This window comes from Ochlerotatus camptorhynchus, unplaced genomic scaffold (genome assembly GCF_037179485.1).
Source record: "Ochlerotatus camptorhynchus isolate MF236.1 unplaced genomic scaffold, CSIRO-AGI_Acam_v1.1 ptg000220l, whole genome shotgun sequence".
Classification (NCBI taxonomy): Eukaryota; Metazoa; Arthropoda; class Insecta; order Diptera; family Culicidae; genus Ochlerotatus; species Ochlerotatus camptorhynchus.
In genome coordinates, this window is record NW_027040710.1 from 3236369 (window position 1) to 3380547 (window position 144179).

The 144179-nt window shown below is 39.8% G+C and overlaps 5 protein-coding genes and 1 long non-coding RNA gene across 7 annotated transcripts in view; 4 read left to right on the top strand and 2 right to left on the bottom strand.

The window, feature by feature from the left end:
• Window positions 1–206: 206 nt before the first annotated feature.
• LOC135703753 (uncharacterized) lies at window positions 207–10614 on the top strand. Its single transcript, XR_010517753.1, has 2 exons — window positions 207–384; window positions 8887–10614. It is a non-coding gene; the product is annotated as an uncharacterized LOC135703753 (long non-coding RNA).
• A 10120-nt stretch (window positions 10615–20734) lies between these two features.
• LOC135703652 (PITH domain-containing protein GA19395) lies at window positions 20735–21552 on the bottom strand. The gene is made up of 3 exons (XM_065224932.1): window positions 21192–21552; window positions 21029–21133; window positions 20735–20971 (listed from the first exon to the last, which is right to left on the bottom strand). Exons 1-3 carry the CDS (start codon window positions 21512–21514, stop codon window positions 20761–20763), a joined length of 639 nt encoding a protein of 212 aa, XP_065081004.1. The 5' UTR covers window positions 21515–21552; the 3' UTR covers window positions 20735–20760.
• Window positions 21553–29928: 8376 nt separating this feature from the next.
• LOC135703726 (uncharacterized) lies at window positions 29929–93197 on the top strand. 2 transcript variants are annotated; one of them, XM_065225027.1, is made up of 6 exons: window positions 29929–30092; window positions 58911–59363; window positions 70613–70967; window positions 90849–91243; window positions 91307–91428; window positions 91490–93197. In XM_065225027.1, exons 2-6 carry the CDS (start codon window positions 59087–59089, stop codon window positions 92234–92236), a joined length of 1896 nt encoding a protein of 631 aa, XP_065081099.1. In that variant the 5' UTR covers window positions 29929–30092; window positions 58911–59086; the 3' UTR covers window positions 92237–93197. The 2 variants fall into 2 exon arrangements, with proteins under 2 accessions (XP_065081099.1, XP_065081098.1); XM_065225026.1 differs by lacking the exon at window positions 29929–30092 and adding an exon at window positions 42977–43082.
• Window positions 93198–93728: 531 nt separating this feature from the next.
• On the bottom strand, window positions 93729–94470 carry LOC135703654 (uncharacterized). The gene is made up of 2 exons (XM_065224933.1): window positions 94312–94470; window positions 93729–94255 (listed from the first exon to the last, which is right to left on the bottom strand). The coding sequence occupies exons 1-2, from the start codon at window positions 94388–94390 to the stop codon at window positions 93786–93788; spliced, it is 549 nt and encodes a 182-aa protein (XP_065081005.1). The 5' UTR covers window positions 94391–94470; the 3' UTR covers window positions 93729–93785.
• A 15316-nt stretch (window positions 94471–109786) lies between these two features.
• LOC135703735 (dnaJ protein homolog 1-like) overlaps window positions 109787–144179 on the top strand; it is a 208001-nt gene continuing 173608 nt past the window's right edge. Inside the window, exon 1 of the mRNA XM_065225050.1 lies at window positions 109787–110679. The gene's annotated coding sequence lies outside the window, so the exon portion shown is untranslated. The remainder of the gene's footprint in view (window positions 110680–144179) is intronic.
• Window positions 120466–144179, top strand: part of LOC135703687 (uncharacterized) — an 82222-nt gene continuing 58508 nt past the window's right edge. Inside the window, exon 1 of the mRNA XM_065224966.1 lies at window positions 120466–120619. Within this exon, the coding sequence (XP_065081038.1) occupies window positions 120466–120619 (154 nt within the window). The remainder of the gene's footprint in view (window positions 120620–144179) is intronic.

Consider the following 144179-nt stretch of genomic DNA (forward strand, 5'->3'; position numbering starts at 1 on the left):
TTTTCAACCGTATCGGTAGTATCGCTATTCAATGGAAGTATTTAAAGGCACAATTTTCGACAACTCTAAGTGAAACCAAAATTACCACATTGGAGGGTATATTCTACAGAGCGTTGCACAAAATTATTCAATCTGCGATTGTTGCTTCCTGCCATGTATGAGTGAAATCTCTCTTTTTAGGTCTTTCACCAATTTTACTATCTTCGTGAAGCGCTTGTGTTTATTTACATTGCTCGATTGGAACCGCGTTTGACGGTTCGATTGGAACTTTTGGCTTCAGTCTTCGCGCGTCTCTTATTTAACATCGTCACTGATCAATAATAGGAATTATTTTGTATAGAACGCTAAGCGCGCCTCTTCGCTCCCACTATGACAGCGACCTAAGTGAAAGCACGCAATTGGCGTTGACGGCGACTCTGTAGCTCTTTACTCCTATGGTAAAATCCATAAGCAAACGTCAGACTGTGCGTGAAACATGGCGGACTTCGTACTATCCTTTCACTCCACCGAAAAATCCCATAAGAAACTGTCAATCTTTTCTAGAAGAGACGATTTTTCGACGGTGCCGTCAACGCCAATAAGCTAATATGAGGGAGTTAGAAGGAAAGGGGATCGATTCTCTTCATCGACTTTCTCTTTTCACAGCTTTATAAACAGATTTTGCGCTATATCTGCCACATAGTTTGATAAAGGAGGTTCTCATCTAGCATCCAGAATGGCACAAGAATCAAGGAATGTGTTTGCAGCTGAATTATTAACGAAAGAGAAAGTCGATGAATAGAATCGATCAAAGTCACGTACACCCCTTTCCTTATAGCCCAGTCATATGAGATAACCAATAAGCTTGAAATGCGAACAATAATAAGAAGAAGAACTGGCTTTATACTTGAAGAAATTTTCAATAATCTAGAACAAAGATACATATTCATGATGCCGGACATTGAACATTTTCCAAAATCACATATTTAAACGTAACGGTAAATTGGCAATGTTTGAAAAAATGATTACTCAGCAATTTATCGATAGATTTGAAATCTTTTAATGCTGCATAAATCTTTAAAGTCTGTGGTTTCAAGTGGCGCCAATAGATTTGAAATTTGTCAATAAATGACTGAGCTATGATGTTTCAAACATTGCAAGTTTGCCGTTATACATTTTATGAGAGGCATCGTGTTTGGAGCAGAGGTGGCAACAGTACATTTTTTGAAAAACCATCGTCCAGAGCGAAACAAAACAGCCAGCACACGGGCGGCCGTTTATAACTACATTCCAAGCGAACAACGGAGATAGAGAATAAATAAAATCTCGCAGCCTGATTTTTCCAAACAGTTTATTGTAATGAAATTTTAGCTGCAGGCTTGCATGTGACAGTAAATTACCAACTCCCTTATTTACGCATAATTTTAACATCAATGCTTATGAGTGGTCAGTCTTCATTCTTATCTTTTAATTCCATGCAATAAACATCAAATAAATGCAGTAATTAGCCAGAAATCAGCAAAATTCTACACGACATAAATTTATGTCGCGCGCGCCGCCGGTCTTGTATGCTTCTTTGTGCAAAAATGTTCTGTCGCTGGCAGAAAGCAGTTTAGAAATGTCATGACATTTTTGCAGCTTGCCAGTTTGTTTTTGTGTGTCGTCAAAATGGTTATCGCAAAAAGTATCAAATGTTAAGGAAAAAATGTTAAACTCCAGGACTCGTGCCACCACTGGTTTGGAGTGTTAACTTACCTTACCAATCAGGCTAAGGCCTTGTTGTCCTCTGCTGTCCGAAGAAGTCGTCTCCACTCTACTCGATCCATGGCCATACGTCGCCAGCCTCGTAGTCTACGAAGGTCGCCTACTACTTTGTCGATCCACCTTGCTCGCTGCGCGCCCTGTTGTTCCTATTGGGTCGCTTTCGAGAACCATTTTAACTGGGTCGCCGTCCGTCATTCTTACAACGTGCCCAGCCCACCGTAGTCGCCCATTTTTTGCAATGTGGACGATGGATGGTTCTCCCAGCAGCTGGTGCAGTTCGTGGTTCATTCGCCTCCTCCACGTTTCGTCATCCAGCTGCACTCCACCGTAGATGGAACGCAACAGCTTCCGTTCGAAAACACCAAGGGCGCGTTGGTCCTCCACGAGCATAGTCCAGGTCTCGTGGCCGTAAAGGACCACCGATCTAATCAGCGTCTATCTATCTACAAATTTCGTGCGACGGCGAATTTTATTCGACCGGAGCGTCCTCCGGAGTCCAAAGTAGGCTCGATTCCCTGCCATAATGCGTTTTTGAATTTTTCTGCTGGTATCATTTTCGGCGGTCACCAGTGAGCTCAAAAACACGAACTCGTCGACCACCTCGATTTCGTCACCGTCAATCTGAACTCGGGTTGGGAGGCTAACATTGTCTTTCCTAGCACCTCTTCCTCTCCTGTATTTTGTCTTCGATGTGTTGATGGCAAGTCCAATCCGCCTAGCTTCAGCCTTCAGTCTGATGTACGTTTCCGGCATCGTCTCAAAGTTCCGTGCCACGATTTTAATGTCATCAGCGAAGCCAAGAACCTGGATGGACTTTCTGAAGATCGTGCCACGTGGTAGCGCGGGCACCCATGAATCCCACCTGGTATTCCCCACGAACTCACTTGCAAATAGTGACAGGCGGCGGCATAGAATTTGGGAGAGTACCTTGTAGGCGCCGCTCAGCAGTGTGATCGCGCGGTAGTTGCAACAATCCAACTTGTCGCCCATTTTGTAGATTAGGCATACGATACCTGTCATCCACTCTTCCGGTAATATCTCCTCCTCCCAAATATTGGCAATAACCCAGTGGAGCTCTCTAGCCAGTGCTTCACCACCATATTCACTTGGTAGTTGATCTACACCAGTTGCATTGTTGTTCTTCAACCGACCGAGCTCCTCGGTGTGTTAAGGACCTTGCATAATTTTCAATGCTCATGGAATGCCGGCGCCAGTGCCATTCGCCATTGATCAATTGGCAGCGATTCTCGTAGCTTGGAAGACGAAGTGGGTATCTCCAAGGCAGCTTACGGAGCGCGAAGCGAAGAAAACGTCGTTGAACAGATTCAATTCGCTCGGCCCCATTATTGTAGTTCGGGCTCCAGACAGCAGAGCAGTATGCCAACGTAGATCGTACGAGAGAGCAATAGAGCGATTTCCAGCAGTGAATGTCCGTGAAGTTCTTAGTAATCTTGAAGACAAAGCCAAGCGTTCTGGACGCTTTGTCGACGACATACGATATATGGTGTGAGTATGTCAGCTTTGAGTCTAGAAAAACGCCTAAGTCTTTCACGCAGTGCACCCGTTCGATAGTCGTGCCTAGTAGTTTGTAGTTGAAAATAATCGGTTGGTTCTTGCGTGAGAAAGTAATAACTGTACACTTAGCTGGGTTGACCACCAGTCGGTTTAGACTACACCAGTCAGCAAAGATGTCAATCTGATTTTGGAGAGAACGGCAGTCGGCGAGTGAGCGGATGCGCAGAAAAACTTTCAGATCGTCTGCAAACGATAATCGTGGCTCTGTGATAACATGATGAACTTCGTCGAAGTAGAGGAGAAATACCAATGGTCCCAGATGGCTACCCTGAGGTATACCGGACTTTGCGCAGAAGCTTGCTGAGCGACAAGTACCCAAAGTTACTGTCAATTGGCGCTCCGTGAGGTATGAACGAAACCATCTCAAAATATTTCCACCGATCCCTAGCCTATCAAGCTTAGCGATCGCAATTTCGTGGTTCAGCTTATCGAAGGCTGCCGTAAGATCTGTGTAGATAACGTCCATTTGGGTCCGACCAATCAAACTGTCTGTGATGTAAGACGTTAGGCACAGCAGGTTCGTAGTTGTGGAACGCCCAGTTATGAATCCGTGTTGATCTGTACTTAGATATTGCTTGCAATGCGCATTTAGGGACTCTATGACAACCAATTCAAAAAGTTTTGATACAGCACTCAGCGACGTGATTCCCCAGTAGTTGTTTACGTCGCGTTTGCTTCCCTTTTTATGAACAGGAAACATATCCGCAGTCTTCCAGCAAGACGGAAAATGCTGCTGGAAAGAGAGAGCTGAAATATGCGGCGCAGTGGATCTAAAAGACAAGTGATGTTGTTTTTAAGAATAGATGCTGCTCTAGAAATCGTATCTGTAGTGGCTTCGACCATGCTGAGCGGTTGATCAAAGGAACATTACTGGCCGCGGAAGTAATGATATTAGCGGAGAGTTGCTCGTCTTCAAACACACTAGCAAATTTGGCTGAGAACAGGTTGCAAATGTCTTGTTGATTTCCAGCAGTTTCACCATTAAAAATCATGGAAGAGGGTAAGCCGACTTCCCTGCGTTGCTCATTTACGAAGTTCCAGAAGGATTTCGGGTGTGATTTTAGCCTCCTTTGATAGCGTTGAAAACAGAGACGACTTAACCGCTTATACTCGTGGTTGAGTCTGACATAGTAGCATTTCAGCGGAGTTTAGTGAATCTTCTGAGAGCAGCCTTCTTAGTTCTTTTCAACGAAGATCTTTCGTCATCGACGGGACGCGAGAGTCGATATGGATGGTCTTTTTGGAAACGTGTCTGTCAATGACATATGCCAAGACGTGAGAAAAGGTTTGTGCAGCAATGTTGACGTCTACAGGATCTAGAATATGCTCCCAATCTATGTTAGACAGCACATGGACGATACTGTGATGGTCAGCTCTACGGAAGTCATATAACACAGCGTTTGGAGTGCTGGTGAAATCATGGACAATATTATTTTCGATCACGATAACTAAAGCAGGGTGATGATGCACTTCCTTGACTAAAGGTTCGGGTGCCGTGGAGAGGAAAGGAGCTGTATCACGAGCAGAGATCCAGGGTGCGGTTGTTTTCATTCAACAGGCCATTGATTTGTGACAGAATTGCGGTACTATAACTGTCCAGGAGCTGGATGGTTCTTACGTGGAAAGATGAACGCTCGTGATCAGGACAAAAGAAACCACTCTAGGTTGGAGTTCATGCAATGTCCGGTAGGTTAAAATCGCCAAGAACAATAACTTCGTCGGAAGGGCCTGCTTTGTCTGAAGCGGCCAAGACGGATCGACAATGTGCGTCAATAAGCTCCAAGTCACGGGTTCTATCTGGAGGAATGTACACTGCACAAAGAAGCAATTCACGATCACCAAGTTGAATAGCCACCCACATTTGTTCAACCCTGTTCCAGGAATCGTCCTCGATAAATTCTGCTTTCAGCTTGGAATTAACTGCGATAAGGACGCCTCCCCCAGTAATTTTCCTACTATTATTCGTGTTTCGATCGCAACGAAATATTTCGTAGCCAGCACCAAAGACATAGTTTGAAATGGTTCGATAATTGAGCCATGTTTCGGTCAAAACAAAAATGTCGTAGCAGTGATCCACGGAGCCGTTCATACCGCCAACGTTCTGATAGTAAATCGTTATGTCCGACCTCCGCTGTTCGGGAACAATGGAAGGTTCAGCGTGTAGTTGCGTTTGGGAGCTGGTAGATGTCACTTGACGGAGGAAGGATGTTCGAGTAGGGCCGCTGGAAACCAAGATACTTTCAGGCGATAATATATTCGTCGGTTGATCATACTTGCCAATAACAGGAATGTGGAAGACCCCTTCTCCCATCTCAAACGCAGGGCCGGGACGACTGCTGGTTGCTGGCAGGAGGGGCTCGACTGCGATGAGCGGAATAGGGGCTTCCTCAGGGCGGACGGCAAGAATGCGTCCCGGAGTGCAGTTGACTGTGGTGGCTCCATGTTGCCGACCATCACCACCATCATCATATGATCATCATCAGGCTTAGATTAGCTTGGGACCGAGTACCAGAGCTGAGCCAAAAAGTTGAGGACGTTATTTCGGGACCTTCTAGTCTTAGAGTTACCTCTATGGTAGTAGCGAGGAACTTCAGATTGCGTGTAAAATATGAGAAGAATACAAGGTAGTTCTGATCAAAATTCCAAGTAACCCCTGCATTGGATTCAAAGGAAATTTGAATGAAAATTCGAAAGAATTTCTGATGTTAATTCCTAAGGATTTCTGATGATTATTCCATGATAATTCTGAGGTGAACTCTGAGGAAATTCAAAGCAGAAATCTAAGGGCATTGTAAGGGTAACTTCATCAAGTTTTTGGGATAAAAGGAATCCCGTGCATAATTCCAAGGGACATTTCGTAGAATACTTCAGGGTGTGCAAAATGGAAAATCAAAATTAAATCTGAGAATAATTCCAGGAAAACTTTAAATAAATTCGGAAAAGAATTCCAGAAGAGCTCTGACTTGAATTCCAAACTAATTTTGAGGAGAAATCTCGGGAATAATCTAAGAAATTTGTGAGGAGAACTGCAAGAGAATTCTTCGGAAACTGCCAAAGCGATTAGTAGAATTCCAAGGGAAGGAGTAAAATTTAAACAAAATTATGAGAATACTTCCAAAGAATTTGAATGTAATTCCGGGAAAAATTCCGCGAATAGTTCCAATGTAATTTTAAGGAAAATTTCAACGGAAATCCGAGAAGTTCTAATGGGTTTGTCAGGAGCATTCCAATGAATTTATAGAAGTCCTGAGCAGAAGTAAATAGGAATTCCTATAATATTTAATGTTCCAAAATTAGTATAAGTATTAGTAATGCTGAACTTCGATGTTCCAAAGATTGTGAACTTGAAATAAATCATTTAATTGTGTTTACCCTGGCAGGAACATTTTCAATATCTTGAACGCAGACTTCAAAACTGTAAGACATTGATTTGTTTTTTCGTTTCAAACAGGCTTATAACTGTAAATTTCCCGTGATAGTCCTGGAAAAACCTGAAAAACTCAGGGAACTTTATTTACCTAGATGAGTAGACACCCTGGTAGACAGCTTAAGAGGGAGGAGTAGCGGGTGTCTACAGGCCATACAAATTGTGGAAAACTGTCTAAGGAGAGTAGCGAAAGTGAAGAAATTGACCCTAGGGTAGCGGTGGGGTCCATCAAATCCTCCATCAAGACCCGTCTACGTAGTTGAACAGTACATAGACAGCTCCTTGGGGCCGATTTTCTCACCTGCAGTTAAGCCTTAAAGCATGTTTAACTTTATGGATAAACCAGGCTTGAGCAGCAGAAGCGTAGCCCGCTAGGTCAAATATTCTAGGATGGTCCTAGATTTTTTACTATTCTGAACCCCGGATCTGTTGTAACTCTTACTTATCCTAGTTTATTAAAATATAATCCAAATATAAGATCTATGTGTTCATAACAAATTATCAAAATCTCATGCTCATTTGGCTCCTTATTTTAAAAAACTAAAGCAGTTTGAAAAATGGCTCTCAAAATTTTTTTTTTTATTTAAGAGGTTTTAAGCCTAAAGGCTGGTTCGCCTCTGGGAGATGCGAATAAGTTGGTTTGAGCCATCCAATATTTAAAATTTACGATTCATTAAATTTTAAAGAAAAGTTTGGCTTCTTTTAAGAATATTCTAAGTTTAGTTTCGTTGACTGGATCATTTTGCAGGATACTCCGGATGGTTGTGTCTAGGTCCAGGTTCGTTCGTACTGTTTCAAACTGCGGACAATTTATTAGAAGATGTTCCACCTTAAGGGGAACCCCCGCAGAACTGGCATGTTGGTTGAGAGAGGATGATATGTAGTGCTGATGGGTGATCCTTGTATGTCCAACTCTAAGACGGGATAATACTTGTTGTTCCCTTCGACTTTTCCTGTCCGGCCATCTTCCTATATCTCCTTTTATTTTCCTTAGAAAAAGGACTTCGTTTGATGCCCACTGCTGCTCCCATGTACGATTAACAGATTGCGTGATTGTTCTGCGAATATCAGAACATGGTATGTTGAGGTCCCATTTTTCGGAGCTTCGGCCAAGGCAAGCGAGACGGTCTGCTTTCTCGTTGCCTTTAATGCCGCAGTGGCCGGGTATCCAGCACAATGTGGTGTTAGCTCGGGCGGCAATCTCGATGGATTCTGTCTTGGGTTCTCCAAAGCTGCCAGAACACTAGCCGAGTCTGAAAGTATGATTGTAGGAGTGAAGTCGTCAGCGCTACTGTTTATGGCGTGTAGAATGGCTGCTGCCTCAGCAGAAAATACAGAAACCTGATCTGGAAGCCTGTGTGCAAGACATAGTGATGAACTATGTACTCCGATTCCAACCGTTCCATTCGATCGGGACCCGTCAGTGAAAATTTTGATATGTGTAGCATATTTAGTTCTCAGTAGATGATTGACTACAGCGGCGGTTCTTCCTAAGGAGTCACCAGCACGAACTGCTCACTTGATCGACCAATCGATTTTGGGACCGATGTGATTCCATTTCCGATCTCCAACCCGGTGGACTTCTGCTACCGGAGGGAAGTCGATGCGTACTCTTGAACAAGGTTTTTCGCTTTTTCAAGGATGAAAATGTTTCTGGTTTCTCCGTATGTCTTTTGAATATAGCTGATGGCTCTGCTGGATGCTGCAGTCGTCAGTAAGAACTGAAACAGAATGACACCAGCTTCTACACATGTAGCCAAGGTAGGTGAGCTTGGAAGAAGTCCGGAAGTTAGTCGTATCATCCTATTGTACACGGGGCTTAGAGAGTGGATCATTGCTGCCGATGACCGAACAGCAATTTCCAAACCGTAAAGTAATTTGCTGGTAACTATAACGCGCTATACCGGGGCCTCCCTTAGCTCAGTCAGTAAAAGGCGCAGCTACAAAGCAAGACCATGCTGGAGGTGGCTGGGTTCGATTCCCGGTCCGGTCTAGGAATTTTTCGGGTTGGAAAATTTCTTGACTTCCCTGGGCATAGAGTATGATTGTACTTGCCACAGAATAATTATACTAATGCAAAAATGGTACAGGCATCGAAAGCTCTCAATTAATAACTGTGGAAGTGCATCTAGAACACTAAGTTGAGAGCACGCAATAAGCTAATATGCGATATGCAATAAGCTTGAAATGCGAAGAAGAAGAAGAAGTATACCGCGTCCGATGTTCTGAAGAGATATTCTGTTGTTTGTTTTGTGTCTATACCGCTAATCGCTTTAATCAGATGGATTCTACATTCAGTTTCTTTCTTAACCAAATTGAAGTGGGCATCGAAGTTGCACTTCCGGTCGAAGGTAACCCCGAGTACTCGCAACTGTTGTTTGAATGGGATTTCTTTCTCACCGACAATTACAGGATTGGTCCACGGGTGGTGTTTTGAATTACAGAAATGTGTAATCGAGCATTTCTCGGCAAGGACTGAGCCTTGTGGAACTCCGGTCTCTTCTTTGAAAGAGTTGGATTTAGTGTCACCGATAAGGACTTGGAATGTTCGCTTCTTCAGATAACCCTGGACAAATTTGCCCATGTTGCCTACAATATCCCAGTCTATAAGCTGTTGTAGTACAGCAGGACGCCAAACTCGGTTGTATGCTATCGAGAGATTCAGAGTTGCGATGGCAACGTGCTGCCCATTCGACAGGGCATCGTCGATCACTTGACCAAGAGATGCTAGATATGGTCCGGTACCTCTGCCTTTAAGAAAAGCAAATTGTCGAGAGTCTAAACAATTGTGCTCTTGTAGTTCGGTGATAAGTCGTCACCCATAACCTTTGAAGTACAGTTAGTTAGTGCAATTGGTCGGTAATCATGTGGATCGGTAGATCCCATATTCTTTTTAGGAATCGGGATGACAAAACTGTGGCGCCAGTCAGTGGGGGCACTCAAAATAGATAAGGTTTACTGAAATTGCTGAAAACTTCCTACATACTCAATCAATGAGCCCGGTACAGTATACATATACAGTAAAGTCTCGAATATTTGCTAGAACAGCAGTAAATATTTCAGAAAAGTTTATGCATATCCAGAAGGATTACAACTCTTTGATTTTGTGTTGGGAATAAACAAAATCTAGACCTATTATTTCATACATTTTTTTTTGATTATTTTTTTCAAATATAAAATTGAATTTGTTCATTGCACCAAGTGGGCTTTAGCTTTTATCGTAGTACGAGTTGATTCTTTTTTGAGAGTTAGATAGCCATCGCACTGGTAAATCATTTCAGATCACCTCTGAAAGCCTGTTCAAACCTTTTCCAATAGCCTCTTCGGAGAGCATAAATTGAGCTACCCAATGAAAGTATGTCATCACTAGTCGATCACTCTATTTTGCTTAAGTCTGAGCTTGAATCCCCTATTTTTCGGTGTTCCAATGTTTGTATTTAACATCAGTGTAATTCGTTGCTAACCATTTAACTATCAACATTTATTTCAACAAACAACCTATAAATCCTTTCATTGTTGTGCTGTTCCAAGTAAAATCGAATAAATTACTACATTTTACCAAACTTGTATGAGTAAGCTACGCTGAGCGAATGTAAAAGTTAAATAGAAACATGATAAGATCATAGAAATAAATAAAATACGTTACTGGGATCCAATCAGGATCAGGAGATATGCGGCGAGTGTGCGACTGACAGCAATATTTCCCCAACCCATCAAACTGGAATAAGGGGGGAACACAACAACGCTTTGAACTTACAAGAGGACAAGATTGATGCTTACATTTAATGGACGCTACAAAGTACACATAACCAAAATACATTTAAAACATTTCATTAAATTTAACTTCAGCGATACAAAGAGTTCTTAAATGCTTTCTGCTGTTAAATGCCTTCACTTTCCCTCACCATGGAATCCAACGTATGCACTTCAATCTATACGTGTGTGAGCGTGTTGTACTGCATAAACAACAAATGGAAAACCTTAGCCATAATGCTACATAACCAACATGTGTGAAACAGGACATAGATCGGTATTTGAGGTTTTAAATGGTTGTTCGTAGGGCTCTATCCCGTTTGGCATAAAGGCTTTTTGGCATAAACATGAGAAAAGAACAGCTCATGTTCAAAAGAAGGGTAAACACCAAATCATATTCATCATACCAAGCGACCATTATGCCAAACGGGATCGAACCGTTCTTAGAGCGTTCCGACTGCATACACAGTCATTCAATAAGCTATACATATACACATATTATACAATTAAACTAAAAGTGTAACCAATAGATGTCGTGTCTTGTGTGCGTGTGTATGTATGAAACGAACTCCGTTAGCAGGTTAACCGTGTTCGAAATGTTGAAAATCGTGGACAAAAAAATATATAGTTACATTTACACATACAGTAGGAATAACAGAAGCTGCTTCGTTAAAATGACCAAAACAAATAAAAAGGAATTAAGGCGTAGGGCGGCTGTAATGGGAAGGACATTGATTGTTGAGGTATTCGTACATTGTAATGAGGAGAAATGCTTTAACTAATTTACACACTCTGTTATGCAACGACGCGAGTAGTCGAACAACAAATAATAGTAACGATAAGAAGGATTAATCACATGGAGTCGTTACGGATCGTAAATTTGGTAGACTATCAATTCCGGCTTGAATTGTTGGGATTTGCTGTAACATATTTTTTTTTTGGTGATGTCGCTGTAAAGAATGTTTTTTTTTTCGATTAAATATGTTAAGCATATTTACATGATTCGGTTATTAGCTAGAAGGTATGTTATATTTGCTGTAGCTATTATTAATTATTATTGTTCTATTACTGTATAGGCGCGTAACCTATGTTATTGTGATTTTTATTATTACGGAATATTTTTTTTTGTTATAAATGAACTGTTTATATAGTGTTTGTACGACTACGATTTATTTATATTTAGTTTACTTTGGATATGCAAGACGTACGAAAGCAAAAATGAAGAGAATGACGAAAGCAGTTGGAAATAAATATGAAAATAATAATGAATAATAAGTTTAACTATTTATCCGAACAGTCCCGTACATTTGACACGCTATTGAAAAACGAAGAAATACCTAGCTACTGGTTGATTACAGTATTTTCTTGAGTACACACTGTGAAACTGGGAGAAGCTTAAAGAGAGAGAGCGAGAGAGAGAGAAGGATTAGTAATTTTCATTTAATTCCACTACCTGATTTGCTTAACCTTGACAGATACGTTTATTTCGTCTACAATGTGCAGACTTGGGAGAAGTTGATCATTGAGGTAAAGTTGATCACTACCTACACCGTTCTATTTTCGTTACTCAACAGTTCTTTTTTATGATATAATTTCTTCAGTGTTTTGTCATGTAGTTTTAAATAGTACAGTCAGGAATCCTTATTGCCGGGGTAACGGGGGCATGAATAAGGAACCGCGAATAAGGATACCCACAGCTTATGGGATTTTCACTAATGGGGGCTGTAGTGGATTATCTCATTTGTTTCAATACATAAAGCTATACTGTCTTCGACAAAGTTGCTGTACTGGGTTAGACCAACAAGCCTGTGCCATTGGATTCGGGAAATTGAGAACTACGCCGCTAGAGGCGCTTCACTTTTATGTTACTTATGACGGGCGCTATAATATATGGATCATATTTCCAACATAGAATATTTCGTGATCCTGGCCATATAGAAAGTTACTGTCTTCAGCAAAGTTGTTCAGGTGACCAAGTCCTTTCGGATGGTGGCCATATTAGTTCAGAACTCTCTCACTACGCAGCGCTAGTGTGCATGTGCAATTCCTATATAAACTGTATCTCGAGAGCCTGGCCATATAGAAAGTTGCTGTTTTCAGCAAAGTTGGGCATGTGATCAAGTCCTTTTGGATGGTGGCCATATTAATTCAGAACTCTCTCACTACGCAGCGCTAGTGTGCATGTGAAATTCCTATATAAACTGTACCTCGAGAGCCTGGCCATATAGAAAGTTGCTGTTTTCAGCAAAGTTGGGCAGGTGATCAAGTCCTTTTGGATGGTGGCCATATAAGTTCAGAACTCTCTCACTACGCAGCGCTAGTGTGCATGTGCAATTCCTGTATAAACTGTATCTCGAGAGCCTGGCCATATAGAAAGTTGCTGTTTTCAGCAATCAGGTCCTTTTGGATGATGGTCATATTATTTCAGAATCCTCACACTACGCGACGCTAGTGTGCACATGAACTTCCTTAATATGTTATGACTCCAAAGCTTGTCCATATAAGATTTTGCTGTGCAATGTGAGAACAGGAACCGGAAAAAGGATGACGTGTAGAGGCCGGAAATCGATGTCAGATGCCATTTTGGAATCCAAGATGGCGGCCATCGGTTCAAGAAAAACTCCAATGCCGTACAATATGGATATTTTTGGAAAGGGGATGACGTGTAGAGGCCGGAAATCGTTGCCAGACGTCATTTTGGAATCCAAGATGGCAGCCATCGGGTCAAGAAAAACTGTCAAATACCCTATAATACGGGTATTTCCGGAAAGGGAACGACGTGTAGAGGCCAGAAATTGATGCCAGAAGCCATTTTGGAATCCAAGAAGGTGACCATCGGGTCAAGACAAACTGTCAAATACCCTACAATATGGGTATTTCCGGATAGGGAATGACGTGTAGAGGCCGGAAATCGATGTCAGACGCCATTTTGGAATCCAAGATGGTTGCCATCGGTTCAAGAAAAACTGTCAAATACCTTACAACATGGGTATTTTTGGATAGGAGATGACATGTAGAGACAGGAAATCGATTTCAGATGCCATTTTGTAATCCAAGATGGCGGCCATCGGGTCAAGAAAAATTGTCAAATAATCTACAATATGAGTATTTCCGGAAAGAAAACGACGTGTAGAGGCCGAAAATCGATGCCAGATGCCATTTTGAAATTCAAGATGACGGCCATAGGTTCAATAAAAACTGTCAAATACCCTACAATATGGGTATTTCCGGACGTGTAGAGGCCGTAAACCGATGCCAGACGCCATTTTAAAAACCAAGATGGCGGTCATCGGTTTTAAGAAAAACTGTCAAATATCCTACAATGGAGGAATTTCCGAAAAGGGACGACGTGTAAAGGTCAGATATACATTCCAGCCGCTATTTTGGAATCCAATATGGCGGCAACATGTTTTCCATAAATAAGGCTTACCAAGAATATTGCGTATAATTTATTGTGTATAGCGTATCATTGAGCAAGATTGCAACGTAACGTGGAAAATTCCTCAAAACAATAAAATGCTTTGATTTGTTTTGTTTTTTCTATCGTAAGCTACAGATTTATTCCACATTTTATTTTCTCTTTCGATAACAAAGAACCAACCAGCGCTGTCATGTTTTATGCATTCTAGTCACTCTCGTTCTTCCACACCGTGAGATGGGTCTCGACTTCCCTTAGCAAATCTTGCATTTTTGCACTCCGTTCAACATTGCTGTCCAATGGCCGTAGTTCCACTGGCACAGGCTTGTTGGTCTAACCCAGTACAGCAACTTTGTCGAAGACAGTATAGCTTTATGTATTGAAACAAATGAGATAATCCACTACAGCCCCCATTAGTGAAAATCCCATAAGCTGTGGGTATCCGCGGATAGCCCGGCAATAAGGATCCGGCAATAAGGATTCCTGACTGTACTTCTGAAACGTGTTTCCTAACAAACAATACATTCTACCGCTCTAAATTTAAAATTTTGTAGAAGTGATAAAATATGCATCTTTTACCTGCTCCTCAAATTCCGATCATAATCAGTATTTGTTTTGGTGCTGTGTTTGACGAAATAATTTAATTTTACTTTAATATTAGGTCGCTGAACCCGAATCTGGAATCACATTTTGTTCAAATGAACGATTCAGTAGGGGAAATGGATGTAATGTCGGCCGAAATGCCCCTAATTTGGGCACATACATAAATTCATCAATTGACTAAATTTTCAATAGCGACAAAAAATATTCATTAGTGCCGTCCCAATGACGCGTTCATCTAGACAAAATTGAAAAATAGCGATGGACCCAATCTTAGATCCATAGGCCAACATTAGAGCCATTTCCCCTATTATACATATGATTTTATATGAAAACCAGATATGAATTGCCTACATTTAGGCGTATTTTCAACTATTTTGCAGCAGCAGCATGCAATTAAGCATGATTATTGCATTGCATAAAAACCTGCATGATCAACTTCACCCCAGAATTGAAAATAAACATTTTAAAACTATTTTCAATGCTAAAAAATAATCTTATCATGCCATTTAACAACTAAATGCACACATTAAAAAAGTTGGAAGGGTTGTATACTAGATACGACCGCAGGGTTGGCGTTGGATAACGTCTGTTATGTGTTGTACTTAATTGTGTATATTATATTTTAGGAATATTCCTTAATAACTCTTTTGCGAAAGTTTGGTGGCCCTGAAAAGGGCCGTTTTGTTGGTCTGATGTTGTTGGGTTTGCTCTACTCTGTCGCCCTGGAGGAGCTTTGAAATGATGTTGGTAGTTCGAAGACAGACAGCATCTCCCCTTTCAGCGTTCCCACACCCCAGTATAGTCCCCAAATTTAAGTGTAACCGTGATATTCTGGAAAGAAATTGTCTTCAAAACTAACTCTTTGTCGAATTATTGGTGGCCCTGAAAAGGGCCGTTTAGGTTGTGGTTTTGGAATGATGGTTATGCCGAGCATGGGTACCGGATGGCGATGGCGATTTTGATGAGCGGTTTGCATGCCGGGCGCTTTGCTTCAACCACGAGTGCGGTGAACTCCGGGTAAATATTATTACCAATCAGTAGAACAGCGCTAGGTAGTATGATGAACCGGGAAATCCACTCGAGATGTCGAGAGGGTAGATGGTTGTTTTGGAGGTTGTGATGAGGACGATTTTGGAACGGAACGGGTTGTGCACGATGATGCATCGTTCTTCTTCACACAGTCTGTGAAGACGAGTTCGATTCTGAAATAAGTTTTGTAGAAATGCAATAAAAATGGAATCTATGGCTCTGCGAAGATTCAACTTTCGATATTCAAGTGTCGGAAAGGCATAAGAAAATGAATCGTTAAACTCTTTCTTGATAATGTTGTGGCCCTGAAAAGGGCCATTTTTCCAATGCGCTCGGCGTAGTTGCCCTTGCGGAGCAGACGGTGAATACGACCGACTGAGAACTGCAGCAGCTGGGCATTCCATGACGGCGGCACAGTATACCGGAGCACTGGCACCAACGCACTCGGCGTAGTTGCCCTTTCGCCCCCAGGCTCTGCTGCCGTTGCTCTGCTTCCGCTGCTCTGGTACTGCTGCTCTGCTGCTGGGTGGACGATCGGATAGACAATGATGGAACGGACGACCTTGTTGGACGCTTATATAGTAGAACAGAAAATATCAGAGGTGTCAGATACTCGCATCTGATGTCTCGGTTGGAGAAAGTATAAGAATATAAAAAAAAATCAATCGATTTTCACCATCTTTAGACAATGGTTTACTTTTAACCATTTTTCAATAGTTTACAGAATGAAATCAATAGTTTTGAAACATTCAGCAAATTGCTAGAAATATTTCCAATCGATTGATGCCATTATCTCGTAAATCTATCGAAAGACGGTTGAGTTATTATCGTTCAAAATCTTTTAATTTTTCGTAACGCCCTACGCTTTGGTCAGAGAGCGTATAGGGCGTCGTTGTGCCAATTTGGTCGTGGCACATTTCGAGTATGACAGAGTGATTGCAGTTTGCTCAAAAGTGCCTGAGTAAAATGCAAGTATTGTCGATGATTACCCGTAGTTGTTACAGTGAAGATATACACCCATATTCTCGTTTATGTCTGGACGTGTTTGCCATACAGAAATTTTTTTTATTTGATTTTGTGTGGTGGATGGGTTTCGGGCGTGGACAGGCATATGGGTGATAATATTAAGTTTACGTTAGGATAACGTTGAAACATTGAGAAATGTATCGCTTCAGTTTAAGAAGCACTTCACTTCGCAACCGATGAACCATTCTGACGGCCCACATTGCCGTGCAGGCGCCGTGTGTTGGCAGGGTCCAATATTGGACAGTTTGAAGCTTATAAAGTACCATCAGTTAAAACTGTATTTTTGAACTTTATCTCTATACATTCTTAGATGTTTCTTAGTAGATTATCATGTTGGTGTAAGCTGATTCAAAGAGTAAATGGTATTAACATTGAGCTGTCCATAGTTGGGCGTTGTTGAACTTCTGGTACTTGCACAACATTTCATGTGAATACCAAAGTAACCATATAATCACAAAATAGCTTTAGGTGTGGGTTCAGAGTGGTACAATGTCACTGAGATATGGTTAGTTGGGTATTCAGATGAAACTATTATTTTAAAAAAACTAATCCTGGTTGTATCTCTTTTTCGTTTTTTCGTTTGCATGTAACACTGTTTGATATTACTAACTGCACCGAGCCTTCATTCCGGGTGGTAAGCGAACCTGAAGAAGAAGAAGAAGACCATAAACCCTTCTCGGAACGAGTGTTTTGTTAGTGGACCTGGTCTGCGATTCAAGGTTGGACTCTGTGATGATAAGTATCACATAACAGGTAAAGTAGGCAGCACCATCTTTATCGAAATGTAAGTATTATTGACAATAATCATAACTAGATTATATGCAAATTTATATGATAGGTACCTGGATCAACGTTGTTTAAACATGCGCATTCAATCGTGACGGCATCTATTTCTGCATTTTAAACCTACCCAACCCTTTTCCTTTCTACAATCCCTGAGCCGCTGGTTCACCATAAGTGTACCTCGCAGAACTTTTTTAACCCCCATGGGTAAAGATGCTGTGTTGCTCACTCCTCTCCCCTTCCCTGGTGTATTATGGATGGTGTGAATATTCACATCAGTGACATGGCCCCTGACCCCCTTGTACATCATAAAATGAAAATGAAAATGAAAATGAAATCTTTTAATTTTTCGTAACGCATCCAAAATGACTGTTTTCAATTTTGTACCCCCGTATGTTGCCGAAAGACGTTATCCAACGTCAAAAGCATTCACTAGTACAGGTTTGAGAGGTGTTTGTTCGTGAGCCAAATATATGGTTGGACAAATATTTAGGTTTATCAGTAAAAAGTGATCAACTTCAACCCGTTTTACGGTACATATTCTGAGACACACACTATACACAATAAGGTGTAGCGTTACTTCATCAAATGGAACTCATTACAGTCGCATACCAAAAACATAATGAAGACAGGAAAAATTACGTCTTCATCCTTAAGGACAAGTAGACTTTATCCCAAGAAAAATTACTGAGAATTCGGCCTAAATATGCTTTGAGTTGCCTATAACGCCTATAGCCGAAGACAACATATCAAGAAGGCTGGCAACTTTGCCTGAATCCAAGCGACAGACACAGTAGCGCTGCGCTCTAGCAAAGGTGGAAGCAATGCATAGAATAATGAGAAAATATACAGACCTTTGCTATCCAATTCGTTCGAAGCATTTACCTTTGAGCGGCAGATGACGCGATTCTGCCTGTCTCATACCGGACGTATGAGAAAATGGAAGAGTTGCCAGTCTTCTTGATATGTTCTCTTCGCTATAACCGTACATCTGTTCGCAAATGAAAAATTGTAATGATCTAGCAAAAGGTCCTCACATCTATAAAGTTAATTCACCATGTAAAATTATTGAATGATGTGAATGATGTTCACTAAAAATATTCGAGAAAGCGGAAAGCGTTTAACTCAGTTTTTTCACAACCATTATTGTCCAAAAGTTGGACAACTTCAAATTGGTGTATTTCTATTAAAAATGCATAAAAAAACCTGAAATGCTGCATTTGGAAGTTGAGTGTATATACAATGGTTGCTATGATGAGTTTACACCGTTTGCTCTCCAGTTTTCAAAATGAAGTCCAAGCAAGAGGAGTCGCGTGTCAAAATTTTGCTCGCGCCAAGTTGGCAAAATTGCTGGATGTGGCCAAATCGACCGTGACAAACGTTTGGGGAGCGTCTTTTGACCACCAGGAAGCCCAGAAGCGGCGACAATCGTAATCCGGACGTGGCAGCGACGACGAAAAAGGTGACGGTGAAATATAAGCGGAATTCTAACCTCTCCATCCGGGACGTCTCTGGCAAGCTCAATGTCTCCCATACTACTGTGCACTAGGCCACGAAACGAGCCGGATTGTCGACGTTTAAGAAGGTGAAGGTGGCGAACCAAGATTACAAACAAAACACACCATACTGTTGGTAATACCATAGAGGTAACTCTAAGACTAGTAGCAACAATCAATACGAAACTAACGATTTTAAATTGGCTCACTACTTGACTAGCCTATTGGTCCCAAGCAAACGATTAACGTACCCCATTCTAGTTGAAATTCTAGTACTACGCAATGTTTGTTTTGATTTGCTATGAAAGTTTGACAGATAAAATGAGGGGTTAGTGGAATTTCCTATGTTTCGAGGGGTGATTAGCTTGGGACCGAAGACCCGGTGGTCTTAGAGTTACCTCTATGGTATTAGTACATGAGACAAATATTTGTCTTAATTTGACAGATACATTAAATGTATCTGTCAAATTAAGACAAATATTTGTCTCATGTACTAATACCATAGAGGTAACTCTAAGACCACTGGGTCCCGAAGAAAATCAAAACAAACATAGTGTAGTAATAGAATTTCAACTAGAATAGGGTACGTTAATCGTTTGCTTGGGACCAATAGGCTACTAAAGTGGTGAGCCAATTTAAAATCGTTAGTTTCGTATTGATTGTTGCTAATACCTTTAGGAAAATCCACGAACCCCCTCATTTTGTCTGTCAAACTTTCATAGCGAATCAAAACAAACACAGTGTAGTACTAGAATTTCGACCAGAATGGGGTACGTTAATCGATTTACTTGGGACCAATAGGCTAGTCAAGTAGTGAGCCAATTTAAAATCGTAAGTTTCCACCGGTTGGTAATACCAACAATCAATACGAAACTAACGATTTTAAATTGACTCCGAGATTGACTCACTACTTGACTAGCCTATTGGTCCCAAGCAAATCGATTAACGTACCCCATTCTAGTCAAAATTCTAGTACTACACAATGTTTGTTTTGATTCGCTATGAAATTTTGACAGATAAAATGAGGGGTTCGTGGATTTTCCTAAAGGTATTAGCAACAATCAATACGAAACTAACGATTTTAAATTGGCTCACCACTTTAGTAGCCTATTGGTCCCAAGCAAACGATTAAAGTACCCTATTCTAGTTGAAATTCTATTACTACACTATGTTTGTTTTGATTCGCTGTGAAAGTTTGACAGATAACATCAGGGGTGTGTGGATTCATGCAGAACATGCAGGGGTGAGTGAAATAGCTTGGGACTGCTTGGGACCGTTGTTCTGGTACTGAGTGAGCCAAAAATAATAATGATTTTCTTCGGGACCCAGTGGTCTTAGAGTTACCTCTATGGTAATACCGTGCCTTTACTGACTAGGCTATGAGGCCCCCTGGAAATGTTTGTTGGGGTACCTTAAAAATGGTTTATTAGTTCTAAATCTTTTGTTTAATTTATTTTCAAGTAACTTTTAGAACTTGTTAAAGTGCACATTTTTGTCGAATAAAGTAAATCGACATCTTTTAAATGTCAACTACGTAGTTATCATTTTACGGACCATGTACGCTTTCCGTGCAATATTATTTACTAGAATACATTTTTAAACCGCTAAAATGTGCACGGTAGAATGTAACACCATGGCATGTAAAAGGTTGTATAACAATCCTTTTCCAACAAGAACGTTATCAATGCCTAACTCACTCCTGAGATGTTAGATTATAAGAATTTTGAAAGAATTATGTATCTCATTAAATCGAAACAATTTTTTGTTCATCAAAACAAAACACAGTTCTTATATTATATTGAACCTAGGTATTAGTATGCAAAAGCTTACAATTACTTCTGTATCTATAAATTTATTTTTCCAAACAAAAAAGTATTTCACAGCGTTTGAAGACGACAACAGCATCCTTATTGAATCTGGTGATTAACCGGATCGAACAAGTCAGTCTTGTGATCCGCCACGTTCGGTCTAGATTCGTAGGTGCAGATTGTTACTCCGTGATGATGTGCCTCGCTAAATTCCCCCTTCAGCCCGATGTAATAAACGGTGGTATTAGGATCGCCATAGTTCGTTGGAAAGTGAATTGATAGATGATAAACGGAGGAAAATGTGACGACTCTAAAAAGAAGATGGTAAACGTATCTACGACAGTCGTTCGATCTGTATAGCACTCACTTGGTTGAATATTCAATGACGCCATTGGAGTCCATCTCGAGTTCATATTCCTGATCTGCCTGAGCTCCCACATCATCAAAGGTCATCTTTGGCCGATTTTTAAACCTAAAAAATAGATTCCGTTGTAATAGACAATAATATGATAGCAATCAAAATCACTTACAGTCTCATCTTCTTCGGATGGCTATCGTCATTCGCACCGACCACGATGATCCCCTTCAGCTTGACGTTCCCGGTGAAAGGAATATTAAACAGCAGCTCTTCGTCGGCATCGCTGGTGACAAACTTATCGAAATCCAACCGCTGATTGTACGGTTTGAATACCGTCTTACCGGATCCTTCCGTTTCCTCGTTCAGGCACTCCACATTTATCATGTCGATTTTCTCGTACAAACTGTATTGGATGCCCATTTCAAGCTCATCGTCGATTCCGAGCGCTTCGTGGGCACAGGCCCCGCCGTGGCCATGTGGGTGATTGTGGGACATTCCGATGGAAGCGAATAATTCCGTAATCAACAAAGGACGCTATTTTTTCGAGATTACGATTTTCGTTCTAAAAAAGATCATAACAAAAACAATCAGCCGCTTTCGGTTTCGGTTTCGCGATGACATTTAATTTTTTAAGCGTTCGTGTAAGCGACGGTTCGTTTGTTCGAAGCAAAGTAGGTAAAGCGTTTGCAGTGCTTCGAAGTATTTGGTACGAAACGATAGTACACTAAAGTCGCTTTTTACACGGCCAACTCCAATAACTCAGCGACTGAATTCAATCAACAATCAATACGAAACTATCGATTTTAAATTGGCTCACTCTTAGGGGTAAGACAACTGCACTCAGAGTTAATATATATGCAGTGAGTAAATTTGAGTTACTCATATTTACTCAAAAACAAACAAAGAAGTCTAATATTTTTCATCAAATAATATTAAAACAATCCCCGTCTGAGAGAAGGTTTTGATTTCAAGATTGTTTAGGTCTCTTTTGCTTTCTAGGATGGATGGCTAAAGTGTAATGTCTGAAGTTTTTGGTGATGTGGTGGTGCTAGTGTTTCCATATCCCAGCCATTTATAACTACCCGGGCATCTTAAAATAGCTGAAGACTCTTCCCGGAAATCGGGAAATATTTAAGGTAGTTATTTATTAAAATTTGAACTTCTTCAGGATTTCTCCCGGAAGATTTTCCGACAATTTCTGGAAGTTTCTTCCAACTTCCCCTTGAAGATTTTGACCAGCTTCTTCAGAAGGATTCTTATGATTTCTCTGGGAGGTCTCGTCTGACTTTGCACGAAAGTTTCTTCCAACATCTCCTGGAAGTTTTTTTTTTAAACTTGCCCTGGATCATCTTTTCATTCCAACAGTATCAGATTACAATCAGAAGTCCTACCGCTGGAAGTCGAAACTATTTCCCATTTCATCCGGACTTCCAACGGAAAACTTTTCTGAATTATTCTGAATGTTTCATCCGGCTGCCTAAATTTGCATGGAAGTCTCTTCTAACTTCGTCCGGGAGTTTCCCACAGATTGTGTCAGAAGCGTCTACCGGTTTCGTTTGAAAGATTCTTCACCAGGAAGCTTTCCTGCCTTCGCACTAAAGATTCGTCAAACTTTCTCCGGAAATTTCTATCAATTTTCCCCAAAAGTTGTGTGGTCATTTTTAATATAACATATGTTTATCATGGTTTTCGTATAAATAAACTGCTTCTCGGGAAGTTAAACTAGTTTTCTGGGAATCGGGAAATGATAATTCTGGTAAATTGCCCGGGAAGGAAATACTAGATGGTGTGATTTCAAGCCTAAGGAAGTAAGAATTTGGCTAAATGTTTTCAGGAGATTAATTTAGCTCATGAAAATTAATACTCAATCTCACAAAATCGGTCAAAGAGGTTTCATATTTTGTTGCACTACATGCCTGAAATGAGGAAACTCTTTCGTGATTAGCAACATTTTATTTGCCAGCATTCATTAAGGAAGAGGGGTTTAAATCTCTGAGAATATTTAGCTGGAAAATGTCAGAGTTAGAGTCAACTATCTCCAGAAGCGTTCGTTGTTTTCCCTGATACTAATGCAAAAAGACATTAATAGACACGAGTTGAAAAAGGTTGAACAGGAACAGGTTGAATTTTCCTCGTCTGGTGTTGTTGTGTTTATCGATATTTAACCCAAAAGGAGCATTGTTGAATGCAGTCTTTTATTTCATTGTTCATCCCAGGTCCAAATAGGTTAGTTCTGGCCAACTTCATAGTTGATTCTATTTTGAAACTTAAATGAAGTTTGTCGATGAGCGATCGTCGAAAGAGTGTATGAAGGATCAAATACCATTTTTTAATACTGGGATTGTCCACAATCTACCTTTGAATTGATTGGATTATATGGAATCCCCCCTGGACAGTCATGAATCCCCCTCAATAGTGAGTGCAATTCTTCCTGTGATTGTCCGGAGTCCTTCCTGGGATAGTTCATATTCCTTCTTTGGATTTTCCGAAGTTACCTTAGATATTGTTGGGAAACCGAACTGGGATTGTCTGAAATTCCCCCTAGGCTTGTTCGGGATCTCTACTGAGACTGTCATAAATCCTCTTTGCGATTGACTGGAACCCTCCTAGAGATTGTACAAAATCCCCCTGTAATAGAACGTCATCGGCATGGCAGTAAAGCAAGACAGCTCTGACTGTTGCGTAAGGTCACCATAGAAATCTTCCATCGATTTTAAAGGAACAGCTTGTAGTTCCTTTCATACACGTGCAATTGCCCTTTGATTGCTGAAAGATTTTCCCAGTAAAGCTTTGCAAGCGCACCGTTTAAAATGTTGTTGCTTTGCTTTGCTTGACAGTATCGGTTGCTATGTGTATTTTATGTTGAGCAATGCGAGTTACTCAGAGTTACTCAAAATTAACTCCCATTTTACTCATGATCAAAAGCTGTCTTGCCCCAAGGGCTCACTACTTGACTAGCCTATTGGTCCCAAGCAAATCGATTAACGTACCCCATTCTAGTCGAATGTTTGTTTTGATTCACTATGAAAGTTTGACAGATAAAACTAGGGGTTAGTGGATTTTCCTATGTTTCGAGGGGTGAATCGATTAGCTTGGGACCGAAAATAGTACCAGAGCTGAGCCAAAAAGTTGAGCACGTTTTTTTCGTGACCTTCTAGTCTTAAGCTGGGTTTAGACTAGGCAAGTCAAATGATCAACTCAGTTGAATCATAGAGGTAACTCTAAGACTAGAAGGTCCCGAAATAACGTGCTCAACTTTTTTGCTCAGCTCTGGTACTATCTTCGGTCCCAAGCTAATCGATTCACCCCTCGAAACATAGGAAAAACCAATAACCCCTCATTTTATCTGTCAAACTTTCATAGAGATCTCCAAGCGCAATCTCACGAACACTAAAATCCAACATCCATATATAAAAATGAAGAAGAAGAAGAACCTAAAAGGTATCGCGATATCACTACTACTTAAAAAGGTAGCGCGCGGTCTCACGCACACTTTTGTGCATCTGGAGAACTCTATAGCGAATCAAAACAAACATTGCGTAGTACTAGAATTTCGACTAGAATGGGGTACGTTAATATTTTGCTTGGGACCAATAGGCTAGTCAAGTAGTGAGCCAATTTAAAATCGTTAGTTTTGTATTGATTGTTGGTTGAATTCAATAGGCTTAAAAAGTTGAGCCTGGTTCAACTTTTTTTCAATTCAAGTGAATTGATCAAGTCAGTTGAATGGCATGGCTTACACGTTCAATTCGCGTTCAAGTCAGTTGAATTCAAGTGACTTTATCAATTGACTTGCCCTGTCTAAACCCAGCTTTAGAGTTACGTCTATGATTCAATTGACTCAGAGCATTTTCTTTCCATTTTAAATTTACTCATATTTGGAAAAAAAAACTGCAGTTACTCATTAGCCACAGACATAACTCTTAGAAGAAAATTCTTCAAAAAATATCGTCAAGCATATTTTGCATGCGCACTAGCACCAACAATCAATACGAAACTAACGATTTTAAATTGGCTCACCACTTTAGTAGCCTATTGGTCCCAAGCAAACGATTAACGTACCCTATTCTAGTTGAAATTCTATTACTACACTATGTTTGTTTTGATTCGCTATGAAAGTTTGACAGATAACATCAGGGGTGTGTGGATTCATGCAGAACATGCAGGGGTGAGTGAAATAGCTTGGGACTGCTTGGGACCGTTGTTCTGGTACTGAGTGAGCCAAAAATAATAATGATTTTCTTCGGGACCCAGTGGTCTTAGAGTTACCTCTATGCTAGCACCATCTATCATCCACATTCCCAAGCATTGATGTGCAACTAGACCATCCCATGCCATTTTTTCACCAGTTGCTTTTCCCTCGTTCTGTCAACGCGTCCGCTGTGTTGAATAAAAACAAAACAGATGGAAGTCAGTGATGTCGGTTCTACTAAATTTTCCGTAGATCTGTAGAATTGATTGAATTCTGCAGAAATACGGATCCGTAGGAAAAATTCACAGAAGCTAAGACTTTTTTTTAGGGATTTGTTTTGTTTGTTTATTGTGCTTTTTCTTTTGCTCGAAACAAGTTTTTAAACGAGGTTATGTATCACTAATTAGTGCCCTTTCTACCACCTCTCATCACCTTAATGTGTGTACAGCAAACAATTATCAATCAATTAAATTCATGGTGAAGTATTGAACATCAATAACTGGTAAAAGGGGTAAAAGTTGATAGAATATTGCAGTCATCAACATGATTTGTTCTCGCATTCTGTGTTAATCTTACAGCGTAATATTTTAATTAATTAATAGGAACGGAATGACTAATGTGCAGCACTTTCGATGTAACATTCAACAACTTTTTTTTCTGTATTCGTCAGATGTGGTATGTGTCTCCAGTTGGGATGCCTTGACCACCTATCATTTTCAAGTGCTGACATCTACTATCTAGACATGAAAAAGAACTGGCATCACTGATAAGTTCGAAATTTGGTGGTTTGCTCAATGCTTCAGTGGCGCCATCATGACAAATGCAAGCACATTCCCAACTAAAACATTATTTGCGATGAATGTGATTGTGAGTGTTATGTCTGTTTGTCTGTGGTTTAGAGATATCTAACCATGTGTCGCTAATGTAACATGTAGCTTCTCATGGTCTAACTCGACAGCTCAAATAGATAGGTGGCTGTTTTCTTTTGGCTAAGTTGTTAGGATGGACAACCCAAGTAATCAAAAGTTCTGATAAAAGGCTATTTATGGCTTAAGCACCTTGGTTGAAGGTGGTCTATAGAATTCTAAGCAGCCTCATTTTTAAGTCGTTATAAGAACTTGAAAGTTCCGGTACCATAATTGAAGAGCATTCTAAGCAGCCTCTGGCTGAACTTGAACGAAACTTTTAGAAAATAAATTAAAAAAAGTTTTTGTCCTCTACACCAATTCTATATTTAGTTCACACTTTTATGAAAGTTATTTCTAAAGGCAGGTATTAATGTGTATTGATTTATCAGCATTGGTTGTAGTAGAAATGGAGCTGATGGAAGAATTAAACCCAGTCCTTCTGCGTGAGAGTCTCAGCACGAACCACTACGTCATCTGAAATATATAAAAGTGAGCTGTTGTCCCGCCTATTGTTGGAGTTTTCTGAGCCAGCTGACTGACTTGAATACGAAACACAACACCTTGATGAATTTAAATTGGTATTTGCCCACATGGTATTCCATCACAATTATGGCGCAGTGGTTAGCAATCGTAGATCACATGCCGAATACATGGGTTCGAATCCAGGAAATTACTTTTCAATTTTTTTTTATTTTTGGATAGAGTGTTGCATAAATATAAGAATTATGATTAAATACTTATTATTTCATATATTAAATTACATTAATTTTGTTACAAAAAAAGATTTGTGCGGATTGCTTCATGTGGCTTGAAAGTTCTGTCGGAACTTTATTTGAATTTTATGGAACTTGGAAGTGTTGAATGCGGAACTTTTGGTTACTTGGGAAGACCTATAGTGGACAGTTATGTTGAGAATTCCTCCATCACATGGCGTTTGTGAACCAACCCATCAAAAAATTGCACTGATTTGAGGCTTAATAGCAACTTAAAATTTTATTTATTTATTTATTTATTTCGTCAACCAACGTAGACTAGTACAACTAATACAGTTTTGTTTTCTTAAATATATATTTATATAAAAAAAGTAGTGTCAGCTTTCTTGTCTTTTCTTTTATGAGTTGTTATTTCTTATGGAATAAAAATATTGCTTTAGTTTATGCCGAGACATTGTAAACAGTAGTGCAGCAGAACAGTACGAGTACAAAATAATGAAACTGGCTGAGATCTTCCCTTTATTTTCATTTGTATTTTCTTATATTTTGACGTAGGACTACGTCTGTGATTTATATATGGGGGTACACTTTGTGAAAACCGAAAATGGAACATGTAACAAAATTATGAAAGATTTTGAACGCTAATAACTCAACTGCCCTTGGACCAATTTCAATAATTTTATCACCAATCGATCAGAAATATTTCTACGCATCTGTCAAATTTAAGACGTTATCATTTTTCAAAATGTCATCATTGAAAATTTCACGAATGTGCAACTGTTGCTTTGAGTACCGATTGCCTGTGAAAAGCTATTTCCCTAACACAGATTTCAAAGTTTAATTCCATCCGGTCTCACCAAACGGTGTTTAATTCAATCACAGCGTGGTGAGTGCTGGTGTTCTCCAGCATATAACGAAGGGCTATTTGGAAGCAACGAGCTGCAGCCCACATGAGCATCCAAAGAAATAAGAAGAAGCCGCACCGCTATTGATCGGAATCAGTAGTTCTTCGTGAGTTGCTGGGGGGCAACTATGCCAAGCGCGTCATACTGAAGAGTAAACCCCGCTCAAATGCCTATTCCTACACAAAACACAAACTCCTGCTGCAGTTAACAAATAAGTTTTATTATATAAGACCACGTAGTTCTACGTCACCATTGGTACAACCAACAATCAATACGAAACTAACGATTTTAAATTGGCTCACTACTTGACTAGCCTATTGGTCCCAAGCAAATCGATTACGTACCCCATTCTAGTCAAAATTCTAGTACTACACTATGTTTGTTTTGATTCGCTATGAAAGTTTGACAGATAATATGAGGGGTTAGTGGATTTTCCTATGTTTCGAGGGGTGAATCGATTAGCTTGGGACCGAAGATAGTACCAGAGCTGAGCCAAAAAGTTGAGCAAGTTTCTTCGGGACCTACCAGTCTTAGAGTTACCTCTATGGTACAACCACATACCACAACCACTAGAGGAAAATTGAATATCACTTTCAACGAGCAATCATTTATAAATAACAATGCAGCGGAACGTGCGGTACGAGATGCCACGTTTCATCCATTTATTGGATTCTGAAGCATCGTGTTTTAATCTTTGATTTTAACAGGCCCGATGTATCTGAATCATCTTGCCCCTTAAATGCTGCACAGTAGGCCTGACCGGTTTGATGTATTTTGCGCATCTCTGATGTTCAAAATATACCAAATAGACAAGAAAAAGGATGGAAATATATCTATAATTTTCCAGGATGCTTTCATGAACTGGCTGTGTTGGTGTTAGATTAGATTATATTAGATTAAATTTGTTTAGAAGTAGAACCACAAACGAAGTGACAGACGGAGCGGCTCGAAAACTTTGGTGACTAACCTGCTATTGCAATTTTTCAGTGTACCACATGGCAACACCACTACTACTGGATTGTACCACATGGCAACACTACTATTGGATTGAACTAGCATTTTCACCAAATGTACTAGAATATTTTGGTTCTATCTCTTTCACTCTACTCAAAACTGAAATGCATAAAAAAATGACAAAATGATACGCACTCTTTGCACACTGTCAAAGAATCATTGTACACAAAATCAGCTTTGTTCAAATCAAAACAAAAAAACTAACCCATCTGGTGGATGATGGCACAAGCTTCCAAGAAAATTCTATTACAGTGAACCACATTATTTAAATGGATTTCTTCGCCAGTAAGTCGTCTGTCACTTCGTTTGTGCTATAAGTCTATAAGTATTGTCTATCAATGTTTGCTTTAATATCAACCCTAGTATTACACTTCTTTTACGATGCAAAGCTTTCAATGTTATACCAATGCATTGCTTGAAACATGCGCAGATGAACCAAAACGTTGTACTTGGCATAAAAGCGATTGTAATCTGTGAATCGAACCTAAATAGGTAATGGAGTAACGAAAATTCCAGGGAGGAATCCTTACAACGGTCGACCATACATGCCTTTGGAACGATTGACTCAACTGTTGTGCACATCTTCGAGATCGTATTCTATGGACGAGCCATTTCCCTTCAACAAGTACAGAAAACTTCTTGTAGGAAAAAACGTCCTACAGTGTGCAACTCCATGCAAGACCGTATCAAAAGCTGACTCAGGATGATGAACAGTAACACAAGTGTGAACGAGTAAATCACCTGATGGTATGAATGAATCATTTTACTGCACGTGGGAGCTTGATTACTCAATCAAGGAATGCATTTCGTATTGTTCGAAATGAAGCAAATTTCCAAGGGAATACAATATCCTTCCCGGTTGTCCTTAGCAACTGCACTTGCAAACACTGGTGTAATCTTTGCTAGGCACACAATAACAATGACTTTCAAATCCAAATGTGTGAGTAAGTGGAGTACTACCCACCCACCCCCTTGCAGGAGGATGTGATGGAGCTTGAGCAGAGAGTTCAACACTAATGGCGCGCTACTATGTAGGTATAGAATTCCTGCTACAACAACGACGAGCAATGTCCCGGTACGTCGCGAACCAGCAGCGACGACCCGCACCACAATGGTCCTCAGTCGGAATTCTCTCACTCATTCGGTTCGTCACCGTCGAACGTATCGGACACGCGAAGAAAAACCGGTTGCACCTTGCAAGGACGCGCCAAAAAAAAATCCTCTCCCCAGAGGTGCTAAACTTTTCCAACATTCAGTGAAGAAGGAAATCGGTGTTCAGATAAGATCTGCCTTTTTGTCGAAAGTAGTGTTTCGGTGTGAAACGACGTCGACCCCATTTTGGTAGGCAAATGTAAAGTGCAAAGTGAAGCCAGTGAAAATTTATCCCGGTCGAAGCAACGATGGCTACGGGAAAATCCATACCAACTTTCTCTGGAAAGCTTCTGTTTTGCTCGTTTTGTTGTGCCTATTCTGTAAAGCAGCGCTGCCATTGCGTCACATACCTATAGAGAACAGAGAGGGAGAAAACGGATGCAGTTTTTCTCCCGCTGACGGGCTGCCTGCCACCCTCAGCATGTTACTGTTGTTGTTGTTGTTGTTCTTGCTTGCTACTGGAACTGCCACTGACTGATGCTGCTGCTGGGGGCAATATTTGTAACTCACTCTCGATGATGGATCGGGACGCTGGGCTGGGATAGAGGAGATGCATTTCACGAGACGGTGACGCTTTGATTGCAATTATTTTTGCATCCTCTCTCTTGTTCCGGTTTTTTCTACTCACTACGCTATAGTACTACGGTTGATGTAATTGATGATGGTAGCTTTTTTTTTCCACACCGCCCGGTCTCAAGTGGTTCCCTATACCTGCATATCTACTACACAATATTCTATTAGGTCATCATCATCCTCGTGATCATCACTGTGGGGTGTAAGGCACCGTGTGGGGTTCGTTTCCAATATGAACCTACTCGCACGAACGATGAAATGTGCTGATCGAAATGTAATAAATCTATTCTTGGTATACTTTAATTGGACCGGCCAGGAGGGTGGATTCCGTTGATGATTCTGCTGGCTGTAATGATATAATTGTAATAACGACGGAGATGTACGGTCGGTTAAGAATGGCTGGAGAAGGACTGACTAACTAAATAAATATAATCAACGTTAATCATGATGAAGTGTCGTGGAGCTTGATAATCTAGGCGAAAGTGGCGAAAGGAACTGAATTATGCAGTGACAAATTGCTCCGATTTCACATGCTTTATCTATGACAAGGCTGGGTTGGAAATGTGACTGACTAGAAAGGATTCTTTCGATGGTGCGCGAATGGCAGTAATGAAAATTGGTATTATTTTTTTAGAGTGGCTCTGTCTTATTAACGGTTTATAGAGCGTTTCTCAGAAACCAATATTTTGTCACAGGCTTGTTGAGACCCGTTTGGTCAGTTATTTTTTGACGTAGGACTACGTCTGTGCTTTCTATATGGGAGTACACTTTGTGAAAAACGAAAATGGAACATGTAACAAAATTACGAAAGATTTTAAACGTTAATAACTCAGCTGTCCCTGGACCAATTTCAATAATTTTATCACCAATAGATCAGAAATATTTCTACGCATCTGTTGAATATAAGACCTTATCATTTTAAAAAATGTCATTATTGAAAATTGCACAAATATGCAATTGTTGCTGTTGCTGTTAATAGTTAAAATTATCACCGATTGCCTGCGAAAAGCGATTTCCCTAACGCAGATTTCAAAGTTGAATTCCATCCGGTCTCACCAAACGGTGCTAATTCAATCACCGCGTGGTGAGTGGTGGTGTTCTCCAGTACATAACGAAAGGCTCTCCGCGAGCTGCAGCTCACATGAGCATCCATAGAAGGAGGAAGAAGCCGCACCGCTATTGATCGGAATCAGTAGCGTCATACTAAAGACTATAAACAGAGAGTACCCCGCTCAAATTCCTATTCTTACACAAACACAAGCTTTTGCAGCAGTTAACAAATAAGATTTTTTATATAAGACTACTTTGTCCTACGTCACCATTGCGTACAACCCCATAGGGCTGTCCCTTGTAGTTTTTTAAATCCATTTTTCATCTGACGTCCCACAATCCACAATGGGTAAACATTGGCCAAATTTTTTTAAATTATATTTTGTACTTGTAAGTTACAAGAAGAGGTTGTAAAGTATGTGTTTGACACATGTCAATTTCGCTTTCAGAGAATCGCAAGAATCGATCATATAATCGCTAATTGTGACTCTCTGAAAGCGAAATTGACAGGTTTTATGTGCCAAACACATTCTTCAAAACGGAAGCTGTGCACAGTTCGAAATAACTACTTTTACATGAAACGTAATCCATATTGAACGTAAATCATGAAACGTAAACAAACATGTCATGTAAAATTAAGCGAAGAGAACGTTTTATTGAAATAATTTTCTCGTTTCTTTCAACTGATTCTTATGTCAAAAGGGTCGCTCACATGGGTCGGTCTCAGGGAACCTAAATTTACATGCCTTTTTCGTAGTGTGTGGAAACGTAATATTAAAACGATGAAATGCTACTTAAACCCTGGAAAAATGCTCTTTTATTACGTAGCTACTCAGATTTACTATTCTGCCCGAAAGCCAACAGTCTCTTCGTCGCATCGATTTGGTCGATTGAAGCTGATATTGTGACGCCCTGGTCCTGGGTTCAATCCCAGTCGGCACTGCCGGGATGTTCTGAGGCATAACATCTCTGATCACGCCTTCCTTCGGGAAGTAAAGCCGTTGGTCCTCGGTTCATGAGTTGATGAGTCGATAGTTAGGGTCCAGAAGTGGGAGCTGCCTCCCTGGCGTCGATAGCATTGGTGCTCAGCACGGAAAACCAGATCAACGGAAAACAAATCATGGGAAAAACATTTTTCCTCGATCGATTCTGATCAATCCAATTTTTCCAGATTACTTAGGTTTTAAGTCTTTTGTGTGAATGACACTGATAAAGACTGCACATAGTAGTCGAAATACGTATCTGTCATGGATACCGAAATTAATTAAATGGAATTAAATAGAAGATAACCGTTTTTGCTATTTATGTAAATTATCAATTTTGGGGTATTTGATCATGCATTTTATGCAATGCAATATTCAGAAGTTATCATTTTTTTTACTTGATTTGCGTTCGCTGAACAAGAATCTTGTATTTAAATTTCAACAAAAAATGTAGTTAACGAAAAAACTGCGTATGCTATTGCAAAATAGTTAAGAATACGCCTAAATGTAGGCATTTTATATCATTTTTGTGACATGAAATCGTTCATTTTAACCAAATCTGATTTCAGATTCCGATTCAGTGACCCAACATTAAGTAAAATAAATAATTTCACCGAACACAGCACCAGAATATATCTCTTTTAGTTCGTGTTCTATCTACGCTTTCGACTATACCAGCAAGCAATTTATTTATATCATTGGAGAACGACGCACACACTTGCCACGATTCTCTCCAATTCCAGTTCAGCAGCAAAGCATATGAAATCGAGTGATCGTACTGTGAGCGCTTCTTATTCGCTTATGCTTCTTTCGAAGCATGAAGAGAGCAGTGGAGAAAGCATAAGTCTGAAAATTGCAACGTTCGTGTTTCGAGTCCTGTCGGCAACGTTTTTCTATTTTTTCGACATGATTCATTTTACTCACTAATACCACAAACGAAGTGACAGACGACTAACTGGCGAAGAAATCAATTAAAATAATGTGGTTCGCTGTGATAGAATTTTCTTAGAAGCTTGTGCGATCAGCCACCAGATGGGCTAGTATTTTTGTTTTGATTTGAACATAGTTGATTTTGTGTGCAATATGATCTTTGACAGTGTACTAGAATGTTTTGGTTCTATCTCTTTCACTCTACTCAAAACTGAAATGCATAAAAAAATGAAAAAATGATACACTCTTTGCACACTGTCAAAGAATCATTGTACACAAAATCAACTTTGAGCAAAAACAAAACAAAAATACTATCCCATCTGGTGGATGATGGCACAAGCTTCTAAGAAAATTCTATTAAAGCGAACCACATTATTTTAATTGATTTCTTCGCCAGTTAGTCGTCTGTCACTTCGTTTGTGTTAATGCACTCCACATTTCTAGCATTGGATCGCAACTCGGTATATCTCTTCATCCGTTCATGCGGTCTCTACCAACATCTTGCGATGATGAATTTCATATTATTGTAAGCAAATCTTACGGGTTGGGTGTACTTTTTTATGGTCACTTTAAAGCTTGGTTTAGACTAGGCAAATCAAATGATCAACTCAGTTGAATTCAATTGGCTTGAAAAGTTGAGTCTGGTTCAACTTTTTTCAATTCAAGTGAGTTGATCAAGTCAGTTGAATGGCATGGTTTACACGTTCAATTAGCGTTCAAGTCAGTTGAATTCAACTGACTTGATCAATTGACTTGCCCTGTCTAAACCCAGCTTAAAGCTGGGTTTAGACTAGGCAAGTCAAATGATCAACTCAGTTGAATTCAATTGGCTTGAAAAGTTGAGGGTCTTTAAGCTGGGCTTAGAAAAGGCAAGTCAATTGATCAAGTCAGTTGAATTCAACTGACTTGAACGCGAATTGAACATGTAAACCAAGCCATTCAACTGACTTGATCAATTTGAATTGGAAAAAGTTGAACCAGGCTCAACTTTTCAAGCCAATTGAATTCAACTGAGTTGATTATTTGACATGCCTAGTATAATCCCAGCTTAACTGTCATTCGTGACTTGTCCGGACATGAGACAGATACCTACAAGTAAATTTGTCGAAAGGCACTAGACCGAACGCTGGTGCTGGTGTGTCATTGGAGCGAATATTATCAGGTGGTAGGTTGATAGGGTGATAGGGTTAGTACCCAAGTAATATTTAACGTTTTATGAAGTACTACAAGGCTTCAATAAAACAACATTAATAAAACCATGGTCAAGATAGCTTTGCCTTTATTACATCCACCAAAACCTCATTAAGGCTAGAATCTGGCCTACCCTGAAGAAGGTTCTAAAGAGTGCATTATCGAGACATTTCAATGATGACTTGCTGCAAAAAGGTTATATGACGAATGCTTTGAGAACCATTTGAAATCCTTATTAAAAGTACTATAAAAGCCATTTAGTACCAATACTTGTGCCCAGTGTTGGGAAAATATCAAAAAATCAAATTTCACCAACGCCCAAGATCACGCTTGATTTTCGTAGACAAAAATCAACAAGCAAACAACTGCGGTTGATTTTGCAAGCTGTGGTATCGCAGCTCGGAATATCAAGCTAACAAAACTCACCAACTGCAAATCTCACCAGACTGTGGTGAGATTGAGTTTAATGATGTTTGCTTTACACCCGAATGCAACCGAAACTTCCATAACGGCTTGCAGCAGTCCCTTCGCGTCTGCCATCGGTGAAGATTAAAAAGAGATAGCAAACTATGCTTTCTCTTTCTAAGAAAACGATGTGCAATGGAATCATTTTTGTGTCGAGTCAACTCTCAGCTTGATTTTTGCACGTTGTGAATAGTCTCGCAATATCAAAGGAGCTTGTAAAATCAATATCAAGCATGATATTTTGTTCCAATATCACGCGTGATATCACGAGCGCATGAGAGCGGAAAAATATCAATTGATTTCTGATTTTGCCAACACTGCTTGTGCCATTTGCTTTTGACGCTTGCTAAGTGCACTATTAATAAAGCATCAATCAAAAGGGATACACAAATATCGTCCGATCTTGCCAAATGCATTGTTCAAAAATGAATCTGTCAAAAATCCTCATAAATGTCCTTATCATTAAAGTGAAAGAATTACTAAAATTATCGAAACTCATACTGTGGTGACAGATTGAATCTAATGTGAAATGATAACGTTGATTTGACTAATTATTTTTAATTTAGGAAACAAAATATAGTTATATGTTATGTTAATCATTGCTCCCAGCCAAGACAATTTGATGATTTTCGTAATTTCTATTACTGCTCATTGATGAATTGATTAGAATAAAGTTATTTTAAAGGAAAAACATATTGAAAAACGAAGATTTTTAAAAAGCAATAATAACAATACGACGATATCATATACATTAATTTTCCATAAGCCATTTGTGAAAAAGCTGTTTTGGTTTCATGAAATCTCTAACAAATGCAAAACATTTTAATGCGGCTTTTATGAAAATAATTTGCAGACTGAATTGTTTTTATCTGAAGCTATTTTTGCTTGATCCTATTCTGTTTAGTTTTATGATGGCATTAATAGTGGCAAAGTGGCTTGGAAAAAGTTAAACGTCAAAATTTGTTTATCCTTCGATAGTTTTGTTGTACGATCATTGCAACGATGTTCTACTCCAGCGTGACATCCTTGATAAGGGCAATTCACCTATTGGAAGCAGTTACTCAGGAAGTGAGTCAACAGTTTTCCGCAGTCCCAGTTTGGCACTGATGCTATTCGGATCATCATTTTTTTTCCTTGATTTGTTTTCCGTCGATCTTGTTTTCCGTGCTGAGCACCAATGCTACCGACGCCAGGAAGGCAGCTCCCACACCTGGATCCTACCTATCGACCCATCAACTCATGAACCGGGGACCAACGGCTTTACTTCCTTTCCGAAGGAACGCGTGATCAGAGATGTTATGCCTCAGAACATCCCGGCGGCGCCGACTGGGATTGAACCCAGGCCTGCTGGGGTGAGAGGCAATCACGCTTACCACTACACCACCGGCGCCGCTATTCGGATCATCATCGCAACGTTATTTCTGGAGAAGGCTGCCATTAACAATATGCTGTGTATTCCCATCAATGTTAAGCGTCTAATTTGACGGCTTCCAGTTAACCATCGTCGATGTGATCAGAAGCCGATATCTTCTGAAATTTGAGAACGTGGAAATGGGTCGAAGACGAATCTGTAAGCGGGCTCTGGACTGAAGCCCGGCAAGACATCGCAGCAGAGGCAGACGATGGAAATTTGATCTGGGCTCAGGTTAGAGTCAAAGGAAGCAGCCGCTCAGGATGGAAGTTTCTCACGTTGACTCTTTGCACCACTGAAGGTGCTCAGGATACTTAAAAAAATGAAGCAGACAACGAGATTACAAAGGGAAACCGTTGATGAGTTCAACGGTTCAAGTGATGATAATGTCGGTTTTTAATTTAATTTCCGCAAACCATGTTAACCCTTCGTTTGTGCCAAAAAAACTTACGTTGTCTGTACATTGGGGTCGATTTTAACCCAATTTCAAATCGTCATAACTAAGCGAAGGTTCAAAGTATTTTTGAAATTTTAAATGCAAAGTAAATGTAATGTGCTTTCAATGTAAATTACCAAAACATATTTTAGGATAACTATAGTAAAACTATACCCGTGAAGTGGCATATTTTGTTGATAGAGATGTTTATATCACGAGATCCCAACCATAAAACATGATGCTTCCTTCTGCAAAAATATTCAAAATTACAAGGTCTTCAGTACTATGAATAGTGTATGACAGAATTTGCTCACTAATTTGCGCTTAAATGAGAATGATCAAGTTGTGCCATCTTATGTACACACACTAACGCTATCTACAGATACTGCTCATATGGATGGTTTTCGTCTTGAGCAAATTTGTTCAGATGGACAAAACCTATTAAGGAAAAGAGTTTAGTTCAGAGTTTGCTAGCCAGGCGGCTTTAGTGTGACATTCATTTTGAATTGTTTGTCCTTATGCACGAGTACGGATTTCCGGATAAACTGACGCGGTTGGTCAAGGTGACGATGGATCGAGTGATGTGCATTGTTCGAGTATCGGGGACACTCTCAAACACACTTTGAATCTCGAAGGGGGTTACGGCAAGGTGATGGACTTTCGTGTCTACTAATTAACATCGCGTTAGAAGATGTGATCAGAAGAGCTGACACGAGTGGCAAGATCTTCAGGAAGTCCATCCAGCTTCTTGGCTTCGCCGATGACATTGACATCATGGCACGGAACTTTGAGACGATGGCGGAAACGTACATCAGACTTAAGGCTGAAGCTAGGCGGATTGGACTTGCCATCAACGCATCAAAGACACAATACATGAAAGGAAGAGGTTCTAGGGAAGACAATGTTAGCCTCCCACCCCGAGTTCAGATTGACGGTGACGAAATCGAGGTGGTCGATGAGTTCGTGTATTTGGGCTCACTGATGACCGCCGAAAATGATACCAGCAGAGAAATTCAAAGACGCATTATGGCAGGGAATCGTGCCTACTTTGGACTCCGGAGGACACTCCGTTCAAATAAAATTCGCCGCCGCACTAAGTGGACTATCTACAAGACGCTGATTAGACCGGTGGTCCTCTACGGCCGTGAGACCTGGATTATGTTCGTGGAGGACCAAACGCCCTTGGTGTTTTCGAACGGAAGGTGTTGCGTACTATGTACGATGGAGGGCAGATGGATAACGGAACGTGGAGGAGCCGAATGAACCATGAATTGCACAGGCTGCCGGTAGATCCATCCATCGTCCACATTGAAAAAAATGGGCGACTATGGTGGGCTGGGAACGTCGTAAGAATGCCGCACCACAACCCAGTGAAAATGGTTCTCGAAAGCGATCCAACAACAACAAGAAGAATATACGCGCAGCGGGCAAGGTGGAAGTCAGGGGTTACTCAAAATAACTAGGATAGGCAATTTTTTGGACAACTTTGGAGTGTTGTAACTTCGTCAAATATGATCCGATTTTAAATCTTCCAAGAGCATTTGACTGAAAAACTAATATTGTTCTACGGTGTGGCCACTAAAATAATCCTGGACACCGGAGATATTCTGAGTTTCCGGAGGGCTTGTCTAACTTGCTAAATTTTTGGTGAAATTTTATATATGATGCTGGTTAAATATATATATTTTTAGTAAATACAACGAAAAGAAAACCATTTTTAAAGCAAATCATATACCAAGAACTAAAATCAGCCTATAATCAACCGAGATATGGCCATTTCCCTGGAATCGGTTCTGGTGGAGGGTTCTGAATGCGGGCTGATCATTTAATCACTCAAAACATGCCGTGCGTGCCGTGGTTTTTCAAGAATAGGCTTTCCATAAACTTCAAATGAATCATTGACCACATTGGCCGCTCTTGGAATCACGTGATACCCCCGGGGGAACCTGTAGTAGGGATCAATTGTGTTTTTACTCAAAAACATGCCGTGCGACAGCTCTTTCTTCATGGATTTTCATGAATATTCTTTCTATAGACTTAAAGTGAATCATTTACCACATTGGCCGCTCTTGGGACCTCCGGTATGCCCCCGGGGGAACCTGGAGCATAGGATAATTGCATTTTTACACCAAAACATGCCATGCGACAGCTCATTCTTCATGGATTTTCATGAATAGGCATTCATTAAACTTCAAATGGATCAGTGAACAAATTGGCCGCTCTCGGCACCACTGGGATGCCCCGAGAGAACCTGCAGCAGCGGACAATTTCGTTTTAACTCAAAAATGTGCCGTGCGACAGCTCTTTCTTCATGGATTTTCATGAATATGCTTTCTATAGAATTGAAGTGGATCATTGACCACATTCACCTTTTCTGGGATGACCGCATTGACTGGAATGCCCTGGGGGAACCTGTAGTGCGGAACACGACGAGGACTTTACACACCTGCCATGGCCAGCATAGTCGCCGGATTTAAATATAATTGAGCCACTTTGGTCGACGTTGTAAGCTCGTATTCGAAGCGTTTTTCCTCCTCCATCGTCGTTGAAAACGCTTGAACATCTTCTGATTCAAGAATGGTACAACATTCCACTAGAAGCCATCCAAAAATTTTATGAATCAATTCCCAGACGAAACCAAGCTGTTATTGAAGCAAATGGTGGTCCAATATCATATTAGACGGTTCCATTATAACATTTTCCTACAATTTTAAATGGCATTCTTAATTTATAAATAACAATTCATTAACAATACATAGCTTTGCAAATAGCAAATAGCTTTGGAACCCAGATTAAAAGCGGAACTTTTCAAATAAGAATGGTTTATTCGCACTGTCACTATTGTTTATTTTAAATGCAGGAAATGGCACTAACTGATGGTCACTAGCGAGCACAAAAGTGCTGGCGAACATCTCCAGAGCTGACGTCGACAGTCATTTTGTTCATTAAAGAGTTGATGTTGTGCTCTTGCTACACCTTACATTAATACAAGAGAGAGACTTTTATTGGTCTACAACCATAGTTTAAAGACCTAATCTCCCTATCCACTGCTAGTAGTCAATGGTCCATTTCAAGACTTCAGATAGTTCAAGCTGTAGAACGGCATTGTGAAGTGAAAATACAATTTTCCTCTCAGCATGAGCTCCCCAATGGCATTGTTTTGTGTAAAAATGTGATTGCATCCTACTACAGGTTTCCCCCCCCCCCCCCCCCGGGCATTCCAGTGACTCCGGAAAGGTGGTCAATGATCCTCTTCAATTCTATAGAAAGCATATTCATGAAAATCCATGAAGAAAGAGCTGTCACACGGCATGTTTTTGAGTAAAACCGCAATTGTCCCCGGCTACAGGTTCCCCCGGGGGTATCCAGTGGTTTCGAGAGCGGCCAATGTGGTCAATGATTCACTTTAAGTCTATAGAAAGCATATTCATGAAAATCCATGCAGAAAAAGCTATCGCACGGCATGTTTTTAAGTAAAAACGCAATTGCCCCCTACTACAGGTTCCCCCCGGGGGTATCCCGTGATTCCGAGAGCGGCCAATGTGGTCACTGATCCATTTGAAGTTTAATTAATGCCTATTCATGAAAAACCATGAAGAATGAGCTGTTGCACGGCATGTTTTGGTGTACAAATGCAATTGTCCTCTGCTCCAGGTTCCCCCGGGGGCATACCGGAGGTTCCGAGAGCGGCCAATTCACTTTAAGTCTATAGAAAGAATATTCATGAAAATCCATGAAGAAAGAGCTGTCGCACGGCAGGTTTTTGAGTTAAAACGAAATTGTCCCCTGCTACAGGTTCTCTCGGGGTATCCCAGTGGTTCCGAGAGCGGTCAATGTGGTAAATGATTCACTTTAAGTCTATAGAAAGCATATTCATGAAAATCTATGAAGAAAGAGCTGTCGCACGGCATGTTTTTGAGTAAAAACAGAATTGCCCCCTACTACAGGTTCCCCCGGGGATATCCCATGATTCCGAGAGCTGCCAATGTGGTCACTGATCCATTTGAAGTTTAATGAATGCCTATTCATGAAAAATCATGAAGAATGAGCTGTCGCACGGCATGTTTTGGTGTACAAATGCAATTGTCCTCTGCTCCAGGTTCCCCCGGGGGCATACTGGATGTTTCGAGAGTGGCCAATGTGGTCAATGATGCATTTAAAGTTTATCGAAAGTCTATTGACGAGAAACCATGAAGAAAAAGCTGTCGCACGGCATGTTTTGAGTGATTAAATGATCTGCCCGCATTCAGAACCCTCCACCAGAACCGATTCTAGGGAAATGGCCATATCTCGGCTGATTATAGGCCGATTTTAGTTTTTGGCATATGATTCGCTTTAGAAATGGTTTTTTTTTTTATTTGAAATTTCTCATGAAAGTCATCTTCTGGAGACTTTTAAAACTCTTTAATCTCTGTTTTATAGCGAAATTTGTTGCCTGTATCTCTTCTAATAAAAAAGATATACCCAAATATAGTAAAAAATATGAATAAATTCAAATTGATTTTATACGAGTTTAGAAAATAACATACATCCAATTTTTTTATATTATTGAGAATAACATACGCCCTTTCAAATGCCATAGAAAAACCTTTTTTTTTGTTTGCCCAACCAGAGATATTAACATTTGAAAAGTGCATATTTTTAGTATAAAAACGTCAATAACTCTTGATCGGCGAAAGATTTTTAATAAGAATGAGAATGGCTATCGAACTGTTTCGCAGCTCAATATGGAAAAAGACTAGAAGGCAATCAACAAAAAGTTGAGATTTCCCATAGTAATTTACATGTAAACTTCAAATGGCTTGTGCGAAGTCTGCTTCTAACCAATTAAGTTGTAACTTTGGGAGGCTAATCAGGAACCGCTTTGAAACCATTCAAGCACTGTGGAGCGAAAAAGTCAAATTTTGCAACAGCCATCAAAGCAACTCTGAAAGTAACAGTTCCTAGTGGGACTAACATGTGTAGAATTTCCTACTTCATTGCAAATTTCTAGGCATAACAGTCCCAATAAATATTGCTCGTATAAAAATAGGCTAAACTGATTTCATTGAAGGTAATTTCTGTAGTTTTCACTAAAACATATTGATTCTGTTGAAATGTGAACAATGCGCTAACTTATGTTAACGTATATTTCTTCCAATGAGCAGAAATGTTTCGAAACATTATTCGCGATTTTCTCAGAAGCAACTTTTGAAACATGGGACTGATATGCGTAGAACGGCAGTAAACGCATCGCTACATTTATATTCTAGGTCTTTAAAATTAGACTGCCCTAAAATTGTAAAAAAATGTCTAAATCTAAATTTTGCGATCTATTCACCAATTTGCGATCTGCATGTAAATGTAAATGCATGTACCTTAGTACATTTGGTAACTGAAAAAAAACCTCGAGTGCTGACCGGTTGCTATTACATCACATACCCTCTACCTGCTCTACTGATATCATTTCGATCAGAAATGCGTTTACGTGCTTAATTTTGTTGATAAATTAACGCCATTTTTAAAATTTTACTAAAATGTAAATCTTACAAATCGGAGAAAGTCGATTCAAAACTTTTTTTTTCGTTAATTTGCCTGGAGCTACTGCAATCTAAACACGATGGTGTCTTACAAAAGCGCCCACTGGGACCGCTGTAATAACCGAAAAAGTTTGTTCCATTTATAAATGAACTAAAAACGTCAAATTGACATTAAAAAGATAGGTTACAAATTATAGTTGAGTAAAGTGAAAAGAGTTTAGGATCGATTGCGGGGTATGAAATTGATAATTGATAAAGTACTCCAATCTGCATATCCAGTCACTTCATCCAATTATAACATTCCGTCCGACAACCGTCCAGTCCGGTAAAACGCGTTATCTCCTCACCTATTTCGAATATTTGAAATAACAATCTTACACCCACTACAGTGCTGCCTGGTAGCGATGCGCGCTGCTGCTGCCACTATCCAACGAGGACGAGATATCCAATTCACTCAATTCAAAATATAAATCGTCACAGCGGATGGTTCAGGTTTCTAGTTCTGTTCGAATCGTCGCCCGGACAACACACGCGAACGTGAGCGCGCGCGGATCAGACTCTCTTTAGTTCTCCAAACCGAGATACTTCTAGATTCCAACTGTCTAGCTATAACGGAGTGAGGTGAGGGTTGTTTTCGATTTGGAAAGTGTGTATGTGATAAGTGATTATTGTTTTGGTGGACAATGTTTGAATGGGGGAAAAAAACTAACCAATAGTTGAAATTGCTATTGAATCGTCGAAATGTCCTAAAATAGAATTATTCACCGTCGTAGCGCGTTGTAGCACATCGGAACAAGCAATTAATTATCAATTTATGAGCTTCGTGAGTGGAATGATTACTGGCCGGTTGGTCGATCACACGGCTAAGGTCATCGTTGCCGCGGCTAATGCAAACTGGTTAGCTCATCCCTCTCCGTGCTACTTGCGGAAGGTTCAATGACAATACACAGTGTCGAACTTGGAACGAACGGCGATCAACCCTGGTTTAGGAATAAAAATGTTGTAGTTTTGTAAAAAAAAAAGACGATTGCGCAAGAAACCTTTCACTGTAATCTATCGCCACTGCCACCTAGAACCGACAGGAGAGATGGAGATGTTGCTGCAAGCTGTGTGTGTTGTGCGGTTATCTCGCAAAGTTGAATTGAATTTTTAAATTAAACTCAATTTAGGAGGGTTCTCTACACTGCAATTTGAGACACGATTGTACACATTGATGGTGCTGATGCGCGTGCTAACTTCTTCCGAGAGTCCTTGTCGTCGTCGTCGTCGTCGTCTTGGGTGCGGTGAAATGGAGAATGTGTTCTTCGCGCAAAAGTACATTCTACTTGGATATGGCCGTCCGCTATTATTCAATTGACCGACGTCGACGAAGACGACGACGACGATGACAACGATGACAATGAACGGGGAAATATTCCGTGTATATTTCTCCAGATGTTCTCCAGATCCAGACAAGGTGCAGGTGAGAATGGGTATGGGCGGAGGCGCACGAGATAACGGTGAGCCGACCGGAAGATGTTAGTTTGTCACAGCAAGAGATGGACGATAATTTCGTCGAAGTCTGCTGGCACATAATCAACGAATCGTTATCCCGAGATGCTGAAGATCTCCCGCAAAAAGTCAGCCAAGCGGTTTGATACCACCGCGACCGGGGAAGAAGTTAGCTATAAACGTTGAGTCGATTTAAAGCATATTTCAAGTGTTAATCGTGGTCTATGTCTAATGGGGTTTATGAACATTATAGAAGAAGATCTTCACAGAACAGCTGTTCACATTAATTATTGAATAACAGTGGAAAGCACTGAGTTCTTATAGTAACGAACCAGAATCCAATTCGCAGCAACTGGTTTGAAAGCCGGGGGTCACTGTACTCTTAATAATTCCTTTAAAAAAATACCTCTGCTTCTCAAATAATTGGTTAATCCTACATGGATTGACATCTAGACGGGCACCTTCATGCATAAAACATGCTACCAGGCTCATTCGAATGGTAATATGATAGAGGCTATGAAGTTATGGTTATCAATCTTTGCTCATAACTTTATTCACAAGCGAATGCTCAGCATTTTAAGGCTCATAATCAACCTGATGAAAACTTTTGTCGTGTCAGTTTTAGCCCAATCGAATTAGAGCTCCCAGCTCTAATTGCAATCGATGAGTCAACCATCAACCAGCTGCCACTAGTTATTGTTTACACTAACTTCATTCTGCCGTAAGGTGTGCTTGGTCAAAACAAAAACAACCTCAACCGAGTCTAATTTATGGACAGAGAAACCATGAAACCGTAACAGGATTGCAATAATGGAAGAAAGAACCTCAAGCGTGCACAGAAGAAACCACCCCTCTAGCAGCAGCACTGATTGGTCACTGAATGTGACTGTTCAACGTGGTTGTTTACTTCTTGGTTCGGCTTCTACAGTTGAAGTGCTATAACAGAGGCAGCGAAATAAGTCTCAGTCCGTTTCTGTATAATTATGCTAATCACTTTTCAAAAGTGATGTAATTTGGGTCACACTCAACACCAATTCAAAGTTCGGTGCATGTGCCTGAAGGGTTGCGCGTAGGTGGCTGAGACGACTGGGGCGCTTTTAGCCTTTGTTGATTTCTCAACATTAGCTTGCATCGATCTATCCGATTGGTTTTGAATCACTTGGATGCTGGAGTGATTTTAATAATGACCAATTTCAGTATACACCGTGTATCGTAGATTGAGGGCAAATTGATCAACGCGGGTAAAACGTCTCGTTATGCTACGCATCTTAAGCTGATGTAAGTAGCATTTTTGTGATCGGTAAACGTTTATTGAAATGTACATAGCATTTCCTGTTTTCTGGATTTTCCTTGAAGTTCTCTGAAGCTGCTATTGAAGTTCAAGGACCTATCGTCGAAGCCTATTGTATAGGCGATATTGCTTATATTTCTCAACCGATTCCATCACACAAAATAGGTTGTCAAAAATCACTGTTTGAAGATAATCATATAGTTTCTTCAGCAATATTGTTCAGAAATACTTGAATTGTTAGGATAAAATTTAGTCTGATCTATTCATGAAGACTTTGAAGGCCTGAATCTCCAAAACCTCAGCAAATAATGAATCAGCATTAATTTGCAGTGTTTTCTTTAACGAGCCTATGTGTTGTAGCAGTATGATCAAAAATACATATCTCAACTGGAGACATAAACAGGACAAACGTGGTAATAAAAGCTATACAGATCATCTTGAAGATTCGATCTTGAAGTTCTACAGGTTCAAACAAGTATTATATGATGTCCCCACCAGTGCACACTGGGCCAGAAATGCAATCTAGCGGAGACAAATTAATAACTTCGAAACGAAGCATTTCCGCGACTTGATGTCTACGGCAAAGTTATTTATCATGACAAAAAACAACTCTTATGAAAATGTAAAATTTGTACATCCTACTGGTTCCGAGTTATATGGAGTTAAAGAAAAAAATGGTGAGAATATGGTTTTACCCTTCTTACAAAGAAGGGTATAGATATCACTTGAAAAACCGACTATCGATCCGAGGCCCGGAGGGCCGAGTTTCATATACCATTCGACTCAGCTCGATGAGATCGGAACATGTCTGTGTGTGTGTGTGTGTGTTTTTTTTTTTTGTTTTTTTTTTTTTTTGGCAAGGAGGAAACCTTCAAAAAGGCCATCGTGCCACCGCTGACGACTGGGCGCACAGTCGCGGTGACACGGTGTGTGGGATTCTTACCGCACTAAAACCTCCTTAGACGCCGTGCCCTTTTCCCCCGGAACCACTTGTCGTATTACTTCGGAGGGGGCCATGCACTTTACCTCAGCTAACTGGCGCTTCCAGTTCGCTGATCGTCTCTCCAATTTGTGAGCCATTTAGCTCCCAGCGTCACGTTCTACTCGGTTATCCCTGGTTGTGGATACAGCCTACTCTGACGGAGAGTTTTCCCGGCTTCGGCTTTCAGTTCGCACTTGTGTGAGCACATTACTACTTTCTAGTTGGTCTTCCCGCCATTTTCGCTGCAGCGCTGACATGATCTGCGTTACTGCTCTGCTGACGGCGTTAAAGGTGCCCTCCTCTCGACACATTTCTTCGACGACATTATCCGTGCTAAGGGCGAGCATATCCTCTCGCTCATCATCAAATCTAGGACATTCGAAGACCACGTGCTCTGGTGATTCTTCCACATTCCCACACTCCGGACAGAAGGGTGACGTTGTGTGTCCGAACCGATGCAGGTACTTCCTGAAGCAGCCATGACCAGACAGGAACTGCGTCAAGTGGAAGTTGACTTCTCCATGCTTCCTGTTCACCCAGGTCGAAAGAGTCGGTATTAGCCTGTGTGTCCATCTACCGTTCTCTGCTGCATCCCACTCCTGCTGCCACTTAGCCATCGACTCCGTTCTCACCATTTTTCGTACTCCTCTGGTTTCTCTCGTCATATAGCACTCGTAGTCCTCCGCCAAGGTGATGCCGATTGGGATCATACCGGCGATAACGCATACTGCCTCCATCGAAATGGTTCTGTACGCACTCACGACTCGCATGGCCATGAGCCGGAACGTACTGCTCAATTTCCTTTGGTTCTGCTTCGTTTTCAGCGCTTCAATCCAGGCTGGACCTCCGTACCTTAGTATTGATGAGGACACACTAGCCAGAAGACGTCTCTTGCTGCTGCTTGGACCAGAATTGTTCGGCATGATTCTGGCTATTGCGTTGATAACCTTCGTCGCCTTCTCGCAAGCATATTCGATGTGGCTATTAAAGTTTAGCCGGTCGTCGATCATCACTCCCAGATACTTTAGCATGCGCTTCGAAGCAATGGTGTGCTCTCCAACGGTAATTTCTGCCCGCTGCATTGCTTTGCAGTTACTGACCAACATCACTTCTGTTTTGTGGTGGGCTATCTGCAGCTTCGCTCCTTGCATCCAGTTACCAATCGTATCTATCGCCTCGGCCGCCAACATTTCCACTTCTTCCAGCGTCTCACCGGTTACCGTCAAGACGACATCGTCCGCAAAGCCAACGATCTCAACTCCTTTGGGCAGCTTGAGCGTCAGCACGCCATTGTACATTCCGTTCCACAGCGTGGGACCTAGAATGGAGCCTTGGGGAACCCCCGCCGTGATTCTAAGCGATTTCTGCCCCGTGTCTGTCACGTAGACCAGGACCCGGTTCTGGAAGTAACTACTTAGAATCCTGCAGAGGTAGTCTGGAACCCTCATTCTATGGAGCGCCTTGGCGATGGCCTCCCAGCTGGCGCTATTGAATGCATTCTTCACATCAATCGTAATCACGGCGCAGTATCGATTTCCTCTGCGCTTCTGTTTGGAAGCTTTCTCGGCTCTGTCAATCACTGTCCGAATTGCATCCACCGTCGATCTTCCTTTCCGGAATCCAAACTGTCTCTCCGACAATCCGTGTTCACTCTCCGTGCATTTCGTCAGCCTGTTGAGGATGATCCTCTCCAAGAGCTTTCCTACAGTATCCAGCAAGCATATTGGCCTATACGATGCAGGATCCCCCGGCGGTTTTCCGGGCTTCGGCAACAACACAAGCTTTTGTACCTTCCACCTATCAGGGAACTGACCCTCGTCCAGACATTTCTGCAGCACCATCCTGAACATGTCCGGGAACGCTTTCAACCCTTTCGCTGCTGCTATGAGTTCCTCGTTGGAGACTTGTTCAACGTTGTCTTCATCTACCTCGCCATATGGTGTAGGTGGCCAGTTCGTTGGGTCATGCTGTGGGAAAAGTCCCTCCACGATGACTTTCAGCTTGTTGTGACACTTTTCAACCGGCATCGTTGGGCCTCTGATCTTCGCCATCGCAACTCGGTATGCGTTGCCCCAGGGGTTGGCATCGGCATCGCGGCACAACTCCTTGAAACTATTTGACTTGCTCAGCTTTATATTTCGTTTCAGTGCAGCCCTGGCCTCTCGGAACACCACCCTGCGCTCCTCTCTGTCTGCTTCTGTTCTTGCTCTCTGAGCACGCCTTCTGGCTAGAAGACAAGTAGCACGGAGGGTGCTAATTTCCTCGTTCCACCAGTAGGCTGGACGCCGCCTGTTCGTTGGCTCCAGTTTTCTCGGCATAGTTGTGTCACATGCCCTTGCTAATGATTCGGTCAACTCGTTCGCGCTTAGGCCCGGGACGTGTTTGTGTATGTGTGTATGTGTGTGTGTATGTAACGAAATGAATGCGCTCACGTTTCTCAGCAACCGCTCAACCGATTTGGACAAACTGATAGGTCTTGGGGTTCCATTGAACGCTATTGAACGGTTTTGGAATCGGTGAACCGGTTCCGGAGATATGGCCGGAATAAGATCCGGTGAATATGGGCCTTCACGCTGAATTTAACGGAAAACGTATCAAAACCATCATGCGACACATCAAATTACTACAGAATTCAAAAATAAGATCAATGCAAGTCGTGTTAAGTGTTCCAGACCACATTGGACACACTTGGACATGTTCCGGGTACCCCGGGGAAGTTGCTTGAATATGAATTGAATTAAAACCCATTAAATCACATTAAAATACGATGATAAAGTGATTGGTAGCCTCACCAAATAGACTACACCCGGATATATTCCGGGTACCCCCAGGCAGTGGCGTAGCGTCACTGGATGACACGGGGGTGGGGGGCTTGGTCACTGATAATGACAATAAAATAAATAAACTTGGATAAGTAAGAAGGGTCTGATCACACCATAGGTGGATAAATTCGGGTTTTTAATGCATTGAAATGACGTTTTGAAGTCTTGACGACTTTTTAAATTAAACAACTCTTTTGAAGAAGTCGGAGTTTGTAGTTATGAGCCTACTGTTTTCGAGTTAAATGGAATTACAGAAAATAAGCCAGGGGCATCCCACTCTAAACTTTAGTTCTAAGAAACATTACATATTTTCCAATCGCTCATAAGTATTCTTAAGTATTTTTAAGTATTTTAAATCTTGCCTTATGTTCACATAGTGACCGGTTGCTAGTGCAGTTGTTTGTTGTTGTTTCTCACAGAAATGTGTTGGTAGTGCTTGAAGCAGTTCCGTGATGTGTACGTAAGTTCTAAGCTATTGGGTATACTGCGTTTGATTTCATGTTCTTTCTGCATGATTGCAGCTCCAAGGTTTTTTGGATACCGCCAGTGCCGAGTTGCTGCAGGAGGAAGCTCATTTCAATGTCCCCACGAAGAACAAAGAAGTAAGCATCAGAATTCAATGTGGACACGTCTTCATACGTTGCCCTGGATCGTATTGTCCTGGGTGTTAGTCAGAAGGATGCAACCTGTGACACCAGCAAGAAAGGGTTTTGGACATTTTGGTTACATGGATTTGGCACTACCTATGTTTCGTGCTGATTATTTTCAGCTTTTCAAGGATTTCTTCCTATCTATGCTGAAGGAGGAGAAAATAAAGTAATGGTTGACGAATCCAAATAATTTATACTTTGCAAAAAAGTCCATCCATCACCACGAGCGAAGTAATGGAGGAAAAATATAAAGTGTTTATAATGCGATACTTTAAATGGACTGGTTAAGAAATGAACAGACGTTTAATGAAATTATCTCGAATGAGGGGAACCAAAAGTTGTCACAGACGATTTATTTGTGAAGGAATTGAATTCGGTCTAGGTGCTAGATTTGTTTAGAAACATTTCACTATTGGGAATGACTTCACCGGATTTGAATTTGGCAAATCTGACCTATACCCATGTGTATGTTTTACAGGTTTGCGTCCGTCTGTCGGTGGGTTCCTTATCTTTTATAAATTATGATGAATTTTAATAAATAAAATAATATCAAATTATCATCATTTATTTTATTATGCTCCATTGAATTTCTCCACAATCTAGCAGTTGTGTGACAAGTTATTGACTGAAATGACCGCTGAGTGCAGAAAGCTTGCACAACTTATGATTCAGATTCAATCCTAAGCTAATTGTCCTAAGTTACACGATTATGATCCTAACAGACAAAAAATACATCTATAACCCAATGAAGTAATTTCCCAATCGGGAACGGAAACGAATGAATTAAAACAGAATGAGCAACGGATCAAAGATTTCCATGATACGATTAGTGATATGAGGCATAATGCAAAAGGGCCACGGTGGCAATTTGTTTCCTAAATAGGAGCCTTGGTCGAAAATACTCGTTTTCACCATACGCTATAGAGTTGTAGAAATAAGCGCAATTCTTGTTAAAATATCAAAGTACGTATGGAGGTATAAGTTGCACTATTGAAAAGAAAACATATTGTTTTCAGAATGTAAATATTCCAAGCACAGTTTTTTCCACAGCTTTATTGTTATTACGGGTAAACAAACAAATTAAATTTGTCTAGCAACGGTGGTAACAATCTGACACTAAATGTCTTATGTATTTTTAAGTATTTCCTGGTATATTACATATCAAAAAGAACTTTATATGTACAAAGCAAAAAATACAAAGTTTAGAGTGTACCTCTAGGAAAATAGTGTTTAATTTTAAATTTATTATTTAAATGCATATAACTCGAAAACAGTAAGCTGTGTAGTTTTGATTTCTTCAGAAGAGTTGTTTATTTTATCAAGTTAAACAAACTTGCTTAAATTGGCAAGTCATGCCATTTCAATACATTAAAAAAAAGTTATAGAAACAAAAAAACATGTTCCACTAAACTGATGAAATCTCAATAACACATAAATATACCTCTATCAAATTTTGATATTATGTTTATCGAGTATTGCTTAATTTTTGATGAAAATGTCATGTTGCGTTTTTTTGCGCTTTGGGAGATATATTAAAGTTAAAAAATCGTTTTTTTTTCGTTTTTCAACAATATTTTCAAAATTTGAAGCTTAAACCAGTATGTGTCTTCACAAAAGTTATTTATTTTATGCATTAACATAAGAGAAAAATATAACATTATATGGTTGTCAGCAAAAAAACCGAAACAGAAAGACATTTTTTTACTTTAACTTCATATAACTCGAAACCAGTAGGCTTAGGAAATTTTATTTTTTTAAAAGAGTTGTTTATTTTGTCGTGATAAACAACTTTGCCGCAGACATCAAGTCTCCAAAACGTCAGAGAACGAAATTAGATTGTGGTGCCTTCTTTGCGGAAGAGTTTGGAACTATTTGTTTATGTCAATAGATGGTCCTTATTATGGTGAGAAACTTTGCCAAAGACACCAAGTCGTGGAAATGCTTCGTTTCGGAGTTATTAATTTTGCTCCGCTAGATTGCATTCCTGCCCCAGTGTGCAGTGTTAGGAAAATATCAAAAGATCAAATCTCGCCAATGAACATAATCTCATCTGATTATCGTAAACAAAAATCAGCAAGCAACCAACAGCAAGTGATATAACAAGCTGTGATGCGGTAGCTCAGATATCAAGCTAACAAAACTCACCAAACTGTGGTGAGTTTGAGCTTCAAGAGTTTTACTGAACCCCCGAACAAGAACCGAAACTACCGTCACTGCTGGCAGCAGTAGCTTCGTATCTGCCATCTGTGAAGAGTAAAGAGAGATAGCAAACTATAATTTCTCATTCTAAGAAAACGATGTGGAACGGAATCGTTTTTATGTTGAGTCAACTCGTAGCTACAATTTTACATGTTGTGAATAGTCTCGCAATATCAAAGGATTAATATGGACCAACAGGTCTGTGCCATAAAAAGGGAATATCAAAGGAACTTGTTAAATCCTGGGTACTGCGGATTCAATCGATTTTATTTTACAAGCCAATGGAAAACTGCTTGAAATTTTGTTCAAGTTTAAAACTGTTTTGCTCTTTCTCAGTTGATTCTCGCCAAAAGCTCTATGCAAGATCTGCTCGAGCCCCCATGACTCCATCAAAGTTTGCTTTCATACATGTTTCACCAAATATGGTGCTCAGCTGAGTCATAAAAACTATGCTGGTTTTTATACTTTCACCACTGAGCCTGTTCGTTTTTGCCTTTGAACTGAAAATTAAGAATGTATTATGAAAAAGTATTAATCATTTTTATGATATTACAATGCTTGACGATATAGAAGAACAGTAACTGCATTTGTTGCTTCTGAATGTTTGGCTCTCGTTTGACAGTGCAAGTGACAAGCTCATTGAGTGAGTCTACAATACCCATGTAAAATCAATATGATGCTTGATATTTAATTCCAATATCACGCGTGATATTGGAAGTTTTTGGAAGTGCAAAAATGTCTTATATTGAACCTATATTCGACTAGGTCTGAGAGTCAAAACAATTTAACTTCATCAATCATTGAGACATTGTGCACTAGCGTATGAAAACGCAACTTTTGAAAGATCAAAAATTTCGACTATTCATATTTATAAAAAAAAATAATACTACGTAACAGCTCGATAACAGCATAACATTTTCTAGCAAATTATTTGTATAAACTTTAAAAACAATACAACAATTTAAATCGCTCCTCCTTCTGTCACGTATTTTCATATACTTCAGGCGTAACATTTGAAAACGGTACAACAGCTTTTGTAAACAAAAGTTGTAAGGCCCTTTACACTCCCCGTAACGTGGGTAATGTAAGATCTACCACCGATTCCTAGTCCTGACTGCTTCAAACTAGGGGAACAGGATTTTTCAGTTATCCAAGGAACAAATCTTAGTCCTTGTTACTTTTTATGCCTTGTTGATAGTGACAAGACTCGGCTTTGTCCACCGAGGATTCAAGATCATCCTAGGTGGACAAAGCCGAGTCTTGTCACTATCAACAAGGCATAACAAGGAAAAAATGAGCTAGTTAGTCTTGATCTATGTGATTCCTAATCTTCTATTCGTTGTTCCCTACACGGCGAATGAGAACGACCCAAATTTGAGTTTAGTTCACTCATAATCGCCAAAAATGCAGGAACTCAGCGATGAGTAAAATTTGGCTCATGGTTTCCTGTGGTAAACCTAAAAAATCTGCCGGAAAATGAGTAAATTGATGAAAATTTTATTCAGACTCGGAGTAGTACCAATAGACTGAGTGAATCCAATCTTTACTTTTCTCAAATTCGGGATTTTTTCCTGGAAAATCTAGGAAAAACCTGGAAAAACATGAGGCAAATTTACTCATCGCTGAGTTCCTACACTTTTGGCGATTATGAGTGAACTGAACTCAAATTTGGGTTGTTCTCATTCGCCGTGTAGTTTCAAGTGGTTAAGACTAGGGTTCTGATGCATGGTCCTTATCGGTGTCATACCTTAATTTTGTTGCTAAGGAATTCAATTTTGACTGACAAAGGGGCGCGCCTTTGGAGGGTGTTTCAACACTCCGAAGGGTATAAATAGCGGGACCTTTCAATTAGAGTCGGATCCTTGCGATAAATGCAAGAATGACAACTGTAAAAAAAATCGAATACTTCATCATTTCTCAATAGTAATGGAGTAATACTACATGCACTAAACTAAGGACACGGGATATACTACAATAGATCAAATTACTGGTCGCAGTGATGTTATGTCCCAGAGGAATAAAAAAAAGACCCTTTACCAGGCATGGAAAATCATTTACATTCATTTGCCTCTAACTTTTTTCATCAACAGTATTCCGCAAAATGATGTATAAAGCTTTAGTAGGTTTTGTTATTAGCTACAACTTTTGGTCATAATTCAAATCTGTATCTCTTATGCATCACGAATTAGAGCGGGCAGAACTTTTTGATGTTTTTCAGTGAATGTAAAATACATTCACTGAAAAACGGTAGTGGCTTCTGTTCGCTCTGGTTCGTCATGCATAAGAGATACGGATTTAAAATTTTATCGAAACTTTTAGCTAATAACAAAACCTACAAAAGCTCCATACATCATTTTGAGGAATTCTGTTGATGAAAAAGTTAGGGGCAAATGAATGCAAATGATTTTCCATGCCTCACACACTTAAAAAAGTTCAAACATCACATTGCAAAAATTCATGTGTGGGACACATAAAAACAACCTTTGAATTTTTCTTAGTACACGTGAACCGAAGTAACATTCGCCTTCGATCTTCGGTTGCGCAACATTGTGCACACTGATCGCCATATTCAGAACAACACGCTTCCAAAAACCACACAAAATGCTCTCCAGAGTTGTAATACAAGAATACAACTGTGGAGAGCATTTTGTGTGGAAGCAGGGGTGCAAGTGATTTTGATCGATTCTCTTCATCGACTTTCTGTTTCGTAATTAATGTAATTAAAAGTAATGAAAATGTAATTAATGTACTTTAATTACGAAATTTCAACTGTAATTAATATAGTTAAAAAGTAGTTAATGTTCTACATTGTGTAATTAATGTAATTAAAGCAGTAGTTAATGGAATTAATTTACTTACAGCCGTTGCCTGCGTTGGAGTTAAAGGTTATTGCGTACCCCTAGGGGTACACTTTGTGAAAACCGAAAACGGAACATGTAACAAATTATGAAAGATTTTGAACATTAATAACTCAGCTGCTTCTGGACCAATTTCAAAAATTTTATCACCAATCGATCATTGTAGATCTTCCGACGCATCTATAAAATTGCTTCCGCATGATGATTTTTAACGTGAAAGTATTAAAAAAGTGGTAATGTCAAGCTTTGTCCAATGTACAAATAAAAAGTTTTAATGTTATCACTGTTTTCAAGGAATAAACGTTCTTCCCAAACCCAGTCCTCATAATCGAGTACCACTTGGTTGCACATCATTCTGCTTTAACCTGAAAAGAAATAAAAGGGTGCTGCTGTATAGCATTATCTCATATCCCGTGCTAGGGAGCAATACGTACCAGCATCCAGACAGGTGAGTCATACTCTGAACCTTGACATCCCAACCAAAGATCTTAACACCATTCGTAGGCAGTTCCAGCGTTCTGGGCTGCCCCACTTGAAGACCAATGTCAATAGGCTAACCAAAATTATCCAGGCCAGGATGGTGGAACTCAGAAATAACGACTTTACCAACAAGATTCGCTCTCTCCCAGATTGTGCAAAACCATTTTGGAAGATGACCAAAATTTTGAAAAAATAATTCGAGACCGATCCCTCCGCTTTCCTCTGTTGACCACTTAGACCCATCTCTACTGATAACCCCAGTTGAAAAGACCAATGCTCTTGGCCAACATTTTGTGATTTCACATAATCTTGGTCAAACCATGGTGAGCCCCCATGGGCCTGCCGCACTGGAGGCAATGACTAGAGTCGCTGACACCCCCGTAGTAGTGCATGATCATAGTAGAATATCGGCTGATGAGGTGATAGCAGCTATTAGAAGTACTTAAAACATGAAGGCTGCGGGTATGGATGGTGTAGTCAACCTCGAGTTGAAAAATTTGAGTATTGACTTCTTCAACCATCTTACCATTATCTTCAACAACTGTTTGGAGCTTGGCTACTTCCCTGCATGCTGGAAGTTAGCCAAAGTGATTCCAATACACAAGCCTGGCAATGATCCTACTAGTGCCAAAAGCTATCGCCCCATCAGCCTCTTGTCCTCGAAACTATTCGAAAAGTTGATACTCAGCCGTCAGCTGGTGTTTTCAAATGACAATAATATCTTTCTCAAAGAGCAATTCGGGTTTAGGACCAACTCCACAAACTTGCACGGGTTACTAAAATCATCAACGGAATAAGTCCATTTCCAATACATCTGCCATGGCCATGGACGTCGAGAAGGCGTTCGACAATGTCTGGCAAGATGGTCTAGTGTACAAGCTGCATCGATACAACTTTCCGATCTACCTCGTGAAGATCATCAAAAACTACTTGTCGGGCAGATCATTCCAGGTCTACTTGAACAATGTCCCCTGTCATACGTTCAACGTTGATGCAGGGGTCCCTCAGGGTAGCTTGCTTGGGCCTATCCTATTCAACATTTTCACGTCAGACGTTCCTCCCCTGCCGGGTGGTGGTATCCTGTCAATGTTCGCAGATGACACCTCCATCATCTATAAGGGTCGAGTGATCCGTGCTCTGGCGAGTTAACTACAATCAGGCCTGGATGTTTTGTCCGACTATTTTAAGAGCTGGAAGATTTGTATCTATGCAGCTAAAACACAAACCATTCTGTTTCCACACTCGTATTCACCTCGGCTTGTTCCGCCTGCTAACGTCAAGATCCATCTTGATCCATCTTGATAGCACTCCCATTGAATGGTCGAGTGAAGTAGTCTACCTTCGTCTCACCCTCGATAGCAAATTCCTATTCCGATCCCATGTGGACAAGACATCCACCAAGTGTAACATCTTGATCAGGTCGCTCTACCCTCTGATAAACAGGAAGTCCACCCTGTCCCTCAAAAACAAGCTTGCTGTCCACAAGCAAATCATTCTGCCGGCTATTGAGTATGGTATGCCAATCTGGGAGAGTTGTGCTAAGTGCCACCACCTAAAACTTCAAAGGATCCAAAACAAGATCCTCAGAATGATCCTTAACAGTCCACCGTGAATTCGTAATTCTGAGATTCGCCACCTGGGCGTTCTTCAAACACTCGAGGAGCGAAAGACTTCCACGCTGGAAAGGTTCAGAGTCGCCTGTCTGCGATCAAACCACCAGATCATTCGTGATTTGGCAACCTAGTTTGAGTAGTTAGTTGCTCAATTAGGTAGGTTATCAAATTTTTAAATTCAAACCAAAACAATCCCACAAAGGGTATCCTATAAATTAGCGCTAAACGCAATCATCATATAAGAATAACCAATTAACTAGAACAAAGATGAAGAGCCAAAGGCTAACCACAAGGAATCAAAAATATCTCCAAATGACAAAATGACAAGCGATCAACGAACCGAATAATAACGCTATGTCAGAAGTACAAAGCAATAATGATATAATCTTCTTCCTTCTTTTTCATAACAAGCAGCCCGTGCGACACAACTCACTAGGGGTGGTAGAAGGAAACGAGCAAATTGTTGGCAAGCTGTTTCACGAAGTAAAGCCGAAGATGATACACGTGTGTTAATGGGAATTTTTTTGTTATGTCTTTTCTCGATTCATATCAAGCTATGTCCTCATCTGTGTATATTGCAACAAAGCAGGCAAGCAATATATCATTATCCTTCTACCACTCGGATCGAGCTATGTTACAGAGCGAGTTTGTCATGGTAGTCGTAGCAACCGTTTTGTCTGTATCGTTGGTTGCTTTATGTGTTTGGATTCGCTGGCTAACCAATTGAAATGTTAAATCAAATGTTGAAACATAAAAACCCAGAAAATAAACGTAAATTTTACTACTACTAGCATTAGCTCATTTTCGCTTCGGACGGCGTGGTGAGTAGCAATAGCAGTAGTAGGAAGGTGGTGGCTAGTCCACTCCTTCACACCCAACAAGCCAAAATTGACTGGTCGTGGCAAAGGAGGAAAAGGTCTGGTAAAGGAGTCGCCAAGCGTCATCGCAAAGTTCTTCAAGATAACCACAATCCGTTGTCAGGCTCGCCGTGGCGGTGTCAAACGTATCTCCGGTCTACGAGGTGGTGCTGAAGGTGTTTCTGGAAAATGAGGTCCGTGATGCTGTCACCTACACTAAACACGCCAAGCGTAAGCGGCATGGATCCATTCAGATATCTCACTCTTCGGATGTCTGATTACTTCAGAAAAAGCTTATCGGATTATATTCGTAATGATGATGGTTTGGATTGGAGTTTCGTCTCGTCGACAGTCTGTTCGCAACTCTTCTTGTCAGACTTTACACACTGTGATTGCAATTGCGAATTGCAAGCTGTGATTTGTTGTGGACTACATTTTAAGAAATCATAACTTTTTGATGAGAAACGTGACTTTTTAGTGAGTGACTTGAAAACAGTGACCTAGCTACCTAAAAGTGACCTGCTACCAGTCCTAAATACGGAAAATGCTTTTTTTTTGTTTAATTTCCCGGGTAGGAAACACTAAGGGTAATCCTGAAAGATACTCTGACAACATTTTGGAATGATGCTAAGGAAATCCTAACACCTCTCTGAAAGATATTCAGAGAAAATATCCAACGAAAATCAGAATTTGAACTAGTTTTAAATTAAAAATTTTTCACGATTTGAAAGAAAATACTTTTGAAACTACTACAGAGATTTTTTATCGAGGTATCTTGAACAGAAAAAAGGTTATCGATATTTCCATACAAAAGGATTGAACGACATTTAACTCACATTTAGTACATATGAAAAAGTATAAAAGTTGATTCAAAAGTTGTAGGTATAGACAGACAACTTTTTATAGCCACAAGCCTTTGAAGGGAGGGGCTAAACTCTAGGCCCAACCCCACTCCTTGATGCAAAAAAAAATGGGTTCACATATTTGCAAACAATATTTATCCAAACTGACACCTAGAAATACACATTATTCTCGACTAGGCACTTTAAGACCTCAATTCTCCAACTTTTATCAGCAGCAATTGATTCTAGTGGTGGCGGTGGCAAATAGTTCAGTGGCAGTAAAAGTTTCAAGATAGGTACAGCCAAGTGATTTACGATGCAAACAAAACTTTCCAGTTGCAGTAATTTTTCTTCCTCCCTACAGCGATAAATCCGACACTATCACGGGTGAAAAACAATAACTCTGTAGAAATGATGCAACCACTTGTGCTGGAAAAGTAGAAACGAAGGAAACCCACAGTACGTCAAGTGAACCCACAGCAAGACAGTGAAACCTAGCCAAATTAGCGCGAGTGAAACAATAGCGAGATAAATTAAAAGATGAAGGAAAAGTACATGAGAGTGGGTGGAAGAAGAAAAATGACTCCGGGCCGGTTGCTTCCTCTGCTGTTGGTGATGCTCGCGAGTTACTGCACTGCAGCGGAAAGTGATGTTTCCTCGGCATTAAATAAGGATTACGTCGGCAAGAATATCCTACCGGATCTGAGCGAGATCAAACTGGATTCAGTACCCGAGCCCCATCGGAATGCTGCGGAGCAGTTCAAAACCCTTTGGAACGAGCATCTTACCGGTGTGGATGATTATGATGTGGTAAAAGGTAAGTTTCTCAATGTCATGCTTTCCAATTGGTGGGAAATTCCCGAATTTCAATCAACGAATAATTGCAAAACAATTCAATTACCGAGTGCACGACCTTCAAAGGTGGACGGCATTTCCTTTTTGCAAACCTTGTTCACCCCGCCCGGGCCAATTGAAATTATCATTAGCAGGCATTTTTAACGACTCCTGCCTTCTGGTTTCTCCCAATTTATCTCCTGTGGATCTTTGCTACGTACGCATTCGATGATCTGGCAGCGGGTGGACGGCCGTGGTATTCGAGACACGTTTCCCCGAGACGGATGAGTCGACGCAATCTCTAGGTTCTAGAATCGCCTTCCACATGATCGGCTTTGAGTCCGGTTTGTAGCGCTTCCCTCAATGCAATTGGTGTACAATCTTTTTTTTTATATTTATTGCGCGCCTCATATCATTGGGTCAATCGGAGGGAATATGTGTGCCAAAGTTTGCTTTATTATCAATTCATGGCGCGTAATCCGAAGCACGCCGACACGTTTTGCTTGTCGCCCAGGCTTGGTTACCTACTTCGTAGGTATTTTACTGTTGTGACTAGAATGCTACGAGCGGATGGTTGGTTGGTGTTTTGTTCAATTAGATTGGTAAACAATGTCGGTTATTTGGAGAATGGTGTGGCTGGAGGTGATAGAGAGAATAATTTGCCGGTGGGATTCGACGAGACATTCATTCTCCATGGTCAAGTTCATCGGACATATGGCGAAAGTTATTAAAATAGAGTCAAATTACCTATTATGGACCCCCTATTGGCTGTGTTAGCTTTGCATGAGTTTTGGACACACAGCTTATTATTTTAAAGCCGTGTAGATACGATCATTTAATTCGATAGGGTAGAGCGCTACTTCGTCGAAATCCCTTATTTCGACACATCGAGCTCAACAATATTATAAATTATTTCACCGTGATTAAATCAATAATACGTTTGTATCGATGGTTTGTCAAACTTTAAGATTTTGCAAGCCAATGGTAAGTGTATTCAAAACGGGGGGAGGGGGGAGATGACTGTCAAATACGAACAATCGTCGCCTACCTCGCAAAACTGGTTCCAAACGACAACAAAGCCATAAGGATATTCACATATGGAAAATCAATGAGCGTAAACAGGTGAGGCCCAGTAAACATGTGGGATCTTTTGTTCTCCCGTTGATAAAATGGATGATGGAGTTTGACGTCACACTCCTCCAACCGGTTAAACGGCGGGAGAATGAAAGAGATCCGGATAACTTCGAGATTAGAGCGTAATTGCTTTTGTAAACAAACACTTCATTTGCCGATTTCTCGAGAATTAAAGCTCAATCTCAAAAACTAACAACACAAACAGGTAGAAGAATGGCTCCTCTATCATTTAGTATAGTTTGTTCACGAGATTGTATTTTAATTCGCGAGAAATCAGCGATTGACATGTTTGTTTATTTCAAATATTGAATAATGGTAATGCTAACGTTTATTACTGATTAGGAAAATTACGTTTATTCGATAAAAGCACATGTTTTAAACTGAAGGGTAAAGAGAGGTACATATGTCAAAAACACTCAGTGCTGCCAGTCTGTTCAGGTGCGGAAGCCAGTGTGTACAGAAACGTTGATTTGTGTATGAAAACATAACACATTTCCCTCCTTTAATGGCCATCTGGCGAGAAGATGATTCGTGGCTTCCTAGCTCTTGTCGACCTTCGTGGAGCTGCTGGAGGTGTTACCACTCCGCTAGCATCGCGGGTGATGCTCGGGGTGGTGAACTGCTCACCACCACTGTTTGTTGATACCTGGGGTGATGGTGGCTGTTCCTGAAGACCGGCTGTAGTGGAACCGTCGATTGGTGTTGATTCCAACGCAAATCGTGAAGAATATGGATCTGGTTTGTCACTCATACCACAGCCATTTCTCGGCAAACCAGGTACGCGATTCTGGAGCTGATCGATATACCGTTTACACTTTTTGCCATTATAGTCAACCTGATAGTGCAAGTCTCCTAAGCGAGCCGAAATTACACCGGAGACCCATTTATCCATCCGTGGGTTGAAAGACCGAAAATAAACTGGCTGGGAGACGCCAAACTCACGAAACGATGAATCCAACTTATTTTTCTGTTGTTGGCAGATTCTTGTAGTGAGATCCGCTGGCAGCAGTAGATTCAGGCGTAGTCTTGTAAGCGGTCACGGTAGTCGACACATTTTCTGTGATAATTGACTGCCTTTGCCTCCGACACTAGCAAAACAAGCTTTCATAGTACAGTACCAAACTAAAATGTCATATGAAAGGGTCTGTCATACGACACTGTCGCCGAAGACCGTCACGAATGTATGTATTTTAGTTTTTATCATAACAAGAGCTGCTGATGGTGTGCTTGTGTGAATTCTGAAAATAGCAAGCAATGATGTCCTAGTAATTATATTTCTGATCAGAAATGGTTTGATTTACACCAAATTCAGGAATTACAACGAAGTCACACATGTCATATGATAGCTATTTTGATAATTTTCTTTTAGCTCGAATGTTATTCTACCGCTCGTGAGAGAGACGACGGTAGAACATGAGTGTTCGAATACAAACAGACTGTCGCGCACGACAACGAAGCGAGTGTAGTAAAAAACGTCGACTGTTTCAACCCCTGTTCAGGCGTGTTCGAATGTTCCTACCGAGAAACAGTTGACATGGCGGTTGACCAGTAGTAGAATGAGGTGCTCTTCTGTATTGTCGAAGAAACTCGTTCAAATTGAGTTGAATGTTGCTTCTCGTTGTATCCATTGCTTTCGAGGCATTCTTCACTGTCTGGACACAACGCTCGGCCTGTCCATTGGTTGATGGGTTGTACGGAGCAGTTAACTTGTGATACCTTACGCCTACCATCCGAAGATAAGTCTTGAACTCAGTAGATGTAAAATTAGTTCCATTATCTGAAACAATAGTTGTGGGTACTCCATACGCTGCAAAAAGTTCATCTAGGAGAGCAATTGTAGCACTAGTGGTCATGCTGATGGTAACCTTCACCTCGATCCACTTACTATACGCGTCCGTGATTATGAGTAACATCACTCCAAGATACGGCCCAGCATAATCTATATGAATGCGCTCCCACGGCGCCTTCGGGTACTCCCACACGTGATCGCGAAACTTTGGAGGATCGTTGGCATTTTTGGCACATTCATGACACTCCTTTGCAGCGCGCTCGATGTCCGCATCGATTCCGGGCCAATAAATAAACGATCGCGCCAGCCCCTTCATCTACCCTATTCCTAGATGTCCGACGTGTAAATCCTTCAGTACAGCTTCCTGCAAAGAGCGCGGTACTACCAACAATCAATACGAAACTAACGATTTTAAATTGGCTCACCACTTTAGTAGCCTATTGGTCCCAAGCAAACGATTAACGTACCCTATTCTAGTTGAAATTCTATTACTACACTATGTTTGTTTTGATTCGCTATGAAAGTTTGACAGATAACATCAGGGGTGTGTGGATTCATGCAGAACATGCAGGGGTGAGTGAAATAGCTTGGGACTGCTTGGGACCGTTGTTCTGGTACTGAGTGAGCCAAAAATAAAAATGATGTTCTTCGGGACCCAGTGGTCTTAGAGTTACCTCTATGGTACTACCACCCTGTGTTCATATACTAGACATCCAGCTGCAGTTTTGTAGTTGATTTCGGGGGACTTGAAGCCTACACGTTCCAAAGATTGGCCCTCCTCGAGAGCGCGAAGAATCTTGCCCAAGACGTCATCTCGCTGTGTTTCCTGGGCGATTCGTTGAGCATGGATTGGTAGCTGTTGGATTTGATGCAACATAAAACAATCGAATGCATCGAACTGTTCGTCTCGTCCGATAGTCATCTCTCTCAATAGGTTTACTCCACACCCTGGAACAACACGGGAACAGTAGTCTGCGTTGACATTTTCCTTCGTTCGTTTGAAAACAACGTCGAAATCGAAGTTTCCCAGAAAATCGGCGTAGTTGGCCATACGGCTAATGCAAAGCGTCGGAAGCGATTTTTCTGGATGTAGTATCTGTGACAGCGGCTTGTGGTCAGTTATTAATGTCCAGTGATGTGCATACAGGTACATGAACAATTTCTGCACAGCCCAAACTATCGCAAGGGCCTCCTTATCCATTTGTGGGTAGCGCTGCTCTGTCGTGCTTAACGTTCGACTGGCATAAGCTATCGGTCTTTCCACTCCATCACTCAGACGATGCGACAACACCGCCCCCAGTCCTGTACTACTGGCATCCGTTGCTAGCAGTAATGGAAGCTCCGGATCGTACTGCATTAGCACCTGTGGTGAAATCAATGCACTTTTGATTTCTGCGTATGCTGTCTCGGCGCTTGCTGTCCACTTGAAACTGTCGTGGAGTAACATATCTCGGAGAGGCCTGTCCCGTGTGGAAAGGTTAGGAATAAATGCGCTGTAATAAGTTGCCTTTCCCAAAAACAGCTGTAGTTCTTCGGGGCTCGACGGCTTTTTTGCATCCCGTATTGCTTCAATATGCCTGTCCGACTTATGTACTCCTGCAGCGTCGATTTTATGTCCCAGGAACTCCACAGCAGGAGCTCCGAACACGCACTTTGAACGATTTCTTTTTTGCATCCCGTTGACACATAACCCAACTTGTTTGTTGTTATTGTCGTTCCGGCCGGATCCGTTGTCACTTCTACAGATGTCTTGTGTGTAGCTTCCATTGTGTGCGCAACCTTGTAGGCAGCGTCAAACGTCTCCGGGTTTTTCGCAATAATTTCATCGCACATTCCGCGAGATTCCAAGCCAAAGAGTAACTGTTCGATGAGCATACAGTTCAAAAAATCTCCGTATTCGCAATGAGCAGCAGTCTGTCGTAGTCGCAAAGCAAAACTCGCAATACTCTCTTCCGGCTCCTGGCGCAGTTGGCGAAATTTAATGCTTTCAGCATACTTATTTTTCGGCCGGTCGAAGTGTTCCACCAATGTTGTTTTTATCGCAGCGTATGTCAAATCCTCCGGTTGCCTTGGGCTGACGAGAAATTTGAGTGCGTTGTTCAGTTCAATTCCCATATGAACGCGAGCATATGCGGCATGGTCCGCCTCCCGGATTCTGCTGAGGTTGAGGGCCCAGTCGAAACGCTTGAAATAGTCCTCCACTGATGAACCGTCCGATGTCTTGAATTCTCCGATTGCGAAAGCTGCTGGTTTTGAGCCTCCTTCTTGTGCTGCATTGGCATCGCCGGCTGCTGCTGCGGAAACTTCCTGAACTGCTGCTTTTAGCGCATTGGTGAAAACAGTAGTAAGGCTCTGTAGCACCTCCGCTGGAATGGACATTTTATCCAACTTCTGACACCACTTTCAAATATTGAATAGGGTAAACGCTCCTATAGTTGCGGTACGTTAGAAGCGTTAGGTTCCTATAGTTGTGTATGGAAACTCCGTACACAACTATAGGAACCTAACGCTTCTAACGTACCGCAACTATAGGAGCGTTTCCCCTAATGGTAATGTTAACGTTTATTACTGATTAGGAAAATTACGTTTATTCGATAAAAGCACATGTTTTAAACTGAAGGGTAAAGAGAGGTACATATGTCAAAAACACTCAGTGCTGCCAGTCTGTTCAGGTGCGGAAGCCAGTGTGTACAGAAACGTTGATTTGTGTATGAAAACATAACAGTTTACAAAAGCAATTACGCCCAAATCTCAAATTCTCCGGAGATGACTAATTCACTGAGCCTTACATATTTACATTTTGATGGATGTTCAGTAGGCGGATTTGACAGCACATCCCGCCCCTGAGTCAAAATGATAGGAACAGGCAAATTTTTGACAAAATTCAAATGGCACCACTGCCACTCACGCTGCACGGCAAAAGAGGAGGCAAGAAACTGCCGTATTTACAATTTTAATTGGATGAGTAGCTCAAAATTATAGTCGCTATATTCATAGTCTGGCGGATAGAATTTCGATTTAGCAAAAAGTGGAACCAATTCAATCTATTGTAGACCAACAATTGAAAAGGTACTATCAATTTTTATAAAAAAAATAGTTGATTATTCTTTCCTCACCAATCTAACGCAAATAACCAGCATCATCGGATAGGGTAGACTTTCTTCAACCCAAAGATGGTGTTAGTTTGCGTAGGCGAGCCTTGAATCACGAGAAAAGGGGTTCCAAAGTTTTGTTCGCCATAACTGATGTGCTATTTTCTGTTGTTGGTCGTGATTTGCTCGATTGGTTTCGCTATTGGACAGCTCAATTGGTTCCCGATATTCTATCCGCCAGACTATGAATATAGCGACTATAGTCAAAATGACGACAGTTTCAAAAGGCGGAGTAAATACGTGTTTATAGGAAAGTTTGAACATACTGAGAGGTAAGCACATATCATCGGTAAGAGACGTGTGTGTGAGAAAATTTGCGAAAAAATCTACAAAGGGCACCGGTGGGATTCGAACCCACAATTCCCATTCAGTACACGGGTGCATTGCCAATTATACAACGGTGGACCTATGGTCTACGGATGTATTTGGCTAATGACATTTGAGTTTCGAATCCGTTCCCCACCCTAGTCTTTTTGCGCAAGCGTTCTCTGATACACAACAATCGTCTATTATCGACGATGTGTGCTTGTACCGCAACCACTCAGTATCAGTCGATGTGAACAAACACAGCTCATTTTTGTTGTACATCTTTACATGCTGAAATATGTCCAGTACAGTATTGACTATAACATTTTGAGCTGCCGGTCTCACCTCCGACCACCGGGCCGTAGTTGATGAATATCAATTACTTTTACTTTTTGATTTACGGTTTAGCGACTTTGCAGTCAATTTAATTGTGGGTTCGAATCCCACCGGTGCCCTTAGATTTTTTCGCAAATTTTCTCACACACACGTCTCTTACCGATGATATGTGCTCACCTCTCAGTATGTTCAAACTTTCCTACAAACAATTAAATTGACGCTAAAACCGTAAATCAAATAAGTGTTTATAACTATATCTTTGGCATTGGCTGGTAAATTTTGTATTTTTGACAACCATATTGACATGGTTCCGGTCATGTTCAAAATTGGCCACTTCTCCCGGTGCCCGCAGAACATGCTTCATGCTAGCCATGGCAATCTGCTTACCTTATAAATCTTCCATTGGCAATGACTTGCAAAATCTTGAAGTTTAACATCCATATTGATATGGTTTCGCTCATTGTTTAAAATTGGCCACTTCTCCCGAGGCATCCAGAACCTGCTTCAGGATGGCCATCGCAGCTTGTGACGCTAAAAATGATTCTGGCGACAAGGCGCTTAAAAATCAGCGAACAAAAAATGAAATATGGGTTAACACCCATAATGACGTGATTCAAAAGATTAACATTGCTGGTCACATTACCAGAACTGATTTCAAGGAAATGACCAGGTCTCGGTTGTTTCTCGACAGATCTAGGATCTTTGGCAAGCATTAAATTCAGAATTGCTTCTAATAAAAGGAAAAAAAGAAGAATTAAAATAAATTTTCATACCAGAAAAAATCAGTTTTTGACATACCCTACACAAAAATCTGGAATATCTCCGGTGGCCACTGGACACCACAAACTTTCAAATGATTTATTGAAACTGCTTTAAATTTTCCGTCAAATGCACCCGGTTTTATCAAAGTTCGTTTATTTTTCAAACAGTCAGTGCCATTTGAATTTTGAAAAAAAATTGTCAGTCCGGATCATGTTGTATATCCCCTGTATATGGCACATAAAATCACAAGAGCAATCAAGAATAAAACCAACCGGTGGAAACTAACGATTTTAAATTGGCTCACTACTTGACTAGCCTATTGGTCCCAAGCAGATCGATTAATTTACCCCATTCTAGTCGACATTCTAGTACTACACTATGTTTGTTTTGATTCGCTATGAAAGTTTGACAGATAAAATTTAGGCATTCGTCAATTTTCCTATGTTTCGAGGGGTGCATCGATTAGCTTGGGACCAGAGCTGAGCCAAAAAGTTGAGCACGTTTCTTCGGGATCTTCCAGTCTTAGACTGGAATGCATAAAAAAATTACAAAATGATACACTTTTTGCACACTGTCAAAGATCATTACACACAAAATCAACTTTGTTCAAATCAAAACAAAAATACTAGTCCAGCTGGTGGAAAATTGTATTACAGCGAACCACATTATTTTAATTGATTTCTTCGGCAGTTAGTCGTCTGTCACTTCTTTTGTGGTAGTAGTGTTGCCATGTAGTACACTGAAAAATTGCAATAGCAGGTTCGTCACCAAAGTTTTCGAGCCGCTCCGTCTGTCACTTCGGTTGTACTTTAAGCTTCAATCTGAGTACATTTTTACGACTAAGCAAACATGTTTACCAGATTTTTCTTCAAATAAAACATACACACTACAAAATAGGCTGATTTCGAGTAGACGATAATAGAACAACTGGTTAACACCATGAGGTAACTCTAATACCAGAAGGTCCCGAAGAAACGTGCTCAACTTTTTGGCTCAGCTCTGGTACTCTCTTCGGTCCAAAGCTAATTGATGCACCCCTCGAAACATATGAAAATCCACGGACCCCTCATTTTATCTGTCAAATTTTCATAGCGAATCAAAACAAACAAAGTGTAGTACTACAATTTCGACTAGTATGGGGTACGGTTATCGATTTGCTTGCACGCTATTTCAACGTCGATCGGATTCATGTAAATGTTGTTCATTTGTCAACTTGTCACTCCCAACACAGTTTACCAATTTTTGGGTAGGTTCAGTTTTGACCGATCTGGGTGTATTGTACCCAAATTTGGGTAGTTTTTAAATAGCGTGTGGTACCAATAGGCTAGTCAAGTAGTGAGCCAATTTAAAATCGTCAGTTTCCACCGGTTGTTAACATGCAGTTCAAATGGAAATGTTTCCGAAGAAAAAGAGGCTGCCGACAATAGTCACACTCACCTGAGATGTTTTAAGCGTTGTAAAAACGTTTTCATCTAGTTTTGAGTCTGTTGTTTGAAATGGATAGAATAGCAATCAGCACACAAATGTACACAATTAAAAAATATTCTCGAGCTCGGCAATACATATTACCGAGCCACCACGGCATTATTATAATAAACTAAGAATTCAGCAAAAGCCAGTTTAATCCGAGATTCAGCACCACTGCGAACTGAAAACTCAGCTTGTTGCCAATTTTCCCCGGAATTCGGCAACAATGGATGCCGAGCGCAAACGTAAACAATGATTTCACTGATCTCGGTAATTTGATATGCCGAGATTTCGTTTTAGCATCGCTTGTTTACCGAGATTCGGCATTTTAGCTATCATCCGCCATTTTCATAGCGCTAGTAAACTTTTAAGTGTTGAGAAGCCTTGTGAAAGACCGTGTAGTGTCTGTTGTGTACAGGAAGAACCTGGAAATTGAACCTGGAACCAGGAAGAACCGTTGCATGGTATCATCGACTGGATTGATGTGAGCAACTTCTTACATAGCTCATCTTCGGATTCATGGCCACTCGTAAAAGTCGCAAATAACAACGACTTCAGCATCTTCTAGTTTTTTTTGACGTAGGATTACGTCTTTCGACAACATATTGGGGGTGAAATTAAAAAAAAAAACAAAATCGACCGCATTACGAAAAGTGGTCAGGTTTTGACCACTTATAACTCTGTCAATAGCGGATGGATTTTAATTCTAAACAAGCCAATCGATTGGAAATTTTTCTACGAAGCTACTTATTAATACTTTATCAATTTTTAATATGTCAATATTGAAAATTACACAAATGTCCAACTGCTGCAATGGTGATCAAAATTATCACCGATTGCCTGCTAATAGTGGTTTCCCCAAAATAGTCGCCAAATATTGATACCGAGCACGTCATCCTACGTCAAATCTACGGTCGAGTCTTGGATACAACCTCTTACTTTTTTGTTTTTAAGAATTCTGCCTGCTTATTTTTTTTATAAAATCACGATATATTAATTTGTGTAACTTTTACGTAAAGAAAAACACTGAACCAGTGTTGGGAAAATATCAAAAAATCAAATCTTACCAACGCCCAAGATCACGCTTGATTTTCGTAGACAAAAATCAACAAGCAAACAGCTGCGGTTGATTTTGCAAGCTGTGATATCGCAGCTCGGAATATCAAGCTAACAAAACTCACCAACTGCAAATCTCACCAAACTGTGGTGAGATTGAGTTTAATGATTTTTGCTTTACTCCCGAATGCAACCGAAACTTCCATAACGGCTTGCAGCAGTCCCTTCGCATCTGCCCTCGGTGAAGATTAAAAAGAGATAGCAAACTATGCTTTCCCTTTCTAAGAAAATGATGTGCAATGGAATCATTTTTGTGTCTAGTCAACTCTCAGCTTGATTTTTGCACGTTGTGAATAGTCTCGCAATATCAAAAGAGCTTGTAAAATCAATTTCAAGCATGATATTTTGTTCCAATATCACGCGTGATATTGCGAGCGCATAAGAGTGGAAAAATATCAATTGATTTCTGATTTTGCCAACACTGCACTGAACACTGAGTTGAGAGCAGGCGAAAGCACGTGGAAGAGCATCAAAGCTAGGAAGAAAATGAAGTATTCCGTAAAAATTAGATTTCACTAATTTTCAAAGTACAGGCTACATTTCTCAATAAGTTCGAAATGTATTTATGTTATCACCAACTTGTCTTATTCATGTCTTATTTGAAAATGAAAAGAATTTAAAGCATTCTATAAATAGCTATTTAAAATTTCCAGATTCCATCAGTTTAAAACCTGAACCAATAACTTAAAATTTATAGACTTCACCTGCCTCAGGTGCAACCGATTATCGCGAAATCTAAACTTCTTGCGCCAACAAAAAACTGCCTTTCAACGAACCACGCTCGGCACGAAGCACATCATGTTGGTTAGAAACCCCCTTATTAAAAGCTTCCTTATCGTTTGAGCTTTGCCGCGATTTATATCCTCCCGATGCAGTCAGGTCATCCGCGTCCGTCCGTTCGTCATTCGGCTTCGCGTGCATTCTGCCAGACTGCAAGTTCCTTCCGCTTTTGTGGCACCGACTTTGAAATATGCAAATTTTGCGTCTTCTATGAACGTTCTTGCTATTTGAGTTAAGGTTGTGGGTGGATTGGAAACAACGCAAAAAGGTGCTTATCGGCACGAAGGAATCCAACGGGTTTTCCCCACATCGTACAAAATCGAACCGTATGCGGATTTTCCAGAGGATCGATTGAATAACATTTTTTTTTCTCTCTCTCTCTACATCTAGATATTCCATTCACGTTGATCGTTCCGGACAAGATCGATCGGGTGGCACTGGAAGGGAACGAGCCACGTGCGCGGGAATTCCTGCTGGAGCACGTCATTCCCGGAGCGTTGATGCAGATGAACTATCGCAACGTGTACGGGAACATGAATCAACACCCGGTAGGGGTGAACCTGACTTGCGTAAATATGGTGATGGGTTACGTGCTGCGGAACATGATGAACCAGGAGACGAAATATGCCGCCCGGCACAACGTGAGCGCCTCGCTGACGATGGTCTTCATCGAGGGCAATCTAACCGAGAATAAGGCCTTCAACAGCAACAAGCTGAACAAGCGGAACATTCAGGAGAATAACAGGTAAATTTGTTGGGTTGATAATATGGGTGTGTTTTCATTCTGGAATTAGACGTCGCATTATGTTTTCATTGAAATCAGTGAGTGTAGGTAGCTTATCTGAATTTCAACTCGTTATCAATTGTACTACGCTGAGTAAAATTATCAAGTTGCGCGACAAACCATGGCTTTTGCTGTTCATTTTTTATTCTGTTTACCAATCTCAAAAGGTGTAATGTAATTTCGAAATGGTCAGTGAGTTTCAGTGATTTTAATCCATATAGACGAAATTGTAGCTGTTCAAGTTTTTTTTTTCGAGAAAACCGAAATTAAAAGAACTGTATCATAAAGTTAATAGCAAATACATATAACGGTGTTTCGGTGTTTTAAGAAATATTAACTAAACCATGGTCAGGTAAGTTACTAAGTAGTAGCAGCAACGGGAGGAAGCTAAGGATTTTAAATTGGCTCACTACTTGACTAGCCTACTGGTACCAAGCAAACGATTAACGTACCCCATTCTAGTCGAAATTCTAGTACTACACAATGTTTGGTTTGATTCGCTATGAAAGTTTGACAGATAAAATAAGGGGTTAGTGGATTTTCCTATATTTCGAGGGGTGCATCGATTAGCTTGGAACCGAAGAGAGTACCAGAGCTGAGCCAAAAAGTTGAGCACGTTTCTTCGGGACCTTCTAGTCTTAGAGTAACCTCTATGGTATTACCAAGCCGGAAGCGGCGTGTTCAATTTGGTATTGCGGACACAGGCATAGGATGTGTTCCACCGATGCAGTGGTTCCGCAAACGTAGCACGTTCTGTGGAACTGCGTCCCACCAAAACTATGTGAGATCCTTGTATGGCCTGTCCTAAGACTAGAAACCACCTTCTGGTGCCGTAGTTTCGACATATCCGTCCACTTGCTCGTCGTTCCTTTGATTCTTTGGATGAAGAGGGATTGGGATTGGCACCACTCTGCTTCCCAGGCTTCCCACATTTTGCTGACTATCCATCGCTTCATGTCCTGTAGTGGCACTTCGTCGGTGTAAGGGGGGCCAACTAGTCCAGACCCTGCCAGGCTGTCGGCTTCGCTGTTTCCTGGGATACCGCAGAGCCCAGGGATCCAGGAAAATACCGTGTTTGGAGGTGTGGCCTCCACAATACCCTGTTTCCAGGAAAGAGTCATGGTCTCCGATGCAAGGGCTGTACGAATCGGATAGCACCAATATGGGCCGGTCCGAGGGTGTTGTAACGGCAACAAAGATGGCCGCAGCTTCGGCGGAGAAAACCGAGCATTGTGGTGGTAGGCTGCTACTCATCGGTGCTGAAATTCCGGCTACTCCAATTCCGACCCCGGCTCGGGAAAGCGATCCATCTGTGTATATGTGGGCATGGGTTGGGTAGTCCGTGCCTAGCAGTTCGGCTATCGTTCTCTTCAGCGCTGCGGAGTAATCTCCAGCCTTGAACCTGCTTTTTATCCGACTATCGATTTTTGGTGGAGGTATGCGCCAACTTTTGTCTCCGTACCAGTGGACCTTGGCCACTGGGGGGAGCTCCGAATTGGCAGTCATTCCGGAGGTCATTGCGGTAAAGGCAGCGGCTTTCGTTGCAATTGCTGCGGTTATACGATGGCGGAAGGGCAGAATACCCGCTTCGATGCATGCGGCCTCGGCGGGCGTTGACGGAAGAAGATCGGAGACAATCCGAACGTAGGTGTTAAAAGTTGGTGCTAGTATCCGCACGAGCTTTTCGGTGGCGATGCACGTCATCTCAAGACCGTACAGTAGGCGACTATCGATGACGGCTCTTGCAACCCGGAAACGAGTGTCACGATTGTTAGACCGGTGGGGGCGAGAGATAGTGCGGATCAAGTTGGTCCTACTGCGGCAGTTGTTCTTGATCGCTGCTCGAAGTTGAGGGACCGGTCAACAAGTACCCCCAGAATACGGACCGTCTTCTTCAGTGGTATGGGTTGGCTTTGAGCTTTAATAGGTGGCCCGCTGACACGGTGCCGGGATGGACACACGTGGCACCTGACGCTTTTGGTGGCCGAAAGGTGGAAACCTACTGCGCTGGCCCACCTGGCTACAGCGGAGACTGCTGCCTGGGCCTTGATCCTGTTGCGTGCTGCTGTTGGGCCGGTAGTTATGATAAGTACATACACGAAAATGTAAACATTTTTCGGCAGTCCTCCGAAAACTCCGTTCATGGCCACAAGGAAGAGGGTAACGGCGATAACTGAACCTTGTGGGACGCCCGTCTCTACTCTGAAAAGCTGGGACCTCGTGTTGCCCACTGCGACTCTGAAAGAGCGATCGGTCAGGAAATTTTTGATGAAGTGGACCATGGGTCCACACAGCCCCCAGTTGACAAGCTGCTCTAAGACGAGGGGCGTCCACGTCCTGTTGAAGGCTTTCGATATATCCAGCGAGACGATCTCGGTGTGGAGACCGCTATCGTTGGCACTTTGGAGGACCTCCTCTAATATTGCAAAATAAGTTGACGTTCCGTACCCTTGACGGAAAGCGTGCTGTCGATGGTCTAGCAGGTTTTCGGCTTCAAGGAAATGCTTTAGCCTCCTGTTGACCATTCGCTCCAGGACCTTGGCCATACAGCATGTCAAGGCTATTGGCCGGAACTTGGTAGCTTCACGGGTTGTTTCATTGGCTTTTGGGATGGGAATGACTAAGCTCTCTTTCCACGACGCTGGATACGAGTTGGTGAGCCAGAGCTTGTTGAAAAGCTCCAGCATCCGTAGCTGCACACCCATTTTTTATTGCCGTAAACCAGCAAAATTTTGCTGGATTTTGCCGAGCTGGAAATCCAGCAATCCTTCCAGCAAAATATTATTACTGAACGACCAGCAAAACATCTTGCAGGTCATTTGACAGCTCATTGCTGCAAAACCAGTAATATTTCACTGGTTTGTTCAGCAAAACGCATAATAAATATTTTACTGAATCACCAGCAATTTAATTTGTTTTTCTATAGATTGTGTCAAATTAAGAGTTAAATATAAATATATTCTAAGTATATGTATAGTTCGTTTATTAGGTGAATTCAATTTTTATCTTAATTGTTTGATAGAACAATAATCCATGTGTTTTTTCACATTGCAATAACACATCTCAAAGATTTAGAAGCACTTCACGCAAGGATTATAGCTGAAATCAAAATAATATTATCACGTAGTGATAATTTTAATGCACTTACTTACTGGTTCGTAGTGAATTTCACAAGCATGAGCAATATAATGCTTAAATAAGCACTTCTTGACTCTAAAAAAAATGCCGCGGGAATGTGAAACATAAAAATGATCCCATATTTGTCAGATCATGCATATTACTGAGCTTCCAGCAAAAATGATTAGATTGCTGGTTAGTCAGTAAAAACTACTTTTGCTGGAAGCAGATCAGCATTCCATTTTGCTGAAAATTGATTCAGATTTTTGGTGTGTGGAATAACGATCTATAGAATATTTTGAAATTGTCCTTTACATAACCGATCCTGCTGGTTCTACCTCAAAAAGTTGGAGGGTGGTGTACAAGACACGAACGCATTGTTGACGTAGGACTACGAAATTTTTGTTTGATTTTCTAGTTTGTTGTTTCGGAAGTTGTTTTGGAATAAAGTGAATTTCATAACTCAACTCTTTTGTAGAAAGTTGTGGTGGCCTTGAAAAGGGCCGATGGTTTTGGTTGGTTTTGTATCACCAGCTTATGGTCATCGTTTGACCTCTATGGTTTGACTGCCGAGTGATAAATAGGGGTGTTCGTTGCGTTGTACACTGAAAACGAAACTAACTCAGAGTGATTAACTTTTACTCATTTGTGCGTCACTTTTACTCATTCGTATGGAAAATTTTCTTAAAGTGTAGATTACGCAGCGCATGAATAACCTACGCTTTTATTTTTTTTTCATACGAATGAGTAAAAGTGACTCACTCTCTGAGTAAGATTCGTTTTCAGTGTACAATGCAAAGAAAACTCCTGTTTATCACTCGGCAGTCAAACGATGACTGCAGTCAAACTTTCTATGTTTCCCTTATACCCCGGACAGACTATGGCTTATATCATGTAATATAGGCTAGCTTGCAATGAGCACTCATACATCTAGTTTTCACTGGAAATCCTATGTATGAGTGCTCATTGCAAGACAGCCTATATTACATGATATATGTTTGTCTGTGGTATTACTGTAAAAATGACTGAGGAATCCAATGGTGGTGGTTTCATCTTGAGAAAATGTCAGTAAATTACCCATTTTACCCAATTTCAAATAAGAAAATAAGTCATGATATACTTTTATAAGAATTGAGGCCTGTTATTTTGATCGTTCGAGCACTTTCCCTCTGTAAAAATGTGTGAGGAATTTAAGAGTGAGGGTCTCATTTTGTGCTGAGGTAAACAGAGGTAGGAGAAATAAAATTATTGGCCAGTAGCCAAAAGATCAAGAACAAAAAAAAACTTTAAATGCTTTGACTATACGTTTTTAGTATTAATTCTACGTGAAGTCAACGATTTACATAGTTGAAGATGCTAATTTCAAATAACAGACTGTAGTGGTAATTTTTATACGATAGATGGAGTAGATGAAAGCATAGAGTTGATAGTTCCGTTAGAGTACGGCAGTGTGAAGATTGCATATAGATATTAGACAAGCGAGCTAGGACAACTTTTAAGGAAGGTACAAATCGGTTTTTTTTTATCTCTCTTTACCAAACTCCCCCTTTGGAGAGGGATGGTGAGGGGTGTCCCCGCCCCGCCACCACTGGCAAAAAGAGATGAAAACCGACCCGCTCAAGTACCAACTGTGTGTTTGAAACAGTTCTACTGATTTTTTACCGCACTTCAGTTGTTATTTGAAGGAAGGCATCCAGTCGTAGGTTTGGAAATTGCAACTATTGGTATTAAAGTGCATTCAATTCACCCCTCACAGGATTTCCTTCCAAATTATATGAATGGGCGGGGCGGAAAGTATCGTTTGTACAGAATATGTAAAAAAGGAGGGACTTCGAGAGATTGAACTCGTGAGAGCTAATTTTCTCACAAATTTGATTTTATTGGCTTTCTGGGGACTGAATATGCACCCAAAGCGAATTATTCTCACTTCTCTCAAATTCTATATGGATTTTTAACACTTCCTACCAGCGTGTTCTGGAAAATGGTCGGACGATGATTAATCTCACCAATACATTCGGGCCTACAATTCCACACCTTATATAGAGACCAGGTTGAGCCTTGATAGCTAGCTGCTTGCGGGAACTGATGACCTTGACCAATGTCCAAATAATACTCTTTAACAAATCTTTGGTGGCCCTGAAAAGGACCGTTTTGTAGTGATGGTTGAGTAATTCTGAGCTGGGTGTTCAACACGGATGAGGTTGTCGAGCTGTATGTCGTTTGGAGCGAGGGTGACACGCTTGGCATAGATGACCGACCCGCAGCGACTCACGAAGAGCTACTGATTCCGATCCATAGCATAGCGGTGCAGCTTCTTCCTCCTTTGATGGTTGCTTATGTGGGCTCTGCAGCTCGCTGCTTGCAGGCAGCCTTTCGTTGTTACTGGAGAACAACTTTCAACGCCACACGCCGAAAGCACTGCTACTGCGGCTACTAATTTCGACGACCGAACACCACCACACAGTGGTGTGGTCGTTGGGAGCGTGTGGTATGGCGATGAGTGTGCAAAATATTACGCAATTCCATCCTCCCTATTCGCACGCGCCCGAGGATCGGAGGCGAATGCCACTTCGACTTGTTTCGTCTCCTTACTACTCTCTGACGACTGTGCTGGGGAAGCAGCATATGCATGTAGGTAATTGGTGGAGTTGTTAGTTAATTCGACGTTTTTGGACAATGCTGGACATTTACCAGTTTTTCAATAGTTTTTTGTTGAAAATCAACATTCGGAAGCATTGTTATCGATGCGTAGCCATATTTCTGATCGATTGGTGATAAAATGATTGAAATTGGACCAGGGGCAGCTGAGTTATTAACGTTCAAAATCTTTCTTAATTTGTTACATGTTCCATTTTCGGTTTTCACAAAGTGTACCCCCATATAGAAATCAAAGACGTAGTCCTACGTCAAAAGTTAAGTCCGCAGCCTTCAATATTTTTCCAAGTACCAAATCTTGGAAAAGAAATACGTCCCGGAACCTTGAAGAAATTGTCCATGATAATTATATAGTTGAAGATGCTAAGCGTCAGATAACAGACTTAAAGTGGTTACTTTATACGATAAATGATGACATCAAAGTATAGAGTTGATAGTTCCGTTAGGGTACGGCCAACCGGTGAACACTCGGGTTTATTTCAGTTACCGTGTGGACGTAATTTGTGATGAGCCCCGGTCCCTTTCAAATTGTATCATTATTTATGTACGATCCATATATTTGAAATGACGTTTCACATTCATCTATAGTGATGGCCGATTTTCATTCGAATTATCGATTAATCGATTAACGAACCGAAAAGTAAAATATTTGTAATCGGTTAGATCATGCCGATATAAGTATTAACTTCTCTAAAGGATCATCACCGATCGTTTCAAACATGTGCTGCACTCTCATTGGTGGAAAAATGGCAGCACAACGAACGAAAAAAAAAAATCGATTAGTTGTTAATCGAGTAATTAAAAAATGGGACACCTCTGATTTTGGTGTGTTTGTTTTGATCAAAATGAGCGCAAAATTTCATCTCTGTCGAGGGGGCAGCAATACCACAAAATTACCTTGAATACGGGGGGTATTCATTGGATGAAAGGGACCGTGAAAGAGGACACTAAAATAGAAAGTTTTTCTTCCGACAGTTTCATCTTAGTATTCATCTTTGGTACGGCAGTGTGAAAACTGTATATAGAGAGTAGAAAGCGAGCAAGGACAACTTTGAGGAAGGTACGAATCGGGTTGATTATCTCTTTTTACCAAACTCCGCAGAGGGATGGTGAGGGGTATCCCTCCTCCGCCACCACTGGCAAATAGAGCTGATCGCCGATTTGCTGATGTACCTACGATGTGTGGAAACAATTCTATCTATTGTACCGCACTCAAGTCGTTATCTGAAGGGAGGCATATCTAGATATCTAGTCGTAGGTTTGGGAGTTGCAGCTATTGTTGCCTCTACCACTGTATAATTATGATTATTGAAAAAACGATTCTAGTCGAAGGAATTTTTCCCGGATTTAAATTGTTTAAGTCTAAAACACGTTTTGACTTTTGAATTGAGAAATATTTCCCTGAATTTACAGAGAATTCCCTGCATTTCCAGGTCGGTGGGATTTTCTGAGGCATAAAAAGCCGTTAGTCCCGACCCATGTGTGTTTGAATGGGTGCGATATCCTACGCAGGTGCAGAAGCTGCCTTCTAGCACATTCGGTTGCCGTCAATGGATGGCAATCGATGTCGGTCGGTGATTGGCTCTAGATTGTGGAACAGAGACCGACGTTAAATAAAGGAAAGAAGAGGTAGTCGACACCCTGTAGACTCAATGATGAAAAATAAGTTCCCTGATTTTTCTGAAAAATAGATAAACATTAAGGATATCAAAATATAAAGTAAGCTTACTGATTAAAGTTCAATAAATAAGTCTACATTTTTTGTACTAGACTTTATGGAAAATTTATTGCTTTTTGGTGTAATTACAAAGTAAATTATTAAGCTTGTTATCCTCTAATAGGTACATTTGTTAATAGTTGTTGATGTTCTCAATTTTGGTCCAATAATAGAGGAAACCATTGTTTCTATTTTAGGGTAATGCATTTTGGTTGGACCTATCCAAAAATGACTCATCGTTGGACCTACTTATCCTAGTGCTAATTTAGTCCATATGTTCTAAGAAAATTCTTCTGAAAGCTCCTAACTATAGAGAAAAAGCGTTTTATAATGATAAACAATATTTAATATTTTAAAAGAATTTTTCAAAGAATTTCGGTGTTATTATGTTTTTTTATTAAATAATTCTCTTTTAACTCATTTTATCCTCAACATGGTTTACTTTAGAACGCCCACAAGATTAATGTTTTGTTACAAATTCATTTTTTTTGTGTAGTTAAATAATACAAAAAGTTGTAAACTTCATGTTAGCAGACTATTAACATAGAGGTAACTCTAAGACCACTGGGTCCCGAAGAAAATCATTATTATTTTTGGCTCACTCAGTACCAGAACAACGGTCCCAAGCAGTCCCAAGCTATTTCACTCACCCCTGCATGTTCTGCATGAATCCACACACCCCTGATGTTATCTGTCAAACTTTCATAGCGAATCAAAACAAACATAGTGTAGTAATAGAATTTCAACTAGAATAGGGTACGTTAATCGTTTGCTTGGGACCAATAAACTACTAAAGTGGTGAGCCAATTTAAAATCGTTAGTTTCGTATTGATTGTTGCTATTAAGGCATTAATTTTACAAAAAAGTTTGAATAATTGACAAAACTTTTAATTCTTATTTGTATCATGGTTGGACCAACAATCAATACGAAACTAACGATTTTAAATTGGCTCACCACTTTAGTAGCCTATTGGTCCCAAGCAAACGATTAACGTATCCTATTCTAGTTGAAATTCTATTACTACACTATGTTTGTTTTGATTCGCTATGAAAGTTTGACAGATAACAACAGGGGTGTGTGGATTCATGCAGAACATGCAGGGGTGAGTGAAATAGCTTGGGACTGCTTGGGACCGTTGTTCTGGTACTGAGTGAGCCAAAAATAATAATGATTTTCTTCGGGACCCAGTGATCTTAGAGTTACCTCTATGGTTGGACCCAGTTGTTTCCTGCATTGGCCGCAAGGTGCGCTTCGATTTGCTTAAAATTTCCTTCACACGCAGCAGATTTTAATCGATGTTATCTCGTCGCGTTAGCCGTTAGCTCAGAACAAACTTAAAAATAAAAATGATTTTCTGTTTACTTTTCTAGTCACAACTTTCTTAAACATAGAACATAGAGGAAATTGATTAATTCTGATGTGATTTGAGGCATCGCATGATGGTTTTTTTTGTATTTATTTGTCGTCAATCAGTGTAGACCGTTTTACAATTTTCCTTAAACGCTAATTGTTACAATTTTACTTCAAGTACTTGTATAACATTTATATTTTATTATTGATGCCTAGCTAACCTCGCGAAGAAAGTTTTTCCAAGCGTACTTTTATTCATTGTTATGTCAATAGATTCAGAGTATGTATTATAGCAAGACATCATTCTATCCAGTGGGCTATTTTTGGCATAGTCTGTTCTTTGATTGTTGATGCTAAACAAATTTCTATTCCGCAGTGAGCGAGTGGGAGCATAAAAATTAATATTTTCCAAAATTTCTGGGCTGTTAACTCTTTGCGAAATCACATAGTTTATAAAAGCAATCATTGCGAACTCTCTTCGCTTTTTGAGCTCATCTAAATTAGTTAATCCTAGTCTGAAAAAGGCCACTTCCCTGGGGGTTCTCGAAAAATTACTGGATGTAACCAGCGGGTTCCTGGCTATTCCTAATAATTGCCATTGAACTGGCTGTTGAATTCTAATGTGATTCAAGGTATCACATGCTGGTTATTGGACCGACTGTGTTACCTGACTTATAACAAATATACGTTGTTGGCATCAAACACGACTCTTGTTTTCGTCGTGGTGCTGTATATATATGCCCCAGCCATATGTAGTCCTCCATAAACGTCGTATACTCTTCCCGCAGCTCGTTGTCCTTGGCGAAACGTTTCTCCATCATCAAAAATCGGTTTAGAGCCGACTTGTAATCGCACCACGTAACGTCCACTTTCATCGCGTGACACAGTGCGATTGAAGTGGTCTTCGACGTACTGTTCCTCTTGTGTCAGTGGTCACGTGGCAAACAATCGCCTCGAAAGCTTGGGTTGTATCCTTCCCAGATACGGCGTATCCTAATACGGTTTTCTGTAAAATAGGACATTGATCAGCTAGAGATATTTGCTGCGGCTAACGGGAGATTATATGGAACATTCCACCGAGAAATATCGACACTACGGCTAGGAAGACACACGGTTAGTCCTGGTAATACCAACCGGTGGTATCTAACGATTTAAAATTGGCTCACTACTTGACTAGCCTATTGGTTCCAAGCAAATCGATTAACGTTTCCCATTCTAGTCGAAATTCTAGTACTACACTATGTTTGTTTTGATTCGCTATGAAAATTCGACAGATAAAATGAGGGGTTCGTGGATTTTCCTATGTTTCGAGGGGTGGATCGATTAGCTTGGGACCGAAGGGAGTACCAGAGCTGAGACAAGAAGTTGAGCACGTTATTTCGGAACCTTCTAATCTTAGAGTTACCTCTATGGGAATACGGTGCTTTCACGGGCAGTGTCAACGAGGTGGCTGGTTCTTGAGGGCAATATGGACCGACGCGATTGTCTGGGGGAACCGGTGGTGCATTTGCGACCGAGATCTCCGTTTGAGAAGTGGTAGCTGGTGCATCAGGGCAGATGACTGTACACGCCTGGGAAGTGCTGGAAGACTGCTCATCATTCGACGCATCAACGATTGACGATGTTGACGTCAACGGTGGAAGATGGAGCATGCTGTGATGTTTCTTCCCGTATGTTCTGCACATTCTGCGGCAATCCTTTGCTATGTGCCAACTCCGCAAGCAGTTGATGCACAAGCGTTGTCGTTTGGCAAAGTCAAGCCGACTTTTCGATGTTAATTTTACGAACACGTCACACTGTATCAAAGGCTGTGCTAGTTTGCAGCTTAGACACTAGTTTTCGCACGAAACGTGAGATGAGGAAGATTTGTTCTTAGCGGTTTTAGCTTGAGTGTTGAATGATGCGGAACACTTCTGTAGAGTACGTGTTCTCTTATGAATAAATTCAAACAGATCGGTGTATTGTGAAACTTCTTCCTCCTTACACTGAGTCTCCCATTCCAGAAGGAATTTTTCGTCTAAAAAGTTGCTCAACCGCTCTACTAGAAAGTAGTTCCAGTGAGCATCGGGTTCCTCAAGCTTGTCGAGGATTCCAACTTGGCGGTTGAATTCATCCGCTAGCTCTGCCAAAGCAGAAGCGGATCCTTTCCGGACTGACGGAATACGAAACAGTGCTGAAATGTGTTGGTTCACCAGATAGTTGGTATTTTCATACCGATCGCAAAAAGTTTTCCATGCGATTGCATAATTGTCTGCAGTAATCGCAAAGGACGAAATAAGACGAGAAGCATTACCTTTCAAAGAGCTTCGCAAATAATGAAGCTTTTGTACAGCTGATAGCTGTAAACTGGAGTGAATAACCGCCTTGAAAAGGTCGTGAAACTCTATCCATTTATCTGGTTGTCCGTCAAATTCCGGTATTTTCAACTTTGGAAGTTTGACTGACATCGCATGGTGAACAGGGGGTGCAACTGAGCGGTGGAAGTCCATTTTGAACAGGAACTTCTTTGGGAAGCTTCCCCATCAAAAAAGCTTTCAATTCAAAGTACAAGTCTTGAAATTCCTCGCGAGATTATTCATATTCTTCTTGAAAGCCTTCAATCACTTCGATTTCATCCTGCACACTTTCAAATTTCCGCCACAGCTCGTCGAGGCGATCGATCCTCAACGCTTCTTTATTACCATGCGCGGCGGGGTCATATTGTTCGTTAAAGCGTTGAATCAGCTTGACCGATCCGAGAATGTTCTCCCTCCGTCGCACAAGAGTTTTGTGATGGACAGAGCTTTTCCGCAAACTCAATTTCTTCATTACCGAACGCGCACTTTTCCGAACAAAAAAAAATAATACCCACCTGAAGATAGACTTCACTTGCGAGTCCACGTGCTTCCCTTGCCCTCACTGTTTGAGGTTAGCTTCTAACCAGTGACCCGACGGAACTTTCTGGGTGTATGGTCACTAATTTGTATCCAGTTGTCACCAGCTTCAACGACACGACGAGACGACGACAAACGAGATAGTCCGAGATGGTCCTACTGACGCTAACAGCACAAACAATGGAAAGTTCTGGAAAAAGTTGTGTGGCACGTGGTTGATGCTCAGCAAAGCTCACTTCACTTGAAGAAATGCAACACGGTCTGGTTTGAATTGTGGATCTATTTCAACTGATGATATAATAAATTTCGTGTGCTACGGCTACCTAACACAGTGTATAGGAAATGCTACCTGTGTGTGAGGATAGATAAGAGAGATAAGAGAGCGCAAAATACACTTCCTACTTTTACTACTACAACTCATTCTACTTCAGGTACTCACATGTCTATCTCTGTTTAGGACTGGTGTGTTTAGTGTTGTACAGAAATTCATTTATTGGAACAAAGTGTGTAAATATTTATTATACTCTTAACATACATACGAGTACCCCGAATACAACGTATAATTCGTCTAATTTTACATTGCAAATGCTATGCAAATTTAGACGAGTCATACGTTTTATTCGGGGTGCTTGTATACAACGTATGCTTTATCATGTCCTCTTGCGGGATGCTGATGTAGGTGATTTCAAATATGATGTTTGGCCGATTTCACTTTTATTATCGTTTTCGCACTTTTCGTCGCACTGGAATACTGGAATACTAGAATAGATTATTAGTTTCATTTTTTATTGATTATTACATTGAAGCTCATCATTGGGAACTGGAAAGCACGTCAACTTTTGTCGTTTTCGTTTTTGCGGTGTAGCACCGGTGTAGTGTAAGCAGGAATAAGCTGGGGAGGGACGTGCTGTCAAATCAGCCTACTGATCATTCTTGTATGAAATTGGTTCCAAACGTAAACAAACCCTGCTGTAGGTTTCTTATGGCTTGCATACGTTTGGAACCAGTTATGCGAGGTAGGAGACGATTGTTCGTATTTGACAGCCACCTCCCCCCTTGGAAATAAGCGCCACTATTTAACAGCTCCACATCATTTGTTTGTAAACAAAGGTAGTAGTAGTAAAATTATGTTTATTTCTGTTGATTATGGTTTACACATTGATTTAACATTTTAATTGATTAGCCTATTTGGCTATTCATCTTTGTTTAATTTGATATTCTAGTTCACAGAATACCCCTTTAGGGGGGTGTGTTTTGTTTGAATTGAAAAAAGTAAAAACCTACCTAACTACTAGCTCGTTTTGATAAAAAAGAGCGCAAAATTTTATCTCTATCGAAGGGGCAGCAAAACCACAAAACTACCTTGTATACGGGGGGTATTCATTGGATGAAAGGGACCGTGAGAGGACACTAAAATATAAAGTTTTTCTTCCGACTGTTTCATATTAGTATTCTTCTTTGTTGGTACTGCCTTCGGATGGTGTTACGGAGTCTTATAAGGTATTTGGTAGATCTGTCAAGGTTCAGAGTATTGCTCACCTGTCTGAATACTGGCCTCCTCGATGGAATGCAGACACCGGTCAACGTCTTCGGTCGTCGGGAAGCATGGAATCGGCTGACGGATGAGGCCACCACCGGATAGTGGTCCGAACTCAGCTCCTGATGGGTCATAGGTTGCGAGATGTTGTCTCCCATGTTGCTGACGAAGATGTCGATGGTGGAGTGTACGCCAGACCGGCTCAAGCGGGTGGGAAAGTTCGACGCTCTTATGGTGTAGTGAACCTCTTGCAGGTAATAGGGCCGACAGGAGTGGAGACTTTCACACCCACCGCTTCGATCATCATCAGCTGGAAACTCGGTAGCAGTCGACAACCAATATTTCTCCTTAATGCGATAGCCACTCCTCCTCCGCAAGAGCTGGTCCGAGCCGAGAATTGGGGAGGTGAACATTTATATCCAGCTTCCGGTGTGTTTCGGTGATGACGGCGATGTCTATGCTATGTTCATTGAGGAAATCAACGAACTCAATGATTTTGCTCTTGAGCGAGCAAGCGTTCCAGTTGGCTATTTTGATGGCTTCACGGTCCATACTTTTGCACGAGGGTCATAACTGCACGAAGCTGTTCAGGTAGTGTCTTGGTGGTGTGTAAGATTATGATCAACAATCAATACGAAACTAACGATTTTAAATTGGCTCACTACTTGACTAGCCTATTGGTCCCAAGCAAATCGATTAACGTATCCCATTCTAGTATAAATTCTAGTACTACACAATGTTTGTTTTGATTCGCCATGAAAGTTTGACAGATAAAATGAGGGGTTCGTGGATTTTTCTATGTTTCGACTGGTGCATCGATTAGCTTGGGAACGAAGATAGTACCAGAGCTGAGCCAAAAAGTTGAGCACATTTCTTCGTGACCTTCTTGTCTTAGAGTTACCTCTATGCTGGTACTCTCTTCGGTCCCAAGCTAATCGATTCACCCCTTGAAAAACCAATAACCCCTTTTTTTATTTTTTTTTTTAACTCTTTATTTGTTCTAAATTTAAAATAAATTACATTTCATTTTAACCTAGGTGCTCCAGTTACTGCAGTAACGTACCAGCCTTAATTGTTATGATATATATCTAAGTGTTTTTACATTGTTCATGTCTTGGCAATTCAGTATTTTAAACAGGTTTTTTAACCTGCATGTCAGTATAACAATTGATATCTTAAAACTAAAAACTAAAACTAAATCTTATCTAAGTATAAAGGGAATTAATCGTTGCAATTGAGGATTGCAACGATTTTTGCCTGAAATTATTAATTATTTTGTTGGACATTTGTGCTAAAGTCTCAACATTCGAAATTCTATGTACTTCGGTAGTACTGTACCAGGGAGGCAACTTCAAAATCATTTTCAGAATTTTGTTCTGAATCCTTTGAAGTGCTTTTTTCCTGGTAGTGCAGCAACTAGACCATATTGGCACAGCGTAAAGCATGGCCGGTCTAAAAACTTGTTTAAATATTAGAAGTTTATTCGTCAGGCAAAGTTTGGATTTTCTGTTTATAAGAGGATACAAACATTTAATATATTTGTTACATTTGGCTTGAATGCCCTCAATGTGATCTTTAAAAGTTAATTTTTGGTCAAGTATTAATCCAAGATATTTCACTTGGTTTGACCAGGAAATTGGAACTCCGTTCATAGTGACTATGTGACTACTACTAGGTTTCAAAAACGAAGCTCTAGGCTTATGTGGAAATATTATAAGTTGAGTTTTGGAAGCGTTGGGAGAAATCTTCCATTTTTGTAAATAAGAAGAGAAAATATCTAAACTTTTCTGCAGTCTGCTGCAAATAACACGAAGACTTCTTCCTTTAGCGGAAATGCCTGTGTCATCAGCGAACAAAGATTTGTGGCAACCCTGAGGCAAATCAGGGAGGTCCGAAGTGAAAATGTTATACAATATAGGCCCAAGAATGCTACCCTGAGGAACTCCTGCTCTAACAGGTAGTCGATTAGATTTGGAATTTTGATAATTTACCTGCAGAGTTCTGTCAGTTAAATAATTTTGAACTAATTTCATAATATAAAGTGGAAAATTAAACTTTTTCAATTTAGCAATCAAACCTTCATGCCAAACACTGTCGAATGCTTTTTCTATGTCTAGAAGAGCAACTCCAGTTGAGTGGCCTTCAGATTTGTTTGAACGAATTAAATTGTTAACTCTTAAGAGTTGATGAGTAGTTGAATGCCCATGGCGAAATCCAAACTGCTCATCTGCAAAAATTGAGTTCGTATTGATGTGAAGCATCATTCTATTTAAAATTATCTTTTCAAAAAGTTTACTTATTGAAGAAAGCAAACTTATTGGACGGTAGCTAGAAGCTTCAGCTGGATTTTTATCCGGCTTCAAAATTGGAACAACTTTTGCATTTTTCCATTTATCAGGAAAGTATGCCAAATGGAAACATCTGTTAAATAATTTTACCAAGAAAGACAAGGTACTCTCTGGGAGTTTTTTGATGAGGATATAGAAAATTCCATCATCACTTGGAGCTTTCATATTTTGAAAATTTTTAGTTATAGACCTTACTTCGTCCAAATCAGTCCCCCAGGAATCATCAAAAATATTTTCCCGAGAGAAAATATTCAGAAAATCCCGAGCAACCTGATTCTCAATAGGACTAGTAAGACCCAAACTGAAATTATGGGAACTCTCGAATTGCTTAGCAAGTTTCTGAGCTTTTTCCAAATTTGTGATCAAAATTTTACCACCTTCTTTAAGCGCTGGAATAGGCTTTTGAGGTTTCTTCAAAATTTTTGTGAGTTTCCAAAAGGGTTTGGAACTCGGGTCTAATTTAGAAATATTATTTTCAAAAGTTTTGTTCCTCAGGGCAGAGAATCGCTTTTTAATTTGTTTTTGCAAATCCCGCCAGATAACTTTCATGGCAGGATCGCGTGTTCTTTGATATTGTCTCCTACGGACATTTTTAAGACAGATCAAGAGCTGAAGATCATCGTCTATTATAATTGAATCGAATTTAACCTCGCATTTTGGTACTGAGGCAGCTCTTGCTTCAACTATAGAAGTAGTCAGAGATTCAAGAGCAGAATTAATTTCATCTTTGGTTTGCAAAGGAATGTTTGGATCGAAGTTATATTCCATAAATGTTCGATACTGCTCCCAATCAGCTCTATGGTAATTGAAAGTAGAGCTGTTGGGATTACAAATTATTTCTTGGGATATTTCAAAAGTTACTGGAAGGTGATCAGAACCGAAGTCAGCATGGGTAACCAATTGGCTACAAAGTTGACATGAATCAGTTAAGACCAAATCAATAGTGGAGGGATTTCTTGCAGAAGAAAAGCATGTTGGGCTGTTTGGATATTGAATAGTGTAATAACCTGCAGAACAATCATCAAACAGAATATTACCATTGGAATTGCTTTGAGCATTATTCCATGAGCGGTGTTTTGCATTAAAATCACCAATAATGAAGAATTTAGACCTATGACGGGTAAGTTTCTGGAGGTCACCCTTGAGAAAATTCTTTTGCTGGCCTACGCATTGGAATGGCAAATAGGCAGCTATAAACGTAAGTTGTCCAAATTTTGTTTCAACAGAAACCCCCAAAGTTTCAAAAACTTTGGTTTCAAATGAAGAAAGAATTTTATGTTTGATTCGTCTATGAATAATGATGGCAACGCCACCACAGTGTCCATCAAGACGATCATTTCTATAAATCAAGTAATTTGCGTCCTTCTTAACCTTATGGGCAGGTTTAAGGAACGTTTCAGTTATAACGGCAATATGCACGTTATGAACTCTTAAAAAGTTAAATAGCTCGTCTTCATTATCTTTAAGAGATCGAGCATTCCAATTTACAATATTTAATGCTTTAAAATCCATTACTGAATTTTAAAGTCATGACAATATTATTTGCAAATTTTACTCCAGTTTGAATAGCATCAAACATGGAGTTAGATTTAAGCATATCAGAAATCATGTCAATTAATGAATTCTGTAAAAATTCCATTTTGGGGGCAGTAATGCTTCCTAAGTCAAAATTGTCAAAATTTCCATTAGAACGTTGGTTAGTATTTTGATTTCTACCCGCTGCAATAGCAGCATAGGTAGCTCCATTAACTCGCTGAACATTGTTAGCAGCGAGGGGAGTAGGTACAGATGAAACATTTGAAGCAGGGGAGATATTTGTACCTACGGGTACGAATGTAGAATTTGTTCCTCGCTGACCGTTGTTAACAGCAGAGGAATTTGTACCTGGTCGGAAACGTGGAGCGTTTCCTACCTGACGGTTAGAACGAGATTGTAGGATCGCTTTGCGAGTCTTACATTCCCAAAAATTGGATTTGTGGTTTTCACCACAATTTGAACATTTAAATTTCTTAGGATCTTCCTTAACAGGACAGTCGTCCTTTGCGTGAGAGGAATCACCACAATTCATGCATTTAGCTGGCATGTAGCAATTTTTAGTTCCGTGACCCCATCCCTGGCACTTACGGCACTGGGTGAGGTTTTGGAAATTTCCTCCAGTCTTCCTGAAGTGTTCCCACTTCACTCGGACATGGAGCATAAGGCTAGCTTTTTCTAAGGCCTTAAGCTTGTTTAGTTCACTAGACTTGAAGTGAACTAAATAAAAATCATTAGAAATCCCGTTGCGCGAATCGCCAGGACGGGATTTCATTTTCATTTTGATTACTTGGAGTGGCACAACTCCAAGTAATTTTGCCAGTTCATCTTTGATCTGATCCAGGGATTCACCACTGGGCAGTCCTTTCATGACAACCTTGAACACACGTTCAGTTTTGGTGTCGTAAGTAAAAAATTTGTGCTTCTTCTCAGTAAGATACTTGAGAAGACATTTAAATCCGTCCAAGGTTTCAGCCAATACACGGCATTCACCCCGACGTCCAATTTGTAGTGAAAACTTAACTTTCACGAAATTCAAAAGTTCCATGCGAAGAGCATGGAAATCGGTAGTGGTTATCACAATAGGGGGAATCTTTTCCTTCTTGGCATTAAGCCGGGAAAGTTTACTAGAATTTTTCTTGGATGATGGATCATTCTCATCATCCGTGAGCAAATCAAATTGATTACTCAAATTAATTTCTTCAGAAGGGGGGTCAAGAGTTTGCCCCTTTCTTTTGCGTTTAGGCGCCATGGCGGCAGTAAATTTTTTATCCAAATCTACTTCCAAGCAGATTACTATAAGAATCTGAAGGATCGAAGAGGAATTTTCCAAATCGATATCCAAGAAGGATTACCTCGGGTAGGGTCCAAACAAGGATCGAAGTTACGAGTAACGAGAGTTACCTCTATGGTAGTATCATAGAGGTAACTCTAAGACTAGTAGGTCCTGAAGAAACGTGCTCAACTTTTTGGCTAAGCTCTGGTACTATCTTCGGTCCCAAGCTAATCAATTCACCCCTCGAAACATAGAAAAATCCACTAACCCCTCATTTTATCTGTCAAACTTTCATAGCGAATCAAAACAAACATTGTGTATTACTAGAATTTATACTAGAATGGGATACGTTAATCGATTTGCTTGGGACCAATAGGCTAGTCAAGTAGTGAGCCAATTTCAAATCGATAGTTTCGTATTGATTGTTGGTAGTCTCGTTGGTAGTATTGTAAACCCCAGCATATTTGCCACAACGAGCCTTCATGTGACAATTTTTCATACCGTGCCCAAATGCCAGACAATAAGTGCACTGTGTCACGTCACGGTGCCGAGGGCGATACTGCTCCCACTGAATCACGATGTTGAACAGCACGCGAATCTGCCGCAGAGCAGCCACACTGGTGAAGTCCTTATCGAAGTGCAACAGGTACAGCTGGTCCCGGAATGCACGTCTCGCAATGGGAAAACTGTTGATTTGTTGCAGATGAAGTTGCTCCAATTCCGCTTTACTCTCCGCAACAGGGAGATTTGGAAGACCACGGATCACCATTTTCAGTGGTTTTCTTCCAGGGACGTCGTGAGTGTAGAACTCGAACCGGTTCAGCTGAAGAAAAGTTCTAGCAGCGTTGTAGCAACTGGTGGAAACTAACGATTTAAAATTGGCTCACTACTTGACTAGCCTATTGGTCCCAAGCAAATCGATTAACGTACCCCATTATAGTCGCAATTCTAGTACTACACTATGTTTGTTTTGATTCGCTATGAAAGTTTGACAGATAAAATAAGGGGCTCCTGGATTTTCCTATGTTACGAGGGGTGCATCGATTAGCTTGGGACCGATGAGGGTACCAGAGCTGAGCGAAAAAGTTGAGCACGTTTCTTCGAGACCTTCTGGTCTTAGAGTTACCTCTATGGTTGTAGTCTGCCAGCGTCGAGCACAAGATGATTTTGATCCCTGTGCTGCACAGCTTGAACAGCGGATGGCTTTGATTTTTTGCCAGCTCATTCCTGAGCAACGCGAGTTCCTTCGTCGTGGTGAACAGTGGGGGCAACTCCCCCCTCCCCCTAAACTCAGCAACACAAAGGCTTTCGGGGAAATGGCGTTCGGTGAAATGGCATTCGGCCAAATTTTCCAAAGAAACTTTTTTACTGCCCCTCCCTAGCTCGAAACCTGGTTACGCCCTTGGTTCTCACGATAGTGTTCTCCATCTTTCAGATACAACGAACCGCAGAGGCTGGAGATGAAAAATGCCACCAAAGAGCTGGCCGCCAACAAGGAGAACCGCATCGGGCAGCAGCTGATGAACTTCCTGGCCAGCATGAAGTCCGGAACGAAGGTGTTCCAGCACTTCCTATCGAACAGCAACTTGAGCCAGCTGTTGGATGACGCTTCGTACATGGTGTTGATCCCTTCGGACACGGCATTCCAACGGTGGCATCCGATCGATTGGGGATTCTATCCGTTCAGTGTGCAGGAGTTTACGGAAAGCGTGCTGCGAAACCATTTCATACGGGTGGGGCTTCCACTGCGGATGGCTGATCTAAGGGGAATGTCCGAGGATCAGAAATTCAAGACTCTCGGAGGAGAGTACGTTGTACTTAGAGGGAAACGTGAGTATTGATTGATAGAATTGGACTAAAATTTGGATGTTGAAATCCGATCCTTTTCCACAGCAACACCCACCGCAAATAATGTCTCTATCATCTACGACTACACGCTTTCCAACAGAATTGAAGTCTTCGTTACATCCGAGGTATTGTTCGTTTCCGAAGCCGTTGTGTCACGACTTCATCAGGTAAACTATTGCCTATATAGTTCGAATATCTTCTTTCACCAACTTGAAACTACTCTTTCAGATGCACAAAGACAAGGAAACGCCTCCACTGTTGGCCTTCCCGTGGTTCGGTGCCCAATTCCTATCGCACTCCTTCCTAGCGCTGGAACGGGACAATCGTTTTACGCAGATCACCCGCTTCCTGAACACGGCAGAAATCGCCCAGTTCATCTCCGGCTCGAACTATACCTTCTTCGTACCGACGGATGAAGCATTCGAACGGTACAGTTTCGATGTTCTCCCGGATAACGTCCTGGCCTCGGAGAAAGGAGTCAAGCTACTGTTGAATCACTTCATCAAAGGTCGCTTGTACGATCGGGACCTAAAGGACGGTGAGGTTCTGGAAACGATCGGTGGCACTCCGGTGAAAATCCATCGCACATTCGACAACAATGTAACGGTCAACAGTGCCAAGATAGTGGAATCGGAAGTGTTCGTCTACAACCTGGGAACCATGTTCTACGTGAACGATGTGCTCTACCCGGAATTGATCAAGGATGAAGTCACTGCACTGACCGAGATCAAAAACACCGACAAGAACGTTCCCGAGGAAACTGGAGATGTGTACACGACGGAGACCAATCAAGTGGAGCCATCCTCGTCGACAACCCATCGAACGTTATTCTACACGACGAGTGCCGACGTGGAGATTGTGCCGTTGGAGTTCACCGAGCAGAACGGCAGCGAGGACGATGTTCTTCTACAGGATGATGAAATAATTACGCCTAAGGCGTTACCAGTCAAGTATTACTATTCACCTAAGAAGTGAATGGTCCACGGTGCGGCTCAACGTTAGGGATGAAAATTTTGCTTTCGCAGAGGGCGAAAGCAATTCGGCACGGAACATTGTAAGCATTGTGCAGGCCTCATAACTATCGTTCTGTTATCTGCTCTAGCAAGGCATAGCACGAAACAGCTTAAGCTCAAAGAAGTTTTTTTTTATAGAAAATCAAACACCATCATCTCATTCCCAATCATTCGGGTAAATAAAAAGTCAAAAGAAGATATCATGTCCCATTTCGCTAAATGTATCACGAATCACCTCTTGTAGTCGTGATAGCATACTCAATATCTGAATGGTCTTCCTGGAATATACACAAAACCGACAGTCTTTTGATAAAATGTTTCGATTCAATGGGAAGTCACAAACAAAGAAAACTACTGCAAATGCTATTGAGTAGAAAACTCTAGAACAAATAGCTTTGCAACGGCATTAGGTGCAGATTGATAAAAAAAAACAACTACAAAAAATATACGCATTTCCTGTAGTTTGCTGTTAAATAGAAGAAAAAAAAAGATAACAATAACAAATACTAAACGAACACAACAGATCTACTGACTAGTTGTTAAGAAGTAAGTTGTGAGTAATCTCATTAGCTGTTAAGCTACAATTTTCCCATGAAATGAGTATTTATTGAAATAGTATTTTTTTTTTATTCTGTTATGTTAACAATAATTTCTCATCGGCACACGGCACACGGCACATATCACATCGGCACTGCAGATAATTGGGTGATAAAATATTCGAAATTGCACAGCTCAATTTGATTTGAGAATGGAAAAGCGGTTGTAAAACGACAGTGTTGTGATTGGCCAGTCACACATATCAACCTTTGATCTGAGTAAAACAAGTTGTCGACAATTATTCAATTGCTGAAATCTCCCATATTTGTACATTGTATGTTACTTTTGTAAAAAAAAATATGTTTAAATAAAATGTGGTAAAATGAGCGGTGTTTTGAGTTTCAGAAGGAAAGTACAACAGTTCTTGAGTAGTTCACAATTTTACGTAGCTGTTAGGTGAAAAGAGTGATGGGAAATGGCTTTGTATAATTTCCAAGTAAGGTAAATAGCTTCGGCAATACCTTTGCCAATTATCGTCAGGAGGGAGGCAAACAAACAGGTCTATTCTGCGAGTCGAGTCACTAGTGAGGTGACAAGTCACGTTTTCGTCGGGTGCAAATCAGATGTGACTTTTGTCATCTCAATAGTGCTTCTGGAGACGAACCAGCCCAGGGCTGAAAGTCTCCTTGCAGTATAGGCTTGAAAGTCTATCAGTCCAGAGCTCAATTTTTGTCAAACGATGCTCTGAACCATGACGATAATAGGCATTTTTGTATTAATTTAGCGAAACGTTAGCCTGTACTTGACACGTTTTGACAAACAATGATGGTAACGAACGATAGACAATTTTCTAAAGTCTACACAGGCAGCTGTGATATTGCGCAAATCAAAACAACCGTTTACCTAGTTGTACTCAGTCTCCCAATATAATAAACATACATGTACGAACAAAATAAAGACCCACCTTGCCATCTTCAACAACGCTTATAAATCGTATTATTTTCCTCATTGCTATCGGTTTCATCCTCACCGTCGTCCTCTTCAGAATCGCATTCCTCATTTTCCAGCATATAGTTCGAGTAGATGTTCATGATGTTATCGTTGGCCCGTTTCAGTTTGGCCATCTCTATCGAAACGGCATTCAGCTGTTTGTTCAAGTTGGTCATCTGTTCCTGGAAATTATCCCCACTGACCACCGTCGTATCTGCGTCTCCGCGTTTCCTGTTCTGGCCACTCGCCAGTTGTTCCTCCTTTCGTAGGATCGAGCTTGCCGAATAGATGGCATCGTTCAGAAGTTTGGCCTGTTTCTCCGTCAGCGGTGCCGTTTGGTTAACACTGGCTTTGTGGATACGGATCTTCGCCTGCTCGATCAAGGAGGCAAGGTTCATCCGGAGGGTGTCCAAGGAAATGGCGGCATCTCCGATTATGGTGGAGCTCTGAGATACTGCAAAAGAAGGTATATTTTTACAGTTGCGCTAGCAAATGCAAATCCTGTCTTACCATCGTATGCTGCTCGCATGCGTTGTGATAAATTTTGAGTTTCAGCGAGAACATCTGTTGGACAATTCCTGCTGGTCATTGTAACGCATTCGCAGTTTAAATTATTGCCAGACACAAAATTAATTGAATTTTGATTGCTGCTAATGCATTCCGTACCAAACTGTTTGTAGAAGGCGCGCCGTGTTTTTGAATTTGTTGTTTTGGTTTGAACTGGAAATGTCAAATTCGAAGCTTTCGTCAACAATCAGGGTTACATTCAGCGATGCCACATTGCCAGATTTTTGGGCACGAATTTTTTTTAACTAAAACTTATAATGGAAATTACAGACGGTATACACAGCAAAAAAAAATGTAATATCGATCAACGTAATTCAAGCTGATGTATGAAATAATGATGTAATAGCAAAAAGCAGATACAATATTACATTAATGGATGTAATTTTGTTCGCAAAATCGATGTACATCGTACAATGTGATATATTACACAACCGATGGATTGACCTGGTTGCAGCAGTTTCGATGTAATATTCAACAACTTTTTTTGCTGTGTAGTAAACACAGACCGGCGGATAGAAATTCCGTAAAAATGGCAGCACGGTTATTTTTACATTATTTTTCCTATTGTCTAGCAACGTTTGCAAATGCTTACACATAGAATGACTCGTATTCAGTGCAGCAAGCTGTTATGTAAAAAAGCTATAATTTTGGTTTGAAAATGAAGTGTTTATATTAGGGTTGTATGAATAATTCCCACTATGGCATAAAAATGTTGGGTTTTTCCGATTCCCCGCGAAGAATGGCATTCTGAACCAATGAAAACTGTTTTGCGGACTGCCGGAAGATTTTCGAATAGTCGGAAGTAACCGACTTTGTAGCGTAAGTAAACTTATTTTTCACAAGTGAAGACCTAACAACAAAGCTTTCGACGAAATTTTCCTACACCCGGATGAACATGACGGCGAAAATAGTGCCGATTTTGTTTATTATTCTCAATCCGTTAATGATACAAGTATGCAATCAAATCTTCCGGAGAATCTTGAATGTAACCAATTTGTCTAAAATAGAACCCAGAGTCAACAGTGTCAAAAATAAAGTTCTGTGAGATCAAATAGTGATTATTTTGTGTGTTAGATCAATGTGTATCTATTGCGTACTTCGCATGATCGCATTTTAACTTAATAAAAAGTGTGATAAAAGTGCTCGTTTACGTCTCATGTTATTGGTGTCTTCGGTGCGCTTATTTCTTGCATTATAAAGAATAAGTGCACCCAAGACACCAAGAAGATTAAAAGTTTTTTTTATCATTAAAAACATAATACAAACGGAAAACCATGTTCGGGATTACAATACTCTCCACACATTATTCGTTTGTCCGTTTGGCTCAACATTTTGACAGTTCGTTTGGCTCCGCTAGATTCGTATCCGCCGGTCTGTGTTTACTATACCGTCTGTAATGGAAATTCGATTGCGGTATGAATTTATATCAATAATATGTTGTTTCTCTTGTTATTTATTACACTTACATGCCCGCATAATCACGAACCATAACGTGATCTTACCGAAAATGATTAAAAAATAATATTATAATCCCTGCTAAACTTTAATTGAAATTTTTAAGGAACTTTACGTGAACGTTTTTGTGATAAAGTTTTAACCTTATATATTATGTTTTTTTGGAAGTGAACCTTACAAATAATGGGTTGTTAAGAACCATTACCATTCCAAATTTTTGTTTTCTCCATTCATTTTCGGAAAGAGAACTATATTAGAACCTGTTTTACTTATAGATACAATAGATTCCATAGATAAGCGAAGGGACAAAAAGTTGTTTTGGCAACCATGAAAAATAAATGATCTTACTGCCACTGAGGAATGGTTTGCTTTATCTTTCCTTCTTCCGTTGTCCACGAAATAAATCGGAATGTGGAGTGTGGAAAGCGTTATGTGCTCATAATATTACAATACTTCCCCCTCAAACAACACCATGATGACGTCATGCTTGTTTGGCTACACTAGCTGACAGTTCGTTTGGCTACATTATACTTCTAGATAGAGCTGGAATTAGGGCGTAACAGCCTTTGTAAACAATGACTTCTCTCGTTGATTTCTAGGAATTCAAGGCACGTCAACACAAACCAATACACGGATAGAAATCTCCTTATACCTTTTGGCAAATTGCTATTGCTGATTATTCATAAAATGTATAAGTCAACTAATAAGCAGACGCCTTGCAAAAAGTTAATGAAGATCATGTGTCAAATTAAATGTATAAGCGGTCACACATACCTTTTATGCATTCTAATAGGACCTATGTGGTTTGTCTTATGGAATGTATAAGGCTGATGTTTTGGCAAAAATGTATAAGTGAAACACATGAATCAAATAATTAATTTTCGTTTCGTGTATATCCATCGGGTAGGAGAAGTCTTCCTCTACTCGATGGTGATGTAGATTTGCCAGGGAGAGGCATGACTTTAGAGAAATCATCGAGAGAAGTCATTGTTTACAAAAGCTGTTACGCCCTAATTCCAGCTCTATCTAGACTTTTCCTCCGCTTATCTATGGAATCTATAGTATCTAAATACACGGTAAGAAACAAGTACCCAAAATTGAGTTCCTTTCACTCATCATGTGGCTTCCGTGGGGCTAGGTAAAATTAAGTTAAAGAAGAAAACTCAAGTTGACAAAAAAATAATAAAACGGAGCAGATTGAACCCGAACTATGGACGTTGAGATTACGGGGCCCTTGTGTTGACCACTCGTCTATCAACGCTTGTGAAAATGAAATGGTTAAAGGCGCATAAGAGCAACCTCAATGAAAATAAACTTATATTTGAGTTCATTTATTATTACTCAATAGTTGAGTAAAATTTAACCAACGCCGCTTTTCTGATTCACTCAACGGCGGACCTCAAATAATAGAACCCAACGTTGAGTTTTTTTTTAACTTAATTTTGAGTATTTTTTTCTTACCGTGTATAGTTTTACTTACACGCTAACACAAAAGCTTCCGTTAAATGAGTTTTTTTACTCATTCTTTAAATTTATTCTAAGTTGTCAAAAAATGGGTATTTTCAAAATAATAAAAACGGGTACTTTTTATTCATTTGGAAAAATATATTCTAGCCCTAAAAATGTGTTAAAAATATTCATTATGGTTTTAATTATAAAAGTGACGCCATCTTCGCGTATCAAGTGGAAATTTTACGTGTCCGGGATTTGCGCGACTTCTGCAGCTATGGAAAGAATGGCATTGTCTTCCTGGGTACAAACTGGAGTGGATTGTTTGGAGGTAAGGAATATAAGTGGAATTATCAAGCAAATTAAGATATTCTAAAAAAAAATGTGTCCTATTTCAGGATAGTGGGGATCTAAGAAGAAGAAACTGAAATTAACAAGCGAATGGTTCCGGATCCTCAGTCGATGGACGGCATCCAAACAACGAACTTATACGAAAGACTCATACGGAAGAACCACTGTGACTCGATAGGTGAACACTATTATCAACCAGATAACTTGTTTCCCCTGAATATTGCAACACGTCGGCTGATACTGAAGATGATGCCCGGTTTTGAGATTTCGGCAGTGTTTCATGCAGAATTCGATCACCTGATTCCGAGCCAATAAACAATATAAAGCGTTTTAATGATTAATATTTATTCATTTTTTCAAAAGGTACTACTTGGTTTTATATTTGATGGCAGTATGCACCTAACGTAAAAATTTCAATAAAATGAGTACTTTTTACTCATGAACAAAAAAAGCATCAAGAATAAAAAAGACCCATTTTCTGAAGTTTTCGTCGAATATTCCTTAATGAGTAAAGTCGGTTATACTAATTTCATGAGTTAAGCCACTTTTCTCTAAAATGGGTAAAATTTTACTCATTAATGGGTACTTTCAAGTTAGCGTGTATTGTATGAGAACTTTGATGGTAATGGTTGTGGTAGTCAGAAACCATGGATGGTTTTGTATTATCGATCAACTTTACGTGGAGTATATCTCGAATTATAAAATCATAAATAAAAAGGTTCTAATATAATTCCATTAGTGAGGTCAACTAATGGTTCGCATTTATATGGGTGGCGTTTTACAATATGAATAAAACATGATGGTAACTATTATTTATTCTCTGTACTTGAAGATGCTTTTTAGGTTGTGTTCTATGTGATGAATTTTCACTTAAATTTGACAGATTATACATTTTTCAAATAACCCTCACACCAAGCCTCACACTATTTCACAGCTTTCCAAATTTGGGTAGAATCCACTTCGGAATCCACCAAGATCGGGCAAAACTGAACATACTCAAAAATATGTAAACTGTGTTTGGAGTGACAAGCTGACAAATGAACAACGTCGATCGGATTAATGTCAATGTTGTTCATTTGTCAACTTGTCACTCCCAACACAGTTTACCCATTTTTGGGTAGGTTCAGTTTTGACCGATCTGGGTGGATTGTACCCAAATTTGGGTTGTTTTGAAGTAGCGTGCTGGCTATTCCACCGCCTGTATAAATCAGATACAATATTACCTCCATGATGCAATTTTTTTTCAAATTTCTGTGTACATAGTATAATTACAGACAAACAGACATAACACTCACAATCACATTCATCGCAAATAGTGTTTTAGTTGGGAATGTGCTTGCATTTGTCATGGTGGCGCCACTGAAGCATTGAGCAAGCCACCACATTTCTAACTTATCAGTGATGCCAGCTCTTTTTCACGTCTAGTTATCAAATGTCAGCTCTTGAAAATGATTAGTGGTCACGGCATCCCATTGAAGACACATACCACATCTGACGAATACAGAAAAAAAAGGTTGTTGATTATTACATCAAAACTGCTGCACATTAGTCATTCCGTTCCTAACATTACGTTGTACGATGTACACAGAATTCGAGAACAAATCATGTGGATGACTGTAATATTCTATCAATTTTCACCAGTTATTGATGTTCAATACTTCACCATGAATATCATTGATTGACACATATTATTTTTTCTTCTGTTTACACATTGAAGTGGTGAGCGGTGGTAGAAAGGGCACTAATAAGTGATGCATTACCTTGTTTAAAAATTTGTTTCCAGCAAAAGAAAAAGCACGCTAAGCAAACAAAACAAATCCCCAAAAAAAAGTCTTAGCTTCTGAGAATTTTTCCTACGGATCCGTATTTCTGCAGAATTCAATCAATTCTATAGATCTTCGGAAAATTTCGTAGACTTCCATCTGTTTTGTTTTTATTCAACACAGCTGACGCGTTGACAGAACGAGGGAAAAGCAACTAGTGAAAAAATTGCATGCTCGAGGGATGCTCCGGTTGCAAAACATTGCTTGGGAATGTGGATGATAGAAGGTGCTAGTGCGCATGCAAAATACACTTGACGATATTTTTTGAAGAATTTTCTTCTAAGAGTTATGTCTGTTTGTCTGTGGTATAATGTAATATTATAGTACGTTCAGACTACAGAGTTAAAACATGTTATAGCGCTATCTTGATGGTGGTTTCTGTGTTGCAAACATTTGACAACCGTTATAACATGTTAACTCTCCAGTCTGTACAGCGTTTTACTGCTACCGGTTGTAATATTCAAGGCCGGCGCACAATAGATACGTTTTCAGGTTTTTTGGCAGTTAGCCCATGCATTATCTGTAAAAAACCCGAAAACGTATGCATTGTGCGCTGGCCTTCAACAACTTGTTTTGCTGTGCTTACGTTTTTGCGATTTTGAGTGAAAAACCACTAAATTTTGAGTTGATCTCATCGGCCGTGAACGTTGTGCTGAATACGAGATGAAGTTGCGTGCAATGCTTGCACACAAGGTTTGTTTCGAATTTTTGAATGTGTACACTCAGAAAAATATCAAAACTAACTAGTTTATAAATGGGTAAAAAGTTCGCGGACTGTAAATTTTACTTAACGATCAGTAAAGTTTACCATAGCGTTCCGTATATTGAAGTAATGGAATTGGGTTGTTAGCGGAATGCTTAAATAGAACAGCAAAAAAGGGGTGGCCTCCAATTAAATCCATGAAAGATAACCTTTTGTTTGCTGTTTTATTTAAGCATTCCGCTAACAACCCAATTTCATTACTTCATTATGATGGCTACCAAGCCTTTGGGATTTTCCTTATTAAGCCTACTGTGTTACCTGACTTATAACGAATATACGTTGTATACGAGTACCCCGAATACAACGTATAGTTCGTCTTTTTTTTTAACTCTTTATTTGTTTCAAATTCAAAATAAATTACATTTAATTTTAACCTAGGTGCTCCAGTTACTGCAGTAACTTACCACCCTTAATTGTTATGATATATAGCTAAGTGTTTTTACATTGTTCATGTCTTGGCAATTCAGTATTTTAAACAGGTTTTTTAAACCTGCATGTCAGTATAACAACTGATATCTTAAAACTAAAAACTAAAACTAAATCTTATCTAAGTATAAAGAGAATTAATCGTTGCAATTGAGGATTGCAACGATTTTTGCCTGAAATTATTAATTATTTTGTTGGACATTTGTTCTAAAGTCTCAACATTCGAAATTCTATTTACTTCGGTAGTACTGTACCAGGGAGGCAAATTCAAAATCATTTTCAGAACTTTGTTCTGAATCCTTTGAAGTGCTTTTTTCCTGGTAGTGCAACAACAAGACCATATTGGCACAGCGTAAAGCATGGCCGGTCTAAAAACTTGTTTAAATATTAGAAGTTTATTCGTCAGGCAAAGTTTGGATTTCCTGTTTATAAGAGGATACAAACATTTTATATATTTGTTACATTTGGCTTGAATGCCCTCAATGTGATCTTTAAAAGTTAATTTTTGGTCAAGTATTAATCCAAGATATTTCACTTGGTTTGACCAGGAAATAGGAACTCCGGTCATAGTGACTATGTGACTACTACTAGGTTTCAAAAAGGAAGCTCTAGGCTTATGTGGAAATATTATAAGTTGAGTTTTGGAAGCGTTGGGAGAAATCTTCCATTTTTGTAAATAGGAAGAGAAAATATCTAAACTTTTCTGCAGTCTGCTGCAAATAACACGAAGACTTCTTCCTTTAACGGAAATGCCTGTGTCATCAGCGAACAAAGATTTGTGGCAACCCTGAGGCAAATCAGGGAGGTCCGAAGTGAAAATGTTATACAATATAGGCCCAAGAATGCTACCCTGAGGAACTCCTGCTCTAACAGGTAGTCGATTAGATTTGGAATTTTGGTAATTTACCTGCAGAGTTCTGTCAGTTAAATAATTTTGAACCAATGTCATAATATAAAGTGGAAAATTAAACTTTTTCAATTTAGCAATCAAACCTTCATGCCAAACACTGTCGAATGCTTTTTCTATGTCTAGAAGAGCAACTCCAGTTGAGTGGCCTTCAGATTTGTTTGAACGAATGTATAGTTCGTCTAATTTTACATTGCAAATGCTATGCCTGTGCCGTTCTTATTTTCGGATTAATTATCCCGTAGTTGAATAATTGTTTAATAAACGTATAATAGTGTTTAATTTAACATTATTTCACATGAGAATCAAGCGTCTATCATACACCTTTATACCATCGCTGTTCAAGGAAGTAAATGATGTCTAATAAACGCTGAATAATCAAAAAATTGATCGAATAAAGCTCTGTTACTACAACTCTTGTAAGTCAAATGAAAGCTTCTCGACATACCTTACCCAAGTAACTATTTCCAGTTGAAGAAACGCTTTCGTTTTGATTTTGTTCAGCTGCATGTTGAATAATAATTGCACAATGTGTTCACCACAACTTTTATAAAACTCTTGTTTACACTGGTTTGGAGAACCTATACAACTGCAATACAAAGGTGTTGTCTAACGTATTCAGTAAAACGTTTACCTAAAATCAATTTCTTGTTGAAGAAACGCTTTCATTAAGATTTTATTCAACTGCATGCTGAATAATAACTGTACAATTTGTTTATTACAACTTCTGTAAAACTCTTGTCTACACTGGTTTGGAGAACCTGTTCAACTACAGCACGGTATAGGTATAGGAGTAGAAGCAACTTTTATACAACGTTTATAGATACATATTTAAAGTAAAGCTTTATTGTTTTGGTGAAAGCTCTTATACAACGTTTGTAGACACTTCCTGACAGCTGCTTTGAAATTTAGTAGAGAGGAAACCTGAGAGGCGTTTGTTGCACTCTTTTATGACTCCTAAATAATCACTATACAGCAAGCGGTGAAAAGCGTTTATAGCCCCGTTTATGACTCCTTAATAACCGTTGTGTAAGTACTCACAATATTCACAGATTAAAATTAGTTTAACAATTGTCGTGGTACGCCAAAATAATTGCTTGTACAGTTTTTATTAATTTAATTTATGTGTGCACATTGAAAAAATATGTAATTATGCCATAATTCACATTCTGTGATCATGGAGGAAGTAATAACAACATCTGTTTAATCTTTGATTGATATTCTTTCAATTAATCTCTCTAATCATTAATTGAGAGAATTTATCTAGAAATGTTATCGTTGATTATATGATATATGTCTTAAATTAATGTTTGCATTTATTAATAACACCTATATATAATTAACCTCTACTCCACCGAGGGTTTCTCGAAGCAAGATTCGAACTCATGATCCCGGATTGCCAGCCGCTTCTGTTTCCATCTGCTCTATTCTTGAATACATATTTTGATCATATGAGAGAAGTATATGAAGCTCATCTTGAGTGACTTCTCTTGCAGTCGAATAATCATTGCCTTATGGTCATATAAACGTGCCTATCACTTGTGCTATTTTTAGCAACAAAATTGTGGTTGGTGGTTGGTCGAACGTAAACAATCATTTAAGAGTGCTCCAAGCAGCTTTTGAAGCTTTCAACCAAATGGCAATACAACTTCATTCTTGTACAACTCTGGAAGCTATTATTCAACGTTTGATCAACTCAGGTGTTGTATAAGAGCTCCCGATGGTTTGTTTTGATGCGTTTATTCCACGTTCTATATAGCTCTTGTCAATCGGTTTGACTAAGGTGCTATAAAAGTTCTCGTAGGTCTTATAAAGCATATAGGTAAACCGAACGTAAACAATCATTTAAGAGTGCTCCAAGCAGCTTTTGAAGCTTCTAACCAAAAAGGCAATACAACTACATTCTTGTTCAACTCTGGAAGCTATTATTCAACGTTTGATCAACTCAGGTGTTTTATAAGAGCTCCCAATGGTTTGTTTTGATGCGTTTATTCCACATCCTATATGGCTCCTGTCAAACAGTTTAACCGAACGTAAACAATCATTTAAGAGTGCTCCAAAGCAGCTTTTGAAGCTTTTAACCAAATGACAATACAAATACATTCTTGTACAACTCTGGAAGCTATTATTCAACGTTTGATCAACTCAGGTGTTGTATAAGAGCTCCCAATGGTTTGTTTTGATGCGTTTATTCCACGTTCTATATAGCTCTTGTCAATCGGTTTAACTAAGGTGCTATAAAAGTTATCGTAGGTCTTATAAAGCATATAGGTAAACCGAACGTAAACAATCATTTAAAAGTGCTCCAACAGCTTTTAAAACTTTTAATCAAATGGCAATACAACTACATTCTTGTTCAACTCTGGAAGCTATTATTCAACGTTTGATCAACTCAGGTGTTTTATAAGAGCTCTCAATTGTTTGTTGGGTATTCAACACCAAATATTTCGATGTTGTGGTTGAATAAATTCTCCAGATTGGTGTGAACAAAGCCTGAACAGAAGTTATTATCAACAATAGTACAAGTATTATTAGATATACAGTTGAATAAAATCATCAAGAGGTCGTTTCTTCAATAGGTAATTGTTTGTTGGGTAATTTGGGCCCATACATAAATTCAGCAATCGACTAATATTTCAATAGCAACCAAAAATATCCATTAGTAACGTCCCAATAACGCGTTCATCTTGATAAATAGCAGATTTTTAGCGATGGGACCAATCTTAGATCCATAGGCCAACATTTGAGACATTTCCCCTATGTAATCCGTACTCAACATAATCTCTAATGCCACCCCAAGGGATTCTGTTCGTTTGTGAATACGAAGAGTAAGGAAATTGGGCTGCCGTCAAAAATGTTTCTCGGCAATGACGTAGCATTGACAACTGAGGACAAATGCAACCTATTTAGGCTGTGAACCATTTGCCGAGTTAAATTTAACTCGTGGTTAACATTTCGAAGGTTGTTTTCTATGTTCAAAAATCCCTGTGCTGTCGATCGACCGGTTTTCAAGAAAAGCTCCCCAAGTAACAATTCAAGCTGAACAGTAAGAACAGAAGCTGATTATTGGTTGATTAAAGGTGTACAAAGCTGATTATCAGCAGGCTGAATATAAAGTTGATTAGTAGTGCATGAAGCTAATTGTATCCCCATAATTCAACCTCAATAAGTTAGCTGATCTAAAGATTGAATAAGCCTTATTCTGGTCACTCGTTGCATTTCCGGCAGGGGCAGCAGTAGAGAGGTAGGTAGAGGAGCTTTTTAGGAATAGCTCCAGGTAGAAGCAGGCTTCCAAAAAGTACAGCCTCCTCGCGACAGTTGGTTTATACCTGAATTGACTGTTGCTTTGTGTGCTTTACTACCGCTTGCTACCGTACGTTCAGATCTGAATTCGAAGTGTATTGGTAACAGCGACACACGAACGAATGAAAGCTGTATTAGAACAGTCGCATCTATACCCGCTTTGCTAAAATCATCGTGCTTGGAACGTAGTGAACCGAATGGGCTGTATTTATGCATTTCTTTATGACCAGGTTCTCAATGTTTCTGTCGTCATAACAGCCTTCACAAACCGACGACATCCCTCAGCTTACCCAAGTGGCTGTCACGAAAAGGCTGTCACGAGACATTATATACAATTGATATACGGCAGTGGAGTATGGAAGAAACCCAGAAGAATGATCCCGAACAGATATGTCGGCCCGATGTCGGATCAATGTAAGGTCAATTTATGGTCGACATCGGCCAAATGTCGGGTCGATGTCGGGTCAATTCTGTGTTTATGTTGGGTCAATGTCGGGCCAACATCGGGTTGGGGTTTGGTAGAAGTCAGGTTGGTGTCGGGTAGGCTTATATTTTTCGCCGGAGACCGTGCGTTTAAAAAAAAAATATCGGATGAAAATTTTGCAATGGGCAGCACGAACGTGATAGCAACCGAACGAGCTCCGGCGCCACACTGGTAGTGTAGTAGCAGTCTTACGACACACAAACAAAATATCAAAGACAGCAGCAACGAATCGGCAGTTTGACGGACTGCTTGTTGTATGTACGAGGAAAGTTACGAATGACCATCCGAGGCTGTCATAGCCGAACGAACAAAATACATGACTAAGAACAAGCTGTCGTGAACAGCACAAGACGGCAACGTTGCATGTCGTATAACAGCCTCACTGTGGGCTGTCGCTTATAGCTCAATCTCAAGGCTGTCGTAGGGAAAAGAAAGCGACAGCCGTTGGAATACTGTCATGAGGCGGTACTTTTGGTATGCCTGGGTAGAAGTGAGCTGCAAAGACGTCGCAAGCATTAACATGTGTATTTTTGTGTTTTTACTGCTATATTGCACTGAATTTTCAGACAGCATTCCAAAAATATAACTCAATTATGGCACTAAAACAGCATCCACATGACGATCGAAATAAATCGCGCACTTTTGGCCACATTGTGTTAACTACACTTGAAAATTAGAGGAATGTTTTACTGTCACCAGTTGTTGTTTATAATTCTGGATTGCTGTATAATACTCTTCCGGTTGCTGTTATTCAACTTAAATTTGACGTGTTTCAAGTTTATGATCATACATTTTTCCACACATATGCTTAAGTGGTTCAGTAGGTATGATTGATGCCTGTGAATCAGCGACTGCCAGTTCGAATCCCAAAATGCAAAGATAATTTTTAGACTTATAATAACAATATAAATATGTAGATCAAATTAGTTAGGCAGCACCTTGTTGCGGTCCCATACAAAATATATATAAGATATGTCTGCAATTTTTTTTTCTTAATAAAACTAGAAGGCTGAACAAGGGTTGGAAAAGACTGTTAATTAATGCCTTAAAAAGCTGATAATTTATATAACTGCAAAAAAAATATAAGATATGAAGCGGTCTTCCATTATATTTTTTTTAAATAAAAAATTAAGGCTGAACAAGGGTTGGAAAAGACTGTTGGTTAATGCATTGAAAAGCTTATAATGTAGATTGTTGTTAAGCTTTGGGCGGATTGAAATCACCAGATTCAGATGTTTAAAAGCTGAACAAAGGTTAAAGTGGTCTATGTACAACAATTATTAACACTAAGCCTGAATTAAAATCGTTGAAAGAACACTTGTTAAGCATCAATTTGTTACATGTTAAGCTTTTGGCTGATTAAAATCACCAGATTTAGATGTTTAACAGCTGAACAAATGTTAACGTGATTTATGTACAACAATTATTCAAACTAAGGCTGAATTAAAATCGATTGAACCCCAAGTAACAATTCAAGCTGAATTGTAAGAACAAAGGTTGATTATTGGTTGATTTAAGGTGTACGAAGCTGATTAACACCAGGCTGAACATACAGTTGATTAGTAGTGCATGTAGCGAATTGTATCCCCATAATTCAACCTCAGTAAGTTAGCTGATATAAAGACTGAACAAGACTTATTTAAGCTTAATACTACTCCACAAACCAGCAATACGCTACAAATATTCTGATAGCTTGATAGAATAATATGAATTTATTGCACAATATTGTTAAATGTCGTCAGTTGCATTTCCGACATTTTAGTTATTCTAAATTCACTGCCTACCTTTCTAATCCCAAGCAGCACCAGCAGTAGAGACAATTGATAAGGAAGAGGAGCTTTTTAAGAATAGTTCCACCTAGAAGTGGACTGCGACGACGTCGGAAGTATTAACATTAGTATTCCTGTGTTTTGTCTGTTCACCACTTTATATTGCACTTAATTTTCATACCGCATTTCAAAAATAGAATTCAATAATAGCACTAAAATAGCTTCGAAATACATCGCGCACTTGTGTCCACATTGTGTTTACTGCACTTGAAATGAGAGGAATGTTTTACTGTCACAATTTATTGTTTATAATTCGGCATTGCTGTATAATGATCATGTTAATGATCATACCTTCTGCCTCAAACATGCTTATGTGGTCGAGTGGGTATAGTTGACGCCTGTGAATCAGCGACTGCCGGTTCGAATCCCGAAATGTAAAGGTAATTTTTAGACATATAATAACAATATAAATATGTAAATCCAATTAGTCAGCAACATTCTAAAGCAGTCTCATAAAAAAAATATAAGATATGAAGCGGTCTTCCATTATATTTTTTTTTAAATAAAAAATTAAGGCTGAACAAGGGTTGGAAAAGACTGTTGGTTAATGCATTGAAAAGCTTATAATTTAGATTTTTGTTAAGCTTTGGGCTGATTAAAATCACCAGATTTAGATGTTTAAAAGCTGAACAAAGGTTAAAGTGGTCTATGTACAACAATTATTAACACTAAGCCTGAATTAAAATCGTTGAAAGAACACTTGTTAAGCATCAATTTGTTACCTGGGACAACACTTTTTAAGGATCAAATTGTTACCTGGGTCAGCCACGGTTGTCAACATTTAACTTCTTGTCTGTCAGAAATAACCACGCTCGGATAGCAGGGTTAATCGATAACTTTCCTTCTGTCAAATATTAACCAAAAGTTAAAATAATCCACCAAATGGTTCAGAGCCTTACTAGGAACTTTTTAAGCGTCTTCTCGAATGACTCCCCATCACAAGCAGAAATTGAGCGAGCCGTCCGTGATGTGCCAACCGATGTAGTAAACATGGATGTTTTACCGTAGATGTACAAATGGTTCTCTCTGAGATGAGTAAAACCAAGTCATCATTTTCATCAGGTCCGAGCGTTATTTCATCTGCTGTTCTGAAAAAAAAAAATGCTCCGATATCTTAGCTGCTCCGTTGTCCTTGCTTTTCAACCTGTCACTTCGTCAACAGAAATTTCGCGCACTATGGAAACGCTCTACTATGTTCCCTGTTTTCAAGAAAGGAGGCAAACGCAATGTGGAAAACTATCTTGGGATTACTGGACCACTGCTCTTCTCTTTATTTGTGAACGATGTAACGTTTATGCTACTACGTGGAGGTGAATTGTTTTTTGCCGATGACTCGAAGATTTACCTAGTCGTTCGAGGCTATGCTGCCTGTTAGAACTACAAAACCTTCTTGAAATCTTTAATGATTGGTGTGAACGTAATTTTATGGTCCTGTGCATCAGAAACTGCTACGTAATTAGTTTCCATCGAACAAAGACTGCCGTTTTGTTTGATCATAACGTTGCTGGGACTGCAGTTCAACGTGACGATCACGTTAAACACCTCGGTGTTGTGTTGGATGAAAAGCTCACATACACTCGCCACTTCTCAACCACTATCGTCAGTTTGGATTCATGTTTAAGATTTCTAAGGTACTTCGTGATCCTCTGTAAAGCCCTTTACTGTTCATTGGAACGCTCACTACTGGAATTTGCGTGTGTTGTCTGGAATCCCTACCAAGCAGTATGGAGTGGACGATTCGAAGCTGTTCGACACAAATTCGTCAGATACGCACTGCGCTATCTTCTTTGGAGTGACCCGCTGAATTTACCCCGTATGCTGACCGCTGTCGTGTACTGGGTTTGGATACTCTTGCTAAGCGACGAAACATATCGCAGGTCGTCTTCGTTACTCAAGTCTTGCTCGCAGAATTTTATGTTCCTACATTTAGATTTAAGTCTTTCATTGAGACTACCAAGTCAGTTGGACTATAATAATAATAAAATATTTATTCATAAACTCTCTTAATCGATGCTTACATACTGGTTATTACATAAAAGGGAAAAAGACAGAGACAGATAGAGGTGCCTGGTAACGCGTTTATATATTTCGACGCTATTGAAGGCGATCACCCATCGTGGGTAATAGCTGAGGATAGTGTAATTTGAGAAAAAGCAAATGTACATGGGAACTTGCATCGTTGTCAATTGCACCACAGGCAATTGAGCTTGGGTATTCTTATCAACGTTGCAAGACCTTGAGTGTGGAAAATGAAATGATTTAATTGACAAATTGTATGACTGTATTGGACAAATTTCAAAACATTGCTTCCCTTAGCTGTAGCAATTTAAAGAGAAAATGAATGAAGAGAATCGATCATCGCAGTTAGGCCCTTATGCATGCTGACTGTTGAATTACTTAACCACTGCATCACCTACAATCCACCAACCACTCTCAGCTTTCAGTCACTCACTTTTCCACTTTGGGGGCCGAGAGCTTATTCGCTTCCACATTATGTACCTACATTGCATAGGTTGATATCGCTGAGCACGGCGCAGGTTTTTCAAGTCTCGCGCGCACTCGCTCCAAGCCAAGCTCCAAACTCACAGAGTAAGCTTGGGCTCCCACTCGCCTGCATTGAGTCATGTTGATTTAGTCGCTTTGCAACTCTCTTGCCGAGTGTGCGTCCTTCTTCGATCTTGTGCTGTTTGAATGTGGCAGAATCTTGTGCTTCTTATTTCCCATTCTTTCTTCTCAATGTCCGGTCCGCCCGCGATCGTCGCCAAAGTCTTCGCCGCCGTCGCCGTTGCCGCTGTCGTCATCGATCGTCATCCATAGTGTTTAGTTCTGCAGTCATTTCTGTGCCGATTGGGGATTTTAGTGTATATACTTGCTTGTTTGCAGGATTTTGGTGTATTTCAGTACTAGAGGATCGTAAGTCCTATTGCGATTGCGCGCATTTTTTTTTTCTTTCTTGTCGGTGTCTTTTTGGACGACCCTTGAAACCGAGATCTTTCGCTGAAGATTTCGTGTTTGTGAGCTGTGCAAAAACGCCTCCAGATTTTCGGCTTTGGATGGTGGATTTTTTTTTCTTCTGGTCAGAGTGAGTTCACGGAGAATAATTATTTTTAGTGGTTCGCTTGCTCTTTTTTTGCTAACACAGAACCCGGTGATTTTCGTCGGGGTTGTGACAGTTTGTAAGTGTCATTCAAAAGGAGTGTTTTTTTTTAGTTTGAAACGTGTTATATTTTGACGAATTTTGTGCTTTGATTGTAACGGGAAAAGTCAGCGAAAGAGCGAAACGACCATCACCGAAAGAAACCTTCGAATGTCATGACACATTGAAATTTTTGAAAACAGGCCGACTGAAAGTAAAATATACTTCAGTGTCAACTATATCAACGGAGGATTGCCGACGTAACGTGATATTTACGATTTAGTGATAGTAATAAAAATCGTAAACAGTGCGCCGTGTGATCAAAGCAGATTACTTAACGAGCGGAAACTTGACGAAACTGTGACCATCTAAAGAATCCAGCAAGGTAGTAAATCAGCATTTTTCTCCAATCTACTAATACATGAGGGGTACACGGGGTTCCACTAGTTCCACTTCCGAAATTGGAAGGTGATCAACGAAACGGATCGTGTGTGTTTTTTGATATAAATCACTTCTAACACACATACAGACGGCGAGAGCGCGTGGAACTCATTTCTCATACAATTTTGACAGTCGTCTGGTGTCAAAAATGGAATGTTGTTCTGCGCAACTCCACGACCGCGAAAGGGATGATGGGTGGGTGGTGAGCAGGTGAGCCAACGCAATTTTTCGTTTTTCGGCAATGCTCATTTAGCTTGGGCCGCCACCATCGTCACTTTGCTGCTCGAGATGTGCGCGAGGTATGAAGCCAGGGTAGATTACGTTACGTGAATGGTATATACAAAAAAAAAAAGACTCTGTGTTGTAGGTATACACATTCAACCAGCTTCTCGCGCATTCATAATGAAACAGCGCGTTTTGGTTCAATGCTAAATCAAAATACAAACAAACCGTGCGTAATCTTGAGAAAGTACGGCAACGGGAGGAGATCAGCAGGAGGGACAGAGAGAGAGAGAAAGAGAGTGAGAGTATAAAAATCCTGATGCTGAGTGCAGTGAGAGAGTGAGAGTTGGAGAGAGTTTGCATAGATGCACAGCTATAAATACAATGTGCACTCATGTGTGATTCCGCATTGATTTTTTATGACTATTATTGTGGTAGCCCAAATGGTGTCAAAGGAATTTTCATGTTAGTTTTAATGCATATTTTAATTCAAATTCTCAATTAAATGTGGCAGTAGCATGGGAGCTCTATTTTTATACTAACGATATTTTAATTTTATAACAATATAATAATTCAGTGTTTGAAAAGTTCGCCATAACTCAGTATGACTCGCAACTTTTGCCCTTGGTGCACTTTGTGAAATATTGCGAACAATTTCTAACGCTGCTGGATACTATACTAAAACGCTGCCAGACTGGAGAGTTATAACATGTTATAACGGTTGTCAAATAATTGCAACACAGAAACCACCATCAAGATAGCGCTATAACATGTTATATCTCTGTAGTCTGAACAAGGCATAAACACACTAAACAGGATTATTCAATGTACACACAATACATTAATTTCTGTTCACACTCTTCTGGAACCGGATTGGCATCGGGATTATTGTTTTTTTATTTAATTATTTTTTTCTTTGTTTTTTTAGTAAATTTAGTAATAGCCTACATTATTTCACATTTATTTATCAACTTAAACAACGTAAGAAATAGTTTCATGTTAATGTAATGTGGTTTCGAACTTTTTCTTTGATTGATCTTATTAGTCATAAAATAAAGACTAGGATCGAAAAAAAAAAAGTCAGAGGTTGTATCCAAGACACGACCGTAGATTTGACGTAGGATTATGAAAGGTAGTTTTAATGTCACAGCAAAAGTATAGTAATTATTAACTTGTTATCAGTTAAAAGTTCGATAGGTTGAAATTCGGAAGCAATTATAAGAAAAAAAATTGAGAGTTATGTTTTCGAGGTGCTCTGTCGGTGTGCATTAGAATGATGCAAAATTTGAAAATTTCACTTCACGGTGCTCAAACGGTTCCAAATCGGCTGATTAGCCTCCCAAAATTTGAACTCATTTGGTAACAACTGACTTAGCACAAACCATTTGAAGTTATGGGAAATACTACGGGAAAATCAAACTTTTTGTTCATGGTTTTCTAGTTTTTTTTCCATATTGCACTGATAAAAAGTTCTATTCTTATGATTAATTTTCGCAGCTAAAACTTTGCAGAAGATCGTTTTTCAATTAAACGTAAAGATAAACAGTTATTAATTGTTTAGGAAATCTATAATCTAATGGCATGATCATGCAGCTGTTTTGTGGGCAACACTGTATTCTGCAGTGTGACATAGTTGTCACGATTGTTGTGCTCTACACGCTATTCTCAAGCTACCTAGTGACTGGGTATATTGCACCCATTCTTGCATGACGTATGGAGTAGTCAAAATATGGGTAAACCAGTTTTCTCGACATGAGTAGAATCTACCCAAATTCTGGATAATTGCGTCTCATAAAAAATCATACAGTGGAAATGGCGCGGCGTTGAAAGGTTGACTTTTGCATAGGAATGCTGGCAGAGGAAATACTTGTTGGGAGACATGTTCAGTGGACACAAGTAATTAATGATACATTTTTAAGTTATAACAACCATCAATTTCAAACATTATAATTTTTAAGGATCTCAAACATCACCTGGACAACACGTATGAGGAACCACACATCGTGTGTAAAGCACCTATATTCAAATCTGGATCGTACAGCATTGTATTTGATAAGGTGGTGCTTTCCACCAGCGAATCTTTCATCGATACACTCGACTTGTTTTGGAAATGTTTTCAAGTCTTCGGTGGAAGGGTACCCATCAAGTTCCAAATGTATCATGACGTTTCCTCAATTTTAATTTACAAAACCCAAGCAAACTGTTCCCGAAAGTGTGTAAACGACGTTTGTTCCGTTTTGAAAGAGGCTATTCAAGCCGAGATTCAAGCTGAAGGATCTTAAAATCGAGCTTAAACTCGTTGAAATTTCTGTTGTTTAAATAAATAAGTTTTGATATAGGGTTAACTACCCCATTTCCGGCCTTTTAAGCACAACCCGCACTTAGTATTTCTTAATCTAGCGCAGTTTAGCAGCAAACGGAATGTTATTATTACTGATGGCTTCCAAATTTATTTACTTTTCCGTACCGTACCGTAAGATTTGATAAAGAGAAACCAATCGTTGAGATATTGTCAAAAGTCTAACACTGCTTCTTGACGCCAAACTCGGCCTATGGATTCTAAACTCGGCCTAACGCATTGAAACGCCATTGAAACGCCATTGAAACGCCAATGAATTGACTTCGGCCTATCGAATGAAGATAAAAATTGATTCGGTCGGAGCGCTTCTTTTGTTTTTTGGGAATAATGGGTGCAAACCTTCATATCACGCGTTCTCATTGACTTCGTTCGCTAACTTATTAATTAAAGTATCGTACCAAACGCATAATTGACTTGTTAACTCTGAAATCATGGATTTATTTGAAGTTTTCTGCTCGATAGACCCAAAATGGGCGATTAGGCCGAAGTACCGTTCCAATTCAAATTTCGGACGATTCAAATTTCGGACACTTTCATTTTTAATTAAATATTACATCCAGTTAGAAACAAAGTAATAATGGTAGATGATCGTGGAGGGCACTAGTCAAAAAAATTTAAAATTTACAAGACATGTGGATCATATTCGACCGAGATAATCAACTTTTAAAAGTGTCCGAAATTCGAGTTTAAGTGTCCGAAATTTGAATCGGCACGGTAGTTCTCTACCCTACTCGTAAATTGCTTCTTTTTTTCTCTTTGTCTAGTTAAAGAAATTATTTGCACATGTATTTTAAAGGTTTTCATCGGTTGCACATAATCCTTCTATCAAAATAGGTAAAGTCTAACCAGATAACAAATGTGAACATCTGGGTAAACTTAACCCAGATTTCTTCGCAAGCTCGTTTACCCAAATTTGTGTAAATATTGGTTTACCCATTTTTGGGTAGTTTCATAATAGCGTGTATTCTACGCTCCAGAAACACCAATGCACCATTGCAATGTTGCCTGCTGAGCATTTGATTGAGCAGAATCATAAGACATCAGCGACTTGAATCATACATAACTTTTGTTCTTTACATTTTATCTAAAAAGTGGTCTTGGGCAAAGTTGTAGCTGAGAAAATTTACAACAAGCACAGTTATAATTTTTCATAACAAAGTTATATGGCTAGTTGTTAGATAGTTATGAACAAAATATTTGGTTTTCTCATAGTAATTTCCATATAAACTTGGTATGGTTTGTGCCCTGTCAGTTTTTTACTAAAAGAGTTTGAATTTTGGCAGGCTATTCAGGACCCGATTTGGATCGGGTATTGAACTCTTTAGTTAACTCTTTTATCAGTCATTGCATTGTGTAGCCAAATGCTGCGACATGACTATATCGATAAACTCGGAAACATTTTCTGAAATATCACTTACTTCGCACTACAAGTGTAGAAATTTGAAGAGATTGAACTGCTCATTAATTCGGTATTCGGAAATGAAATATGTATTAGGGAAAACACCTCAATCACAGAATCTGAGCATACCGGACGGTACCTACGTTATAGCTCTTTGATGCAAATTTTAAGCCCATTAAGAGAATTCGGAAGGTTTTATTTTTGCAAAATTCTATTAATAGTAATGGTTTAAAATTTGCCTCAAAAGGCATGAAATAAGTACCGTATGGTATGCTCAGTGCTCGGTATCAATGTTCGGCGCCTGTGTTAGAGAAACCCCTTTTTCCCATCACGGAAACGCCTTGTTTTCTGATGACTGAATTACGTAGGCGTAATGTTGGCCTATGCATCTAAGATTGGGCCCATCGCTAAAAATCAGCTATTTATCAATTTTATCTAGATGAACCCGTCATTGGGACGGTACTTATCGATATTTTTGGTCGCTATTGAAAATTTAGTCGATTGCTGAATTGATGTATGGGCCCAAATTAGGGGCACTTAGGCCGATATTACATTCATTTCCCTATTTTCGTGCATAAAACGCACGGAATTTTTGATTTATTCAATGGATAGTAAAATATCAAAAATGATTAAAAGAATTTATTGCTAAAATTTTTTGAACCGCGAGATTTTTTCTTTTTTTCTAGCGTCCTTACCTTAATTCAAAGGGTTTCTGGTTAATTTACATGGTCATGTGGTATTCGGTCATTGCGAGAATTTGTATGTACCACTTCAATACTTGACGCATTTGACCACAAACGTTTTGTTACTGCTTACATTATCAAATAGCTTTGGGGGTTATGTGGCTGGCATCAAGGCGAGCGAACGTGCAATGGAAATTAACTCTTTAACACATTTATGGTGGTCTTGAAAATGACCGTTTTGTCGTGATGGTTGAGTAATGCTGATCTATTAGGGAGATCAACACAGATGAGGCTGGTGAGCTGTATGTTGTTTGGAACGAAAGTGACGTGCTTGGCAAAGATGGCCCACAGCGACTCCCGAAGAGCTATTAATTCCGCTCAGTTGCGGTGCGGCTTCTTCCTCCTTCTTCGGTGAATGGACGCTCATGTGATCTGCAGCTCGCTGCTTGCGGGCAGTCTTTCGTTGTGTACTGGAAAACAATGTTCAACGCCACGCGCCGAAAACACTGCTGTTGCTGCATGGCGATCAACCTACCGGACACCACCACACACGGTGATTGAATACCGTTCAGTGAAACTGGATGGAATTCGATTTAAAAATCTACGCTAGATTAAGAAAGTCTAAGTGCGAGTTGTGCTTAATAGGCCGAGAATGGGGTAGTTAATCTTAAAATCATATTAAGTATCAGTGTTGTGAGTCCAATATACCGTATTAATTTGGAAAATAGTTTAAAATTTTGTTTTTTTTTTATGAGAAATTTTAAAAGTGAATGCAAATTTTTAAAAGCAGAATGTTGAACTGTAGTATGAAGATCTTTGTTAGATCTAAATCATGAGAATTGGGTTCAGCCAGTTCATGTTAGTCTTTCAAAATCAATCGATCTTATCATAAGGGGGGGTAAGTATGCAAAATCATTTTTTACAGCAAAACATTGATCGCAAGGGTTTAGGCACAGACAAACAGACGTAACTCTTCATTGTGTATCTTCGTTCACGCATTTAACGGTTGATTTGAATATAATCAGTTCCACGAACTACTCGCCGCAGCGCTGGCATCGGATCACTTTGACGTTTCTATACATTCTATAGAACTTTTATGCAATATTGTTTGCGAGTTAGCGAGCAAGCTTGTTTTCCGCGAGAAGCCTGAAAGATGTCGCTACTAAGGTCCTATGTGTTGAGATACGGCAGCCCTAAGTATGTACCTTTAGAATTGATAAAACGATCCATAAAATATTGGAAAACGTTCCATTAAAAACATTCAAATGATCCATAAAACATCATAGAAAATCCCTAAAAAAGTGTGGACGATCCATAAAAAATATCAAAATTATCAATATTTTATGTTAAATTTAGCAACACAATTGTAAAAATGTACCGCTAAATTTTTAAATAATGATCATTGGAATTGTACGAATTACCCGTACTCATATTGCATTTGATCCATAAAACATTCAGCAATGAACCTTAAACTAAAGAAAGTGATCCATAAAAAATCAAGTTTGCACACTTAAAAATATAGGCATGATCCATAAATTAGACGTATATTATTTATGCTTAGGACATTATTTTTTAAATTTTGATCCATAAACCTTGAATAAATGCTCCACTGCTTATCAACTTAGATTTACTGTCCTGCCCGTTTATTTAAGGTAGAGGTGCAAAGCGACGAGCAAGCGTCTAGTATTAGCTTCCAAAAGAAGATTCTATAATAATATTCTTAAGAAGCATCATTTAGAAACTTCTTTAAGAAGCTTATTCTAGACGCTCACCCATCGTTCCACTCTTCGGACAAAGAAAAAAACACGGGCAGAACAGTAAACCTGAGTAGCTACGCAGTAATGAAGCAATTTTCCAAGGTTTATGGATCAAATTAAAAAAAAAGGGTCCAAAACATGAAAAACATATGCATATCCCATAGACTATAACACACCATAATAAGAACGTCTACCATTAACTGGAACACCTACCATAGGTATGATCCATAAAATTAATATTTATTTTTAATATTTTCTTAAGAAGATTATGATAGAAGCTTCTAATTATAAACGCTTGACCATCACTCCACACCTCTACCTTAAAAAATACGGCAGGACAGTAAATCTAAGTAGTTAATACAGCAATTAATTTTCAAAATTAATAATATAGTGTCCAAACCGTGAATAATATACGTCTAATTTATGGATCATGGCTGTTCGGAATATTGGGATAACCCTGTACCGCCAAGCCCAGTGACAACCCTGTGGGAGATTCGGAGAGCTACGTTAAAGGTCACTGTCAGAAATGAAAGACGTCAGGTTTGGTTCAACGGAACTGTGAACTAACAGCTCTATATTTGCTTAATCTAGATACTGCAATTTGATCCTAAAATCTGGTAACCTACAATTTGTTCCTAAACGCTATATACTTGATTTACCCTAAGTAAAGCTCATTCTACATCGTTAACTAAAATAAAAATTGAATCCTAAATCTAGCCAAATCTTTGTTGAAAAAGTGACGGAAGATAACTCTCGGTTTGAAAAATCTCCCGTTCAGCCTCCTATCGCTTTTCATGGAGGAATTTCTCTACCTCCAGCGCTTTCTCCTTTGCGCTTTTCTCCTGCTGGAACTGGTCTAGGGATTCCTCCAGGTTGACCTCATTGGTACTTTCTTTTCCAGATTCAGATCCGGCATCATACCTCGCACTATTCTTTCTGCTAGGTGGTTTCTATGGGACAGACTTCTTGGTTCCTTTCGGCACCTTCAGCATATTTGTGCACTTCGAGCACGTCTACGGAACCTCGTTTACAGATGTTGTCTTACCAGCACAACTATAATGGGTCCAGAAATCGCAGACATCACACTGGACCATATCATCTACGAGGTCATGGCCTTCACAAAGCGTACAGTTTCGATCGTTGTTCTGTTCTTCGCTCAACGGTGGTGTTGATCCCTCTGACATTTTGAGATTATGTATATCCGATGTTGTTCTTCAAGAATGTTCGGATTAATGAAAGTAACTTCCTCAGAGCAGTCCAGCTTGAAACTGAAAAACGGTTTTATTATAAGCATTAAGATTGATTGAGACTTTATATTAGTTTAATCCGAACATGGATATATTTTTAAGTGCGCAAACTTTATTTTCTATGGATCACCTTCTTAAGTTTAAGGTTCACTGATGAATGTGTTATGGATCAATTGCAATATGATTATGGGTAATTCGTACAATTTCAATGCTCATTCTTTCGAAATTTAGCGGTACATTTTTGCAATTGTGTTGCTAAATTTTACATAAAATATGGATCATATTGATATTTTTTATGGATCATTCACACTTTTTTTAAGGATTTTCTCCGATGATTTATGGATCATTTGGATGTTTTTTATGGAACGTTTTCCAATATTTTATGGATCATTTATTGGTTTTTATATTCAAAAGTATGTTTGCCGTTGAGATACTATGTTTTCAAGAAAAACTTTTTCAAAGAGTTACGTCTGTTTGTCTGTGGTTTAGGTAACTATGAAATACAACTTAAGTGCTTGTGTACCTTGGCTGTAAAACTTATAGTTTTGACGGTAATTCAGCTCTTTTAGAATCAATTTGAGTGACATTGATCGGTGATAAGATTGCATACAAGTTGCAGTACTTATTTCAATCAGAGCACGCCGGACAGAATCTCACGACGAATGACATACAAACCAACAGCTCACATCAGCTTAAAATGCGCGCCAAATGCTCTTTGGCTGTGTTCCATTTGGAGAATTTTCACTTCTATTCGACCGATGAAATTTCTTCAAATAAACGTGCTACTAGACTTATTTCTAACAGAAGAGGAATAAATTTTGACAAACACCTTTTCGAAAATCGGAAGACCAACAACAGAGGGATTTTCGAACATTATAATTTATTTTCGAAGTGTCAAATTTAAGTGAAAATTCACCAAATGGAACACAGCTTTAACCTAGGTGATGCGAAGATGGACCCCAAAAGCAGATCAATTTAGAGCTGTCAAATCGAACCAATTTTTCTATCATACCGGTATGATGAACCGAATACAAGTATTGCAGTCCTTCAATATTAAACATAATCAAGCTCACCTTGAATCATTCTATTTATGACGATGATGTGGCGAAATTTAAGTCAACCAATGGCGACGAACCGATTATTTTTGAGTTGCAAACATTGAACAAAAAATCACTTCGCATCACCCAGCACTATAATAAAAAGTGATACTAAACAAACATTGAATAAAGGAAGTTGATATCTTGAGAAAAGTTGGTAGAATTTGCATTGACTACAACTTTGCTGAAAACATTAATAACTTTTAAGCGTGTTTGGATAATTTTAAATTACAGAAGGTGTGTGGATAGATGGTTCTAATAACTTCAAAAGAAAGCTTATTTAGAATCTACCAACTTCTCCGAATATAGCTTACACATCTCACGATTTTTGTAGCTTTGAACCACTGTGTAATGTGTTCAATGATAGACTCCTCATCAGTACTGAACGCCATTAGATTAATCAAATTATTTCAAATGTTTCATAAGAAGCAATGAATTTGCCCCCGAATTTCTGTATGTTTTACATTTCACATATTCAAAAAACCTGTAAAAACGCTTGAAGGTTAAATTAGAATAGGTTAATTTTTTACCATATTCTACCAACATTAATCAAGTGAGTTTCCTCTCCGGAAAGCTCTTTCTCTTTTATGCTTATTTTGCTCGCGGACTCACTCTCCCACCTATTTGCTCAAAACGCCTTGACCAAAACTCAGAGCTCTGATCTCTGGCTGAGCGACCGATGAGTCGATGACTAATCGATCGTCTGCTGCCTATATGTAAACATTCACGCTCTCTGAGCTATCTCAGCAGCTCTCTTGCGCTGAACCTGCCGGGCTGCACCCACCCCACTGCCATCTCATCCCATAATGATCATCAATACCCCATTCTCTACCAAATGTTCCAACCAACCAGGCAGGCAAGCGTAAAGTAATCATTTGCATCTTTACACATGTATGCACGTTCCTACCTACGACTACCTACAACACACCTTACAACACACTTTGGAGAATTGCTTGCTTTTCCATCATGAGTTTCAAACTAAACACCTTAGCTGACAGGCAGAGCAACGCCGCCACGATCGTGGATCAAGAACGCGGAGAATACTTCCCTGACCACAGCAACAGCAACAGCAACAGCAACAACATCGGTAACAACAACACTGGCTCGTTGACGTGTGCGAGTAGGCTAAATTTAGAACAGCGCTCAGTTCAAACGCGCAAATCGGCGTTTTTCCCTGGTTTGGAATTCGACGGCTTTACGGGGTGGATTACCTATTAAACTCCTAGAAGGTGATTGAGGTTGCGATTTGCGGTTGTGCTGCTTGAGTGCAGTTTTGGGTGCCTAGAATTGCGATGGAATCAATATCAATATCTTTTATTTTGATACTCATTCGTTCACTTTTTCATGTGAACATTTTTCAACACAAATGTTTTTTTTTTTGGTTGCAAGTGAAAAATTGCCAAAAAATGCTTTCCTTTGAAATGTATGTATGAGCCCAATTTTGGGAACACTAAAAGGCCACCCACATTAGATCCGTTTGCGTTGCGTTAACGTAAATTTGACAGTTAGACAATAGATTTAGCTGTCACTTTGCCGCAACGCGTCCGATCCGGATGAAACTTGAAGTGTGTGTGAAATATGTACTAATATCCAATAGAGATCTCCAAGCGCAATCTCACGAACACTTAAGTCCAACGTTCATATATAAAAATGAAGAAGAAGAAGAACCAAAAAGGTATCGCGATATCACAACTACTTAAAAAGGTAGCGCGCGGTCTCACGCACACTTTTGTGCATCTGGAGAACTCTATTGAGAGAGGTAATACATACATGCGGGGCTTATTGTTGCGTTGCGTTTGTAACGGAGTAATTCGCAGATTACATACTGGTAACTGTCATGCATAAACTTTAACGTTCATATTCTGATTGCTTAAGGAAAACTATTTGGGAGTGAATACCCGAATAAAAATTTACCATACAAAAACAATAGAACCTATTCTTACAATACAATAAAACCTTTTGTAGCAGAAATAAATGTTATTGTTAAAAACAATAAAAAACACAATAGAACTTCTTGTTATGTACAATCTAATCTATTGTTAATGGGACATTTACAATAGAAAAGAGGGGTTGTTAGTTACCGTCAGTGTTGGGAAAATATCAAAAAATCAAATCTCACTAATGCCCAAGATCACGCTTGATTTTCGTAGACAAAAATCAACAAATAAACAACTGCGGTTGATTTTGCAAGCTGTGATATCGCAGTTCAGAATATCAAGCTAACATAACTCACCAGCTGCAAATCTCACCAAACTGTGGTGAGATTGAGTTTAATGAGCTTTGCTTTACACCCGAACGCAACCGAAACTTTCATAACGGCTGCCAGCAGTCCCTTCGTGTCTGCCATTGGTGAAAAGTAAAAAGAGATGGCAAACTATACTGCCTCTTTCTAAGAAAACGATGTGCAACTGAATCATTTTTGTGTCGAGTCAACTCTCAGCTTGATTTTTGCCCGTTGTGAATAGTCTCGCAATATCAAAGGAGCTTGTAAAATCAATGTCAAGCATGATATTTTGTTCCAATATCACGCGTGATATTGAGAGCGTATGAGAGCGGAAAAATACATTTGATTGATGATTTTGTCAACACTGGTTACCGTAACCATAAAATAAATCAAATTTTTCCCGAACAAATTTGGTCTTATTACAATAAATTTTATTGTTTTGTTTTTTGATTGTGAAAAACTTGGATTTCATATAATTTGTTGTAAACCTATTGTGGTGACTATTTGATTATTTGACCAATACAATAGCATTACAATAAGATTGATTGTCAACAATAGAATCTATCGTATTTTATTGATGTTTTATTGTTATTTAATGGTTATTTTTATACGTTCTCCAATCCAAGTTTAGAACAGGAACAGCATGACAATTACCATTGCCAGCCACACCCATCTTCTCCGCTACTGGGGAAAGGAAAGATATTGTTGATGTAACATCTACTTAACGAGAGGCCAGCGACTCACCGACGCCCCCATAGACGCTACGGAGTTGGATAGTTGGGTAGGAGATGGGTCATGATTCGCTTAAGCAGGCCATGGCAACTGTTTTATTTTGGAGGAGCCTGGGAGTAAACCCATGGTCTTTCACTCAGTAAGCAAAAGCGGCAGCCACCAAGCTAGCCGAGCGCCACAATTTAAATATTTGGGCCTTATTTTGTGAAGTTAATATAATACTAATACTAGTACTGATTGAAATATAATGTAAACAAATAAAAGTTAAGAGTCTCATCCGAATCAAATGATTCCAAATGCTCATAGAAATTATGTTTAAATATATAAAAGTAGAAAAAAGGAACAAGCTCACCAAATCAGTCGAAGTGAATCCTTTGCAAGCAGCTCTATCACGTTTGGTGTAGTAGTTCCTCTGGTTTAATATAGTCGATTGCTCGCCTTGACGCGAACACGAAGCGACCGTGCATAAAATCATACAACGCATTAATAAACTGAAGTTAAAAACTATCACTCGCGATGCCACAAAATTCTGGACCGGGAGCACAAGCGAAATCTAATTACAAACAGGGTTGCTTCTACTCACTTGCTATAAGAAAAATATTTTTCGGAATTATGCAATCATTAGATGTTATAATGATATGTTGTACATGTAAGTAACAAGAAGATGCTGTAAGGTATGTGTTTGATTTATAAAACCTGTCAATTTCGCTTTCAGAGCGTCACAATCAGCGATCTTATGATTCGTGAGCGTTCACTAAGAGAGAGTGCTCACGAGTCGTAAAATCGCTGATTGTGACGCACTGAAAGCAATATTGACAGATATTATGTGTCAAACATATACTGCATGACCTCTTCTTGTAACTTACAAGTACTAATTAGCATTATACTATTTCATGATTTCATAATTCCGAAAAACATTTTTTTTTATAACTAGTGAGTGGAAGTAACCCTGATTACAACTTCACAAAAGTCGAGAAAAAAACTACATACATACGGGGCTTATTGTAAGTGAAAGTAACCTCGGAATGGGCGTGACTCTCCAGACATTCTGAAATGGGCTGCTGGATCTGACCTTCTAACTACCGGACTAAAGCTGCCTACAATGACCATAAATGCGGCATTGTAGAGAGAGTTCTTCCATAATAACACTGCCAATCAGTAGGGGTTAGAGGGAATACACATACATACATACATACATACATACATACATACATACATACATACATACATACATACATCTGATTATCGGTAATAGGCCTAAAAAAGATATTATTTTTGCGTGGTGAAACATATCTCCTAGAATCCAATCTATCTATCTATCTATAAATATCTATCTATAATTCTATATATATATAAATGAATTTCTGTCTGTCTGTCTGTCTGTCTGTCTGTCTGTCTGTCTGTCTGTCTGTCTGACCCATATAGACTCGGAAACTACTGAACCGATTGGCGTGAAAATTTGTATACAGGGGTTTTTGGGGCCGTGGAAGGTTCTTATGATGGTTCGAGACGCCTCCCACTTCTGTAAGGGGAGGCTCCCATACAAATGAAACAGAAATTTCTGCATAACTCGAGAACTAATCAAGCAAATGGAACCAAATTAGGCATGTGGGGGCGAGTGTGGGGGTATAAGGAGATAATCATAGGGGATAGTCCCTTAGATAATAGAGGAGGGGGCTACGTACAATATAGCATGCTTTTTTTTTAAATCGGCGCATAAACTCAAGCTAATATTGAATCCCGAGCAAGACCGGGCACACTCAGCTAGTACCTGTATAAAGAGAGAGCAAGATTAGCAATTTACATTTAATTCCACTACCTTATTTGCTTATCCTTGACAGATACGTGTATTTCTTCTACAATGTGCAGACTTCTTCAGTGTCTTGTACCAATACTCGACTATTACTACAAGACACTGAAAAAGTCTGCATATTGTAGACGAAATACGCGTATCTGCCAATCAAGGATAAGCAAATAAGGTAGTGGAATTAAAAAGAAATTACTAATATTTCTCTCTCTCTTTATATCTCCTAGATCCTCAGACATTTTTTCGTATTGGTCAGTAGATATATAACAGAAATTCAATTTTTTTTTATGGTTTTGGGGTTGTAATGGTACTTCCATATTCTTGGGCAAGACTTGTTTGGGTTTCAATGTTGTAAATAAAGTGAAGGCAATGTGTATACTCTTGTACGTTTCTTCAAATATCGTATATATCTCGTGGAGAGACATCATCATCAGAAGACGCTTCTGAACTCGTTCTTTTTGGCCATTTCGGAGTTCAGGCATTGGCTTGCTTATATTATTGCTATTAAAAAAAATCTATAACAGTTTTGTAATGTCCAGGATGTGGCCCTACCTTGTGTTTTGTGGCGATCAGCAAATTTAGATATTGGACGTCTCAGGGCACCCGAATAAACACATTTTAAACTTTGAATTGGTACTATTTTATTGCCTCCAAGCGGCTTCTTGCCTTGGTCGGAGGTGAAATGTAAACTTTATAACATACATACAATTGCTTCTCTTAAATACTCTAGGACAATCAAATGACTTACAAATAAGGGCCCATGCATTAATTTTGTCACGCTAAATCGAGCAAATAATTACCTCTATCGTGACGTTTTTCTTATACCTAATGCATTGCTTGTCACAAAATCTTAGCCCCCCTCCCCCCTTAGAGCGTGACATAATATATGCATCAACCCTAAATCCCAACATTAGAAAATAACAAGGCAACACAATTTTATGGACCATTAACAATGCAGCCTACACAAACAAATATGAAGCGGGGACAACTTCGCCTGTGTTTTGAAAGGCCTTTTGATTCGCCTTCTCACTCACAGAAAGAGATGATTCGCAAACAATACAAATCACAACATACCGGCCCCTTAAAACAAATATTTTTATTTAACTCTCCAAAATAATGCAGCTGAAGCTGCATATAGAAGTAAATTTTCAGCGTTTTAACGAAATTATTGCGTCTTCCAGTTAAGCTGATCTTGGGTGTGCGTTGTTTCAGTGATGATAATGAAAGTTGAATTATCGATCGCAAGGTGGTACCTGAATCCGATGTTGATTTTCGACGAAGCAGCTGTCCGATCCGATTCAATAGAAGGATCAGGGGGTAAGTCACTCTGCCACCTTGTGACTGTGCTGATAGTGTTTCTTGTCTGTTTTTGGGTGTTTCAGGGTGTTTCTGTGTCGAATTCTCTGTCAAAACGTACATTGTTTACTGGCAACCATGATTTCCACAATGCTGAAAATGACAGATCCCTCTGCGATCGTAGTTGTTTATTGGTGTTGACGGGGACTCGGTAGCTCTTTACCAATGACATTTATAAAAGTTCTGGGCCACCAGGCAGTTTGCTGGTGTTAGAAGAAAAAATGTTGGAGGGTGATGTACAAGACACGACCGCATTGTTGACGTAGGACTACGAAATTTTTGTTCGATTTTCTAGTCTGTTCTCTCTGTACTCTGTATTATTTTTATGGTTCGGACGTTTTCGAAGATTTCGCGCAGCAGGAGAATGCATACGATGAGGGTTTCTCAGTTTATGAAAGTTAAACGGAATAAATTTGACCCACCGATAAGACTACAAATAGAACATAATTTATTTCCCTAACAAATTATTTGATTTTTGTATCATCAATATACATCAATTTAGTGACAAATTGAATGGGTGAATCACGAGTTACTCTTTATAAATTCTATTCTAACTCTTTTCTGAATTGAACTTGCCCAAGCAGCACACTTCGATCAAAATAAGCTGCTACAACTTGATTGTGACTAGAATAAGTGGTACACAAGTAACCAAAATTGTTCAGTGACATGTGTGCTGCAAGGGTGCTACTAGGGTGGTGGCCCTGAAAAGGGCCGTTTTGATACGTTGGTAATAAGTTTTAACCTCGGAAACCGTACAGAGTGCGTGCGTCCCTGTCGCTTCAGAGCGTAGACGACATCCATGGCCGTAACGGTTTTGCGCTAGGCGTGTTTAGTGTAGGTGACGGCATCACGGATCATATTTTCTAGCAACACCTTCAGCACACCTCGGGTTTCCTTGTAGATCAGACCGGAGACACGCTTGACACCACCACGTCGAGCCAGACGACGGATGTCAGGTCCTGGATGTTATCACGCAGAACTTCCGATGACGCTTGGCGCCTCCTTTTCCAAGACTTTTGCCTCCCTTGCCACGACCAGTCATTGATGCATGATATTTGTGGTTGAACGGGTGAATCGAAACTAAGCCTAAAGAAGAGAAACTACTTAATACTACTATTGACAGCTTAAAACTAACCTACTCTACTATATACACTTAACCTACTATGTACAAATTGCTTATTAAAGCATGTTCAGAAAGATTGCATTTTTGAATAAATTTAGTTGTCATATCATCAATTTTGGAATCTACTTTGGGAATTTCTGCCTCTTGATGGAGGTCTGCTATTCTTGTGTCGAATGGACGATCTAGGATCATCCTCAACACTCTATTCTGTGCAACCTGGATTTTGTTCCTGTGGGTCTGAGCGCACGATTCCCACACCGGGGCGGCATAGAAGATCGCGGAGGCTATGATCTGTTTGTAAACAGCCAGTTTGTTTTGCCTTGAGAGGCGGGATCTGCGGCAAATGAGCGGATACAAACACCTAACCAAGGCGGAGCACTTAACTAGGGTTTTCTCTATGTGCGAGCGGAACAGGAGCTTCTCATCGAACAACATCCCGAGATAAGTAACATCAGTGGACCACTCGACCCTTGTACCATCCATTATTACGGTACAGGAGGGAGACGGTTTAAGTTTTAATGATTGTCTGTGAAGGAACATGATCGCTTGGGTTTTCGAGGCGTTGATTTTGATTTTCCACGTGGTGGCATAATCAGTAAAGGTGTCAAGGCATCGTTGGAGCTTGTTCGTAATTTCACGTGGCATCCTACCCTTGACGGCTATCGCGGTGTCATCTGCAAACAGAAAGAACACGCAACCGTCTCCTAGAGGAGGGATGTCCGACGTGTAGATGCTGTAAAGCAGTGGTCCCAGCAGACTCCCTTGCGGAACACCTGCTGGGATCGGAAATTGTCCCGAAAGGGAACTATTCAACGACACCCTGAACGACCTTTGCTGGAGATAGTTACGGGTGATTTTCACAAGGTATGGTGGAAAGTTGGAGTTACAAAGCTTGTATATAAGTCCGTCGTGCCAGACATTGTCAAACGCCTTTTCGACGTCTAACAAGGCCATGGCTGTGGACTTGGATACAGCTTTGTTACTTCGGATGTTATTCATCACCCGCACTAGCTGATGATTGGTGGAATGCCCCTTGCGGAACCCGAACTGTTCCGGAAGAAGAATGTCATGTTCCTCCACAAACTTGTTTAGTCGGCAGAGGATCAATTTTTCGAACAGCTTGCTCAGCGCTGAGAGCAGGCTAATCGGTCTGTAGCTTGACGGTAGTGAAGGGTCTTTCCCAGGTTTGCGGATCGGGATGATTTTTGCCACCTTCCAGATGCTTGGAAAGTAGTGCAGCTCCAAGCATCTGTTGAGGATGGCAGCCAGCAGCGAGTGCACCCTCGCGCTGAGATTTTTCAACTCTAGGTTGAATATTCCGTCAAACCCGGGAGCCTTTATGTTCGTACTGTGTTTCAGCGCTGAGCAAATTTGTTCCTCTGTAATCCGTTCTTCTGGAGGGACGGCACAAGGGGAGGCATCTAACGTCTGGACGCACTGCACAACCTGGTTCTCGAGTGGACTTGGGATTGTAGAGCCAAGCAAATGCGACTGGGCAATGTGCTCCCCAATTGCATTGGCCTTCTCTTCGTTGGTGATAAGCCGTTCGTCATTGACTCTAAGTGGTGGAATGGGCTTGGGGTGAGACTTCAGCACCTTGGCAACCTTCCAGAATGGTCTGGAACGGTCGTCCAGGTTCTGAACGAGCCGCCCGAAACTCTCGTTCCGGATTGAGACCATTCTGGAAGCGATCTGCCGATTCAGATCGACCATTTCGTATTTACGCTGCAGATCCCCAGTCCGCTGAAACTGGCGTCTACGAACATTTCTGAGCCGAATCAAGAGTTTGGTGTGGGAATCAATTGCTTGAAACTTACCCCTCACAGGAACTCGTCGAACGCACTCTTCGTCAGCCATGGATATGGCTTGATGGAGACCCTCCAGGGCCCGGTCGATGTCCTCCACTGTGTCGAGCGGTGGGTTGTCGTCGATGTGGCGGTCGACCACGCGTCGAAACTGGACCCAGTTGACTCGATGGTAGTCCTTCCGCTGGCACGGTGCAGGGGCCACGTTGTAGCCCAGCTCGGTCAGCACCGGTTGAACTAAGCCTAAAGCGTGGTTAGCAACCTCTTATATAGACAACCAGCTCTGCCGGTACCATATTTCCTCGCTTCCCATTGGCTATATACAGTGATGGTGATGCAGTTTTGTCGATATTGGGAAATTGCCGTAAAAGCTCTACGCAGATGTCGCCACTGCATGATGTTGATAATGTTGACAGGCTACATAGCAAATTCATGAAAATGAGCATTCATCAAAAAATTAATATTTTGTATTAAAATCCAACTGGAATACTCAAAGATGCAAAGAAGTATTGGAATGAAGTTTTCCTAACACCATTCGAAAGATGTATTGAAAGGATGTTTTGTAGATTTGATGAAAATTATGAATTAATGCTCATATTCATGAATTTGCTATGTAGCCTGTCATCATTATCATTATCATGCAGTGGCAACATCTGCGTAGAACTTTTACCGCAATTTCTCAATATCGACAAAGCTTGCTGGAAGGCGTGCTGAAGGTGTTCCTAGAAAATATGATCCTTGATGCCGTCACCTACACTGAACAGGCCAAGCGCAAAACCGTCACGGCCATGGATGTCGTCTACGCTCTGAAGCGACAGAGACGCATTCTGTACGGATTCGGAGGTTAAAACTTATCACCAACGTAACAAGACGGCTCTTTTCAGGCCCACCAAGTTGATTTCAGAAAAGAGGAAGTTCTGAGGCATAACATCTCTGATCACGCCTTCCTTTGGAAGGGAAGTAAAGCCGTTGGTTCCCGGTTCATGAGTTGATGGGTCGATAGGTAGGGTCCAGGTGTGGGTAGCATTGGTGCACAGCACGGAAAACAAATCCAAGGAAAAAAACGGAGAGCATTTTGTGTGGTCGTTGTGGGCGTGTGGTTCTGAATTGGCAACAAAATGTTCCGCAATTGCATCCTCCCTATTCATACACGCCCGAAGATTTGAGGCGAATGTCACTTCAACTTGTTTCATCTAGGAACCATTATCTGATGACTGTGTTGGGGAAGCAGCACGTGCATGTACGTAATTGGTGGATTTATTAGTTATTTCGAAGCTTCTGGACAATGCTTGACATTTACCACTTTTTCAATAGTTTCAATTCAAAAATCAACAGTCCAAAGCGTTGTTATCGATACGTAGAATGATTTCTGATTGCTGATAAAAGTATTGAAATTGGTCCAGGGGCAGCTAAGTTATTAACGTTCAAAATCTTTCATAATTTCATTTTTCGGTTTTCATAAAGTGTACCCCCATCTTCCCGAAAGACGTAGTGCTACGTCAAAAATGCTGTAAACATTGCTGAGCATCTGCGAACAGATAGAAATACCTCACTGCCAACAGCTGTTTCGTGTAAAAAGATAAACATTGCAATAAAATACGAACACCACTAAGCATTTGCACATTTCACTAACACCAATAAGCCCTTTGGCCCAGACCTTATATAAACGTAATTGGTTCTTTACTCCTATGGTAAAATCCAATAAGCAAACGTCAGACTGTGCGAGATACATGGTCGACTTTGTACTATCATTTCGCTGCAACGAAAATTTCCATAAGAAATTGACAATCTTTGCATGAAGAGACGACGTTTTGACGGGTTCAACGGCAACTGGGGAACGGTTCTTTGTAGATCATAACAATCAAAAAACTACATTTGAAGACCCACGACCCAGGTGCACTGAAGAGTAGAAAAGTTCCACGAGCTTACGAACGGTTCAGTCAATTCCAGCACCTCGCATCCCATATCAAGATTACGCTGATCCGGAAAACTTTGTTTCAAGACTCCTACCACCAACTCAGGCACCTACCAGCTTATGAACTACGGCGAAGGCTGTACATCATCTTCCGAGGGGAAGAAGGTCTGGATTACCCTGGCGTTTCTCGAGAATGGTTCGCATGAGGTGCTCAATCCAATGTACTGTCTGTTAGAGTATGCCAACAAAAACAAATACAGTCTACAAATCAATCCTGCCTCAGCTGATATCCTGGCTCATGTAAATAAACCAATCGTTCTAAATATTTTCAAATTTGACAGGTTAGATTGGTTTGTTTACTCATTAAAGAGGTTCAGAACAATAAAAAACAGATCATACTGTCAAACGTGAATGATAAAATCAGATCGCTGATTGGTCTATTATAAACAACACATGATGTAAACATTCTTGGAAGTGGTGCCAGAATTGATGAAAAAATATCTTTTATCGGGTGGCAGTCTGCATGACAAGGTGTTTGGAGTGCGTCACAGTGTATTTTTGTGGGTTTTAACACAAGGTGGCAGAGTGACTTACCCCCTGACGGTGAGGTATACGAGTGCACTCTTAAAATGCATTTATTTTGCGAGCAAGTTATTTTAATAAAATTTTGTTATTGGTATGTTAATAGAAATTTCAAGAGCTATTCAATAGATATATAACATAAGCAATTAAATTTCTTGTCAACATTTTATTTCTGTTCATTGATTTTAACTTTTGTATCATCGTAGAAGAGATTAAAAAAATGCTACGCATGCAAAATAAAAGCATTTTTTAAGTTCTAGTAGTATGCCTCCTCGTGAAAAAAAAAAATTAAAATCATCATCACTTTCATAGTTCATTTATTCTCCACGGGAGCTAACTTTGATTTCTCAATAGAGATTAGTAACGTTTAACGCACGCACACTAGCGGGTATATCGCCGTGTAAAGTTATTTATTATTTTCCTCTGACTAACATAAAAAAATATGCAATAAGATCTGTCAAAATGAGTTTGACAGCGATTTGTTATGTATTTTGAGCAGTGAAGTAGGTCGAAGGGGGCAAAAAGAAGAGCAAATGGCTGAAAAATGACTCCGACGGAAGCGTGGAGGAGAAAATCCCCTCCGTAGGCTCCCTGGCGGAAAAAGGCAGTGAAGTAGGCCGAGGTGGGCAATAAAAAAACTGTGATGGAAGGGTTGTTATAAAGGATGTAGGTGCAGGAAATAATGGTACAGTTGATGGTAATATTGAGGTTTATGTCAATTATAAAGTTGATAGAAATTTTAAAGTTGTTTGCAATGTTAATGACATTATTGAAGTAAATGGTGTTTTTGAAGTTGGTAATATTGAAGTTGATAGTGATGGGGAAGTTGATGGCGATGTTTAGGTTAATAACTTTTTTGATGTTGATAATAATGTTGAAATGAATGGCAATGTTGACGTTGTTAGCAAAAATATTGTAGTTACTGGTGAACCGTGAGATACATTCGAAAATGGCCAAAAATTATCAACATTTATTAACCACTGCATCTCAAAAACTTTCCTACGTTGTGTGATAATACTCGGTCGTTTATCGGACTATCATGCCATCGTGCATGTAAACTATTGAATTTATTTGCAATCTTTACAGTAGAACGGTAGGCATGATAACACTACGCTTGCGGCACTTGTATGAGTATTTGGGTAGGATAGTTGCACACATTTTGAAAACATGATTTATGTTGTTTTATATATTTTCAATATATTAAGTCGAAAGTAATTGAACCATGTTTTGGATATTTTTCTAAAAATTTGAGTTAAAAAAATCATAAAAATAAAAAAAAAAAAAAATTTTTGAGAAAAATTATTTTAATTTTTTTTATTAAAAAAACTGTGAATTTTTATTTTTAAAAGGCGCTTTTTTTCAAATAGTTCCAGATGTTCCCTACTGCATTGCCGAAGATATCGCAGCGGTTGGACAAACATTTTTCGAGTAACAGTTTAAGTTTAACAGAGTTTAACAGAGTAACTTTTTTCTATAGGCCCTTTTCAAAATTCAGGCTTGATTTAAAATGGTGATATGAAGATGCAAAACGGCATTTTGGACATGTTGGTACTGAATAATAAACGATTTGACGATTACCTGACTTATAACGAATATACGTTGTATACGAGTCCCCGAATACAACATATAACTCGTCTAATTGTGCATAGCATTTAGACGAACTATACGTTGTATTCGGGGTACTCGTATACAACGTATATTCGTTTTAAATCATTTAACACAGTAGTTATTGTTTGGTTTGAAACCCTGTAAAGCTCCGTCCATTTTCGAAGCATCTCGCAAATGACACAATTTACTCAACCTGATGCATCCGTGCACACCTAGTCCAATGCAAACTGATGATTGCTGTCTCATGCCAGCTATTTACCGAACATGGAAAGCAGTAGCAAATCCTCCAACGGCAATCACAGCTAGGCATAATTGGAAATAATCGCTCAGATAATCATCGATGGATTTGGAAAATTGATATCCTCGTACCATTCAGTTCAGAGCAGCATCCAACCTTGTGGGCAGGCAGTAGATCCATACCTCTACGCTCGAAAGCTCAACCCGTTGCTTATCCTGCATCTGATGGTTGGAAGGCAACAGAAGGAAGCACTTTGCCAGGCAGCCTGAGCTTTATTAAATATTCAACATTCAACGAACGACAGTTTTAATCTTCGCTTGTTTTACACCATCGAACCGTCGATGCTCAGGACCCCGGTACCTACCGCAGTCCATGGATGCTTTGGTAGAGTGCACGAGGGAGGAACTGTCAGTGGGAAAGTGGGCCATGTAGGATGCATTAGGGAGCTGTCTCAATTTTGCGATCTATGATGCACTCGATCGACTTCGACAGAATCCATTTCCTACGAACGTTGCCAATCGGCTTCCAAATTTAGCAGAGCAACAGACTTCTTACTTGACATGGTACCGACCGGTGAGTGGGTCCATGCAGCTTTTTGGCCGTCTGTGCTGATACAGTAAACCGGTTCGCTTGCAACTTTGCTAGGATTTCGATAGGCAAACGAATTATTAACAAAATTGAAACTGACAGCTGCCTGGCAAACGAACTGGATAGAACGATTATTAAAAAAAAAAACAAGTATTCCTTCCACGTCCACACAGAAGGGAGGAAAGGAAACGACGTCGAGGTGAAATGAGATTGCTATCAACATCGTACCTCTACAGTAATGATTTGCAATTAGCACGTGACTACAGTGTTAACGATTGGGTTCGGTGTTGTTTCTTACTCTGACCTGTGCGGTGTTGTTTTGGGTGGCTATTATGATGTGTTCGATGCGTTCCGCGGGTCTTGTTAATAGCCACCCAGATGCCGTTGCATCTCGCTCATCGATGACCTTAGGCAGCCGATGACCACATATGGACATCGATTGCTTCTTTATGTGCAGTCGGAAATTTGCATGCAAATTTGTTGCCATTCAGGAATCTTTTCAAGTCGCTTCAAGACGTGCCTAGCATGATGGGTAAAAAAGTGGTACAATTTATGCCGTGGTTTGGGCGGTCAATTGATGACATAGTGCATAGTGAAATGAATCAGGTTGGTTCTAAAAATAAGTATTTGAGAGTCGGAGACTACGGTTATTGATTTTGAGCTTTCTGTGGCCGTCATCTCATGGCTATGTAGACCAAGCTTTTAACCGTTTTTCGGAACTGAACTACTAGAAAAGGTTGTACAATATGTACTCCAGCACCTTCAGCACACGTGTGAACCACGATTTAGACGTTCCACAGGTGTTGATTTGTATTCTAAAACGAATTACCTATTATCCTTATAGGGCTCTAATACAAGCCAAATCAGACATCGATACAAATAAATCACTTCGCGTAGACCTACCGCAAGCCCTCTGACCAATGCACCCGCGCCGCTGCCTGAGCTGTCGAGCGAGCATACTGTATGTGGTACGACTAACCTCTCTAGGGTCACACCATATGTCATGCTAGGGAACAAACAACATTAGCCACGGCGCGGCGGACAGAGCATATTGCTGACGGAACTCGTGCCTATATGTCTCGTGAGCGGTGCAGCGCTTTAGACGGTACGCAGTGAGTGAGACCAATTGAAGTATACACACACCGTACGCCCAGACAATATGTGTTTATTATAATGTGAGTACGTCTTTTACAAAGAGCGTCGTGCCGTGTGGTTGAGTAGACGGTTGTTGTCATCAGCAAGCAGCGTTGCAAGACGACGAGAGAATCAAGCGAATGTATCGACGAGACAGAATACAGCCGGAGAAAAATGGCAAAATTAAGGTCAAGGTTGACGAGAATGTAGATTTTCATATCTGTCTCCGCTCAGATGCACCAAATAGGAATTTCAACCGATGGCAAAAAGGCGGTAGTCGTCGTACCGATTGAGATAGTCTAGATTTTTTTTTATTCTGCAGCAAAAGTATTTGGACAATTCAACGTAGTCCATGATCTCTGGAATTACAGAATTCGAAATGGCCCTCTTTATCGCATTGCTTTAGAAAAAAAGGACCAATCACACTGGTTGAGACAACGCAATGTTAAGCACTCTTTTAACGATCGCCATTCGACAGTTTATCAATTCATCAATCACAGGACAGTGGCAGTGGACCGCATTCGTGGGTAGGGCGTGTTAATAGATTTATAAAAGCATCGAAACAAGATCTCGCGCAAAAAATATACATCGAGTGAAGTGACCTGCTCTTTTTTCACCTGGTCCACATATAAGGGACCCACCAAATCCTGACCATATAGAGGGCACCGCGTTGAGCACACCATGCACACTTCGTGATGTGTCACACCGAGCAGTTCCATTTTCTGCTGGTAGCTATTTTTGCAACATGCTCAACACCAAGCAGAATCGAACCAAATGTCGCCTACGGCAATGAAAGAAGCAACGTGGGACAAAAAAAAATTGATACAGCTTCTGAATTCAACAGACAGGAGACAGGAGGAGTTGGAGAATTAGAGATTGAACGAGCGCAAAATGGAAAACAAAGAATTGACATTTATATGACAGCGGGTTATTATTTGATAATTGTTTTGATAAATGATAAAATCTTTTTTTTTTTTGCAAGTGCCCTGTGGATCCATACTTTAACACAACCGACGACAACGACGACGAATGAGAGCACCAGATAGGCATGACATTGAGGCATCTTCGTTGGTACTTAACCTCAATCACCATTATGCGCCGTTCGTGAACTGTTTTACATTCAACGCGGGAGATACTGAATATGGAACCACCAACCGTGAGCTCAATATTTTTTTCAAATAAGCTGCGTATTTCGTGTTTTGGCTGTAAAAATTAAATTCTTAACCGATTTTGATTAAACTGGACCGAAATGTAGACCCCAGGGACAGCGAAGCGATCATTTGTAAAAGTGATCAATTCGTAAAAAGAATCTAGAGCTCCGCGATTTTTTAAAACAACTTGTTGTGAGGCTGCATGAATTAATTTTGATTTGAAACCAGGACTGCCGTGAGATGACAAAGTGACGTAAACGCCACCAAGGTAAATTTTCACTTTTCACCATATTCGACTTCTGCATCCTAAATGACACTCAAAAACACTGCAAACTTACACAAAATTTGATTTTGAAGCATGCAGACAAAGTGACGTCAGCCATACATTTTTGGAGAAACAGTGGAAATTGTTCACTGTTTCTACACATAAGTGACGCCCGCCATACATAAGTACTAACTTATTAAAAGCTTTTTCGAAACATCAAGGATTATATTTTTTATCTTCGGTTCGATCATATTGAACAGATCCAGTAAGATTTTTGCAAATTTTCGTAATCATTAAAAGGATAATCAAAAATATTTGTTTTCTGAATGGATTTACGTCACATTGTCATCTCGCGGCAGAGGATGTGCACTCAGGTGGCCACGGAACGGTCTTCCGGAAGATCCGGACCATCCGTAAAAGTTGTCAATTCGTTAACAAGATCTTTGGGACTATCCATAAATGATGTAGCATAGTTAGGAACAATTTCAGACCCTCCTTCCCCTCGTAGCTTATTTTGCCATACATACTACACAAGCATGGGAAAATTCATTCACTCCCGCTAGCACTACAACAACAGAATAGCCATCCGTACCTACAAATAGATTGCCGAACGAGTGTAAATTCTTTTCACCAAGTGACTCTGCAGGTAGACTCGGAACTGGCAGCAGTGTTGTTATTTTTTCATGGATTTTTTCGATCCATAGATAGGTGAACTTGTTTCCATTGCGTTAATTATTGCTAAATTTAATGAACATTTTCCAAAAACAGCAATTCCAAAAGTAATTTGTTTTAAAGTGATGAGCGGGAGATGAGCCACGATTTTTAAAATTCATAGTTTTTTTTCGGCACATTAAAAAAAAGATCCGTAAAAATCTAGAAGATCCGTAGAATTTTATGGTCGATCCGTAGATCCGTAGTAAATCTAAAAATCCGTACATCTAGAGCTAAACTTGAAGAACTAACCAAACTGACTGACAGTAGTCGGAGGAAAGAAGGATAAACTGAAAGGCAGCCGAACAATTTTCTCTACCGAGGGAGAACCTAATAAAAAAATACCATAGACGAATGATAACCCAAATGATATAACTATTCCACAAATGGTTTGCATGATACCCGGAACACGTCGTTGAGCAAAATAACCTTAACAATTTTATTATGGAAACCCGATGGGATGCGTAAAATCCGAACGCTAACGATTTAAATAGCAGAGAGATATTTTTTTGGGTCAGTGGTTTAAATCAGTTGAGTTGTCCATAGCAGCTTTACAGTATTTACGTGACGCTTACGTTTATGTGTTACAGTATAATACTTTTCCCCAAGTAAATACCATTTTAAAATAGTAATTTTATGTTTAAGAGGCAACTAACCATCACTTGATTTGCTTTTGCTTCTTTGTATTCCTAAATCATCGCTTTCTAAAAGTATTGGTAAAATTCTTTGGTAGCGTACGTCGCCGTGCCAAAACAGTCAGGGCATCATAAATATCAACTGGTATGGTATGGTGAGCCAAATCTACGATCTCTTTTATTCTTTTACTTTTCAATACAACAGCAAATGTGACGTCAAACATGCACTTGTATAAGAATGTGGTAGACAAAACATTCACACTGCTAGACCACACTGTATGACATTTTGTTTACACCCCTGAGCGGAAAAGCCAATAGCAGGCTACACACTCTAACATTATAGTAACCATTAATGAGAATAATTTCACTCATTTTGAAGTAAAGTAGGTTAACCCATTAAATGGGTAAAACAATTACTCATTAATGAGTAACGTTTACCTACTTTTTTTCCTCTGTTCGGGACCTAACACTACTGCGACCAGTAAATTGATCTATTGTAGTATATCCCGTGTCATTAGTTTAGTGCATGTCGTATTACTCCATCACTATTGAGAAATGATGAAGCATTAGAATTAGAAGTATTGATTTCAACACATTTAAAGCAGAAGAAATGTAGGACAATGTATTGTTCTGCAGCGGAGTCCCCCTCCCTCCCGCTCACCATTACTTGAACTTACCAAAAATGGTTAAAATTTGTTTATGATCCATGCTAAACTTTAACTTAAATGGTTATGGAACTTTACATGAACGTTTGTGTGATAATGTTTTAACCTTATGTATTATGGTTTTTTGGAAGTGAACCTTTCAAATAATGGGTTGCTAAGAACCACTACCATTTCAAATTCTTGTTTTCTCCATACATTTTTGGGAAAGCAATTATATTGGAACCATTTTATTTATGATTCGAGAACTTTAATGGCAATGGTTATTTTAGTTGGTAAGTTCTAAAGATGGTTTTGTAACATCGATAAACTTTATGTGGAATATATCGAGAATTGGCTGCCTGTATTTACTGATTATCAATTCGCGATATATTCCACGTAAAGTTAACCGATAATATAAAACCATTCATGGACCTTACTGTCTACCATAGCCATTACCATTAAAGTTCTCAAACCATATTTAAAAGGGTTCTAATATAGTCCTCTCTTTGAAAATGTACACACTTAGAATTTTTTACAGAAATCTGTAAAATATTACCGAAATCTCAACAACTGAACGTTCGGTAAACAGTTTCGCAGATTTCCTGTAATTTTTCACAAATATCTGTGAATTTTTCACAGATATCTGTAAATAATTACAGGAAAACTGTAAAATTGTTTACCGAACGTTCAGCTGCTGAGATTTTGGTAAAAATTTACAAAAATCTGTAAAATAATCTCAGTGTGTATGTTCTTAACAACCCATTATTTGTAAGATATACTTCCAAAGAACCATTATACACAAGGTTAAAACTTTATCACGGATACGTTCATGTAAAGTTCCATAACGATTTCAGTTAAAGTTTAGCAGGGATTATAAGCAATGTTTAACCATTTTCGGTAAGGACAAGTTATGGTTCGCGTTTATGCGGGTCGGAAAAGGCTTCTTAAGACGGCCTACCGATAGCTACCGATAAAAGATTTGAGAAGCTAATGATTATGAAAAAAATAATCTGGCCACCCTGCTCCCCTGGTTGTGTTTAATTCAATCTTTTTACCTTTGTAATTGAAACGTTTAACTTCCCAAAAAGGTCCTTTAAGTTTTATTTATACTTATTATTATATATTTATGAAATACTTGCTTTAAATTTTCGGATGGCTTGTGTGTAAATGTATATGTATTATATAATAATGATGATTGAAGAATATGTCAAAAACAAGAAGAATCCGAATTGAGTGACGGTGTCTTGAGCCTTAAAGCTAGAAAATAAAAGTGATTCTTTCTGAAAATTTTTCACTCATCTCACTCAGCAGAATGCAATCGTAAAGGCCCACCATGCAAAAAAAAATAGTGAGGAATCATCACACTAATACACTTAAAATCGTTCATGTTACACTCAGCTGTCTGTCTTGCTCAATTCTAGATAGAGCTGAAATTAAGGCATAACAGCTTTTGTAGACAATGACTTCTCTCGATGATTTAAAAAGTTGTTAGGCCCTAATTCCAGCTCTATCTAGAATTCTGCGTTCATCGAAGAAAATAGAAGCAATGAGAATACGAATGAAATCAGTGCGGCTCGCACAAGCTACTGTTCGTTTCTGATGTTGTATGCGTGTGAGTGAGTAGTAAATGAAAATGAAACGACTTTTCCCATGCTTGATACTACATGGCTGGTTCGAACTTCTGCAAAACCCCTCCCTCCTAAAATTTATCGTTTCTTACACCAAGGCAAAAGAACGTAAGAAGTTCTTATGGAATTTTATGAATTTTAGCCACAAGAAATCGGTATGAATTTCATAGATTTGCCTCATGAAAAATAATGTCAACAAAAAATTAATAAAATGGAGCCGACTGGAACCGAACCATGGACGTTGAGATTACGGGTCTTGTGTCTGGACCACTCGTCTGTCGACGCTTAGGTAAATGGAATGGCTAAACGCGTATAAGAGCTACCTTATGTTAGACGAAAATCTTTCATAAGTCGCGCTTATGAAATTTATATGTGTCGTTCATAAGTCGAGCCTTATGAAATTCTATTAGCCTCAGTGTAAAGATCCCCGAATTTAAAAAAAAATCACTTGTTCTGATGCTCTAGGGTGGTTCAAAATATCGATTTTGCTCCATCAAGCTCAATCGATGCGCGTAAAAAGCGTCTTTATCGTCATCGTCACTTGCTGAGTGAGGGCAGTGCACGTTGATTATGCTGACATTGAAGAAACGGCCTTTGATCGAGGATTGACTTGCAAATTCTGCTATCGATTGGCCACCACCCAATCACGCGCTTCTGCATTTCGCCCATCACGATGAAAGCTGTACCCTGCTCATGTGTATTGCCGCAGTTCTGGTAGATGGTATAACCATCCCTATACGTATCCCTTTCAGCAAACCTCCTGCAGCGCTACGATGTCGAACTTGCGGACCCTCAATAAATCGGAAAGAATGCAGGTACTTTCCAAGAAATTGAGAGACTTGCAGTTCCATGTTCCGAGTTTCCAATCGTTAGTCCGTTTCCGTTGCTTGGGTCTATGCCGATTGTTCCAGTGAGTATTTACATTGCTTGATTCCTGTACTTTTGTTTTTTTACGGCTGGCTTGTAGGGCCTGCACCAACCCCCATTGCCTCGCCGGGGGACCATCGTGCAAAGCACTGTTTAGAGTCCCACGCTGGCACCAGGACGTTGATCAGCCGCTCCTAACATGGAGAACAGACGCTGTTTTGACCAGGGGTTTGACATATAGCTGAATACACGTACTCAACATCAAAACAACAAAACATATCATGGTACCGCTGACAACGTTGCAGATGTTCGGTACGCAGCAAACTTAAGCGATATGAAAGAAATATCCATCCCCTGGTTTTGACCCGCACCTCCATGGTGAACAGACGCTCGAAGACTGCACTCTCCGGAGAGAGGAGTCCCCCCCATTCCCTGTCAGCATACGACCAAGGTCCCACCGGGGTTGGTTACCTGATCTGAGGTAGGGATAGGAGTTATTGGACAAGAGGCTAAGGACCGCTAGTGGGGTCTATTTTATACCTGCAGATACGCGTAGTATCAATGCACAGTGGTCCAGAATGCAGATTTAGCTGGAATGATATGTTTTGAGCCTGAAATTGAAACTTTAGACTAAAAGTCTCTTTTACAAAGTTGTTCCTTATAGTTAGGCCCTCATTTTTATGAGAATGAATTCTAGGGTGGTTCCTATTATCATTAAAATCAAAAATCTAACTTTTTTGTTTGAATAAATTAAGGTATACATTTTTTGGCAAAGTTATAGCTGAGCTAATTTCAAGCAACTTTGTTGAGAATAACTTTTTTGTGTCTCTGAAATTGGCCGATTTAGAGCTATTTTCTTGAATTGAGTTAGGGTGACTCTTAAAAAAACAGTTTTTTTGCTCTGTTTTTCTTATTTCGAATTTCTCATCAAAGGTGTCTTCACATAACTTTTAGATCTTAAGAAGACGCAAATTTTTGCTGCACAAAGCTTGTCAATATCTTTCGCCGATCAAGAGTTATTGACGTTTTTATACTAAAAATATGCACTTTTCAAATGTTAATATCTCTGGTTGAGACAAACAAAAAAAAAAGTTTTTTTGCAGCATTTGAAAGGGCGTATGTTATTCTCAATAATATGAAAAAATTGGAGGTATGTTATTTTTTAAACTCGTATAAAATCAATTTGAATTTATTCATATTTTTTACTATATTTGAGTATATCTTTTTTATTAGAAGAGATACAGGCAACAAATTCCGCTAAAAAACATTCGTCTTAAAGAGTTTTAAAAGTCTTTAGAAGATGACTTTCATGATAAATTTCAAATAAAAAAGTTATTGGCAAAGATGGATTTTATAGGACCACTCTAATGACAAATTTATATAAAATGTGCTAGTACATTTGGTTCAATATTTGGACATTTAGTGTCTTCGAAGAAGTTTTTGTTCTTAAAAATTCCCTTCTTTTGGTGATTGCAGACGTCAGGATGGTCCTCAAATTAGGGAATTTTTAAAACTAACTTTTTTGTTTTACAAAATATAAACATGTGTTGTTGAAAAAAGTTGTAGATAAGTTACTTGCGAGCAACTTTGTCGAAGAAAATTTTTTTCTATCTCTTAACGTTCTCATTTTAGAGTAATTTTTCGGAGTTGACTTAGGGTGTTCCTGGAAAAAATAGTTTTTTAGCAATAACTTTTTTATTTGAAAATTCTCATGAAAGTTATCTTCTAGAGCATTTTAAAACTCTTTAAGACGAGTATTTTATAGCTGAATTTGTTGCCTGTATCTCTTCTAATAAAAAAGATAAACTCAAATGTAGTAAAAAATAAGAATGAATTCAAATTGAATTTATACGAGTTTAAAAAATAACATACCTCCATTTTTTTCATATTATTGAGAATAACATACGCCCTTTCAAATGCTGCAAAAAAACTTTTTTTTGTTTGCCCCAACCAGAGATATTAACATTTGAAAAGTGCATATTTTTAGTATACAAACGTCAATAACTCTTGATCGGCGAAAGATATTGACAAGCTTTGTGCAGCAAAAATTTGCGTCTTCTTAAGATCTAAAAGTTATGTGAAGACACCTTTGATGAGAAATTCGAAATAAGAAAAACAGAGCAAAAAAACTGTTTTTTTAAGAGTACCCTAACTCAATTCAAGAAAATGGCTCTAAATCGGCCAATTTAAGAGATACAAAAAAGTTATTCTCAACAAAGTTGCTTGAAATTAGCTCAGCTATAACTTTGCCAAAAAATGTATACCTTAATTTATTCAAACAAAAAAGTTAGATTTTTGATTTTAATGATAATAGGAACCACCCTAGAATTCATTCTCATAAAAGTGAGGGCCTAACTATAAGGAACAACTTTGTAGAAGAGACTTTTAGTCTAAAGTTTCAATTTCAGGCTCCAAACATATCATTCCAGCTAAATCTGCATTCTGTACCACTGTGCAATGGTACACATGGTCCAGCCATTTACCAGCCTAACCAGCAAAATTAATCAAACTCAATTGATGAAAACAGTGATGCCAATTCAAATGATAATCAATTTAATTTAAAGGTGTTATACAGTACATATTTTTCAACGACAAATCACTTTGCCACTAAACGCAAATCACTTGAAAATCAATGATAAATCAATTCGATTCGTAGTGCCGCATGACTGACTAAGTCAAGTGCAACAGCATTTGGATTAGATATGACAACTTTTTACCGTGTACGTGTTGATGATTTTGAGTTACACTGAAAAAGTTTTCACTTAGTTTCTATTAGGAACGCACATAGTATTTTTCCAAAAACAAAAATAATGATTTTTACCTGAATATCACATAGCATTAGAAATTCTATATGAGAAATCATATAGATTTCATTGGACACATAACGTTCATGTGATTTAGTGGTGCAATTTCCAATTATGGGATCACATGAAAGTTATGTAAAATTCACATGGATATCTTCCACTGGTTATGTGATTTATTTTATGAGTGTAGGAAGATGGATTTTTTACAGATATCATTAATCTCCATGCTTGATGCTATTCTTTTGTTTTTCCGTCGATCTTGTTTTCCGTGCTACCGACGCCAGGGAGGCAGCTCCCACATCTGGACTCTACCTATCCACCCATCAACTTATGGACCGGGGACCAACGGCTTTACTTCCCTTCCAAAGGGATCAGAGATGTTATGCCTCAGAACATCCCGACGGTCCTGAACTTAGAATTAAAGACTTTTTTGTTCCAGGAGCCGATTTTCGAGCTGGGAAGCTTTTAAGAAGACAGCTTAAAAAAACTGACAATTTTTAAATGAGGTAAAGTCAACTCCCCTCAACTCGATGTTATTGAACCACAGTTATAGTTCACTTTAAATTATTCTTTTAAACATGAGTAGTTCTATTTAGTTATGTTATTGATATGTTATTTTTTTACGTTTCACAGGTGTGTAATACCATTTACTGCGCACCTGTGAAGGGGTAATGAGCCCGTTTAATTGCACGTTTTGCTATTCATACTAACAGAGGGATAATAACTATTCTTTTGCCTCACAATATTTGGTAACTTGTATCCGGGTTTTTGTACAAAATTTATTTTAATTAAATTTTAGGTAATTTTCTTGTCACATTCTTTGTTTAGATAAATAATTCGCCAGCAGCACCATTTCCATACAC

Coding starts and splice junctions, on each gene's coding strand:
- LOC135703726 (XM_065225027.1), top strand. CDS start 59,087: ATGAAGGAAAAGTACATGAGAGTGGGTGGAAGAAGAAAAATGACTCCG. Junction 59,364..70,612: donor TGATTATGATGTGGTAAAAG/GTAAGTTTCTCA, acceptor CTCTACATCTAG/ATATTCCATTCACGTTGATC. Junction 70,968..90,848: donor AACATTCAGGAGAATAACAG/GTAAATTTGTTG, acceptor TCCATCTTTCAG/ATACAACGAACCGCAGAGGC.
- LOC135703652 (XM_065224932.1), bottom strand. CDS start 21,514: ATGTCCCACAATCACCCACATGGCCACGGCGGGGCCTGTGCCCACGAA. Junction 21,134..21,191: donor CATCCGAAGAAGATGAGACT/GTAAGTGATTTT, acceptor TCTATTTTTTAG/GTTTAAAAATCGGCCAAAGA. Junction 20,972..21,028: donor GTCATTGAATATTCAACCAA/GTGAGTGCTATA, acceptor TCTTCTTTTTAG/AGTCGTCACATTTTCCTCCG.
- LOC135703654 (XM_065224933.1), bottom strand. CDS start 94,390: ATGACCAGCAGGAATTGTCCAACAGATGTTCTCGCTGAAACTCAAAAT. Junction 94,256..94,311: donor CATGCGAGCAGCATACGATG/GTAAGACAGGAT, acceptor CTTCTTTTGCAG/TATCTCAGAGCTCCACCATA.